This window comes from Myotis nattereri (genome assembly GCF_964212035.1).
Source record: "Myotis nattereri genome assembly, chromosome: 2".
NCBI classification, from domain to species: Eukaryota; Metazoa; Chordata; class Mammalia; order Chiroptera; family Vespertilionidae; genus Myotis; species Myotis nattereri.
In genome coordinates this window covers 91,974,246-92,118,424 of record NC_138076.1, presented here as the reverse complement: position 1 = coordinate 92,118,424, position 144,179 = coordinate 91,974,246, and the positions used below count along the sequence as shown (strand labels likewise).

Genomic DNA, 144,179 nt, shown 5'->3' with positions numbered 1-144,179 from the left:
AGTGAGGTAGCAAAAGAGAAGTGTGTGGTCATGTGGGGGGGGTGTGTATGTGTGTGAGCGAGGCACAGTTAGATCCCCCAGGACCTTCGGGGGCAGGCTAACCAAGCTCGCCTAACTAGGCAGCCTCTGCTACCATTGCAAACAGTACTGGGAGGCTGGCTCATCGTCAAAGGACTAGCCTTTTTGAAGGGGAGAGCTGCTGTAACTGGGATCCCAGCCTCGCCTCCACCCAGGGTGCCATCAGATAACACATGGGACTCCACAGCCACCCCTGCCAAGGACATGCTACCTCGGCTGAGGTCCCATGGTCAATGAGTCTGTAGCTACCCCAGGAGCAGGCCCCTGTGAGTTCTGAAGCACGCTCCTCTCTGACCGGCCCAACACTTTAGCCCAGGGTACTGCCACCAAGCGAGCAGCAGACACGTAAGCAGCCTGCTCCTGTCCAAGAAGCAGCAGCCCCACGAGCAGCCCACCCCAAGCCTAAGAGCAGAAGCCTCACATGGCCTGCCCCTGTCCGACGAGCAGCAGCTCGGTGAGCAGTCTGCCCCCGTCCAAGGAGCAGCAGCCGCATGTGCAGCTCACTCCCACCCGAGGAGCAGCAGCTGCCCGAGCAGCCTGCCCCGGTCCAAGGAGCAGCAGCTGCACATGAGCAGACCGCCCGTGTCCAAGGAGCGGCAGCTGCACATGAGCAGACCGCCCGTGTCCAAGGAGCGGCAGCCCTGCACAGCCCGCACTGGTCTGAGGAGCAGAAGCTGGGTGAGTGGCCTGCCCCTGTCCAAGGAGCAGTAGCCACACGTGCAGCTCACTCCAGCCCAAGGAGCAGCAGCCACACAAGCAGCCCGTCTCCCATCCCCCTTCCGAGGAACAGCAGCTGCTCGAGCAGTCCACACCCATACGAGGATCAGCAGCCCTGCCAGCAACCTGCCCCTGTCCAAGAAGCAGCAGCCTCACAAGCAGCCCGTGCCATCTGAGGAACAGCAACAGCGTGCAGCCAGCCCTGATCCAAGCAGCAGCAGCCACATGAGCTGTCTGCCTCCAAGGAGCAGCAGCCACATGAGCAGCCCACCCTCATCCAATGAGCAGCAACTGTGCGCAGCCCGCCACCATCCGAGGAGCAGCAGCCTCGTGATCAACCCACCCCCATCCAAGGAACAGCAGTTGTGTGAGCAGCCTCCCCCACCAGCCAGAGGAGACACCACTGCTGTGAACAGCACCCACCAGAGGAGACGCTGCCAACTGAAGAACAGCCGCTTCTATGACCGCCCGAGGAGCAACCACAGCCCGAGGAGCCACTGCCACCCAAGGAGCAGCCCCTGCATGACTCGACATCTAGATCAGTCAGTGAGACCAAAAATGGGTAGACAAAGAAACCTCCAAAGGAAAGAAAGAGGAATCGCCAGAAAAGCAGCTAAGTGAAACAGAGGCATGCAATATTTGAGAAAAAGATTTCCGAATAAGGGTCATACAGTTCATAAACCGGATGGATGAAAAAATCAACAACTTATGTAAGAATCAAGAAATGAAGAGTGATATAGCCACAATAAAAAAACACCATGGACACAGAACCTAGAGACAGAACCTAGCGAGAGAACATGGCAAAAGATCCTAGACAGAACCTGGCTACAGAACTTGGCTGGAGAACCTAGACAGAACATGGCAGGAGAACCTGGATAGAACCTGGTCACAGAACCTGGCCTCAGAACCTGGCGACTGAACCTGGCTGGAGAACATGGCTTCAGAACCTGGCAAGAGAACCTAAACAGAACCTGGCAAAAGATCCTGGATAGAACCTGGCTACAGAAATTGGCTGGAGAACCTAGAGAGAACCTGGCTGAAGAACCTAGAGACAGAACCTGGCTACAGAACCTGAATAGAACATGGTGACTGAACCTGGCTGGAGAACCTGGACAGAACCTGGCTGGAGAACCTAGTGAGGGAACATGGCTACAGAACCTGGCTGGAGAACCTGGAGAACCTGGCTGGAGAACCTAGCAAGAGATCATGGACACAGAACCTGACTGGAGATCCTAGAGAGAACCCAACCATGCTGGTCAACTGAACGCTGCCTCTGTGTCAGTCCTTCTTCGCCAACTCCATCCACACCTTTGGGGACCCCTAGACCTGCTGGGGTTGGACCCCAGCATCCCATGACCTCCTCTCTCTTGTCTAAAGGAGCTCTCCACTTTTCCACACCTTATCTTTTCTTTATAGTCCCTACCACCATCTGAAACTGTTTTATCTGTCACTAGAAAGTAAGCTTCATGGGGGCTTTATCTTTCTTATTCACTGCTAAATTATCAGCCAATACTATGGTTGGCATATAGCAGGTGCTCAGTAAACAAAATAAATAATTACTAATATTTATTGAAGCTTTGCTATGTGTCTCTGGCTGTAAATATATAAGAGCTCATCTTTTTCATTCAATCCTTCAAACACCTTGGGAAGTATTTTGATTATCTCCATTTTACAGATGAGGAAACTGAGGCAGGAATAAATTAAGCAACTTGCTTGAGGCCACAAAAACAGCAAGAAACAAACCTAGGACTTGAATCTAGTCTGTATACCTTCAGAGCCCATGATTTTAACTACTGGACCATGCTCCTCTCAAATTACAGAAAGAGCAATATGTAGCCAAGTATAAATTCATTTACTTACTATTTTTTTCTCTGATGTCATGCAGGTATGCTTATTGTCATGGTCAGCAGGAGTGGGAATGTTTATTGGGGTTTTTTTTCCTACTCTACTCCCGGTGACAGATCTAAAGAAATATGGTTTTGTTTAAGCTGGGTTATAAGTACTTAGATATTTGTTATATTATTTTCTGTAGATCTGAAATATTTAATTCAAAATTTAACACAAAGGAACTGCTATAAAAATAGTCCAAAATATTATAGCCAAATCTTTCTAAACAAAAACCAATATGTAAATCAAAACACAAGTCTAGTTACACTAAAAGTGTCTAAAAATAAGGCCTAAAAAGAGAAAGAAAAAAAACAAACAAAAAACACCATGGAAAGTTTCAACAGTAGACTAGGAGAAGCAGAGGACAGAATTAACGAATTAGAAGACAGGGAAGCAAAACACACCCAAACTGAACTGCAATTGGAGAAAAAAATTAAAAGACAGGAGGAGAGCCTAAGGGAGCTATGGGACAGCATGAAACAAAGCAACATACGAATAATAGGGGTGCCAAAACAACAGGAAGAGAAACAACGGTTAGAAAACCTATGTGAAGAAATGATGTCAGAAAACTTCACTGAGGTGAGAGGAAAAAATTCACACAAGCACAGGGAGTCCCAAACAAGATGAAGCCAAAAACACCCACACAGAGACACATCATAATTATGATGGCAAATGTTCAGGACAAAGAGAGAATTTTAAGGCTGCAAGAGAGAGACAGAAAGTTACATACAAGGGATCTCCTATTAGATTATCAAATGATATCTCAACAGAAAAACATCAGGCCAGAAAAGAATGGAAGGAAATTTGCAAAGTGATGCAAAGCAAGGGACTGAATCCAAGAATACTCTATCCAGCAAGGCTATCCTTCAAACTTCAGGGGAAATAAGGAGCTACACCAGGGGTGGGCAAACTTTTTGACTCGAGGGCCACAATGGGTTCTTAAACTGGACCGGAGGGCCGGAACAAAAGCATGGATGGAGTGTTTGTGTGAACTAATATAAATTCAAAGTGAACATCATTACATAAAAGGGTATGGTTTTTTTGTTTGTTTGTTTGCTTTTTAGTTTTATTTATTTCAAACGGGCCGGATCTAGCCTGCAGGCCATAGTTTGCCCACGGCTGAGCTACACTCACCAAAAAAAAAAAAAAAAAAAAAAAAGTCTACGAGAGTTTATCACTACCAAGCCAGCGATGCAAGAAATGCTAAAGGGACTGGTGTAAAAGGAAGAAATAAAAACGTAAGAAAGAACACAGGCACAAAAAATTAAAATGGCTAGAAATAAGTACCTTTCAATAATAACTTTAAACATAAATGGACTAAATGCTCCAATCAAAAGACATTGAGTGAGTGAATGGATAAAAAAAAAAAAAGACCCATATATATGCTGTCTACAAGAGACCCACCTCAGAACAAGGCACTCACACTGACTGAAAGTGAAGGAATGGAAAAATATCTTTCAGGAAAATGGAAATGAAAAAAATCTGGGGTAAAAATACATATATCTGACAAAATATACCTCAAAGTGAAGGTTATAACAAGAGATAAGGAAGACCACTTCATAGTGCTAAAGGGATTGATACAACAAGAGGATATAACCCTGATAAACATATATGCACCCAATGCAGGAGCACCCAAATACATTTAAAAAACTCCTGGAAGATATCAAGGGAGAGATTGACAACAATACAATCATAGTAGGGGACTTTAATACACCACTGATGTTACTGGATAAATACTCTAGACAAAAAAGTCAGCAAAGAAACAGCAATCCTAAATGACTCACTACATCAGATGGACTTAATTGACATCTTCAGAACATTTCACCTCAAAGCCACAGAATACACATTCTTCTCAAGTGCACATGGGACATTTTCAAAAATAGATCACATATTGGGCCACAAGGAAAGTCTCCCCAAATTCAAGAAGATTGAAATCATATCAAGCACTTTCTCAGACCAAAGGGCATAATATTAAAAATAAACTACACGAAAAACAACCCAAAATATTCAAACCCTTGGAAGCTGAATAGCATGCTATTCAAAAGTGACTGGGTTACCAAAGAGATCAAAGAAGAAATAAAAAACATCCTGGAAACTAATGACAATAAAAACACAACAACCCAAAATCTATGGGACACAATGAAAGTACTCCTGAGAGGAAAGTTTATATACCTCAAAAAAATAAGAGAAAATGGTAATAAATCATGTAACTCTACAACTCAAAGAATTAGAAAGAGAGCAACAAGAAAAGCCCAGCATATGCGGAAGGAAGGAGATAATAAAGATCAGAGCAGAAATAAATGACATAGAGACAAAAAAAAATACAAAAGATCAATGAAACCAAGAGCTGGTTCTTTGAAAGGATAAACAAGATTGATGAAACTCTAGCCAGGCTAACCAAGAAGCAAAGAGAGAGGACCCAAATAAACAAAATCACAAATGAAAGAGGCAAAATAACAACAGACCCCACAGAAATACAAAGGATTGTTAAAAAATACTATGAACAACTCTATTCTAACAAACTAGACAACCTGGAGGAAATGGACATATTCCTAGAAAAATGCAACCTTCCAAAACTTAATCAGGAAGATTCTAAAAATCTCAATAGGCCGAAAACTATGGAAGAAATTGAAGCAGTCATCAAAAAGCTTCCAGCAAACAAAAGCCCAGGGCCAGGCAGCTTCACAGGGGAGTTTTACCAAACATTCAAGGAACAACTAAAACCTATCCTCCTCAGACTATTCCAAAAAATTCAAGAGGAAGGAACACTTCCCAGATCATTCTATGAAGCCAGCATTACCCTAATACCAAAACCAGATAAAGACAACACAATGAAAGAGAATTACAGGCCAATATCCCTCATGAACATAAAGGCCAAAATCCTCAACAAAATTCTAGCAAACTGAATCCAGCAGTACAGCAGAAAGATCATACACCATGACCAAGTAGGATTTATCCCGGGGATGCAAGGATGGTACAAATAAAAATCACATAGTCATATCAATTGATGCAGAAAAAGCATTTGACAAAGTCCAACACCCTTTCTTGATAAAAACTCTCAGCAAGGTGGGAATAGAAGGATCATACCTCAACATAATAAAAGCCATATATTAAAAATCCACAGCCAACATCATACTCAATGGGCAAAAACTAAAACCATTTCCCCTAATAACAGGAACAAGACAGGGATGCCCACTCTCACCACTCCTGTTCAACACAGTACTGGAAGTACTAGCCATTGCGGTCAGACAAGAAGAAGAAATAAAAGGCATCAAAATTGGAAAAGAAGAAGTAAAACTGGCCTTATTTTCAGATGACATGATACTGTACATAGAAAATCCTAAAGACTCCATCAAAAAATTATTAGACTTAATAAATTAATTTGGCAATGTAGTAGGGTACAAAATTAATGCCAAGAAATCTATGGAATTTCTATACACCAATAGTGAACTTACAGAAAGTGAGACTATAAAAGCAATCCCATTTACCATCACACCAAAAAAATTAAGATACCTAGGAATAAACTTAACTAAGCAGGTAAAAGACGTATACGTAGAAAATTACAGGACATTAAAAAAAGAGATAGAGAAGGCATAAACAGATGGAAGAACATACCGTGTTCATGGATTGGTAGAATCAACATCATCAAAATGTCTATACTACCCAAAGCAATCTATAGATTCAATGGAATCCCCATTAAAATACCAATGGCATATTTCACATACCTAGAATGAACTTTCCAAAAATTCATCTGGTATAAAAACAAAAAAAAAAAAAAAAAAAAAAAAAAAAACAAATAGCTGCAGCGATCCTGAGAAAGAGGTACAAAGTAGGTGGGATCTCAATACCAGATATCCAGCTGTATTACAAATCCACTGTTCTCAAAACAGCCTGGTACTGGCACAAGAACAGACATATAGATCAATGGAATAGAATAGAGAGCCCAGAAATCAACCCAAACCAATATGCTCAATTAATATTTGACAAAGGAGGCAAGAACATACAATGGAGTCAAGGCAGTCTCTTCAATAAATAGTGTTGGAAAAATTGGACAGATACATGCAAAAAGTGAAACTAGACCACCAACTTACACCATACACAAAAATAAACTCAAAATGGTTAAAGGACTTAAATGTAAGACGGGAAACCATAAAAATACTAGAAGAATCCAAAGGCAACAAAATCTCAGACATATGCCGAAGCATTTCTTCACCGATACAGCTGCTAGAGCAATGGAAACTAAAGAGAAAATGAACAAATGGGACTACATCAAAATAAAAAGCTTCTGCACAGCAAAAGAAACCATCAACAAAACAACAAGAAAGCCCACTGCATGGGAGAACATATTTGCCAATGTTATCACTGATAAGGGTTTAATCTCCAACATTTATAGGAAACTCATACAACTTAACAAAAAGAAGATAAACAAGAAAACAGAAACACCAATAACAAAGGATATATGCACCCCTATGTTCATAGCAGCACAATTCACCATAGCTAAGATCTGGAAACAGCCTAAGTGCCCATCAGCAGATGAATGCATTAGAAAACTGTGGTACAGAGAAACCAAGATGGCGGCATAGGTAAACACCGGAAATTGCTGCCTCCACAACAAATTCAAAAATACAACTAAAAGACAAAATGGACATCATCCAGAACCACAGGAAGGCGGGCTGAGTGGAAATGCTACAAATAGAAGGAAAGAGAAAAGCACACTAAGACTCAGAGGAGGTGCGGAAGTACAGAGGTACGGATGCGCACGCGGCAAGGGCTGACAACTGAGGACGCGGCTGGGAGGGAGTCACAAGCCCCCGACTGCTCTGATCTCCAGTTCCAGGAAGGCTCTGGGGACCCACACTCATACAGGGAGAAACTGGACTGTCTGGCAGTGGACAGAACTCCGAATTCGAGGACAGCTTTCTCTCAAAGGTGCTTGCAGCGATTACCGGGACACTGAGACTTGGGGCCCCTTAGGGCAGGGCTAAGGATCAGCCATAGCTGCTTGCTCCACCCTGTTGATTCCCTGAGACCCCGCCCCACCAACCTTTGGCAGACGCTTTTGCATATGAATGCCCTGGCCCTTTGCAATCTGAAAATTACCTAACAAACTGTAGCTGGGCCGGACAGACACAGAACGTCCAAGAGAAGATGCAAGGCCCCACAGCACCTTGCATTCCTTCACAGCTGGGCCTCATTTGGAAACCTCCAATCCCCAAACAAGGAAGGGGAATATGCAGATCTCTTTGTAGCTCCTGCTGGGTAGCCTCAGGCAGAGACTAAATTAGCATCTTCTTAAAGATCCAAGAGCCAGTGTACCCAGTGGTCAGAGTGGGACCATCCAAACTACAACTCCTCAGATCCATAAGGGACACACTCAGGGGGCAGACTCAGTGAGCACCAAAGCCCCACTGAAGCAAGTCTTGCCTCATTAGGGTGTCTTCAGCATGGAAGTTCTCCCACCGTAGACACAGCTGATTCTCCCAGCCAATTGGCCTGGAGGTCAATTCCTCCCAGTGATACCTACAACAATCAAGGCTTAACTACAACGAGACTGTGCACAAAGCCCACAAAGGGGTGCACCAAGAGTGTCCACTTCAGGTAATTTGAGAGGTGGAGCCACTGGGCCCAATAGGATACCTAGCACACAAACCACTCTACCAACACAGGGAAGCATAAAAAATGTGGAGACAAAGAAACAGGTCACAAATGACAGAAATGGAGGAAAGCAAATGACTGGATATAGAGTTCAAAACTACACTTTTAAGGGTTTTCAAGAACTTTCTAGAAACCACCGATAAATTTAGTAAGACCCTCAAAAAGTCTGGTGAGACCGCCGATAAATGTAGTGAGACCCTCAAGAAATCTAGTGAGACCCTCAAGGTTATGAAAAAGGACCAACTAGAAATTAAGCATACACTGACTGAAATAAAGAATAATATACAGAGATCCAACAGCAGACAAGAGGATCCCAAGAATCAAGTCAAAGATTTGAAATACGAAGAAACAAAAAATACCCAACTGAAAAAGAAAAAAGAAAAAAGATTCCAAAAATATGAAGATAGTATAAGGAGCCTCTGGGACAACTTCAAGCGTACCAACATCAGAATTATAGGGGTACCAGAAGGAGAGAGAGGGCAAGATATTGAAAACCTATTTGAAGAAATAATGACAGAAAACTTCCCCTACCTGGTGAAAGAAATAGACTTACAAATCCAGGAAGTGCAGAGAACCCCAAACAAAAGGAATCCAAAGAGGACCACACCAAGACACATCATCATTAAAATGCCAAGAGCAAAAGACAAAGAGAGAATCTTAAAAGCAGCAAGAGAAAGACAGTCAATTACCTACAAGGGTGTACCTATATGACTGTCAGCTGATTTCTCAACAGAAACTTTGCAGGCCTGAAGGGAGTGGCAAGAAATATTCAAAGTGATGAATGCCAAGAACCTACAACCAAGATTACTTTACCCAGAAAAGCTATCATTCAGAATTGAAGGTCAGATAAAGAGCTTCACAGATAAGGAAAAGCTAAAGGAGTTCATCACCACCAAACCAGTATTATATGAAATGCTGAAAGGTATCCTTTAAGATGAGGAAGAAGAAGAAAAGGTAAAGATACAAATTATGAACAAAAAATACACATCTATCAACAAGTGAATCTAAAAATCAAGTGAATAAATAATCTGATGGACAGAATAAACTGGTGATTATAATAGAATCAGGGGCATAGAAAGGGAGTGGACTGACTATTCTTGGGGGGTGGGGAATGGGTGTGGGGGGTGCGGGAAGAGACTGGACAAAAATCGTGCATCTATGGATGAGGACAGTGGGGGTGGGGGTGGAGGGGTAAGGGCAGATGGTGTGGTGGGAACTGGGTGGATGGGAGCTATGGGGGGAAAAAAGAGGAACAACTGTAATAATCTGAACAATAAAGATTTAATTTTAAAAAATAAAAGCAGTAAGAAGGAAAAAGAAAAGAAAACGGTGGTACATCTACACAATGGAATACTATGCTGCTGTAAAAAGGAAGGAATTCTTACCATTTGTGACAGCATGGATGGAACTGGAAAGCATTATGCTAAGTGAAATAAGCCAATCAATGAAAGGAAAATACCACATGATCTCACTCATTTATGGATAATCAAGACCATTATAAACTGATGAACAAAAATAGATACAGAGGCAGAGCAACATCAAACAGACTGTCAAACTACAGCAGGAAGCTGGGGGGAGGGTTGGGGGTGTAAGAGATCAATCGAAGAACTTGTATGCATGTATATAAGCATAACCAATGGACACAAGACATTGGGGGGTATTGGAGGCTAGGGGAAGGTCAAGGGGAGAAAAAAATGAGACATATATAATACTCTTTGTAATACTTTAAGCAATAAAACAATTTTTTAAAAAAAGTCCATGTCTTAAGTGAGATATGAAAGGCCAAAAGAAAAAAAAATGGAATCAAGGGCTAGAACGCAGAAGGAGTCACAAGCAGCCTGATATGCATGAAATAATCCCCCTCTTCCAACTGAGAAAGCCAAAGCGAACCTCTCTGCCTATGAGCCAGCTGTGTGGTGTGTATCCCTGCAAAAAAGACTGTTATGCAGTGTGTGCTCAATTGTCTTTCAACTCTTAAACACTTTCTTCTTTCAAGTCAAAGCCAATTTTAAGTATCCTGCTTAATAATTTCCTTCAAACATCCAATCACTTAGATCATTTCCTGTTAAAGGACACAAAGCCATGAAGAAGAAAAAATGGGGACTCTCACCAGAAGGCTGTCTTCTCTGGGATGCTGTTCTCCTGTATTTATTTGGAAGCCGTTACAGACTTCCACCATCCACCCAAGCCATCTCCAATTGGTCTATAGTGGGAAATACCTTTTTGGCAACAAGTCATGATCCACTATTTTTTTTTCCATTCTACCAAGGAAGACATGGAGCCTTTGTAAGGAGCAAAAGATCCATTTAAATTTTTGGCTAGAATAAGTAATCACCCAGAGTTGGGATTATTCATGCTGTAGCCAACTTTAATGGGAATAGTCAACGCCCTATTATTCGGTGTTTATCTTAAGTTCATATTTTTCACACAGGGAAAGATTAATAGCATTAGTCTTGTCAAACCTAGAAAGTTAAAGAAGGAGGAAAGTCTTCCACATACCCATAGTGGAGACAGTGGCCTGAAAGAAACCCATACAGAAGTAGATCTGAGATCATTAGATAAATCTGTTATCTTATGGTGAAAGCCATGAGGCTCTAAGAATAATCTGTACCTCAGAGTATCTGATTAGTGAAAAACATTGAGTACTTAGGTTAGGACCTGCCCCCAAAGTATTCAGCATATAATGATCAGCATATACCAGGTAATGATGGTTGTGTTGTAAATGTTAATAAGCAACCACCTCAGCCTAATGCTGTGAAAAAAACTTAAAACTAGTGATACAAAGTAGATTAAAAACTCTAAGAACATTGACATTCCTGGGACTATTCAAGATAAAATCCTCAGGGTATCCATAAAATTGTTTCAGAAAAGATGCTTCATACAAGTTTTCAGCTAATGAATTTAGAAGAAATGATAGGATTAGAATTTAGAAGAAATGATAGGATTAGAATATCACCATTTTATCACCCTAATAAAACAATGGCAATCATGATTATCAATGTCTGCTAACATCATACAAAAGAGAGACAATGGAACATCATGTACTTCCTCATTCTGTTTTTAATATTATGAAGTATTCTCAACAAAAATTGAACCCAAATATGATCATGCCTCTAGATTTAACTACTAGTTTTCAGGAGATATGAGGGATTAGAAATATACTAAATGACACCAAGAAAATACAATCTGACTGGTTAGCTCAGTTAGTTAGAATGTCGTCCAGATGCATGAAGGTTGCAGGTTCAATCCCTGGACAGGGCACAAGCAGGAAGCAACCAATGAATGCATGGATGCGTGGAGCAACAAATGGATGTTTCTTTCTTTCTCACTCTCTCTTGCTCTTCCTCTCTCTCTCTCTCTCATCAATAAAAGATTTTTAAAGAAAATACAAAAAGCAGGAACTCTTACCATTTGCAAGCATGGATGGACCTGGAGGGTATTGTGCTAAGTGAAATAAGCCAGTCAGAGAAAGATAAGTATCACATGATCTCAATCATATGTGGAATCTAATGAACAAAATAAACTGATGAGCAAAATAGATCCAGAGACATAGAAGCATGGAGCAAACTGATGAATTTCAGAGGGAAGATGGGGGTGGGGAGGTAGGTGGGGGGGAAATTAACCATGAAACTTATATGCATATATGCATAACCCATGGACACAAACAACAGTGTGGTGAAGGCCTGGGAAGAAAGGGTGCCAGGTGGAGGGAGTCAATGGAGGAAAAAAACAAAGGAGACATCTGTAATACTATTAACAATAAAGATAAATTTTTAAAAAAGAAAATACAATTTGCACAATTCAAACTGTGGGGCACTCTACAAGACAAATCACCCAGTTTCTTCAAAAGACTGCAAAATAAAAAGATTCTTAATACATATTAAAAATTGTAATAACCAAGCCAGTGTGGCTCACTGCTTGAGCACTGACCTATGAATCAGGAAGTCATGGTCCAATTCCCAGTCAGGGTACATGCCCAGGTTTGGGGCTCGGTCCCTAGTGAGGAGCATAGCATGCAGGAGGCAACCAATCGATGATTCTCTCATCATTGATGTTTCTATCTCACTCTCACTCTTCCTCCCTCTCTGAAGTCAATAAAAATATATTGGAAGGGATGCAAAATATATATGAAACTTGGATTCTGACTTGAATATACAAACTAGAAAAATTAGAAAAGAATTGAGAATATTTGAACATTGTGCTGAATGGATATTTGATATTAAGGACTTTTTATTCTTTATGCATGATGATGGTATTGTACTTATGTTTTTGTTGTAGGTGTTGATCTCATAAATAAATAGCAAAGTGATTAAAAGAAAAAATAAAAGAATGCAGGACTAGGTAAAGATTTATTGGTGAAGGCACAGAAAGCACAAACTATAAAAGGAAAATAAATTGAACTTCATCGAAACCTAAAAGTACTATTCATCAAAAGATAATATCAAGAAAATATATAAGTAGCAGATTTGGAGAAATATGTGCCACAACTTTATCTGGATGGATAAATAGACAAACAGATAGGTATAGGACAATACCTATATCTTGTATCTGGAATATATAAGACTTCCTATACCTCAATAATAATGACAAGCAATCCAATAATAATAATAATAAAAAACACAGATAAAATAGCTCTGGCCGGTGTGGCTCAGTTGGTTGGAGCGTTAGCCCATACATGGAAGGGTCACGGGTTCAATTCCAGGTCAGAGCACATACCCAGATTGCAGTTTTGATGCCCAGTCATGGCGAATATAGGAGGCAACCAACCAATCAATGTTTCTCTCTCACATCAATATTTTTTTCTCTCTCTCTCCCCCTCTCCCTGTCTCTCTATAAAATCAATTTTTTTTATAAAAAGCTATGTTCTTAAAAAAAATAAGATGAAAAATACTATATTTTGGAGAGAATGTTGAATAACCAGAAGTATCATACATTGCTGGTGGGAGTGTTTTAATGGAACAACCACTTTTGGAGAACTATTTGGCATTTTTTAAAAAGTTAAATATACCATGATCCTATAATTCCATGCCTAGATATTTACTCAAGAGAAATAAAAGTATATGTCCACACACAAAAAAAAAAACTTATACAAGAATATTTACAGTAGCTTTATTCATACTAGTAAAAAAAACTGAAAACAGCCCAGATGTCCATTAACCAACTGACAAATCCATACAATAAAATATTACTCAAAAATAAAATACTACTCAAAAAATAAAACTACTACCAGTATTTTTACTGATACAAACAACAACATGGATGGATTTCAAAAATAATACTGAGAGGAAGAAGCCAGGAGTAAAAAAGTACAGTATATGATCCCATTGATATGAATTCTAGAATAGTCAAAAATAACCAGTAGCAATAGCAATCAGATCAATGATTGCTTCTCCATGCAGGGAACTGGCTGAGAAGGGGCACAAAGAGAAGAAATGATAAAAATATGAGGCATCTTAATTTGCAAAGGTCAAGCTGACTGAATGATCCACTTAAGTTCTGAAGATCTTTTTTTTTTCTTTTTTTTCTTTTTAAATATATTTTATTGATTTTTCACAGAGAGGAAGGGAGAGAGATAGAAAGTCAGAAACATCGATGAGAGAGAAACATCGATCAGCTGCCTCCCGCACATCTCCCACTGGGGATGTGCCCGCAACCCAGGTACACGCCCCTGACCAGAATCGAACCTGGGACCCTTCAGTCCGCAGGCCGACGCGCTATCCACTGAGCCAAACCGGTTTCGGCCTGAAGATCTTAATGTATGTAAATTCTGAGTCACTAAAAATATTCTAAACTTAAAAGGATTCTTATCTATATAATTTTACATGTACACACATACATATTTTTTAACAGATGAAATTATGATATCTGGGGCTTTCTTCAAATAACCTAGTGTTAAGGGTAAATATATATGAGACGAGTTTGACCATGAGTTGATAGTTATCTAACCTGGGTGATGAGTATATGGAGGCCCATTATACTTTTTATTCTTCCTACTTTTGCTTATGTTTAAAATTTTGCATGATAAAGAGCTAGAGAGAAAGAAAAGGGAGGGAGGAAAAGAAGAAAGGAGGGAAAGAGAAAGGGACAAAGTGTACAGCCCTGAGGACATCTCTGGATAACAACTTGGCTCAGCCACAGATATTCTTGTGATGACCCTGGGTTATCAGAAAAGGTCAGGTGGAACTGGGTATGCTGTTGTTGTTTTTTTTGCAACAGATATTAATGTCCTTCTTTTGAGGTCACTTATCAAACAAAATAGAAAAAAAAAACAGACAGCCACAGGAGCAGCAGACTTCCAATGATCTAGAAAGTTTCCTAGTGTGGAACTGAGCTCAGCCTGAGAACACCACCTAAATGAAGTGTCAATGCATTAGCATCATGGAGTGTGTGACCTGCCACAGGAAGCTCAGATCAGCTGGGTTGGAAGAGGCTCCCTACCCTGGAGCTGCAACAGGTTTGGCCCAGGAGCAAGGCGCTGCCTGCCCAGCCTGGACATAGAACTCTCCATATGGTAAGCTCATCTCAGTGGAACAACTGGGTTCAGCTTATGTTTCCTCAAAGATCTTATAAGATGAACTGCTGCTCTCCTGCAGCTATTAAAAAAAAAAAAAAAAAAAAAAAAAGCCTCATTTCCGATGGAAAACAGACCCATCAGGACTGACTTATTTTCCTCAGACCTGGTTGCATTTAGCTCAAACATTTGGTCACTATGGATGAAGTTGACTGTGTTCCAGGTCTGTCTCTTGGCTCAAGCTGCCTTGTGGTGCTCCATGTGTTATTCAGGGATTGACCCTCATACTGGAGAGGCCAAACCAGGCTTCAATTTGTAAGCACCTAGAGGACAGGCCAGTCTGTTTAAGCAGTTTACTCAGCAGTCACAGCAGGTTAGGCAGGTAAAGGTCTGATGAATGATGGAAATTTTGGAGTTTCAGGGCCAGTTCTCAGCCCAGTATTTTTCTGATCTAAGCAGCTATTTTTAAAGACTACTCCATGGCACCTTTCTGGTAAACCTCATGACAGGTCTGAAGAGAGGAGATCAAAAGCCTCACAAGGATGGATAATGTGTCTGTCACCTAGAAACCCTCGCACTCTGCAGAGGGCCTGGTACACAGTAAGTGCTCAGTAGATGCTCAATTGATGAATGAATGAATAGGTGGGTGGGATGAATGAGTAGCAGCAAAAGTTACAGCATCTCCACAAACCATTGGTGGTTTTCAAACTTGTGGCCATAAAAATCAGCTGGGAGAAACCAAGATGGTAGCATAGGTAAACACCTGAAATTGCTGCCTCACACACAACTTCAAAAATACAACTAAAAGACAAAACGGACATCATCCAGAACCACAGGAAGGCTGGCTGAGTGGAAATTCTACAACTAGAAGGAAAGAGAAAAACACACTGAGACTCAGAGGAGGCGCGGAAGTAAAGTGCAGAGGTACGGAGGCTCACGCAGAAAGGGCTGGCAACTGAGGACGCGGTTGTCTTTTTCAATCGGGAGGGAGTCACAAGCTCCCAACTGCTCTGAACTCCAGTTCTGGGCAAGTCTCTGGGGGCCCAGACTCATATGGGGAGAAACTGGACTGTCTGGCATCAGGCAGAACTCGAGGGCAGCTTTCTCTCAGAGGTGCTTGCAGCGATTACCCCGGGACACTGAGACCCGGGGCCTCTTAGGGCAGGGCTGAGGATCAGCCATAGCTATTTGCTCCACCCTGTTGATTCCCTGAGACCCCACCCCACCCAAGCTGTGCCCAGAGGCTTTTGTATATGAATGGCCTGGCCCTTTGCAATCTAAAATTACCTAACAAACTGCAGCTGGGTCAGAGGGACCCAGAACATCTAAAAGAAGGCCCAAGGCCCCACAGCAGCTTGCATTGCTTCACAGCTGGGCCTCATCTGGGCACCTCCAAACCCCAAACAAAGAAGAGGAATCTGCAGATCTCTCGGTAGCTCCTGCTGGGTAACCTCAGGCAGAGGCTAAATTAGCACCTCCTTAGAGATCCAAGAGCCAGTGTACCCAGTGGTCAGAGTGGGACCATCCAAACTACAACTCCTCAGATCCATAAGGGACATACTCAGGGGGCAGACTCAGTGAGCACCAAAGCCCCACTGAAGCAAGTCTTGCCCCAGAAGAGTGTCTTCAGCACAGAAGTTCTCCCACTGTAGACACAGCTGATTCTCCCAGCCAATTGGCCTGGAGGTCAATTCCTCCCAGTGATACCTACAACAATCAAGGCTTAACTACAACAAGACTGTGCACAAAGCCCACAAAGGGGTGCACCAAGAGTGTCCACCACAGGTAATTGGGGAGGCTGAGCCACTGGGCTCTATAAGACACCTAGCACACAAAGCCACTCTATCAACACAGGGAAGCAGCCAAAATGCGGAGACAAAGAAACAGGTCACAAACGACAGAAATGGAGGAAAGCAAACTACTGGATATAGAGTTTAAAACCATGGTTATAAGGTTTTTCAAGAATTTTCTAGAAATCACCGATAAATTTAGTGAGAACCTTGATAAATCTAGTGAGACCCTCGAGGATATGAAAAAGGACCAACTAGAAATTAAGCATACACTGACTGAAATAAAGGATATTATGCAGAGTTCCAACAGCAGACTAGAGGATCCCAAGAATCAAGTCAAAGATTTGAAATACAAAGAAGCAAAAAACACCCAACCAGAAAAACAAAAAGAAAAAAGAATCCAAAAATATGGAGATAGTGTAAGGAGCCTCTGGGACAACTTTGAGCATACCAACATTCGAATTATGGGGGTACCAGAAGAAGAGAGCAAGATATTGAAAACCTATTTGAAGAAATAATGACAGAAAACTTCCCCTACCTGGTGAAAGAAATAGACTTACAAGTCCAGGAAGTGCAGAGAACCCCAAACAAAAGGAATCCAAAGAGGACCACACCAAGACACATCATCATTAAAATGCCAAGAGCAAAAGACAAAGAGAGAATCTTAAAGCAGCAAGAGAAAAACAGTTAGTTACCTATAAGGGAGTACCTATAAGATTGTCAGCTGATTTCTCAATAGAAACTATGCAGGCCAGAAGGGAGTGGCAAGAAATATTCAAAGTGATGAATAGCAAGAACCTACAACCAAGATTACTTTACCCAGCAAAGCTATCATTCAAAATTGAAGGTCAGATTAAAGAGCTTCACAGATATGAAAAATCTAAAGGAGTTCATCACCACCAAACTAGTATTATATGAAATGCTGAAGGGTATCTTTTAAGAAGAGGAAGAAGAAAACGGTAAAGATAAAAATTATGAACAACAAATACGTATCTATCAACAATTGAATCTAAAAATCAAGTGAATAATCTGATGAACAGAATAAACTGGTGAATATAATAGAATCAGGGGCATAGAACCGGGGGTGGGCTGACAATTCTCGGGGGAAAGGGGCGTGGGGGGTGTGGGAAGAGACTGGAAATAAATCGTACACCTATGGATAAGGACAGTGTGTGTGTGTGTGGGGGGGGGGGTGGGGGGGGGTAAGGGCAGAGGGTGGGGTGGGAACCGGGTGGAGGGGAGCTATGGGGGGAAAAAGAGGAACGACTGTAATAATCTGAACAATAAAGATTTAATTTTAAAAAAAAATCAGCTGGGCTCTAGCTGGTTTGGCTCAGTGGATAGAGCATAGGCCTGTGGACTGAAAGGTTACAGGTTGAATTCCGGTCAAGGGCACATGCCCTGGTTCTGAGCTTGATCTCCAGTGGGGGGCATGCAGGAGGCAGCCCATCAGTGAGTCTCCCTCATTGATGTTTCTATCTCTTGGTACCTCTCCCTTCCTCTCTGAAAGCAATACAAATTTAAAAATTTAAAATAAAATCAGCTGGAATAGTTAAAATGCGGATATCTCAGCTGTCACACCCCGACCCCAAATTCTGGGGAGGAAACCTACAACTGGCACTTTTACAAATCTTCCCAAATAATTCTGTTACCCATAATCACTAGCTCACACTTTGAGAAATACTGTGTCCTATTTCCTCGGAGTCTCCAGAAGTGATCTGCTACCCAGAGGACATTTTTTCCTTGCAGTGGTTCTCAACCTTCCTAATGCCGTGATCCTTTAATACAGTCCTTATGTTGTGGTGACCCCCAACCATAAATTTACTTTCGTTGCTACTTCATAACTGTAATTTTGCTACTGTTATGAATCGTAATGTAAATATCTGATATGCAGGATGTCTTTTCATTGTTCGCGACCCACAGGTTGAGAACCGCTGAGAGTCTGCTCTGCTTTTTTTAATTCCAAGGGAGACTGAGGAACTGGCACTGGCAAATACTTGGTATCTTTTAATAGTGCTACTATAATCAGAAAACCTTTTGAATAAAAACTCTTTCCTAATAACCCATCCATTTTCTTAATCATAGTTTTATCCTCCATAAGTGTTAACTTAGAACTGCCCTGGAAAAAACATCAGCTCATTTCACAGAGAAATACTCTATTCCAGTACTTTGTACTAGTCAATGACTAACCCTGCTGCTTTCAAACTTTTCATATTTGGGACATTTATTCTCTGAATTCTAAAAGGTGACAGGAAGCCTTCTCACCCACATGAGCAAGCTCCTCCTCCATGGCAAGCCTGGGCTCTCTTCCAAAGTAGGGGTATCTGAGACAGAGGCAAGCTTCATCTCAAGATGCTTAAATCTTTGAGCTCCGATGCTTGTTCAAACTTCTTTTTGCTGTTAAGCATGTTAAGAAATTCTAATCCCAGAGGGAGTATTATTGTCCATATTAAAGACTGAATTTTCATTCATTCAATTCACATTAGTTTCTCTGACACTCAGATCCAGCAAGGGAAAAATGGCTGGGTTTTGAGCCAATTCTTTGAGCAAAGAAAGGTAATTCAAATCCCAAAAGTATTACACAATATAATACCCAATCCTGGAAACATCTGAAGCCTCTTTTTAGTTACCCAGAAATGACAGGGGAAACTATTGACTCCAGGAAGGCTGGCGGATTGGTGCAGCTGCGGGATCCAAGAATGCATTTTTCTTATGTCTTCCTCCCTAGTCCTTTCCTGCCAGCAACCATGTGACTACAGAATTACTGCTAGTCATCTATTTTTTTAATCATGTGATTTTCTTCAAAAGACAAGGACAATTGTTGTTTCCCCAAAAAAGGCACATGACGGTTACATGAGATTCCATACAGCTGGTAAATGCTTCCAGCCATCTAGGGTTTTGAAAATTATTCATGCTTATAATAAAATACCAATTAAGACAGAAAAAGGGAGTTGTAAGGGAGCTGGAACCTTAAAGATAATAGTAATTTAAAATATAGACCTCAGAACTTTTGAGATCTCATGAGACACATTTACAAGAATAAATGAAATTTTCTAGTCAGGGTACATTTTATCACAACTTCATAAGAATTTCTAAACAAAATTGCCTGACTTAAGACAATGTCTCCTTTTTACCAAGTCATTGTTTTGGTAGGTGTGGTGACTTGAACTAGGAAAAAAAAAATTGTCTTGTGAAGGAGAATAATTACTTCCTTTCAAAATAATATTTAATTTAAAAAATTTGAATATTTCAAATTAATTTCAAAATAATGTTTAAAACCAGAATGCAAAATCCATATATTTTATCCAATCCCATTTGGAAACAACCCAATGACACAACATTAAAGAAGTTACAGATGACAAAGTTTATGTCTTTCTCAGATTAATATTCTGTGAAGGCAAATCAGCAACTACGTAAGGATTCCAACTGCCTTTTTTTAAAAACTGCCCCCCCCCCCTCCTTTTTTTAAAACTTTTTACAGATTGGCACAACCTGTTTCTATAGACATGCAACCCTTCAGGAGGTAAGCTAATAAACTGGCATTTCAGTCTTGTTAATTTGGGAGATAGGAGCTAAGTCAAAGGAGCTGTTCTGGCCTCTGAGCCCAGAGGAGCTATATGGAAAGAGGATTATGCGGCCTATGGGGATGGCTGGCTAGAAGGAAAGCCAATAATTCCTTTTAGGCATTTCATCACTGGCCATATCCCCTCTTGCCTTTGAACTTTCCTTGGTTGAAGAAACAGAAGAGCAGCTCCAGACTTGTCAAAATACCTTGGACTTCTTGGTGCTATTAATTTGTTGGAATGTTGGCAGGCGCAGACTGGCTCACCAAAGAGGAATGCCTTTGGCTGTGTCCAGTGGTCAAGGGCACTAGCCAGTTGCTTTATGGGAGTTTGGTGATGACCCAAATTAGTCAGGCCTGGCTCTGAACTTCTTAAGTAGGATGGCCATAGGGTTGCCTTGGGAGGACTATTGAGAATTATTTGACTACATGCCTGTATTTGGAAAAGGAGGCCTGAAACTCATCAAGTCCATATGTGCAAATAACTACTTTGATACAAGGGCCTGGTGCAAGTTTGAAGGATAGAGGAAGGTTTTGAGCTGTACCTTTTTGATAAGGAAAGGAGAAGAAAGGCATTCCAGACAAATAAAACTTCCAGCACGTGAAAAGGCTGGAATCATAAAAGTGTGTGATGTAAGGTGGAGGAGACAAGAATGCAATGGAAGGTTGGGAAGGATCTTGTATGCCACAGATAAAACTTTAATCTATGTTATTTAGACACCAGGCTAACATTTCTTTAGAAGAATAACCCCCCAGAAAGAGATAGCTTCTTCCAGAGGGGCTCAAGTTCTATTACCCACTGGGGGCTCTTGGTATGTCCACTGAGAGGTGAGGGATCTACTAGTAAGAAGTAATTAACTGAAAAGTAGACATTTGCCGGTAGGGTGAACATCTACTTAATCACTCAAACCCAAACACTTCAGAGTGACAAGAGCATCTATTAATAAATATGCTGGACACAATTTGTCCAAGTCTCTCTTGGACACAACAAAATGTAAAGGGTACTAGGCATTGCAATAGGGTTTTAACTCAGGTCATTAATCCCCCCAATAACTCCATTAATTCAGTGTATTTCCATTGGACAAATCATGAGGAGTATGGAAAGTAGAACTGGCATCCTTTTGCATTCCTTTTCATACTCCAGAATCTTCCTCTTCCACACTCATGTTTTTTTTTTGTTTTTTTTTAAATATATTTTATTGATTTTTTACAGAGAAGAAGGGAGAGGGATAGAGAGTTAGAAACATCGATGAGACAGAAACATCGATCAGCTGCCTCCTGCACATCTCCCACTGGGGATGTGCCCGCAACCCAGGTACATGCCCTTGACCGGAATCGAACCCGGGACCCTTCAGTCCACAGGCCAACGCTCTGTCCACTGAGCCAAACCGGTTCCGGCTACACTCATGTTTAAAAAACCCTCTGATCATGCTCAGGGCATCCAGCTACTTGACCGTATACCGTTCCCAGTCACACCTACCTGCAACCTGCCTCCTAATTCTCCCCAAATTAAGGCTTTGACATTGAATTTGAGACTTCATCTCCAAACCTCACTGCTTCCCAGTCACCTCATGTCATGACCACAGCCTGGACCTTGCCACTTCCTACAAAACTTTCTTCTTATATTATTATTTATTAACTAGAGGCCTGGTGCACGGATTCTTGCATGAGTGGGGTCCCTCCACCTGGCCTGCGCCCTCTCGCAATCCGGGACCCCTCAGGGGATGTCGGACTGCCAGGTTTCAGCCCAATCCCCACAGGTTGAAACCCAGCAGTCCAACATTCCCCCAAGGGATGTAGCAGTGCCGAAGTGGCAGGGGCTGGGCACAGCTCCGCTGTCGCTCATACCGGCCCCACTACACCTGCTGCCACCACCCGGTAGTGCTGCAGCTGTGCTCACCAGGTGTGAGCCCGGCTTCTGGCTGAGTGGTGTGCCTGCTGTGGGAGCACACTGACCATCAGGGGGCAGCTCCTGCGTTGAGTCTGCCTCCTGATGGCCAGTGTGCATCATAGCGACTGGTCGTTCCAGTCATTCCGTCGCTTAGGCTTTTATATATATAGATGGTTATGTTATTTGTATTATAACTGTAAACCTACTTTTGCCCACCCCTGTATAATAGGCTTACCACTTGCTAAATACCTGTAGAGTTACCAAAAAGAGAGAGGCCTACCAACTCTCTTGGAGTTTAGGCCTGGTCAACTGTCTACATGCTCCCAGGCTTAACAGCTAAAGGCTGCACATGAGAATGCAGAAAACTGATGAAAGTGAACCAAGCAGCTCTCCCACTTATCCTGCAGGGAAATGCTGACTGTAGAAGCCACATGAAGGAAACAAATCTCCAAGGGCTACTATTACCTGTGCTGACACTATTAATCTGTACACAGGAAGCCATTTGCAGACATTACCTCATCCTCTAATCTCACATCTAACCAGGTAACAGAAGTTATCCTCAACTTACCTTGTCTGTGAGATTATGACCCAAGCATCAGAATAACTCATGGCTTTACTAAAACCCAAGTGTCCATGCCACCAGCATGAATTAAGCAGTGGGCATCTCTGGCTTGTTCTGGAGCCAAGCACCAAAATGCAAAATGGACCTCACCTCAACTTCATCAGAGGTGTAAAAATCTAGTTTAAAATGGCCCACTGCAAGCTCTATTCTAAGCAGTTGTCTCATCTAAGATCACCTTGCTGGGGCAATTTCAGATCTGTTACAACCCCAAGAATGTTTACAGAAACTCTAGCAAGTATAAGAATCCCACATGGCTCCTAGGCTACTATCCTAGGCAAGCTTTAAGTTTCATAGGAACTCAATCGAGTTGATTGGGATTGGAGCTCATGGAAAGAATGGGATGTAAATAAGGAATAACAAGCCCTCATAATGTTGCATTCTTTCTTCCTAGAGGATGGAAATCTCTACTTAACACCAGTGGCTTCAAGTGCAAACAAGACTTTCACTTTTGGAAGACGTGAACTTGATAAAGGTATTAATGCCAAGATATTTCATTTAGCCTTTCAGTTCATGGGTGGAGAGAGAGGAGGGGAAGACGGTATCCTGCCACCAGTCAAGCTAAGAAAAGTTGGCCCCAATCTCCTTTTCCTTCTTCCTGTAACAGGTGAGGATCTTTTCAGTATGGAGCTTCCTCCTCTCCCTGTCATATTGCGAAAGCAGGGGGGCTGCACAGAAAGCCACCTCTCCCACCCACCTGCAAAAACTTAAAACTTGCTTTTGAACTTCTTTATGGCCTGGCCACTCTGTAGCTTCCTCCAGTCAAAAGATATGAAGGAACCTCAGCTGTCCCTATTTCACATCTGATTTTCTACTACCACCCAGCACTACCGACCTTCCCCCTGCCTCATGCCAGCATCCACCTCCATTTCCATTCCACAGAAACTTGACTCATTTGCCAGTTACTTAAACTGAGTCCATGTATTTCAGTTATCACCAGTCTCATTTTTTACAATAAAATAATTTAAGAAATTAGAATAAGGAAACTTCCAGGAACATACCCTCATGTTAGAGGCCCAACCCAGATACAGGCTCACGGCCCAGTGGGAGCAGTAACAGATACAATGTGTATGTGACACCGACTACTTCAACTGCCACTTAGTGTGATTATATCTTGGAACAGCCTTCCACTTACCTAACCACACCAACCAGTCTTAAGTTTAACTAACTTCATCGTTGTCAAGTCAGCTCAAACATGGAGAAACAATAGCCAGGGCAAAGTCCTGTGTGTGGCTGGTTCACAGGTCAAGAAATAATCCTAGATACACATCCTGATTCTTCCTTGCTCTCTGGTCATAGCAGGGCTTAGATACTGTCCAGGGAAGGAATTTTATCCCTCTCCCATAAGCTCCACCCGTGGAATCTGCTAGGAAAACCTTCCTTCTGTGTTGCTTCCTCTTATCAAGTGATGTAAAACTTGGAAACTGTTCTCAATAAGTGACATTGTATGCATGATTTTATGTATATGCAAATGGGCTATGAAAGGAGCCTGCTAGTTTGAGTTCTGGCAACACAATCAACGTGTTTTTCTGCATTTGGACTGTATCAGCAGTTTTCAAAGTGATCTGTGCATGAGCCAGGGTCTGGGAGTAGATGGTTTTCATCAGTTCTACAATCTACTCTGGGCTTCTATCATCTGTTTTAAAGGAAGGATTACATTGCTGGAAGGTGGGGAAGAACGTGAAGGCTAAACTGATCTTCTGGTGTCTAAACAGATAAACACGAGAATAACCTATTTCCTTGTTGCTACTCCAATTCATTTGGACATGTACTTGCATGGTGAGAGAAGTTAGGAGACTGGTCTTCGTCCTGGTTTAAAAAAGCACTTTAATCATCATTTATCTAATCCTAGCTCATTGCTCAGGCCATTTTGTGAAAACAGCAAATATATAAAACCTCCCATTAGCAGCCACTTAAAAGCAACGCTCCTCCTTCAGAAAGGTGTGTGGTGGTGACATGAGCACATGTGGCCTTGGAAAGCCATTCCTTTCCACAACACCCAGTGCCTGCTCAGTGACCTCCCAGCCAGGACCCTCCTGACTTGCCCTTTATGTGCTTTCATCTCACCACGGTCTGTTCTGACATGAGACTTAACTGCCCAGTAATTATGGTACCAGGTAGTGGTTTCAGACTTTCCAAGGATGAAGTACCTACACTCTAGGGTTATTATCAGGGTTTTACTTATTCTTAACTCTAGGGGGCTATCAGAGACTGTTCCCCTGCCCTCCAAAGGAAATACCAGATTTGAATAAACCATGGCACTGTGGCTTAAAAGATTTAACTCAAATGATAGCAAAACACTTTTAATCCCAATAAAGAGCTTATTCTGCACAATTAGGAAAGAAAGACACCAAACCATTTAAACACAATGTATGTACATTTATGGCTTTATACAATAATAGCAAAGATTGTTCTTGTGTCTGTAAGTATATCAGCATCATCAGGCACTTCTCAGAATATTGGAACAGGAACATGGAATCTGCACTGTTACTAAACTCTAGCAAAATGCAGGAGAGCATGACTACATCCTGACAGGACTCACATGGCCACACTGCCAGGCTGGGCACCACCCTCAAGGAGGAGGCCAAGAGTCACACCCAGCAGCTTTGTTTGCATAAACCACATTGTGTTTTTCTACTGAATGATTACTCCCAAACTAAAATCAAAAGAGAAACTTCTCATTTAAAAGTCAGTTATAAATTAAGAACTCTTAAGAGCTGAACGTAAAAATTTCGTGGGGATAGGTAGCATATATCCAGTAGCTGAGCAAGTCTAAATGTATACCTTTGGAGAACTGTTTCCATTTCAAGTATCTTCTCTTCTTGGGATGTCCCATTGATTCACTGCTTGCTGGGATAGAACATTTGCTAATTAATTTAGACTGTCAGTTTGTCAAAGCGAACTTTCCATGTAATGTATCTATTACCTAAATATATTCCATACGCCTATATTACAGAAACAATACTTTATATTTAAAATTATCTGAATATCTCTATAATACAATATGCTTTTAATAACAGTACAAACCAAGGAAAATAAATCAAACAAGGCTGCATAGGTGATATCATTTGCACATTTCACAAAGCAATCATGTACAGTAACTGATAGACTAATTACTCTAGAATGTCAGTATTCGTACAGAAAAAGAATCACCAGAGGTCACATAATGTTTTCAAAATAGACAAGGTGCCTTTCACTGGAGTTCATTGTACCCCAGAGAGCTAGCTACCCAGGATTCATGTCAGAATTCCAACATAAAGAAAAATTTGAAAGAAAAAAAAAGATATTTACACAGACATGGGAGGAAGAAACATCTTTTTTAAAGTCACACTGTGAAGCAATAAGATGCTAACAGTGATGTTAGCAGTCACTGTCATTGAGGCTCCTGTGTAATGTCATGGGAGGGGAAGTGGTAGCAGTGGTAACAGAAACACAAGTACTCTGCACCAACAAGTTCTGTTCCATATGCAGGAGGCAGTACTGAGAGGAACTAGGATATCTAAAACCAGACATATTTTGGAGTGTCCAACAATGAAGATGGTTAGAGAGGTGGTTGTTTAATGAATTTCCAAAATAGTAGAAGTTACAGTGGGAAGCTTATCATAGAGCTGGCCTCCTATAGGAAATCTATCAGGGACACTTATATTCTTGTTAAACGTGTATGAAAAACCAAGTCAACAGAGATGAGAATCACAGATAAGACAAAGCAAATGTGATTTGGGCTAAGTACACAGAAATCAGAACCTTCTCCAGCAGGCAAGAGGAACATTTTTGTTCAGCTGTTCATTTTATTTTGCTGACTTCAGGCATCCACATGTCTTGAAAATACCAACACTGTAAGTGAGACACAAAGCCAATTGACTTGGTCTGTCAGTTATAGGTAATTAGAAAATACTAAAATCTAATGATCAGAATTAAAGTTTAGGTTGCTAAAGGCTAAAGAAATCCTTATCTTATGCAAAGGCCTTTTAAAAGAATTCAAATATAAAACTTATATCTGGTTTTCTGATTTTCAAATTAATTGCCCCAGTTTTTAAACAGGTTCTTTTCCATTTGGTAGCCATCTGTACTCACGAACACAAAGCATTCTACAAATCACTGAAGTCACATTTCAAAATCCCCTACTTTGACTTACTCTCTCCATAGTGTGCTATGTAATCTGCAAGACAAAGGGAAAGAATCATGAAGTGTTACCATACCCCTTCAAGGCAGAACTATAAACCAACCTCCACCTCCTAGACCAACACAGAAGCACAGAATTATGAGGGGAAACATTTGTTGAAGCTCAGCTTAAAATGGCTGTAGGTTAAAAGCCCCAGTTTGAGAAAGGAGTACTGTGTTAGATGCAGATCTCCCTTTCTGACCTACAAACATTACAAGGTCTAGGAGTAACTGCCACGATAGGCAGACAGGTATCTATTAGAAGACTCAATGCTATGCAGTATGCTTAGTTCACAGAGTAATAGCAGATGTAATTTCTTTAAAATACGTACACAAAAACATATCAAGTTCTCCTAAACATGAAACGTAAAATGTCCTTAAACTGTGCATCACTCTCCTGCCAAAATAGGGCCAGAAACATTGAGTATGCAAGTACTAATTACAATGATTTGAAGATTAGTCAGAAATATCACCAAGCAGCATCCCAAAGTGTACAAACCAGTTAAGCACGTACAAAATTAGTACTAATCCAGTTAGAATACAAAATGAAAATTATTGATGCTGTCTCAAATATCTGGAATTCTACAAATTTACAAGTATACTGTAATAAAGTAGACTCTAGGTTTAAGAAAACATTACAGTTCAATATCTATTCCAAAAATGATCTCAAGTCCCAACAATAACATCAAAAATCATTTATCTGAAAATTAGAACCATTTATATGTTTGTACAAATTTGCAAATAACAAAATAAACCAAAAAAAAAAAAAAATAGAAAAGACCTGTACAAGGCTGGTGTTTACTCTTTTTTTTTTTTTTTTCAAAGAGTTTGACAAGTCCATTAATTCAGCAGATTGATGACAGATTACTGGTTCTCATGGGAATTATGTGGCAAAATGAACAGGTTCAAAACTGTTCAATGAAGGTGCAGAATGGAGAGTTTGATTCTCTGTGATTCATCAGTCCAGCAGAACACAGGTAGTACAAACAGAAGTTTAACTTATCAAGGACAGGAGACCATCACAGTATTACAAAAAGAGTATAAACTTTCCTTGGACCAAATGGATATACTTAAAAAAACAAAACACACACAAATACAATTCTATAGCTACTGCTTATATACAAAACTTGAAAGCACACCAGGATCCGAAAGTCTTTTCTGCAGTTATATGGTGTAGTGAGTTTGGCACTTGATTGTAATGAAATTTCCAATGGCACAGTCCTTATCTACAGCAGCACATAACCTGCAAACGTTGGGCAAACATCCTGTACAGGAAAAGTGTCTTTGCTGCCAAGTCTGATGAAAGAAAAATAAAATAAAAAAAGGTTTTTGGTGTGTGTGTTTTTTTTAATCAAGAAAATCAGAAGATGGGATGAAGGACATCTTTGGACTTCTTAGTTCTTGCTGTCAGACAATCTGAAGTACTTTTAAGTGTAGCCTAAGGAAAAAACAAACACACACAAAATAAAAAATATCCAAATTAAAATCAATGCAACTTAACATGTTGGAGTGACAGACATACTGGGGGGAGGGGAAATAGCTAGAGCTTTCTCAAACAGCTCTGAAATCATTCAGTGGGGGAAATTCCACTTAAAAAGCCCTTCAGCATTTGATTTTTATTAAATGTATTCATTTATTGAAGAGCTACTAAAACGATGCAGCCATCTAACTGTTAAAATCTTTACAGCAGTTACAGGAAGATTCTGTATTTAAACTCAAAAGGAAAATTTATAAGCTATAAAAAGGGTGAAGAATGAATAATAAGATACCTCTTTGCAAGAGGTAGCTAGTTGACCTTTAGAAAGTCTTAACCATGGAAGATAGATGGCAAGTTACAGTATTCCTCTCTTTTAAGTTCTGTTGCAGGCCTTTTGATAGTGGGGTAATCTTACCTGCTCAATAACTCACTCCTAGCCTGACACCCAGCTATGTGTTGTCGTCTTGACACTATGTGGGAAGCTTTGGTTGGGCAACACATTGTCAAAATTAAAATCCAAAGTATCTCCATCCATGAGGTCGTTCCGAATGATGGATTCCATGTCACAGTCCAAGCGCTCAATAAACATGCCGTCCAAGTCACTCGGGAGCTTCTCCTGGTGGAGAATGCCCATCCTGCCATAGCCGTTGCAGCTGCTCATGGAAGAGTAGCCCCCAAGGGCGTTCATCTGCATGGGGTGAGGCAGAGGCACTTGTAAAGCTGTCTTCACTGGGGCCAGGCGGTTCATGCCCGAGGTGTGGGGCATGGTGTTTACTGCGTGGGGCAAGGCGCGCCCATTAACTACAGATGTTGGCTGAGCATGTCCAGGGTGGGAATGGGAGCTGGGATTCATCATTTTGTTATGAGATGCCTGGCTGCCATAGCTTGGCATGACCGGATTAGGGCCCATCAACACATTCTGGCCCAGGACCCTACTGTTAGGTTGAGCCACCCCAGGATCAACTGGCGCCATAATGTCATTATGGGGAGGAGAATCAGAAGTAAGTAACTCCTTCAAGAGTCCTGGTGCACAATTATACTGATTCATACCTCCATAGCTCGATTTATTGTCCTGAAGTGTTTGCATTGACATCTGGGGCAAGGGGCTCATGCTGGATTGGCCATAGGTATATTTTTGGTAATTTGGACTGGGTGAATTCAAGCTGGTGTTTGGCGGTGCAAAGGAGTAGCATGGTGTCTGTTGCATCATGGCACCAGGTGAAGATTGGGTTGAAACAGTTAATGACGGTGGTGATGACAGGAGGTTGAGATTATCCAAAAGGTTTTCCATGTTTTCGGGATTGCTTATCTCTGACAGACTGGGCAGAGTAGAAGCCATCTTTGCAGCGGAGGGTGGGTACACCATTGAATGCACATCGCCATCTCCAAGATCATCCTGTTCGGTCATAATGGGAGAAAGTCTCCCACTAATAGTACTAGCATTTGAGCTAGTTCGAGGGCGAAATGTGTTCCAGTTATCAAAGTCGTCATTGCTGTGAGAGCCAGGGCTGGCAGGCCACTTGGAGAATTGAGACCCTGGGCTGTCCCCGGCACCCTCTGGACCAGACTGGAGGGATGCTTTTTTCTTGGCGGCTCGGCCGCGGCTCTTGGAAAATTTACTGTTGTTGTCCATGGATGCAGCTCTTCTCCTGGGGGATTTTCCACTCTTGCCTCCTTCTGGGTTGAGCATCCACCAAGAACTTTTTCCAGTTCCTTCATTTTGCACACGGATGAACTTGCTGTGCAGGGACAGATTATGACGAATTGAATTCTGTAAAGCAAAAACATCATGTTAGAAATACAGTACTTCTCCAACCACATGGAAGTACAGATTTCAACCCATACGGTCAGAGTGGTTCTGAACCCCACTATAAAAGAGCTCAAACTGTAGGAGAAAAATATTATCTTATCTTGAAAATAAAATCTGTATCTTAATGAGGGAACAAAATTAAATACTCATTATTATAAATACCTTCTTTTATATAAGTATATTTTATAGGGGAATTACCGAAACTGGTTTTAAAACCACTTACATTTTGTTTATAATCAGTGGTATGCAAATAGTACTTCCTAACAAAGTGCTATAAAAACTCTTTCCACTCTATTATTCCTAAAACTACTGCCAATTCCATAAGGTTGCACATATGTCATTTACTTAAAGTGAGAAGTTTTGCATTACTGGGCCTACATGATTATGGAAAAGAAATAAATGAAGCAGCATATATTCTTAGTCAAGAATTAAAACCCTAAAAACTCTAAGACTTAGATTCATTTAAGCCCGAAATATCCATTAGTCAAATACAGGTGAATATAAGAAAAAAAATGGTCACTTTTATTTAAATTTTAGAAAGCTGAGCTGCCCTCCATCCCCTGAAGAAAAATTTAAATTCGGGTGTTACTTGCCACCCCTTTCTCCCAAAAATAACCAGTAGTATGCATCAACTAATCCAAGGACACTGCATCAGAAGTTATGCTCTATCCAAAAAGACAACCTGGGAAAGGAGGAAGGCATGGAGAGTACAAACAGCTTGAGATTTCAACCTGCTAGGTACAGCTCCATGACTGAACTGTGCCACCTGTACTCCTAGGACAATTTGTAGAGAGAAATCAGCCTTTTTTCAACATTTAGGTGGCTCTGCTACTTACTGGCTACATAACCGCATGAAATCCCTTGGACCTTCTCTCTCTCTATAAAACCCTAATAAATATGCAAATAGATCAAATGATGGAGCAACCGAACAACCCGTCACTATGATGTGTGCTGACTACCAGAGGGTGCGCACAGAACATGGTGGGCATCGGCTGCAGCAGGATGGTGGAGCAGGTGAGCGGGAGCACCAGACCAAGGCGGGGCACCGTTGCTGTCATTGGGGCAAGCCTCTGGTGGTTAATGAAAATTCTTTGCTCCTACGCGCAGTGGTCCCGCCAGGCACTTGCACCTGTTGCAGGTCCCAATCACTAGCTCAACACCATCAATAAGTGCAGGTGTGAACAGTGGCTGCTCGCACCTGCTGCCAGCTCTGGAGCTGCTGGCAGACAGGGGACTGGGGACACAGTGGGAGGGGCCAGGCGGGGGCGTGGAGGATGGGCCAAGACCTGCCCCTGTGCCCACCGCAGCCTCAAAACCCACTGTTCCTTTCAAGGTGCACACATTCATGCACTGGGCCCCTAGTGGTATATAAAATGCTCAGTGGTGTCTGGTACACAGTAATAGTCACCAAGAAGAATGTATTAGATCCCATCTTTGAGGACACAAGTTTTCACCAGGCTAAGCTCTATTTCCTTCCTCTTATTCACTAGGGTGTGAGTAGGAGGTATTACAAACATAAATCCACAACTCCAAACACACAGTGAAGGGAGCTGGAGACAGTCTTAAGTTACAGTAAAAGCAGCAAAGCTGGGCTGCAAACAAGGAAGCTCCAATTTGACTCCCCTACTGGGCCCACTTTTCCTTTTCCATATGTGCCAGCATCCAGAGAGCTCCTGGGACATATGGAAAAGGAAAAGTGGGCTCCTCAACCAGAGGACTTAGACTTACATCTTTTTGTTCCCAGCACAGGACAGGGCACAAAGTAAACTCTCCCTACCTGCTCATCAAGACCCCGATCCCAAGTCCAGGAACAAGATTCTCCCAAGTATCCTAGAACTTTGGGAACAGGGCTGAGCACATGGCCCAGCTGATTGAGCTCCCTGGACCCATCACCACTTTCCTTGACCATGAAAAGACCCTGGCTGGATTTGTGGTCACCCCAGGATGCAGCCACAATGCCCACATCCTCATGCCATCGACATGCCAATCAATGCACCAGAACGAAGGCAGGACAAGGCTGGAGCTCCAACACAAACCATAAGCTCAACTTTTTTTCTCATTGAAAGAAGGTAGAAAACAAAATGAGGAAAATTTTTTTCACTTTCTTAAAGGAGATTTAAAAGTCTGAGTGAGGCCTTAGCCGGTTTGGCTCAATGGATAGAGCGTTGGCCTGCAGACTGAAAGGTCCCAGGTTTGATTCCAGTCAAGGGCATATGCCCAAGTTGTGGGCTCGATCCCCAGTAGCGGGTGTGCAGGAGGCAGCCAATCAATGATTCTCCCTTATCATTGATATTTCTCCCTCTCTCTCCCTCTCCCTTCATCTATGAAATCAATAAAAATATATATATATTTTTTTTTTAAAAAGTCAGAGTGAGGCCAAACAGTCGGGGCTGAGAAATCCACATTTCAGAATGCCCTCTGACCCTCTGTACTACATTCCACCCAAGGGCTGCAACACAGAAGCTATGTGACAAGCAAGCCCTTCTGCCAGGGCACACAGACAGTGTGGGTCAGAAATGGCCCTGAACAGGGTCTTCAGCCTGGAAGGTGGGCAGGTGTGTCAAGTGAATGACAGGGAGCATTCTTTGTTCCCAAGACTTTCCTCTTCCTTTCCACCTATGGATCTGTCCCCAAACTCAATACTTTCTAAAAGAGGCCAAGTACTATGTTTCCCAAGAACTATGTTTCCTATTTCACTCCCATGACACTCCTTATGGGAAGGTCTTACACATACACACACGCTCCCACAGCCACAGCCTCATCTGCTGGGCCAACCAACACCAGCAAACCAAGTTCCAAATTCCTCCTTAAAGAAGCAAGCCTGTCCCTGGTGTAGATCAGAATGGAGTCAAGTACTCTGACCCTGTGACATGTTCTATATTGTCAAAGTCTGGACATTTGCATAATATTCCATCATGGCTATCTTGTTCTACATAACAGTCACATACATAAGCTACAATGAAGAAATCTCTAAAGAAAAGGAAGCTTGTCACATTTAGTTAATGATTAAGGGGGAAGATCTTCCTAAATAGTAACTTCCTGGCTGTCTTCGCTGACTGGCAAGGAAAGTGAGGAAGTGGGGAGGGGGATAGCCCTGCAGCTCCACAACATTTATAATTAGATCAGATCATTTGCAACTGCAATTGGGGGGCCTTTTTTTTTTAATAGGACTGCAGAATACATGATGATGAAATCTTAAAAAAATTTTCAGGAAGCATTCACTAATTCAGATGGGACATACATTAACTCACTAATTAGACTTACAAAAAAAGGTCCCACAGCAATCCCTTACTTATCAAAACATTATGCTACATATTTTTCTAAGAGGACATTTGAGGTCGCTCTTTGAGTAACGGAGCTGTCTCCTAACTTTGCCAACAATTAAAAAAAATTTTCCGAACAGGAAAAGGTTTTCTGTGCAGGGCTTGTTACATAAATTCCTGTTTTTCACATAGCCAGCAGGACATTAAAGAAGCTATGATTTCCAGGGGGGTAAGGCTGGGGGTGTTGAATAGGTAAATCTTGTAAAAACTGTGTTGCTATTTAATGATGTTATGTCTGCAAGTCTCTGCCGGACATGACCAAGGCCAGAGGAAAGTGTAGTTCATCCATGGAGCCATGAAGCAGAACCACATGCACTGTCAGTGCTCTGAGATAGTCAATTCTTGAACTATGACAACTATTTTATAAGGAAAAAGGCAGGGTGTGAGGACAAAAAACTCATGCTCTGCAAACCACTTACCCAAATCCTGAGTTTCTGCATAAAACCATTGAAGAAAAACGCAAGTCAGCATATTTCCTCTCCACTAGCTGTATTTCTCTGCCGCCACAGGTTTCTGATAATGCAGAGCTTTCTTTTCTCTGAACATATCTCCCTCTGCAAACTGCTCCCTGACTCTACCCTGCCATCTGCACACCTGGCCCTCCAAACAGTGCACTACATTCTTCTTGGGAAGCCTGACACAATAAACTCCATGGATTATGTGGTGAAGGGGTATCGTGGACAAGATACGCACTTGCTTGTTCAACCTGCTCTGCTGGCTATTTCTAAGTCTCAGGTGTTTGGTTTTATGTGCTTTACAGACTGGATTCCAAGTTCCTTAAAGGGCACAGGGCTAAAGTTTATTTGTATTTCCTAATCTCAAATCCCCTAATATGCCCTACGCACAAGATACAGTCAGTAGTTATTGTTTATTTACAGCCCCAAAACATTACAAGGAAGTGTAGTCTAACAAACCTTTTATCCATCCATCCATGTACCAATTCATACCAGTTAACATGTACTGGGACCTATTTTCTGCTGCGTGCAGCAAAGGACAAAAGAAAGAATTAGACACAGATTCTGCCCTCTAGGTTTTATGATCTACCTAGCGAAAGAAATCCACCTAAATGCACACTAAGGACAGAAATCGATGCACAAAAAGGACTGTTCAGGAGCATCGACTTTTTCCCATCAGAGGTCACCCCCCACCTATGCCCACCCCTACCAACTTAGGTCTCAGCCCAAGCATCCCTTCTTTCCAGAAGCATTTCCTGATAACCCCACCCATCATGCAACTCTCTAACACAGGACCTTGTTTACTCACCATAATAATGATTCTGCTATGCCTGGTCCCTTGGGGGCATGTCTGGCTCCCCACTATACTGTAAGCTGCATGAGCTCAGGGTCTGTCTTCATGTTACACTGTATCCTCACAGCTCCATCACCAAGAAGGCACTCAAGTATCTGTTGAATGGATTAACAGTTCCTACATTTACAGGGCTATTGTGAAGATTAAATGAGATAACACATGTTAAGTGCTTACCTCAATCAAAATTAGCTGATGGCATCTACAAAATAACATGTCTACATTTTAGAGACTTATCTAGATTATAAACATCAGTCTCATTTCTTTAATAGCTTGCACTGTTTCTACTAACATGAGGCTTTTACATGTTAGTTACTAGAAAAATAGACCAGTTTGCAGCTAAGAGTTAAGATATTCACTAGATAGTGTCTCAGATGTTAATGTAGTACTTCAGATACTAAAGCTCATCTGTAAACACACTTGCTTGTCAGTGTCATCAGAATTCTTTTTAAAGTATTGCTGCCTAGTCTTGTGTGTGAGCATCACATACAGCTGTGGGCTCTCTGAATGCAGCCAGTGTGTGACAAGGAAGTGGCTGGTATCAGAGCAGGGTTACTTGAACATCTGGCATCTCTGTGGAAATGGTTACAACTGAGCTCTGCTGGCCCACCACCTGCCTGGCTAAAGAATATGGCCCCTAGAGAGCCTGAGGAAACAGGATAGGAACTGCCCCTTCCCCGACCCCCATCCTCTTAGCACCACCACTATCTAAAGCAATAATCAGCCAGCCATTAAGGTTTTAAGCAGAAATCTTTATACCTTTCATTTTCTTGTTTTTTATCTCATTTTTAAAAATTTATATTTGCAAATGTGTTATATAATATACACGATATACTGTTATAGTATAAATGAATAAATGTAGTATCAAAAGGGTATACAATTTTTAGAAGCACATTTAAGACCACTAGGCTTATTAGAAGAGACTTCCAGTAGACTAGACACTCCAACAAAGAAAACCAAGGGGACAGAACTAGTCCTAGAGTCAAGTCTAGCAAACGTTTTGGCGCCTCAGTCCTGGGTTGTAGAAATGTTCTGGTCCGACCCTAGGTTTGCACCTCTCCTCTCCTCCCCTGCCCTGACACTTATTACCCAGGGTTTCCGTGGATGTTGACCCTGAATCGTATCTTTTGACCTGAGCTGCAGCTAGGGATCCATCTAGCCTGCCCATCACTGTATGTGGAGACCACCACCTCTCAGCCATGGGTCTTCCCATCACTGCTGTGCTCCACTTTTCTTTCTGCTTAGCAGTACTAAGACTTCTCTGGTTTCTGTGTTTAACCAAACTAAAACAATACCAGCACTGACCCTGAACACATCCTGCTTATGAAACCCGGGTCTTCATACTTTATATCTGTATTACCTTATAGAGTTTACAAACTGCTTTCAACACACCATCTCTTTCCATCCTTGAGGGGTACCATATAAAGCAGGTATTATTGGCCCAGTTTTAGGAAAGGAAAAACTGAGGGTCAAAAAATGAACTGCCCAGCTAGAACTCAGACCAAGGTTTTAAGACTTTGGTTAAGAAGACTGGGGTTACATGTGTGCATCTTATGGGAGCGGAAATAATTCTGTTTACAAATACCAGTTTACAAAACTTGTTTTCTTCCACTATGGGTAATAAATTTTAAAAACATAACTTGCTTTTAATTCTAGTGGTTACTCTTTGTGGGCAGCAGCTGAAGTGTGAATTTCAGATATGCACATAGCCCTGGGGAAAGTTTGTATAAAGAGGTTGTGGGAACCCACAAAGAAAATGGAAAGGTCCTCAGAGTCCACCACAGCCTAGAGCTGCCCATGACCCTGAGAGGGGGTAGGTATGAGCAACACTCATCAAGCCAAACAAAAGAATTTCCAAGGCACTGGGATACATACTAAATGAATTTGGAGTTCTAGAAATTCTTTCAAAATGCTAGCTAAAACTAGATTTTTCCATAAACATTTTATCTAATTTCTGTGAACTTTGTCAGTGTGTGTGATTGTTTTGTGTACTCCTGGTATGAACTTTACTCCCTCCTCCTGCTTCCTCTCTTTCACACCATCTCTTCCTGAACTTCTACAAGTGAAAACAAACTAAGGAGAAAGTAGGAATAATCTCTACTCAACAGTTCCCATTAGAGTTGCTAATAAAACAACTTTGCAAAATAATCCATTTTGCTTGCAAACGAAGAAAAGGTCACATTTTGCCAATAGTTCTTACAAGTGATGTCAATGGACGTACATTATCAATAGACAACATATAAATTCAACTTTAAAAAGTGTTGTAAGATCTGCTGTAAATAGCTAACCTACAAGCTTACACATTAGGCCCGACATTCAGCTTTCCTTTCTTAAGGTTGATTTCATTTCCCAGAAACCTGTCCTTCTTGCCTAAACATTAATGATCCCAAAGGCTGGTCACACACCCTACTGATACTGAGGATTCAGGCTCCTCCAGCAATCCCAGGGCTGTAGGCAGAGGTCTTGCAGCCTCATAACACTTTCGAGCTGGAGGTCATCTGGCCTAACACCCTCATTTTATATTAGGAAAGACAGAATTCAGGAAGTTGGAAATGCAGATGAAAAGCTTATGTGTGCTCATTTACAAAAAAAGCAGAACTGAATGGGGCTTTCTTCCTAGAAGAATATAAAACAAGAATTAAGAACATGCAATGTCACCCTAACCGGTTTGGCTCAGTGGATAGAGCGTCAGCCTGAGGACTGAAAGGTCCCAGGTTCGATTCCGGGCAAGGGCATGTACTTTGGTTGAGGGCACATCCCCAGTAGGAGGTGTGCAAGAGGCAGCTGATGGATGTTTCTCTCTCATCAATGTTTCTAACTCTCTATCTCCCTCCCTTCCTTTCTGTAAAAAAAATCAATAAAATATATATATTTTTAAAAAGAACATGCAATGTCCCTCCCCCTACCAAACCAACTCTTAGCTATAGATTCTCAAACAGGTAAAGATACACACTTACCCTAAAAAGCTTTCTCTCTGACTCAGATCATTCCAAAAGGAAGGAAAATACGACTACATTAAAGTAGCTTCTACTTAAAATAAAAACAACCAACCATGTGGGAGATTATGCACTACGTAAATACCAAGAAGACAAATGTAAACACTCTTAAGTGCCATGAAACTTTTTGTCTGGGGGAGGGGCATAGGAAGGTGGAAGCCAAGGTCAGGCTGATTTCAGAGTCACTCTGAGTAAATCACCTGTTCTCACTCAGCCTGAGCCTTGACATCTGTAAACCAGAAATAAGTGTTACAAGGGATTGCTAGGGACTGACAGGCATAATATACATGGAAAGTGCCCATCACCTGGAACAAAGCTGAGGAAATAAAGGTTGGTTATTTACTGATAGACAGTAAAGGGGTATATAAACAGGAATTTTTAAGCCATCATGAATGATTACAACTTGAATAAACATCATTCCTCACAAGCTTCCTGCTTAACAGGCAGCTAGCCTTCCTCAGGCTTGTTTTATGTCCTCCTAACTGAGCTGAAATCCTTCTTTTACACAAAAATTGTTTTCTCCTCTTAAGAAGATATTAAATTTAAAAATTTGATCATTTAACTAGTGTGTTCTATTAACTTTTTGGGTGACCTATGCAAGAATATATGTATGTCCAAAAAGGAGATACACCAACTGACTGATGACAGATTATATTCAAAATGGCAATTATTATTACAACTAGAGGTCCAATGCACGAAATTCATGCAAGGGGCTTGGCCCGCGCAGCCCCAGCTTCGTCTGGAAGTACTTCCAGTCTAATTAGCATATTAGGCTTTTATTAGTATAGATCAGTGATGGCGAATCTATGACACCTCTGATACACGAACTCATTTTTTTTTTTTTTGGTTGATTTTTCTTTGTTAAATGGCATTTAAATATATAAAATAAATATCAAAAATATAAATCTTTGTTTTACTATGGTTGCAAATATAAAAAAAATTTCTATATGTGACACGGCACCAGAGTTAAGTTAGGGTTTTTCAAAATGCTGACACGCCGAGCTCAAAAGGTTTGCCATCACTGTTCTGGATGATACGTTTGATACTCTTTCTCATTTCTTCTCACACACTAGTTACACACCACCCTTTACTTCACAAAGACCAAGCCCCAAGAAGCAGGGGATTTCAAGAACATATTGGTAAAGTGAATGACTGTAGTATTAGAAAACAAACACATGGCACAGGAGGGGCAGAGAGAAAACTAGTCCTGCCAGAGAGAAAACAGACAATGCTCCACAGTTTGATCTTTAATAAGCTCTCAGCTTAGTCAAAAGCCAAAGTATTTCAGAGTCACAAATTAGCCAGTAACCTCATATATATAGAATTTAAGAAAAAATCCTAAAGGATAGAACCAAAAATTCTCTTCATGATATTAAAACTATCTCAAGCTTTTGCTTCTCAGAAGGTCATAATTAAAAATAACAGTGACTTCCCTTGCTGTGTTCCACAGGAAAATCCCATTTCAAAGAAAGGTACCATTTCATGAAAGGAAGGGCAAATCCTTTAATTTTCAGAATGTGAAACTGGAAGTCTTTCCTCTACCATTTATTGCCATGTGCTTTTTACACTATCTATCAGAAATCAGGAACCCTAAAAGACAAAACCCAGAAACAAACCAGGTGAGGTTGAAACCTTAGATACAAGCATCTTTCCTTCTTCCAGGTCATGAGTCACTTATCTTAATCACTTTCCTTCTACAACCTCCATAAAAGTTGCTAATGTCACCTAGCCTGTGTGGCTCAGTGTTTGAACATCGACCTATGAACCAGAAGGCCATAGTTTGATTCCCAGTCAGGGTACATGCCTGGGTTGTGAGCTCAATCCTCAGTAGGGGTGTGTGCAGGAGGCAGCCAATCAATGATTATCTCTCATCATTGATGTTTCTATCTCTCTCCCTCTCCCTTCCTCTCTGAAATCAAAAATATATACTGTATGAGTCAACGAAAAGCTCTCATGAATATAAATTCAAAGGCAAGAATACTGAAAGTTAGATTAAAATTTTTAGAATAATATCCTACTATACGATGTACTATCTAGAATTGTGGGGTTTTTTTAATATATTTTACTGATTTCTTACAGAGAGGAAGGGGGAGGGATAGAGAGTTAGAAACACTGATGAGAGAGAAACATCGATCAGCTGCCTCCTGCACACTGCCTACTGGGTATGTGCCTGCAACCTAGGTACATGCCCTTGACCAGAATCGAACCTGGGACCCTTGAGTCCGCAGGCTGACACTCTATCCATTAAGCCAAACCAGTTAGAGCTAGAATTGTTTTTTATCCTAAATATGTTTGCTGTCTGGAAAACCTGGGGAAAATGATTCTACCAAACTCATAATCTATTTACCAAGAACTGTTACTCTTAGTAAATAGAATTTAAAAGTACAAATTCTAGGTTTATGTGTGTGTTTTTCTGTTTTGGGACTCAGATACAATAAATCCAGATTACAAAAAGAACAACAAATTTCAATGAAAATACAACACTCTAAATTACATATTATTTGCAATGTAGTTTTCTTAGTTGTACAGAATCTTAAAACCAGTTTATCCTGGTTTGTACTTCTGGCTAAGGAGCCTAATGAAACAATGATTTGTGATTAGTTAGTATACATTGTTTTGGGGCAACCTCCCAAAAATTCTTAAGAGCTGGTCCCCATGTCAAATAGCTAGAAAAATTCACTTGCCAACCCAAACCACCATAATAAAGCAAATATCGCAATAAAGTGAATCACAACAACTTTTTGCTTCCCAGTGCATATAAAAGTTAAAAATTACATTTACACTATACTATTAAGTGTGAAATAGCATTAGGTCTTCCATATGTGTCCACCCTAAAACTACATCTCCCTACTATCAAAGACCGTCTGTATCTGAGGCCTACACTTAACTTCACAAGCACCATTTGTCCACAGGCTCTCACAACACTATGGTGCTATGCTTATTTTAAGACTCCAAGTTTCCTTCCCAATGTAAACACTGTGAGCAGCATTTTCACCTGTTTGAAAACCCTGCATCAACTGAACAGGAAAGGAGCCTGAGAAGTGCTCCCTCACCCCTCTGTTGTCACTGACCCTCTACCAGAAGGAAGCATATTTATACTAGTGTTGCCCACCAGGACTTGCAGCCCAAGTCAGGTCTCTAGTCAAGACCTAAGCCACCCTGGAAGAATGTGCTTCATGCCAAGATCATTCCTGGGCTCAGAGGATGCTGGGAGGAATTGGCCCTGAAACCAGATTTAGATAACCTGGGTAAATTCCACTACAAATCCTTTGGGTTCCATTATTTTTTAGCTCATCCCCAGGGCTAGGCTAGTCTATATTCCAGAGAGAAGAGACAAAGTCAGAATAAAAAGGATCCTCACTTGAGTGATTAGCAAATCTTACCATCTGGAATATTTTCTTTGTATTAAACTTTTTACTTTAATGCTGTAGTTTGAATTCATGCCTTCTTTGGAAACATCAACAATAGTGTAGTCAAGAATTAAAAGTACAAGACTATGTTTATAAATCCCCAAAGACAATAACTTCACAGCTACTTTTGATAGTTATGAATATCATTATAAATGCATTGGTTGCACACAAACACATTTGTTGTTTTGGGTTAAAAAAAAACAGAGAAATTTGTACAGTTAGCTCTATCTTAAATTTTTAGAGGGAAACTAGCAAAGGAAGGATGAATAAATTATTAAATAAACCATTTCTTAGGATTCAAACCAATACAAAGTTAGACATTCTCACTCAAGCCCGTCATTAGTGGCGGTGCACATTCAATTCCTTTCGTGCTCACTGCTGTCAGTGTTATCACTCTGACTTTACTCCAAAAGGGAACTGTGAACAGCAAGCACTGTGGCTGGATTCTTGCAAGCAGCACAAATGTTTTGTATCTCTTCCAAACTACTACATTCGAGGATACGCGGAACCACAGCTACAATTTTTACCACAATATGTGCATTAGTATATTCCCAGGTGCCTTTTCTCCAATTTCTTAATATTATACATCTGTCAATATACTTCAGTATTAAGGGTCTTCCCAAAAGTCAAGGGCCTATATTCTGTCCAGGTTAGGTCATTTACTCAGTTTGCAAATCTGAGCAAGTTAAATGATGTCTGCCTTATCACCATAACCCAAAGAAGCATTGTGAAGATTAAATGAGAATATGTTTGAAAATTGCACATGCATATTAAAAATGTAAAAGATGCTAACAATTTCAAGTATATTAGAGAATTCTAGACATTCCTGATATTCTGGAACAAAAAAAAGCAAGGTTTTCTAGAAGTTGTTAGCCCCATTACTGAAGATACATAAACAACTATGAGCAGTGTTTAATATTAATTTACTGTCTTTAATTTTTTATTACCAAGAAAAGAAATTTAGTTGAATTCTGAAAACCTATATAAGATTGTAATGGAGAACTGTTAGTGGCTGAACAAAGTTGGAAAACATTATTCTCTAGGCCCCAAAATTATTTCTGGGGTCTCAGAAATCAGGATTTTAGAAAGATTCCCAGGTGATTCTAATATGCAGCCAAGGTTGAGAACCACTGCTCTAGGGCAATCCTAACCCCCCCCCCCCCAAGTTGTTTTATATTTTAAACATTTTTTTTTAAAGTCCATGACACATTTTCTTCAAACAATTCACTAAGACAATATATTGAATATAATGGATAACCATTTTAGTCCTCAAAGTAGCTATAAATTAAGCTGGAGTACTATGCAATTTTAGAATATTTATCTTATTGAATCACTGAACTAAATAAATGCTCAGTGTGTGGAGTGCCCAATAAAGATTACCTGTTAGGGCCTAGCCCAGAGGTTCTCAACCTGTGGGTCGCGACCCCTTTGGGGGTCGAACGACCCTTTCAAAGGGGTCGCCTAAGACCATCGGAAAACACATATATAATTACATATTGTTTTTGTGATTAATCACTGTGCTTTAATTATGTTCAATTTGTAACAATGAAAATACATCCTGCATATCAGATATTTACATTACCATTCATAACAGTAGCAAAATTACAGTTATGAAGTAGCAACGAAAATAATTTTATGGTTGGGGTCACCACAACATGAGGAACTGTATTACAGGGTCGCGGCATTAGGAAGGTTGAGAACCACTGGCCTAGCCTGTTTGGCTCAGTAGATAGAGCGTCGGCCTGCGGAATGAAGGATCCCAGGTTCGAATTCGATCAAGGGCACATGCCTGGGTTGCGGGCTCGATCCCTAGTGGGGGGCATGTAGGAGGCAGCCAATCAATGATTCTCTCTCATCATTGATATTCCTATCTCTCTCTCCCTCTCCCTTCCTCTCCGAAATCAATAAAAAAAATTTTTTAAAGATTAAAGCAAGGTTTGGAGCATGTATTTTGTTCTGCATGTCACACCCAGAAGAGCAACTGAAAGATCAGAATCAAGTTATAACCTGGAACCTAGAGGAAAGGGCCTTCCCATGAGATGATGGGAGAGGAGAGTCTGTGCTCTGCTTGGAAAGCAGATATTTTTGATTATTCAAAAATTTAAATGTGGGGGTGTCTGTATTATTTTGCAAATACATTTTTGTCGATAAGCAAAAGTATCTGAGGGAGGTGCTATCTTTTGGTCTGGTTCTTGCCAACCCAGAAAGATGCCCTTAATTCCACCCCGTCAACATGATGCTCCTGCAGCTTTTGTGGAGAGCTTGATGTGGTTAGGGCAGCCTTGAGAAATGTTTAAGGCAGCCGTGGGCAAACTACGGCCCACGGGCCGGATCTGGCCTGTTTGAAATGAATAAAACTATTGGAAAAAAAAAGACCGTACCCTTTTATGTAATGATGTTTACTTTGAATTTATATTAGTTCACACAAACACTCCATCCATGCTTTTGTTCCGGCCCTCCGGTCCAGTTTAAGAACCCATTGTGGCCCTCGAGTCAAAAAGTTTGCCCACCCCTGGTTTAAGGTTTTCTATTAAAGCAGCTGTTTGCTTTTGTCTTATGATTTGAATACTACTTGGTTGTTTTGAAACTCATGGCATAATTTGTGATTTTTTTTTTTATAGTTAGGAGGGCAGTATACTGAAGCAGTGACCATTTGTTTTTAAAACAAATTTTAAAACTCTCCCTTCGTGCAGTCTAGTGTTTTTTTTTTTCATACTTTATCCATCCTTTACAACATTTGGCAAACAAATTTAGTTCTTACTTCTTGAAAGGATTATTTTTGTTTCTTGAGGTCATTGTCTAGGCTCAACCATTAATATCTTTCAGGTTGTTTTTTAAAAACAGCTAAAGGGAAATTAAAAGAAATAATGCCTTGCAAATGTAGCCATGCACTGTTCAACAGAAACTTGGATAAAGCTACAACAAATTACTTGTTAGTCGAGTAGTCCGTACTGTGGTAGGTGTTTATGAGATCCTGGACCAAGACTGACCCATGGGGTCGACTTCATTGCTGTGAGGATAAACTGAGATGACATTTGGCTCCCCCATAATTCCATATACAACACTCCCTCCACCACACAACATACACACACACACACACACACACACACACACACACACACACACACCATCATGAAAGGCAATATATACACAAAGAAACAGGTCTAAATCTTAGGAACTTAATTTTTAATGGTTGATTTTCCCACCAGCATTTGATTATAAATAAACACATGATTGTGGGTATAAACCCAACTCTTACACCTTTCTTCTTCCACAGTCCAGATGCCCTGGCTACCTTCTTTCCTTTTTGTCACAAAATAAGTTAGTGCTATGCAACTTACAACCAACTTTAAAAGTCACAAGTTACTAGCAAATAAATAAAGAATAGCAGGTAGTTTAAACATTTTGTAAAATATAAATCACAAAATCTAATACTTTGATCACTATTCTGGAGGACAACTGAGGAACACTTGCTAAGAGAAATCACATCTTAGGTCTTTAACGTTCCCATCTATTTCATAGCACTTTCTCCTATGGGGATAATTTTATTCTCCCACCCAAGCACACAAAATCAAACAAAGTATTTCCATTAACTCAGTTTCTATCTTCAGGGTTTTAAAATGCTGTATGTGAACTTTTGATCTACAGTCAACTCCTGGAACAGCTTAGCTTAGGTAAGGAAGAAAGCATGTAGATGCTTTGGAAAGGAGTGAAAGAGGGAGAAGGAAAGAAAGAAAAACAGAAATCGTGAAGTATAATGTCCAATCTCAATTCTAAAAAGTTGAACTTGCTTTCTTGGTTTGAGATTTAAATGCAAAATATAATCTATCATTTCTGCCTGGTTGGAACAATTTACTTCAAAATAAAAAGGTTTTATTAAGAAATTCTGGGGTGGGGCAGGTAGAAGACATTAACCAGAGAATTTATATGCATAACCAATGGACACAGACAATAGAGTAGTGGAGGCCTGGGTGAGGGACAGGAGAGGGCCAGAAGGGGCCAACTGGGGGAAAAGGGGGACATATGTAATACTTTCAACAATAAAGATAAATAAAAGAAAAAGAAATTCTGCCTCTGCTAAAAGGAAGGAGTGGGATGAATTGTGAATCTGCCAATGGTACCTTTACCACCAACCTCCCTTCCCCATACCCCAACATCAGCCAAACTACTGAGAACAACAAATGCAAGCAAAGTTGAATATTTAATATTAAAGAAAAGTTGGACTTAGGAAGAAACTAAGATGGCGGCATAGATAAACACCGGGAAATTGCCACCTCCCACAACAATTGAAAAATACCGCAAAGGACAGAGAGGACATCATTCAGAACAACAGGAAGGCTGGCTGAGTGTAAATTCTACAACTAGAAGGAAAGAAAAGCACACTGAGAGCCAGAGGAGCTGCGGAGGTGAAGTGCAGAGGTACGGCGGCTCGCGCGTGCGGGGAAAGGGGGTGACACCTGAGGACGCGGCTGTCCTTTTGAATCACAAGCTCCCGACTACTCTGAACTCCGGTTCCGGGAAGTGTCTGGGGACCCAGGACTCATACGGGGAGAAGCTGGTCTGTCGGGCAGTGGGCGAACTTGAGGGCGGCTTTCCCTCAGAGGTGCTTGCAGCGATTATCGGGTCACTGAGACGCGCGACTCCTTAGGGCTGGGCGGACAATCAGCCATAGCTGCTTGCTCCGCCCTTTGATTCCCTGAGACCCCACCCCACCCAGGCTGCAGCAGAAGCTTTTGCATGTGAATGTACCTAACTGCAGCCGAGCCAGGCAGACCCGGAACTTCCAAGAGAAGGCCCAAGGCCCCGCAGCGGCTTGCATTGCTTCACAGCTGAGCCTCTTCGTGGCTCCTGCTGTGTGGCGTCAGGCAGAGGCTGAATTAGCACCTCCTTAGATCCAGGAGCCACTGTACCCAGTGGTCAGAGGGGGACCATCCAGATTGCAACTCCTCAGATCCATAAGGGACACACTCAGGGAGCAGACTCAGTGAGCACCAAAGCCCCACTAAAGCAAGTCTTGCCCCAGAAGGGTGTCTTCAGCACAGAAGTTCTCCCACTGCAGACACAGCTGATTCTCACAGCCAATTGGCCTGGAGGTCAATTCCTCCCAGTGATCCTACAACAACCAAGGCACCAAGAGTGCACCAAGAGTGTCCACGCCAGGTAACTGTGGAGGCTGAGCCACTGGGCCCTACAGGACACCTGGCGCGCAGGGCCACTCTATCAACACAGGGAAGCAGCCAAAATGCGGAGACAAAGAAACAGGTCACAAATGGCAGAAACGGAGGAAATCAAATGACTGGATATAGAGTTCAAGGCCACGTTTATAAGGTTTTTCAAGAATTTTATGGAAACCGCCGATAAATTTAATGAATCCCTCAATAAGTATAGTGAGACCATGGAGGACATGAAAAAGGACCAACTAGAAATTAAGCATACACTGACTGAAATAAAGAATAATATACAGAGATCCAACAGCAGACAAGAGGATCCCAAGAATCAAGTCAAAGATTTGAAATACAAAGAAACAAAAAATACCCAACCGAAAAAGAAAAAAGAAAAGAGATTCCAAAAATATGAAGATAGTGTAAGGAACCTCTGGGACAACTTCAAGCGTACCAACATCAGAATTATAGGGGTACCAGAAGGAGAGAGAGGGCAAGATATTGAAAACCTATTTGAAGAAATAATGACAGAAAACTTCCCCTACCTGGTGAAAGAAATGGACTTACAAGTCCAGGAAGCGCAGAGAACCCCGAACAAAAGGAATCCAAAGAGGACCACACCAAGACACATCATAATTAAAATGCCAAGAGCAAAAGATAAAGAGAGAATCTTAAAAGCAGCAAGAGAAAGACAGTCAGTTACCTACAAGGGAGTACCCATACGACTGTCAGCTGATTTCTCAACAGAAACCATGCAGGCCAGAAGAGAGTGGCAAGAAATATTCAAAGTGATGAATAGCAAGAACCTGCAACCAAGATTACTTTATCCAGCAAAGCTATCATTCAGAATAGAAGGTCAGATAAAGAGCTTCACGGATAAGAAAAAGCTAAAGAAGTTCATCACCACCAAACCAGCATTATATGAAATGCTGAAAGGTATTCTTTAAGAAGAGGAAGAAGAAGAAAAAGGAACTCTTACCATTTGCCACAGCATGGATGGAACTGGAGAGCGGATAAATACCACAGGATCTCACTCATTTGTGGAATATAATGAACAACATAAACTGATGAACAAGAACTGATCCAGAGACGGAGAGGCATTGATTGGACTGTCGGGCGTGGAGGGAAGGTAGGGGAGGGTAGGGGTAAGGGGGAAAGATCAACCAAAGGACTTATATGCAAGCATATAGGCCTAACCAATGGGCACGGACAACGGGGGGTGAGGGCATGAGCGGGGGGGGAGGGGGGGGGTAGGGGGTAACGTGGGGACAAGGACACATATGTAATATCTTAATCAATAAAAAATATATTTTTTAAAAAAGAAAAGTTGGAAAGAAGGGTATTGATGCAGATGGCCTCACTCAGGGAATGTACCTTGTCAAACACTAGCAGAGATGTGGCAGCATGCTGTTCTGGGTCCAAATCTCTTAAGTTCATCCTTGCCAAACAGTGCAGCTGTCACTCAGGCTACAGTTCATGGATATTTACCTAACAACACTGACAACTGATCCTAAATGTGGATCCTGTTGGTTGAGAACTTTCCTGTGTCCTGATTAAAATTCTTACCTCATAAAGCTCCTGTTGAATTGCTGACAATGACATGATGACAAGGATTCCCCATGGCCAACTCCCTAAATGCTTTTGAGAGGGAAGAAGGCAAACAAGGTACAAGAAGTAGAGAATGGGAAGAGAAGATGGGAGAAGAGTGTGGTAGGCTGATTTGCTTAGAAGACACAGAATGAAAAAAACGACTTAGAGTCCTGAGACTTCTCCTAGGTCAGGAAAACACTCTAGTTTTGGCTGTGACACCACTCCTCACACTGTAAGAACCATGATGTAAGCAGGGGAACAGGTTCTAGGGTCAAGGAAATAGAGCCTAGGGGATTAGGAACCTACACACAGGTAGGTTCTCCCCATTAGCAAAAAGAATACAACTAGTACAGAACCAGATTGGGCAAAACCAGCATCTAGGATTGGAAAGTCTCTATACAACATCTGACAACGAGTGTCAGTTATGATGTCCCTACAACCTCTAGTGTACTCTATTTGTAACTAATATAAATCATGCCCTTTATGACCAGCTACAAGTGGTCTATATAGTCAGTTTTTTCTTTTATAAGACAACCCTAACGAATATAACAATGCTGTCTTTGAGTGAGTGGTGAAGGTAATGGGAATTTTCACTTTCTAGTTCATCTTTGAGTGTTGTCTTTTTTGCAGTTGTTGAGAAAAAGAGCATATATAACTTTTATAATCAGAATGAAGTTACTTCCTTTGGGGGAACAAACAAAAAAATCTACACTTGTTCCTCTTTCATATATTTATTAAAAATAATAATAAAATTGACTTTCTACAGTGCCAGGACCTGTACTATATGATACACACACATACGTAATTATATACACATACAAATATATGCATAATCAAATAAGATGAAGTTCAAACTACATCCTAAGATATTTGTTTTTCCAGGAAATGATAGCACTTTTCTTAATCAAGAAGCAAAAAAACAAAATACCGATAGTTTTAAAACAGTTTTACACAAAACAGTGGAGTACAGCAGCCGAGGAACATGGGCTTGTTTTCAGACAAACCTGGATTCAAACCCAGTCCTAACACTTAGGAAATATGTGACATTGGCTGAGTTTACCCGCCCCATGCTTTAATCGCTTCATCTGCAAAATGGGGTAATAGTTGACATTTCAAAGGGCTTTTATGAGGATAAAATAAGATATTACCACACAAAACCCTTATACTATACAAAATGTCAAGCAAATGTCTTGCCTCTAACTACAAGCAAGGCAAACCTCATGTCACCTTCCCACACAAATTCCTAAAGAACCCAGTGCTGGTATGTTCTTTAGGCAAAACACATTCAGTACACTTAGTCTTAATGTTTATACAACCATTATTAGCAGTAGCAACAAAAGATGCTGTCATTTGAAGGTGAAAGTCATCCAGGGCACAATCAAGTTGTTCAGCCAGAAGCTCAGAGACATTCATTTCAGGTCGTTTCCATAGCGCGCCTCTTAGCACTCACCTATCCACATGTATACAAAAACACTTCAATCAGGTAGACATGGGCCTTCCTGGGTTATGGCCTGGGCACCAATATTTTTAAATCTATCAGGAAGTGTGGGAGAAATGGAAAAGTTACCAAAAAAAAAAAAATCAAATATTTCTTAAAGAATGCAGAAAGAGATTTAGGCTTTTACAGGGCATAAGAAGTATCTAAAGTAGATAGTGAACCACTGGAAATCTTAGCTGGTTTTGTGATCCCTCCCTTTATCTTGAATAAACCCTGAAGAGACACTGCTTGAAGGCAAAAAGGTGAATGAAAATAGAGCACAACACTGTTGCTAAAACACATTCCTTCACCTTTGAGAGATAAGTATAAAAACTTGCAGAGAGGGCTGTCCTCATACATAGTACAAATTGTGTTTAAACTGGGAAACCACCTGCTCCTTGATCAGTCATCCTTTTATCATCAACAGAACTTTAATTAGCCCCCATCTGTTTCCTGTTTTACGCCACAAATCTTAACTTTCACCTGTTTGGACCAAACTGCAATAAACTACACACACACACACACACACACACACACACACACAGTGGGGCCTTGACTTACGAGTTTAATTCGTTCCAAGACCGAGCTCGTTAACTCAAATTACTCTATCAACTCAATGCAAAAAATCAGCCGAGGGACAGCTGGTATCTCAAAAAACTCGTTAGTCGGGACACTCGTAAGTCAAGGCCCCACTGTGTGTGTGTGTGTATATATATCCCTAATATGCAAATAGATCAAATGGCAGAATGACTGAACAACCGATTGCTGTGACGTGCACTAACCACCAGGGGGCGCATGCGGAACATGGCAGGCATTGGTGGCAGAATGGTGAAGCAGGTAAGTGTGTGTGTGTGTGGGGGGGGGGGGGGGGGGCGGGGCGCGGCGCGCGGGTAGGGACCAAGGTGGGGCACCCATCGCTGTTATCAGGGAGAGCCTCTGGTAGTTACTGAAAATTCTTTGCTCCCGAGCACCACGGCCCTGCCCGGTACTCACACCCACTGCCGGTGCCTGGTGAGTCCTGATCACTCAGTGCCATCAGCGGGTGAGAATGGCGGCTGCCAGCCCTGATCGCCCCTGAGGGCTTCTCCACCTCCGCTTGCTCCTGAGGGGCGATAAGGGCAGCAGCCGTCGCTCACACCCACTGCTGGTGCCAGCCCCAATCGCTCTGTGCCATCAGTGGGTGCGAGCAGGGCTGGCGCAGTCAGCATGTGGGAGTGGTGGTGGTGGGAGCAGGGCTACTGGCAAACGGGACCAGGGGCCGCGGCTGGAGGGGCCCAGTCGGGGCGTGGAGGATGGGCCGAGACCCGCCCCTGCGCCCACCGCAGCCTCACGGCTCACAGTTCCTTTCAGTGCACAAATTTAGGCACTGGGCCCCTAGTAGTAAATAAAAACAAGTAACTTTTCTTTCACACAACATGCAATTAATTCACAGTAAGCTGATAATGCACTATTTTAAAATAATGTGTGATTCCAATCAGATATTTTCCCAAAAATAAGTGTCATATATTAAAAATTCAACAGAAACTCCTACCCACATCTTCATGCATTTTTTTTTTCCATTTAGAAGGTTTTCAAGCTGTTTGGCTTCAATTTCCTGATTTTACTGTTAAATATGGGGCCATGTGACATCATGCAAAAAAAAGGGGGGGGGGGTCTCAAAAACATAATGTTGACTTAAAAAAAAGTTGCATTAATTTGCAATACTTATGTAAATTTTAAAGGGGAAGGTTACTATGTAGAGTTTATGAACCCAAATTAATATATTAGCCCAGCCAAGGGGCAGACTTCGGGAAGGTAAAAGGAGCTCTCCAACACAACAACTCTGGAATTAGTAACCACCTTTGGAATTACAGCAAGATGGGTGATATTTGTTAAAACCAGGTGGTGGCTTGTGGATAATAACTATATTAGCTCTGTGGTTTTCTAGATGTTTGGAATATTTCATAAAGTTGTAAGAGAAAAACAAAAGGCGGATGGTGAGCTGAGCTGTCAACAAGGGGAGCGTTGATATCCTATACTTTCTAACTCCACCACACAGGCACATGCCCATCTCATAGCTGAGGAAGCACTGTATACAGGTTAAAAAAGCTCGCCAAATGGTTCTCATGTCAAACACACCCCCCCCCCCCCCCGGAAAAAAAAAAACCAAACCTCACCCTTTGAGAAAGGCTGAGTAACTATTCATGCTCCTCAAGGGCAGCGATCCTGTTCACTCATCTCGAAACTGCCCACGCTCACCTACCTAGTCAGTACCTGAGACATAAATATTATTTGAATAAATCAATAGATATCAGAAGAGGATTTCTTGACCTGCTGCTATCTAGCCCAATAACCATGCACATCAAATCAATTTCACTTTCCTGAAGGAGTATGAATAAATTAGTGGTTACTACTCCAGACTAATGACCAGAATCTTCTAGGAAGCTTGTTGAAACTAGAAACACTAAAGCCCTTGGCTCAGAGATTAGGACTCAACAGGTATGGAGTAGTGGGCCCAGAGATCTGTATAAAACAGTCATGATATTGAGGGTCACCAGGTTTCAGAAGACCTGAACTAGCTTCATGTCCAACATTCCTTTTAGTTCTAATGTTCTAAGAAAAAAGCTCATCTGTGTTGATTCTGATTCAACAGGAGGAGTGAAATCCCAGAATATTCTCACATGACAGACAAGTTTGAGAAATACTGTGTTAATGGTAGTTTGGGTCATTAACACCATATAATAAAAGGCAACTTACTAGGATGATATTATTTAATAAATAGTTAAGAAAGGATGTTCAAAATAACTATAGCCCTGGCCGGTGTTGCACAATTGGCTGAGTTTCGTCCAATGCACAGAGCGGTTGCCCGTTGGATTCCAGGTCAGGGCACTTGACTAGTTTATGGGTACAGTCCCTGGGCAGGTCAGTGGGTGGGAGTTGACTGATCAATGTTTCTCTCTCTCCCCCTCTCCCTCATTCTTTAAAATCAAGAAAAACAATTTTTAAAAATAAAATAAAGTTATGGATAAAACAGTTTGTTCTGAGATCAACTTTTAAATCATCATTGTCATTGTTTTTCACAAAGGAAAACAAAAGCATCATTAGTGAATGAGGACGTGTCAACCTCACCTTTCAATTTCCTGGAATTTTCCTCCCCCGCTTTCCCCATTAATATATAGTATTCCCTTTAGACAAACACACAGCCAACTTCACAATGGAGTCTTTACAAGATCACTGCTCCAGATACCAACAGGCCAGTCAGAGACTCAGTGGGAGGAACATTACTGCAGCCTGATCAGAAATGTTTCAACTACTCCTAATTTGTAAAGAAAAGGGAAATTTTTTCTTATGAAATTTCTTGGTATCCCCTAAAATTTCTTTACATTTCTGACAACCTATCTGACTCCGGTGTAGAGGTAGACTTCACACTTGCTCTGAGAAATGAACAGTAGAATGTACTTTTTCATGGATCAAAGGTTCTGCAGATAGCTGAGCATAGGTCAGGTGAGCCAGACTCAGGTTAATGCAGAAAGAAGGGAGCATGAAACCCCACTCAGCAAAGTGGATCCAAGCAGCTGCCAAGTTTTTAAGGGTTGAAAGCAAAATCTAAAAGACAAAGATGTCCAGATAAGTGCAAAACTACCCTGGCTAGTCTGTCACATCAGGGCTCACATCACATTAAACATCTTTTAAAATTTAATTTAACAGCTTTTAACTAGTTCCATGTTGGAGACCAATCCAAAGAGGGGGCTACTACTTTTTTTAAAATATATTTTATTGATTTTTACAGAGAAGAAGGGAGAGGGATAGAGAGTTAGAAACATCGATGAGAGAGAAACACTGATCAGCTGCCTCCTGCACACCCCCTCCTGGGGGATGTGCCCGCAACCAAGGTACATGCCCTTGACCGGAATCAAGCCTGGGACCCTTCAGTCCACAGACCGAGGCTCTATCCACTGAGACAAACCGGTTAGGGCGAGGGGGCTACTTCTTATTCTTAGTTCGGCCCAAATCTTTCAGTGTGTATCCAAGTGAACTGTGAAATCCCTCCTCTCTATTTCATGCCTGTGGGTCTGTCTTCTATACATGGATGCACTCACCTCTTCTCTCCTAACTCCATGTTGCCATGACATGAAGGTCTAAAAATAATAAATGTGAGAAAACCCTCAGGCTAAAAACTCTGGGTCACAATCCATAAAATGAGTAAATCTAAAGAATTGAGACCAGTGTTTTTAAAAAATAAAATAGAGCATATCTCACATAAAAGTACAGTACTATTTTGTAAAACCAGTATCGTGTGCACAAGTACATGAGTCATACTGTAAAATGGATTTCTTTCTATGCATTAGGCTGGGGGAAAATGAGAAAGCCACAGAAACAGAAAGAAATGTACAATTTCCTAAAGAACAAGCTTTCCCCCTCTCTAGGAAAGGCTTCATGACAAAGCCCAATGAACAGTAGCACAACTCCATCTCCAGGGTTTCTGAAGATATCCCATAACCTTCAGGGAGCTCCAACTTCTGCACAGGCAACATAGGTGCACTGCATGGCAGATATGACTCTGACTGCCTAGAACAGGGAAGGATGCGGAATGAATGAGAAAGGTTGTGTAGTACCACATTTAACAACTTTTTTAAACTAAGTAATTTCTGAGCAAGTTACTGCCTTATCAACAGATGAAATGTGGCATACTAAGTTTTCACAGAGTGCAGTTTTTAAAAACATAATCTTTTTCTTTTTTTTATTGATTTTAGAGTGAGGAGGAGAGAGATTGATCGGTTGCCTCCACACGTGCCCTGACTAGGAACTGAACTGCAACCTGGGCATGTGCCCTGACCTGGAAATCAAACCCACCACCATTTGGTGCATAAGACTATACTCCAACCAACCGAGCCACACTAGTCAGAGCTTCACATAGTGAGATTTTTTTTTTAATATATTTTATTGATTTTTTACAGAGAGGAAGGGAGAGAGATAGAGAGTTGGAAACATCGATGAGAGAGAAACATCGATCAGCTGCCTCCTGCACATCTCCTACTGGGGATGTGCCCGCAACCCAGGTACATGCCCTTGACCGGAATCGAACCTGGGACCTTTCAGTCCGCAGGCTGACGCTCTATCCACTGAGCCAAACCGGTTTCGGCGACATAGTGCGATTTTAAAGAAATATTATTACTGCTCTGGCCGGTGTGGCTCACTTGGTTGGAGCTTCCTCCCATGCACCAAAAGGTCAGCAGTTCGATCCCCAGTAAGGACATATGCCCAGGTTTTGGGTGCAGTCCCTGGGGTCAGGGTGCATACAGGAGGCAACCAATCCATGTTTCTCCACCCCCTCCCCCCCGCTTCCTTCCTCTCTCTCTAGAATCAATAAAAAACATATTAAGCCCCAAACGGTTTGGCTCAGCGGATAGAGCATCAACCTGCAGACTCAAGGATCCCAGGTTCGATTCCAGTCAAGGACATGCACCTTGGTTGCGGGCACATACACATTAGGGAATGTGCAGGAGGCAGTTGATCGATGTTTCTAACTCTCTATCCCTCTCCCTTCCCCTCTGTAAAAAATCAATAAAATATATTTTTTAAAAAACATTATTGCCCAGCCAGTGAGGCTCAGTGGTTGAATGTCAACCAATGAAACGGAAGGTCACAGTTCAATTCCTGGTCAGGGCACATGCCCAGGTTTCAAGCTCAATCCCCAGTAGGAAGCTTACAGGAGAATCAATGTTTTTCTCCTATCATTGACTAGTGGCCCGGTGCACGAAATTCGTGCATGGGGGTATGTGACCCTCAGTCCGGCCTGCACCCTCTCCAATCTGGGACCCCTCAATGGATGTCCGACTGCCTGTGGGATCAGGCCTAAACCGGCAGTCGGACATCCCTCTCTCAATCCGGGACTGCTGGCTCCTAACCGCTCACCTGCCTGCCTGCCTTATCGCCCCTAACCTCTCAGCCTGCCAAACCTGCTTGCCTCCAACTGCCCCTCCCCACCCCCCGCTGGCCTGCTCACCCCCAACTGCCACCCCCTGCTGGACTGCTCAACCCCTACTCTCGCCCCACCCACTGGCCTAATCACCCCCAACTGCCCTCCCCTCCTGGCCTGATCGCCTCTAACCGCCTCTGCCTTGGCCCCGCCACCATGGCTTTGTCCAGAAGGTCTCCCGGTCTAATTAGCATATTACCCTTTTATTAGTATAGATGTTTCTCTCTCCCTCTCCCTTCTGCTCTGAAATCAATAAAAATATATTTTTATTAAATTAAAAAGAAAAATATTATTACTCCATCTTTCCCTTGGGTGGGTGCAGAGTCAGCACAAGGAAACCATGTCTCAGGCAAGTGAATAAAAATGAATTTAGATTATGTTTATAGCCAAGGAAAAAAGGAAAGAAGACACACTGAACAATCCTCTACTGGAAACATTGCTAAAGTGTTTTTAAACTGAAGATTATACCACCACTGAAGATATTTTATTTTTTCTCTACTATTTTGCCCAGCATATTACAAAACTGCATCTAGGACTGAAATAGCAGATTGCCTCAAGAGCAAATGACAATATTTGTAGCAGAAATGCTGGCAACCAGCAGCACAGATGGGTTTCTGCACTGCAATCATCAAACTGGGGCTCTAAGAATAACTCCACCCACTGCACCAATGCGAAACTGCTGAATCCAAAGTTAGAAGGGCTCATTATTCCATAGTTTTTCAACCACCTCCTTACCAAAAGCACGTGCACCTGCCTGAACCTCCTCTGCCTAAGAAGGGCTCAGAACAATGAAGAAAAAGAGGGAAAGCAGACCACAATGAGAAGTTCTCCAGGCATCAACAGGTAGTAAATGGTCAATTATCCACAAAAGGCAGGAATACAAAAATGATGGAAATGTCCATAATAACTACTAATACAGTTCCAAAGGCAGTCCTGCACCTACAGCACAGCTCACTAGACAAAAAAACAAATCTCCTTCAAATGCTTGAAGAAAATAGCCACCTTTAAACAAAGGACTTGGCTCTTCCACATCTGCTCTACTGACTGACAACTGAGATGTGCTATTCTTCCTCTGTTCCTCTGCAATTTCTACCAAATGGTGGAAAGGCAAATTAAACTTAAGGAGACATTAATTATGAAACCCATCCAATTAAAGTACTGTCTATGGCATTCACAGTATCCTTTCCCACCTTTGAAAATGGCCAGGATTTCATTGTAGAAATAAATGGGTTTCTGCTTTGTGCTACCCCGGCCAACCTCCAAGTAAACCAGGGGGTCTTCCATACAAAAGAGAACCAATGTACAAACTTATTTAGGATACAACAGTGGCTTTTCAAATAATCTTCAAATTACATAATGCAGAGTACAGAATTATGCTCCACATCCCCGTATCTCCTGAGGTGCAAGAGGCGATCAACAAAAAAGGTTAGGGGTTCAGGCAAACAGAATTCTACATTTAAATAAATGTTAATTTTACCCTAAAGAAACTAACAGTGGAGGATTAATGGAAGGCTAATCTCCTGCCTTTCCTCTCCAAATGATTAGTATGTTCCTAGGACAGGCTCTGGTTAAAATTCCCTGACCTATACTTCTCAGGAAAGTAAGGTATATCTGGAGGATGGACCTCGACTTTCATTTTATTACCATGCCTTCTTTCACCTGGATCTGAATAAACCCAGCGATGTCACAGTGAAATAAAATCCCTACCTACCTTTTCATTTTCCACTGAGTTAGTAAAAAACTTAGTGAAAATGAGGCCCTTAAACCCTCCACTAACAGAAGCAATCCCAAAGTCTAGAAAAAAAAATATTTTTAAGCTTTGGAATACATCTTCATCTTTATATTTGAGGAGTGTGTATAAGATATTGGGGGACATTTACTCCAAGCCAAAAAGTCATCCTAAGAAGACCTCACTTAAAAGGGGGCTGGGAGCCCTAACGGGTTTGGCTCAGTGGATGGAGCGTCGGCCTGTGGACTGAAAGGTCCCAGGTTCAATTCCGGTCAAGGGCATGTACCTGGGTTGCAGGCACATCCCCAGTAGGGGGTGTGCAGGAGGCAGCTGATCGATGTTTCTCTCCCATCGATGTTTCTAACTCTCTGTCCCTCTCCCTCTCTGTAAAAAATCAATAAAATATATTTTTAAAGGGGGGGGGGGGGAGGCCGGGCCTGGGAAACAATAGGTTTCTTTCTCAGTTATCCATCTAATCTCCTCAACCCACAATGGTAGAAGGCACCAGCCTACCAGAGCAATCCTCAACTAAATCTTCTCTACAGAATTCAGAATGGAGCCTTTCTTGATAGAATAAAGGGCAGGTCCCTCACAGAGGTAATAAAATCTGAGTCCACAAGACTGATTAGAAATGCCACTGACTGCAAACTGCCCATAGGACAGTCAGATAAGACAGAGCATCAAGAAATGACTGCAGCCCTGACTGGTTTGGCTCAGTGGATAGAGCATTGGCCTGCAGACTGAAGGGTCCCAGGTTCGATTCCGGTTAACGGCATGTGCCTTGGTTGCGGGCACATCCCCAGTGGGGGGTGTGCAGGAGGCAGCTGATTGATATTTCTCTCTCATTGATATTTCTAGCTCTCTATCCCTCTCCCTTCCTCTCTGTAAAAAAATCAATAAAATATGTTAAAAAATATTAAAAAAAAAAAAAGAAATTACTGCAAGAGTATTCTACACTAAAATAAACTTTTAACATTCCTATCTACTCTCATAAACAATTCAGTCCAATTCTCATCAATTCTAAACAAAAAAAGACCGGCATGAAATTTGTACTTTCTCATCATTCAAGGCCTAATAATGACGTGTAATTTTTTTAAAAATCTCAAAAAAGCCACAATCGGTATAATTTTTAAAAACAACTTTTATTTCCATTTCCATTTACTTAAAATTAAAAACTTGCTAATAATAGAAAGTTTTTAAGTGCCATTAAAACCGGAAGTTGAAGTAAAATAAAATATAGTATTTCAGAGTCAAACTCAAGGATCTGTGTTGTAAAATATTCGATCTTTGTTACTCTCTCTCTGTAAAAAAAGGAAAGATTTTTTAGTTTGGTTAATTAACCATAAACAAGTCAAAAAACGAACTCTGCTGCCTCCTTAATAAATCAGAATAGATTAACAGAATCTTCTGAATTTATTCTGTTTCAGAACAAATTTCAAAGCCACCACAATAACTCTGTCTGAAGTTTAAGAAAAAGGAAATGCATTTCTGTATGTCAAAACTAGAACAATTTTCAGGAATCCCATTGTTCCCATGTGCAGGGAGCTCAGCTGTTCTGAACTGGCAGGAGTTGAGACAGGAAGAGCTGTCAGACTTCTTGGGCTGGTCACCAGAGCATAACTGAACAAGAACCCAAAACAGATGTTTGAGGGCTACTTGGAAACAACGATGTGAAAACACAAATACTAGTATCTTGGTTTTACTCTTCTGCCATAACTGGCAATAAAGAAGTTCAAAGTCTGTGATCTTTTTCTATGGCTGCCTCTCTCTTATCTCCCCTGCTGCTTATGGCCTTTACTCAACTCCTCCCAGTAACAGTATTATTTTATTACCTCTACTGCAAGTCTGAAAATGTAACAGAGATTCAGAAGCATCATTTTTGTCCAAGAATGACTATTCCAACACAGTGACAAAAAGAAGCCCACTTGGATAAACAAACAAAAATCTGTTTTCACAAAACAAGGAACTGAATTAGACTAGTTACATCTAATGACTTCTAAACCATATGATGCAAACAAAACACCCTAAGAGAAATTTACATCATGGCCTAAAATGAACAAATAGGGAAATCCTCTCCTTGCTGAGACTCTTGGGGTTCCTTCATACATAATGACTCCTGGCAGTTACCGACCCTTGAAAGAACTTTCTTTCCAAATGACCATTATCCAAATGCCCACTCCTTCAAGAGTTAAAGTAAATCAAGTCAGAGAGAAACATTCATCTGTCCATGCACAGAATGGAGACAGAGATTGCTTTCAGTTTGCTTTGAAGGAAGTAGAGCTGGGGAAAGGCACCATGCATAGGAGAGGGCGCTGAGTAGGCAGCCAAGAAATCTGCTCTACCTGGTATCACTAACTAGCCTGGTGACCTCAGGCACAGCTTTATCCTGTGACTCAAATGCCTCTAGTAAACTGATAGCCTTCAAAGACCCTTCAATTCCTTCCTGTAAAAGTCTGTGTGCGTCTAAGAAAACAGAACCCCATTTTAGTCATCCAACCAAGTTTGAGGAAACAGAGGGATCTAAGAATACTCTACAGGATAGATACTAACTATTCCAAGTGGTAGCCCAGCAAGAATGGAAATGCAAAACCAAAGTTAATGAAATATAAAAATGAACCAAAAACAGCAAACCAAACTTAGTTTTTCATCTCTGCAGCATAGGTTATCCCAGCAGTCACAAGCCCCATAACTTGTTGGCTCAGATTTGCTCTGAATGGAAGCAAAACAAGGATATGAAGATATACTGAAATGACATTCCAGTTTAAATAACATACCAAGAACTGTACTAATGCCTTCTGTGCAGCTTTTTTTTTCTTTGTTTCTTAAGAAAATAAAATTGTTTGGGGTGTGGGTGGACTTAATTTAACTAACTGAACATTTCACCTGGCACATGACTATTTTTTATTTAACATTCCACTTTACAAGTTGGCCAACACTATCCTCTTCTACTTAATGACTACTCTCCTCTTCCTTTTTTTTATTCCCTTCTGGTTTTTAAGTTAGGTATTTCAAAAAGCACAATCAACAGGTTCTGGAAGACCTCTGGAGGAGTGGAACATGACTGATGGATGTAAGATGAGTGAGGCCAAAAGGACTGGCAGTCTCAAGCAAAGAGATGACCACTCAAGGCTTTCATCAATAGTTCATCATTTCTGCTCTGCAAATCAACTGAGAAACAAAGAGGCCCTTCTGCCCACAAGTCAAAAGGAAAAAGGAGAAGCACTGAGAGATCATAGAGGGGAACATACACTTTGGAAGAGGGCATGTTGGTAGCTTGCTGCTGAAAGATGGCAATGATGTAGACCGTTTCCTAGTGGCTCCACCTTCCAGGTATATAGCACCATGACTAGGTCCAGACTAGGCAGTAGCTCATATGGACAAGGCAAAAAGAAGAAACTACCACTGGCAATGCGAGCTATGGCCAAACTCGGCAGAATTGCAAACTAGCTAGAGGGAAACTAGAATTTTGAGCAACTGAAGGCCCAAAGACTTCCAAGACATTAGGGGGTGATTACAAGGTTAGTTGAAGGTAGCCAGAGACCCAGAACAGGAATCCTAGTGTTATTCTTTTTTTTTTTTTTTTTTTTGCCTCTCAATGTGACAATTTATTTTCAAGCCCTTTTACCTTCGGAAGGGCCCCTGGGTGGCACAACCAGCAGAATCACGACTTGGTGACACTAAGGGGTCACCTTTTGACCCCAGATACAATCATCGTGGTTTGAGGAACAGACCTGAGCCAGCAGGTACACACAATGGGGCACCGCGGTCACGCCAGGCTTGGGTCCCTGCCAACGCTTCCCAGCCACTGCGTAAATCAGGGGTCCCCAAGCGGCAGTCTGGGGTCCCAGCTAAACGCGGCAGCTTCAGATGACAAATGAACTGCCGGAATATGATACTCTAGAGGAGAGAGAGCTCCGGAGAGCAAACTGGAGGAGATGTGGGAACCCGGAGTGCCTTCTCCCTAGTGTTATTCTTATTCAGCAGGCCAACCAGCTAGGGCACCCAAGAACAGTGGGAAGGACAGAGAGCAGAGTGGATGCTGACAAGAAACACCCTATAAACTGAGAAAACACAAACCCATTAAAGGTCAGTCACTTCATAATCTTATTTTTGTTAATCCTTGTTTTCTTGGGATGAATGTTAAATATCTAATTGAAAACTAGATGAAAAGTCAGGAAATAGTTTCTTCTCCTTCCTTGAAGGGCAGGAAGAATTGTAGTTCTTTCTATCTCCTAGGTCTCAATGTCAGTCTGAAGAGATATGGAATAATTGAAGACCCTGCACAGCAGTCAGCCTCTAAGATGTCCCTAGGATCAACTCCTGATATTCAAGCCCTGTGTCATCTCCTCCCCTCCAGCCACCTAGCTAATAAACTGGGTCCAGGATTCCTGACCCACAGAAACTATGAATAAGGACTACATGTTATTTTAAACCACATAAGTTTTGCAAGACTATGCTATTCCACAATTGATAACAAAACTATCCCATTTCATAAATGCCTTCAATATAAAAATTTAAATAACTGAAACTAGTATTTCCTTAAGTACAAAGCCATCCAACTGGATATTCAGCTACTTCTCCCATCTTTGGGCTCAAAGACATCATTGGGGCCCAGGATCATGAGCGTGAGATAGCATAGCCAGCCAAAAATTGACACCATGTGTTCTTTTTCCTTAATACTTATTTTTGACAAGGGAATGCACGTATGTGGTAAAAATTTAAAAGATTCTAAATAAAACTAACTATTTCAGTTGTCTGCAAAAATGTTACCACAATAAGGACACACAGGAACTCAGGATCCCCTCCTTTTCTTGCTGAACTTTTCCAAAGCACTCAGCAACATAACATACTTCACACTACTAGTATACATATCTAATTACTCTCTCTCCCTCCTGCTGGGACTGTAGACTTACGTGGGTGTCAATTTTGTGATGCTCTTTTCTTCTGGGTCTCTAGTCCCCAGGATGGTGCCTAGTGTGTACAAAATATTTAGTACATATTGACTGGGTGAATAAAAAGGAGATATAATGAGAAAAGTCTCTGCATATTCATGACATGGCTACTGTTGTGGGAACCCATATATACTTTTTAAAATGTAAATTACTTTTCATCCTGAATTTGATGTCTTTAAGAGCTCCAAAAGAAAGATGATTTTTCTGCAAAAACACTGAACCTTGCCCTGGTGCATATCAGATGAAAACAGCTCATAAAGAAGGACTTTTCTTTCAATGATATTTGTGAAATCCTACTTTTGATAAGAGGTTCCTATACATAATTTACCTTAAGTTAAAATCATTACAGATATTTCTAAGTGTGACTGCATCAACTTCCCAATCACTGTTTTGTTTAACCAAGTCTTCTATGGAAAAAACTTTAACTCCTTACACCATTCCCATGAGCTGCAGGTTGTATGTTATCTCCCAGGGATAGCATGTAACTGAAAACCATGGCAAGGACTATTGGAAATTTTTGGTTGCTACCACTAAGTTAAAGCTTTGAAAGTAGATTAAATGAAAAAGATTATTATTAGACTGACTGAATTCTTAAACTGACATCCTCATCCCTCAACATTATGCATGTTTCACTCTTCCAAACTGGGTATTCCATAGTGTGCAATCCCCATCTCATTTAATCTTCATGCTACTTTCACCTCTTCCTTCAACAGCTCTCAGATTACTAAACTCCAGACAAACTAATTTGAGGACCTGTGTACCTGCCCTCCATTAAAAAACAAACAAACAAAAAACACAACCCTAGCCTGTTTGGCTCAGTGGATAGAGCATCGGCTTGCAGACTGAAGGGTCCTGGGTTTGATTCTAGTCAAGAGCACGTATCTCGGTTGCAGACTCCCAGCCCTGGTCAGGGGTGTGTGGGAGGCAACCAATCGACGCATCTCTCTAGCATTGGTGTTTCTCTCTGTCTCTCCCTCTCCCTTCCATTCTCTCTAAAAAAATCAATGGAAAAATATCCTCAAGTGACAATTAAAAACAAAACATCAAAACTCAGGACATAGCCCTGGCCAGGTGACACAGTTGGTTGGAGCATCCGCCCATCAACCTAAGAGTGGCTGATTCAATTCCCAGTCAGGCACATGCGGGAAGCCACCGACAGATATTTCTTTCTCTCTCTGTCCATGTCCTTGGGTGAGGATTAAAAACAATTAACAACAACAAAAGAAAACCTCAGGACACAGAGAAAGTTGCTTCTTTTGTGAACTAGACCTACAGTATCTTTCAAGGAGTTGCCTTAATTTTTAAAAGCAACAGATCAATTCCAGAACAAAGAACACTGGCTTTTTTAATAGCAGTGAGAGCAGGGAAGAATTACTAAACCAGAGGGTGCCTTGATTACTACATTGCTCAGGAACATTTTCTGAATAGCCCCAATTCTACAACTAGAACTGTAACATCAGTGATACCTGCCTTGGAAGTAAGCTCCTGAAGAACTAAAACTCTGTCTTACACTTGTTTGTCTTTCTGTAATATTTACCACATGAACTTTTAATAACTGTAAAGAATCTAAGATATGCCCTCTTTTTTCAATTTCCATAATCTCAATTCCCATTTTCTGGCTGGTTCCTATTATCTTGCATGAAATATTAAAAGAGTGTATGGGAGCATTTCTGAGTCTCACATTATTAAACAATAAAAAAAGGTACACGGCTTGTAGTATTACCACTCTAATAAGCAATCATTTCACAGCCTACAGAACAGTTATGTACACAAAACTTAACACTGCTAGAATATCAACTATGTCTCAAGAAAAGAAGGAAACCTTTTTTTTTTTTAATCTTGATTAGTATTTTATTGTATCTGACAGAGGGTATGTGGCAGAACAGCTGCAATTGATAAAAGCTACAGAAACTGTTAAGAAGGAAGACCACTCCCCACCAGATTTATGGTTTAAAACCAGCAGAAACCATTGTGATCCATCTATCTTAACCCATACCCTCATTTACACTCACTGTAATGTTGACATACTGAACACACCCAGGCTGCTGGGCCGAGAAATGGAAAGCCCATAGAAGGACACAAAATGGCGACAGAGCTCCTGAGAAATCTCCACCCCTCCTTTCCTGGGATGATCCTCAGTATTTCTCCCCCTCATTGAATACCCTACCTCCTAATTAAATGAACTTTAATAAAAAAAGCAAATTTCAGTAAAGGGAGGCTAATCTGTCTTACTAGTGAAGCAGTGAGATAGAAGGAAACATTTTGAATGAGACAATTTAAAATCTTAGACTCAAACCTGAGTCATCCATATAACAGAGTAATTAGAAAACAGTAAACTCCCAGCATTTCAAGCAGCAGTTTACAATCATTCCAAGATGTTACTGTTTTCTAGTTTTGTAAAAAAGCTTAGCAAGATAAGTATACATGCTGCAAAGAAATGCTATTACCACTGTATATAGTGTGCTTAAAATTTTAAGTTCAAATTTGGACCCTGGGAATAAATAAGTAACACAAACTACTAAACTTCCCAACCTAAGAGCTGGTTCTATTTATACCACAGGTAAAGAATAGGAAAATTTTTGCCTAGCCACTCAGTTGGTGGAGTGACATCCTGTGCACCCAAAGGTTGCAGTTCCATTCCTGGTCAGGGCATATGCCTGGGTTTCAGGTTCGATTCCCAGTTGGAGCACATGCAGAAGACAACCAATCAATATTTCTCTTTCTCTCTCTCCTCAGTTGATGATTTAAAAAATATATGAAAATTTTAGTTTTTATGTTGTTTGCTATCTTCAAATCTTTATAAAAAATGCTCTGGCTTCCAGTAAAATCTATCCCAATATAATATAACAAAAAGTCAGTATTTTGGATCCTTCTCTGCTGCTTAATTAGATGATTCATGGGCTTTCAAGTGAAACTCAATTGGCTCTGAGATCATTTACATTTAATTAGATATTTTAAGCTGCCCTGTCACCATTATAGAGCACTGCCTAATGAGGTCCCCTTAGACAAGGGCTTACTTGATAAACACACACACACACACACACACACACATACACACAACCACAGTCACAGTCAATAGTAAAATGATTCAAGATTTCCTAATTTCTCTGAATCTGGAAAGGATTTAGTGAATCGTCCTCCCTAAAAATGAGAAGTAAAGGAGAGGTAACATTTCATAAAGGAGTGCCTTCTACCTAAAGCAGCACCAAGAGATCTGGTCAAGTGGACAGTAATATAAATTCAAATAAATTCACAAGTTCACCTCTGAGTCCTTGAACAAGGAATCTGCGCCCTCCTTGAACAGTTAATGGATAGTGCACGAAAACCCCACACTGATCACTTCTATGATCTTCCGGAGTTTAAGGGTGTTTGTGAGGGCAGGAGGAGTCCAACAAGCGGCAAGGCATTTGAGGGTGGAGAAAGAAAAAGAGAAAGGAGGGGCTATTATAAGAGTGGGCAGAAGTGGCTATGGCCATGAAGAGCTGGCTAGACAGGGTGGAAATAAGCTGCAAGGACCTCTGGAGTATTAGAATCCAACACCTTCATTTCTGGAGGAAACTGAGGCCACGGTCAAAAAGCCAATAAGTGACAGAAATCAGGTCCAGGTTGCCTAAATCCAGATGCTGAGAAGGCAGGGTGCATGGACAATAAATGAAGAGGTTCAAATTGCCTCATGTGCAGCACCTTTCCATGTGTTCACCTCACACCTCTCTCTATGAAAGAGCACAAGATGAGGCGGGAGAAAAGGTGCACAGCAGGAAGAGGATAACACAAATGGTTAGTGGGCTTCTCTCTTCAATGGTACCTACATGAGATAATATTATAAACTTGGAAAGTGGTCATGCTTTCTGTATTCTTAAAAGGTCAGATAAATGAACACCCTACTAGCTTTGCATAACAAATAGAGTACAAATGCAGTACAAAAAGAAAACTGAGATGGAGTAATTAAGGGTTTAATAAATAAGTCAGACTTTGCTAGAATTGGAAAATGCCCCTCGGTGCTAAACAGCTACTAGTACACTTGAGAATTCTGTTCTTTAGGGCTCACCTCTAAAAATATAAGATTTTACCCTGAAACAAGCTTTACAGAAAAGAAAAAAAACTTCCACTGAATAAGCTTAACTTGGAGAGGAAGATGTACCATAAAAACCAGTGCTACGCATACTTAAACACGCACAGGAATTGCTGTGGCTTGGTCAAATGCATCTTCTGGTTCAGTATGCCTGGGGATCAGGCCTGAGTTTCTAACAAGCCCCTGGAGATGCTGATGCCACCAGCCCAGTCCGCAGACCATGCTCTAAGTAGCAAGGCCATAGAAGACATGAGGTAGGAACGCCACATTTCAAGGTATGTTTATTTCTCAGCTTGGACTGCTGGCTACAAAACAGTGACATGTTTTTCCTTCTGGTGAGTGACAGTCTCTGTGGAAATGTCAACATAATTTCTTTTGGGGGAGGGGGAAAGGGTAAAAGTCCAATAAATAAGTAAAGAAGCATTCACTATATGGCATGATGGTTATTTAATACAACAGAATTTGCTATGAGCTTAGGAAGGAAAACTTCAGTCTACCCGTTTGTCATAACAAAGGGACAATAAAGGCTGGTAGAGTTATGGAAACTGATTTAAGTCCTCTTGAACCTGGCCAAATGAACCAAGTGTTCATTTGCATGAAAACTAATCTTTCCTTCCATATAAAAGAAATTAACACCAACTTGCTCTCAACTGGGTACTGTGTTGTTGTTTTCCAGGATTCCTGAGGCTTTTTTTTTCCTCCCTAATACCCCATAGAAAAGCTTGGGCCAAGATCATTAAGTAGGGTTGCTCTACCCCAGGCAAAAAATTGTTAGTAGTAATACCTGACACCATTTCTTTTCATGGTCTTATGTGACTTAGTAGAAATGGAAGCTTTCTGAACACTATCTCACAATCTTTGTGGGCAATTCTATATTTGAGGACTAAGACTTTTAAAACTAGCCTTAGGATATGATGTGGCTTTGGAGATCTTTATTAAAATCCCTGCCATTGACTAGTTATGTGACCTTGGGCAAATTAAGCCTTCTAAGTTTGTTTCCTCAACTATAAAATGAGAACAACAGCCACCTACTGAGGTTAAGGTTCAAGAGCAGAATTACCACTTTTACCATTATGACCACTTTCTCCAACTGAGCCAGCCAATCCCAAATTGCACTGTACTAAACATGTGTCACCGGCTAGGCTGTGTTTTCAGCAAGCTTACATTTCAAGCCAGCAGCATATGTTAAGTAACATCCACTTTTTAAAAGATCACTGATAATTCTTGATTTCTACATACTCATCTAAGCAATGTGATATTCAGGAAAGAAAAACTCTAAAATGTACAGCCATTCTCTTCACTGTCCCATGCCATCTCATCATTAATCCTCCCTCTGCCTTCCCACTATGTGCTCTCACCCTCATTCTATCTAAAGATATTACAGTACCAGCACAGTACTGCAAAGAGTAGGAAGAGAGCCTATCCCCTAGTTCCATCTCCCTACTACGTGTTCTTCCTGAGCCCATAGGAATTCATCTCCCCCAGCATGGTGTAAGTAGGAATGCACTGCCCTTCCTCTGCCAATTGAGTACTGGTCACAGGGGAAGGAAAACCATTATTTACAAATAAGTAAGTGTGATTAATGCTTTAAAGTCCATAATCTTCTCATACATATTATCTCAATCAATCCCAACAATAACCGACTGAAGGATTTAGGACTGCTATTCTTACTATCATTGCAGATAAAGTCTCACAGGGTTTGATGCCAGAGAAAACTTCATGGCCACTCAGCCTTTGTACAAGTTCTCTCATTCTCTAAAGCAGAGATCTCCCCCAATAAGAGGGAGGACCTCTTTGTTATTTGAACCATTTACATAACTCAATTACACACACTGTTTCTGACAGAGACCACTGAGCCCATTTTTATCAGTTTGAGCTGTACCCTTAAGTCATTAAGATCTGTAACCTACAGTCTAACATCTGAGGCCCTTAATCACAGCTTTAAAATGGTCTCCCGTGTAGTAATGTAAATGGAAACGCTGAGTCAAGGCTGAGGACGAAACCCCACATTTTTTCTTGGTGAACGGTCCTGCTCTATGCTTGCATATGTCTCTTCTGCTGATTCAGGGCAGACTAGATGCAGCCAGTCTTGGCGCATGCGTCCCAAAGAAAATCTGAGGACCCTGTTCACCAGTGTGACATCTCTACCCACATACCCTTCTTAGGCTGAATGGGCCCTTTCAAAGGAATTAGAGGTGAGCTACAAAATCTTCATTAAGTAATTTGATGATGTATGCGTCTGGTACAGAAAGGAGCCAGCAGGCAGAGCCACATTCTTTCTGATACCCTGTGAAGCGGGTGGGGCACTGCTTCCTCAACATTGAATCGTAGGATCTCATCTTCAATTTGTAATTTGGATTTTTCTCAGTTTCAAATCATAGGCTGACAAAGGTTAAAGACTGACAGGGTATAAAACCATCTTCTTCTGAGTCCAGAATATGACAAGTAAAAAGAAACAACAGAATAAAAGAGATTGCAGTTTCAGAAAAGGGGAATGGAAATCTACCCGCAGTAAGTGGGAGGACATGAATAGTGACATTGGCTCTTCAAATGATAGATATACAGCCTAGTAGTGGTTATTCTGGCAAATATTGTTCACTGAATACAGTGACAAATGCAGAAGGGCTGTGTCTTGCTGGTGTTAGTTTAGTCTTTTTTAAAAAAAATTTTTAAGGGGGGCATTCACAAATGGTTCTTTCTGAGTTATTTCTTAAGTTCCTTCCCTAAAATTTCTGATTGAATTCATGACCATTTCCACTGATATAGCATTATTTGCAAGAGGGAACAAAAATAAATGATTGAAATCATACAGGCTTGCCCAGTAGCATGAAAAAAATTACATAGCACCAACACCTGAAAAGAAGAGTTACTATTTCCTTAAATGGATTATTTCAGGAATATTTACACAATGTGGCTCACATAGTCACTATCAACCCCAAATTTGTGGAGTGTTTTTATGAGTTAAGTTCCTCTTGTTTTGCCCTTCATAATGTTGGGCATTATGCCCTTCATATCTAAACCTGAATATACCCCTAATTCCATGCTACTCAATGTGTGGTTTAGGGACCAGCACCACCACCTAAGATCTGGTTACAAATGTAAAACCTCAGGATTCACCCAGACCTACTGAGTCAGAGCTTATAACATTTCTACAAGATCCCCACGTGATTCATATATACATTAAAGTCTGCTAACCACCACCTCATAAAATATCTTATTTAAAAATCATTTAGCCCATTTTAACAGCTCTACAAAGAAAGTGTTCCTTACACTGAATTGTAATATGCTGTCCCATAAGTCCCATTTATAAACGCTTCTCTGGTAGTTGAACAATTCCAGAAAGAACTCCAATCTTAAGCTTACTGTGTAAATTCTTTTTAAATAAACTCAAAGTTCTTCTTTTGATGTGTGCAATGTTTTGGGGGAATTTTAAATCCATTACTAGCATTCTATGACATGCCACACTGCCATTATTTCTATTAATAGAAATGTAACTGCAAACAAAAATAAAAGTAGGTACCCACAATAAGTCAACAATAGCAACTGAACAATAAGCATGGCAGTAAGATTCAAGTGAAAAACATATCACACAAAAAAATATCTCTAAGGCCAAATTATTTGCAAAATTCGTCTTGCTGGGGAATATCCACTATACAATCAACATGAGAAAGACTACTTTCATCTAACTGAAAGAGATGCGATTTTCCCCCATGTGCCAGAGTCTGTGCTCAGCATTTTATAAATATTACTAGAGGCCCAGTGCACAAAATTCATGCACGGATAGGGTCCCTAGCGGCGGCCGGCCAGGGCCTCCCTTCGTTCCGCACCATCCCCTGGTGGTCAGCACACATCATAGCAAACGATCGAATTCCTGGTCAATTGAACTCCCGAGGGGATACTTTGCACATTAGGCTTTTATATATATAGATCACATTTAAGCCGTACCACAAGCCTTGTAAGTGGACACTGTTTTCATCTATGTTTTACTGAAGTTTAACTCACATATAGCCAATCACCGAAATCTTCTATGTACAGCTTGATGAATTTTTACATTTGTACATGATCCCTGTAGCCACAACCCAGATCATTTCCAGTACCCTAGCAGGAGGCTTTCTCATGCCCCACCCAGTCAGCAGCCCATTCCCCACGGGTAACCACTATTCTGACTTCTAGGACATACACTAGTTTTGCTTATTTACTGAAATTCATACAAATTGAATTATGTAGAATGTACCTTTTTGAGCCTGGCTTCTTTCATTGAATAGTTAGAGGATCAGTGTGGACAGAGAAAAGGGAATGCCCTGTTGAAGGAACAGAATGAGTAAAATAACTAGCCTTAGGCACAAAAGGTAGGCTTGTAGAGACCTTGTAGGAAAAGAAGTTGGAAAGATGGGCCTTTTAGATGATGGGTGGCCTTGAATGCCAGTAGAGTGTCTCTGAAGGTGAGGTAATGAAGGATTTAATGAAGGATTTAATGAAGTATGTCAAGGAATTCGACAACACAGCTTGCCCGGAATAGAATGAAGAAAAACAGGAGGCAAAGTGAAGTAGTGATTCAGGTGTGAGATAGTAAGGGCCAGAGGAAAGGGGAGAGAGGCAAAACTCTGAGGGAGCCTCAACTTGATGCTCCACTGTTGAGGCTAGAGTTGAGGAGTTCTTTCGACAGCTCTAGGATGAGACTACCCAAAGAATGGTGGTAGTGCTATTCAAAAAATAATGAAGTCAGTAGGGAAAGCCAGTTTTAGGGAGGAAGATACATTTAAGGCAACAGTGAAATAGCCGTTTTGGTCAATAGCTAGTTGACAAAATTAAGACTAAAGCTCAGAAGAAAAGATGTGGAGATGTAGATATGGGAAGCAAAGAACAAGACAGCAAGAACTGGCTCTGGCCGGGTAGCTCAGTTGGTTAGAGTATCGTCCCAATGTGCCAAGGTTGCAGGTTCAATCTCCTGTCAGGGCATATACAAGAAACAACCAATGAATGCATACATAAGTGGAACAATAAATCAATGCTTCTTTTTCTCTTTTCCTCTCTCTCTAAAATCAATCAATCAACAAAAATTTAAAAAGACAGCAAGAACTAAATGGGACTCCAAAAACCACGTGTTTACATCAAAGCAATTGGCTGAAACCAGAAGAGAGACCACCAAGAAATAGCATGAAGTACAGGACTGAATTTTGCTGAATACTCACATAAAAGAAAAAAAAAGGGGGGGGGGGAATATGCAAAAAAAAAAAAGGGGGGGGGGTGACAGAAATAGGACTAATATAAAAACCAGATGATCCTAGCATAAATTGAATTCCTGCAATAGGTTTCAATTTAAAGACACCTTTCCCAAGCACAACCATTGTAAATGTTGAACTAGATGCTCTAAGAAAATACAAGGTAACTTTAGAAGCTTCATTAACTTTTTCTAGCATCATCAAGGTGTTACTTTGCAAATTACTGTCTGGGTAGGCTAAACTTAGTAAATTGTTGTTTGGGTAAACTAAGTAGTAACCTAGTACTCTGAAATAGTTAATGGAACTTCCAACCCTTCTAATTTACTCCTAAAAAGTGCTTTCATATTCAAGACTCTAACATAATCTGCCTATCATCAATGATGATTTAAAGGCAATCCACTGCTTGGGTATTCAAATTTCTGTCCCACTTGGATCTAATGGATTTTTATTTAGCCTTCCTAATCAGCGTGATTATCAATCAATCCACAGTGGTCCTCCCTCAAGAAATCCACTACAAACAAAAGCTGAAAACAGACAGAAAAACAAAAACAAAACAAAACAAAACAAAAAAACACACAGAAAACCTGAGATCAATGTCTGGACAATAATGGTGTTTTGAAACATGAAACATGGGTTCCGCCTGTGTATTAAAGTATCCCATGGACTGAGATTATAACACAATCCCAACCCCCCCCCCGTTTTTCTTCTTTGCATTGACCTTCCTCCTTCACCAGACTATCACTTTCACCAAATGACAGTCATTGAATTTGTTAAAACCCAGTTTTGGAGAAATATTAAATGAGAATCCTTTAAGATGAAGCATGATTGTTTTCTCTAAATGAGGATGATAAATAATATTAAAAGAGGAATTTAGCTTTAACTTGAAGCTAGTTTTTAGGGGCTCAAGTCACTTTCTGTTGTGCTGTCTATGATCATATTTTATATTATTCCCTGATTGAACTTACTCTATTAATTAAAAGCAAGTTGGCAGGTTCTATACATAGCACTCAGCAGTGATTTTTTTTTTAAAGTACAAAGAAAAAGAGCATGGAAGCATTGATAAAACAGTAAGTTTTGTTTCATTAAGTAAATATGGCTGAAAATATGGCTGTTAGTTGAACTACTGTGTAACCATTTCACAGTATATGTAATTCAAATCTTCATGCTGCACTCTTTAAACTTATACAGTGATGTCAATTATTTCTCAATAAAACTGGAAGGAAAAGAAAAATATAGCTGACTCTTTTCCCTATTTTTCAGATTTTCTTTAAGGATCATATATTTATTATAAATATAAATACACATTTAAAGTCAAGTTTCCTCTCATCAAACCTCCTAGCAAATCTGAACAAATCAATCTACTGAACTGCCCAACACACTATACATTAATACTCACTATAATATGATTTTGGAATTCCTATTAAAATTCTCAGTGGTTAAATGGCTTTTGGCAAACTGCACTTTTGGTACAAGTTTTCAAAGATGTTATTCTTACTCTGATATTCTTTTGAAACAGAGCAATAACTAAGTCTATCTTTCTACAAGCATAGTTTTACAAGTAACACCTTCATTTGATAAATACTATAAAATAGAAATATCACCAAAGATCCTCAGTTCAGACCTGTTATCTAATCTAAAAAATACCATAGAAAATCTATCTACATTATCAAATATTAGAGATGTAAAAACAAGGTAATTGGACCTCTATGGAGGTATGTATGTTATTGTTAATAATGAAGTTATATATACACAGCTACAAATTAAATGACCAACCTATGCCTTAATTGCAGGTAGGTTATGCTTCCTCTCCTTACTTTCTGAAGGTGAATCTGAGAAAAGAAACAGTGATATAATAACCAAGGGACAATGAATTTGAACATATTCTCTGGCATTTAAATTAGTCATTTGCAAAATAACAAAGCCTGTTGTACAGAGAAATTTTCAAAAGGAATATATATGCGATAAATAAAAGCTTTCAAAGGAAATTTGAAAAGCTTTCCTTCTCTTTCTCCCCAGTTTCACTTTTTAGGATAAGAAAAAAAAAAATTAAGTTCAAAACGTAAAATTCATTAATACAGATCCCTTGGGGATTAAATGTGGAAAATGGGGGAAGATGCACAAACAATGTACACAACAATGTCCCCCCAAAATATATACATATAGATAGATAGATAGATACTTTGAATGATTATAAAGTCAGTGTTTATTAACACAGTTCATTTTTAAAACTTATAAGAATCCACAGAAATTAATAATATATTTTTTTTGGTCAACACATTTTCAAACTGATGACAGTTCTTGCACTGCTGTTATTGCGAAGCAACAGAATCACAAACACCAAGAATCATTTCAGCCCGGCCTGTGTGCTCAGTGGTTGAGCGTCAACCTATGAACCAGGAGATTATGGGTTCAATTCCAGGTCAGGGCATATACCCAGGTTGTGGGTTCAATACTTGGTTGGTGTATGGGAGGTGACTAATCAATGTCTTGCCCTTTCTCTCTCTCCCTTCTCTCTAAAATCAATTTTTTTTAATCTTAAAAAAAAATCCTTGGGTAAGGTGTTTTTTTTTAAATGTTCTTTTAATTTTATCCCAACACAATGCATTCTATCAGTAGGTATGATTTACACAGCCACTTTTGGCCAATGAGTGCCAAACATTTTAAAGCTTTCCCAAGATTTGTGCCAGAGATTTGGGAGTATGTTAACAATATTATCCTTTTTAGTTGAAACATGTAAAGTTGGTCCTAAATGCAAAACGAAAAAAGCCGTATTATCAAGCCCATCTATTTGATAAGCAAAATTTTCTTTTATGTTATTCACACTACTATGAAATTGATACAGAGCTCAAGGTCCCAATCAAGAGGAACTTTGTATGGGATGAGTAAAGAATGAATGTGAACACCACACACACAAGCACACACTACACACACTAACTCACCCACTCACTGCCTCCTTAGTCACTCAATAGTCACACCGCTGTAAGCCTCTCAACTTCTTACTATGCCTATGCCTTTTATTTGCATGTTAGACTGCTCCCAGCACATGCTTAAGATAAATCTATAATTTCAGTATTAGGTAATGAGGAGAAATAGTCTATATCCCTAATAAAGTAGGTTAGACGTGCCTTTTGGCAGTCAATGTTCTTACTATCAATGACCATTAGGTTAAAACATGTTTGCTATTTAATCCAATCCAATCCAATCCAATCCAAAACAGACCAAAATCCTAATTGTTCAAGTAAAAGCAATTAGAATACATAATATTTTTAAATTATATATAAGCCTTAACCATTTACCTTAAATTTTTACATATAGCCCCAGTCAGTGTGGCTCGATGTTTTGAGCGTCAATCCACGCACCAAGAGATCACTGGTTCGATTCTGGTCAGGGTACCTGCCTGGGTTGCAGGCTCAATCCCCAGTAGAGGGGGTGCAGGAGGCAGCCAATTGATGTTCCTCCCACATGGATGTTTCTATTTCTCTCTCCCTTTGTCTCTAAAAAAATCAATAAAAACATGTTTAAAACATTTTTTAAACTTACATATAAACATACCTGAAATAAGGTAAAACCTTTCCTTTTAGGCAAGGTCCTATGGCTGGACTTCTTGTCTTTCTTATAAACCCATAGTGCATTGTTACCAAAGATTTATAATTTTGATTTGAGAGTGGAGGAATCTCCCTAACCACTGCATGGCAATCCAACTACAGAATTCTTCATGCTCTCCCCTCATCTTGTATAGGGTATGATCACACCTAATTTATCAGCAATTTAAATCTTTCCAAAGTGCTTGATTTAGTTTTCCTATAGATAATTATTTCATTGCTGTTTAATGGGTTCACTTAGTATTTAATTTTCATTAATCAGGAAAACAAATACAACTGCACAAACGTCTGAAAAAACACAACTGACTTCCAGGAGAAATACAGATTAAACTGATGTACTGAGGTTAGCTTAGGCAGTCGGAGTGCCACAAAGGGTGCTTTATGGAGAGAATAGAGAACAAGGATGTGCGATGGTGAAGCAAATGCCAGCTAAGAGAGCTGCTAGAGTAGATGCTGGTTTTACCACCAAGACTATCCTAAATTATTTGTGCACAAAAGGGAAGACTACACACAGGACAATTTTTAAAAAAGGTTTATGTTGAATGTGATAGAATAAGCCTAAATTATTTCAATTTCCACTAAAAAATAAAATGAAGACTTGCCACTCAAGAAACATTTTAAATGTGTTAAGAGTTGAATGTTACTTGTTCCTACAGGTCCATCTTCTGGAAAATCTGAATAGTGATATTATATATGTACTAGAGGCCTGGTGCACAAAATTTGTGCACTCAGGGGGGGTCCCTCAGTCCAGCCTGTGCCCTCTCGCAATCCTGGAGCCCCCAGGGAGCGGGCCTAAGCTGGTAGTCGGACATCCTTAGCGCTGCCGCAGAGGAAAGACTCTCCTGCCACGGCTACTGCACTCGCCAGCTGTGAGCCTGGCTTCTGGCTGAGTGGCATTCCCTCTGTGGTAGCGCACTGACCACCAGGGGGCAGCTCCTGCATTGAGAGTCTGGCCCCTGGTGGTCAATGCACATCATAGTGACCAGTCATTTCTCCGTTCATTGATTAGCCTTTTATTATATAGGATGTGCGCGTACGTGTGTGTGTGTGTGTGTGTGTGTGTGTGTGTGTGTACACACTAATTAATGTGCACATATAAGGTTTAACCTTATCTCAAGTAACTCAGGTATTTCATAATTAGTTTGATGCCTGATAATTTTAATTCTCCTGGGCTTTAGAATACATGATATAGTCTATGTAGTTCTCTCCTTTTAAAAAAATATATTTTTATTGATTTCAGAGAGAACAAGGGGGAGGGAGAAAGAAAGAAATATCAATGATGAGAATCACTGATTGGCTTCCTCCCACATGCCCCCTACAGGAGATCAAGCCCACAACCCAGGCATGTGTCCTAACCGAGGAATTGAACCATGACCTCCTGGTTCATAGGTCACCACTCAACCACTGACCCACACCAGCTGGGCTATATGTAGTTCTCTTAGACTGTTTATCTTCTTTTATGTTCCTTATACTTACATTAGAATAGATTCAGATGCCTTCAGGATAAAGTTATATTGACACTATGCAAGGACACCAAGCCCCCAGCATCGATAAGAAGGCAGAGAAATGCATAATCTATACTACAGATGACTAAAAGGTAGCCATTCTCTGCTGGAAGCTTTCTTCTTTGAAAATATCCTAACAGGTAATATTGGCTCTACATTAGGCAGCTCTGCATTTGCTCACACATCTGTAAATATTACTGCCATCCCTAAAAACAGTCCTATGTAGAACAAACCACACACCATTATGTTACTAAGATGCTATTTTTTTCTGACAGAAACCAAAAGTATATCTCTTCAATATCATAGACAACAAAACAGCTATAAGTATCTCCTTCTTCCTAAAATCCAACTGATTCCTATTTAACACAAACTCTTTCCCTTGATTCTTAAACTACTTCAGGAATGCAGATTTGCTATGAATAATTACATTTATTAAATTCCCTAGAAACCTGGGTATCTGTTTCCAGAATTTAAAAACTGATACATAGTTCCTGATTTACTCAAAATCAAATAACAAACCTAGGTAGAATGTTCTTCATCACTTACTCAAAATACATATATATATGATTTAACATTTTTTAAAACTCTGAAATATGCACTCGGAGTTTGTAATAGTAAAGGAACAGGCAACCCTAGGGGAAAAAAATTATGCTCAGTTAAATTAAAGTCCTATTAACATGCTTTTAGGTGGACAAAACTGGCAACTCAAAATTTCCAATGATAATATTTTTTTAATCAACTATTATCCAGGCCTCATTTTTAGTCAGCAAAATTACACAAGGTAGAAAACGTCAATACTAAAAGTTAGTAGTACATGTCTACAGGAGTAAATTAACTACATAAAAAAATAAAACTTGCCGAAACCAGTTTGGCTCAGTGGATAGAGCATCAGCCTGCGGACTGGGGGGTCCCGGGTTCGATTCCGGTCAAGGGCATGTACCTGAGTTGCGGGCACATCCCCAGTGGGATATGTGCAGGAGGCGGCTGATCGATGTTTCTCTCTCATCGATGTTTCTGACTCTCTATCTCTCTCCCTTCCTCTGTGTAAAAAATCAATAAAAATATATTTTTAAAATAAATAAATAAATAAAACTTTAAAAATCACTGCTTTGTTCATATAATTTTATTCCCTGACCAAGGAACAAGTGGATATTTTTCAGGATATTTTGAGGATAATTCCAATTTCTTTGCAGATGCTCAGTAACAATTCTAAGCAGTCCAGAGTGTTATAGTTGCTGCTTACAACTTTAATAGTATTGCCCTGGCCAGGTGGCTCAGTTGGTTGAAGTGTCATCCCATACACCAAAAGGCTGAGGGTTTGGCTTTGACTCTGATCAGGGTGCCTATGGAAGGCAAGTGATCTATGTTTCCCCCTCACATCATTGATAATTCATATTTTCTCTCTCTCTCTCTCTCTCTCTCTCTCTCTCTCTCTCTCTCTCTCTCCCCTCCCTCCCTCCCTCCCTCCCTCCCTCCCTCCCTCTCTCATCCTCAGGTGAGAATTAAAAAATTAACTGTCAGCAATACACATATAAACAGCTCCCTGGACAAGGCCTTCACTTTTCCGGCATTATTACCAGTAATCCAATCCCAACTACACTCCACTTCTCAATTGCCTCTACCCGCCACCCTCTCCTACAACCATCCCTTTGTTCAGGCTGCTCCTACCACCCTGAATCTCTTCCCAGCCTGGCCCAAAATACAGCCACAGCCTGTTGAAAGTCTACCTACACTTCAGCACTCATCTTAAGTGTGGGTTCTATTTTTCCTGGTGCTTCTAAACCCAATGTGACCTTTCTAGTGACTGAAACCCAAACTATTCCCTTTTACATTTCCCTCTACTCACTTGCCCTTAATATTTAAGTATCAATTGTTAGCCTCTTAATGAAGAAACTGTGTTGTGGCAGGGCTAACAAAAATAATCATAATGTTAAAAATAATCATAGTGTTTTAAAAGATGCCACGAACTATACCAAAAGTGCTGCCAACATTAACCACTACGAGATGACTCTTAATATAGGGTGGGGCAAAAGCAGGTTTACAGTTGTTCACATGGAAAATAATACAATGAATCTACAATAATAATAATAGCATAATATGCTAATTAGACCGGATATCCTTCCGGATGAAGCCGGGGCTGTGAGGGAAGCCTGGGTCGGTGCTGGCAGCTGGGGGAAGGAAGGCCTACTGGCCTACTCTTGTATGAATTTCATGCATCGGGCCTGTAGTAGTAATATAAGAACAAACTCTGTGTTTTGGGTACTCAGAACTGTAAACCTACTTTTGCCCCACTCCATATCAGTGATATATAGCTAGTAGGTCAGTGATTTTCAACTGGTGTGCCACAAGAATTTTTAAAACATGCGATACCTATTTAGTCAGAGGCACTGACCTCTTTTCCCTTACAACAGACAATAGTCATCTGGTGTGAATGCCTTGTCTTGAACCATAAATACTAGTATATAGGTCATATAATTGAGTTGCATCTTATTGGTCATGTTGCATAATAAGGTTGTGTCTGCTTGGTTAAAGCTTGGAAATCCTTATATACAAGTATAGGCACCTGATTTTTTTAAGTCACTATGGAGCAAAAGGATAGATAATTATTTCTTGTAAATCAAAATTATACCTGTTTTTTGTCAGATTGGCAAAAAAGACAATGTGTTTATTTTGTGCTGCAAATTCCAATAAATAGTTTATGTGTGCCATGAGATAAAAAATTAGAATATGTACATGGGCTGAATAAAAAATACCAAAAACCTGGGAGAATAGAAAAAAATATTCTGACATGATAATACAGTGGAACTTATAGAAAGGCAATGTCTACTTAACCAAAACACTGTGAAAACAGTTTTTCCAAATGTTAGATAGCAAGATACTGTAAAAATTGAAGGTCAAAATGACCTCGCTAATTTCCCACATGAAGCATCTTACTTCATTTGTTCCAAATGTGTTCTTGGTTTCAAACATAGCAAGTTGACTATTTACCAAATTAAGGTTCGATCACCGTTCAACAGAGATTATACCACACCCATCCTGGCACCTGAAGCTAAAACAGACTCTTTCAAAGAATAGCAACATTTCAGAAGTAGTACACCAGCTACTGTCAACTTATGAAAAGGAGGTTTTAACTGACCACATACCATGTTCTTTATTTTTTGGAAGAACAGGGAAGAAGACAGGGTACCAAGAGATTGAGGAAGGCTGTGGAAGTGACTGTCCATGCTAGACTCTCTACTTGCCAGAATCCCCCTCACCTTCCATCCTTCCCAAGCCATACTATCAAATTAGGGTCCTTCACCCCCACTTTCTAAAAAACTTATCTCATCACATCACAAAGTCCTTGGTGGCTTTCTTTTTCCATCAGGTAAAGATCAAGTTTATGCAAGGCTCTCAGATCTAAACACTGCCTGACTCTGCAGCTTTGTCTCACCCTGTCTCTCCCTTCAGACTTTGTAGTTAGGCTTCCAAAATAAACTGTGCCATTTCATGTTTCCCACAGACTCTCCATAAATCCCTCAAATTTCTTATAAGTGAGTCTCCCTGTCCCTCCTGACCAGAGGTCACTGCTGCCTCCTGCATGTCCCCCCTTGTGCTTTGTCCATACTTCTGTTACAGAGGGAGACACAAGGTGCTGCAACTGCAAGAAATGAAAAACTGGAGGACAGTGACCATTTTTCCTTGTCCTACACCCTGAGTGCCTAGCAAAATGCCAGACACAGCAAGGAGTCAGAGTACCTGATATTTATATCAATGTTGTAATCCTTGGACTACTGTAACATTGCAAACCCACAGAGGCAGACTACACATCCAACTCACTAAAAACGAGTCCTTGAAAACCCACATTCTCATTGGAGATGCTTTTAGGCTATTCCCTCGCTAATTTCCCACATGAGGCATCTTACTTCATTTGTTCCAAATGTGCTCTGCTACACATCAGGCACTGTTCTAGGCACAATGGATAGGTGGGTGGGTGGGTGGATGGATGGATGGATGGATGGATGGATGGATGGATGATGGATGAATAGGAGGGAAAGGGAAAAATGAAGTTAGGTATCGTCTCCACTCTCAGGGAATTTAGAGCCTACTGGAGGAGTCTATAACCCAAATACAACATTCAGTAGTCAGTATTCATTATAAAACACATAGATAATAAGTCTCTATACATTCAGTGCTTTTATTCTCATCCACTATTTGACCTCCTTCGGCTACTAAAGTTATTTCTGTTGCCTTTGGGTGTTTTACATCATTCTGACACTTGGCAACATAAGGTGGACTAGAAGGGCCAATAAATGAAACCTGTATTTACAGATAGGAAATGAAATCTCAATTCTAGTGGTAGAAGGAACTACAGCGACAGACTAGCTCAAGTCCTTCATTTTATAGAATGAGTAACTCAAGACAGAGAGACAAACTACGTGAACTGCCTGGGGTCTTCAAACATGTCTCTAGCCGAATAAATTTAAAATCCAGATCTCCTAAATCTCAACCCCATTCTCTTTCCCTCTCTCTTGCCCATTACCTGATAGTAAGGTGACCGTGATGTGTTCAGTTAAGTCCAAAGTCATATGAAAAGCTGAACTGGCTGAAACCGGTTTGGCTCAGTGGATAGAGCATCGGCCTGCGGATTGAGGGGTCCCAGGTTCGATTCCGGTCAAGGGCATGTACCTGGGTTGCGGTCACATCCCCAGTGGGAGATGTGCAGGAGGCAGCTGATCGATGTTTCTCTCTCATCGATGTTTCTAACTCTCTATCTCTCTCCCTTCCTCTCTGTGAAGAATCAATAAAATATATTTTAAAAAAAGAAAAAAGAAAGAAAAAAAAAAGAAAAGCTGAACTGGTGTTTCTTGGGACAGAGGAAATGACAAAAACCAAAGGCAACAAGGTAGTACCATATATTCTCATAACCAAATGCTTCCTTCAGCTGTTAATATTTTTAGCATTTGTGGTAAATAGAATTAATGGTCTCAATTGTTCCCATGTACTTATTTTCCATGGACAATACTATTAAAGCTGTAAGCAGCAACTATGACACTCTGGACTATTTAGAATTGTCGCTGAGTATCTGCAAATGAGCATCAACTCTGGTTGGCTGAAGTATTTCCCTACTCCTTGATTTCAGGCTTTGCATGTGACTTATTTTGGCCAATGGGACGCTAGTTTACCTGATACTAACTGAGGAACTTGCACATCTGATACCACCACAAGAAGAACAGATAGTTACTTACCTTCCAAACTGGGCCTCAAAGTGAGAAACAGTGATCTGCCCCAGACAACTTCATGCAGTACATGTGAGCAAGAAATAAATGCTTATAAGTGTATAAGCCACTGAGATTTTGAGGTTGTTATGAAGCAAAAGCTGACTGATAGAATGTCTTATCCTTCAAATCAAGAATTCATACTTCTGGTTATCTGTCACTGTGCATCCCTCAGAGTATTAGCTCCCTGTTAAAGTAACAATCCCTTTACTCTTTTTTATTTACATTTTACTAATTTTGAGGCCATCTTTTATTTGAATTATCCTCCAAAAAGAATAGGATTCTAAATTAAAATTATCACCCAAGTGCTTTACTGATTCTGAAGGTAGATATTTTGTAAATGGGAGAAAAATATATCCTTTTGGTATCACTTCATGAAATGCCACCTTCTCCTTTCAAAGCAGTAAGATTTGTCACAATCACAGTTAATTTATTAAAAAATTAATTTTCAGCTTATATGATGGATCCTATAGATAGGTGAGAAGTATATGTATTTTTTAGTGCAGATACTAAAGATTTTTAAAAGACTGTTAAAACTCTAAACTGAAATAAGTATTAAAATACAAATTTTTAAAAATCTTTTTAAAGGTCCACTCAATGTAAATGTACTTCAATTCAGCCATTTTCTTATTCCAGTATATAGCTCAATGTTGTTAAAACTACTCTAATTTAATTAATTATCATTATCTTCTGTAATTTTTGAAGCTCAGTAGACTTGAAATAAATTACATTTGGATGACAAAACACATTCAATAAAGTCATCTGGAGGGTAGAACCAAACTGAGAATCTACTGTTTATTTTCCTTCTGCCTTCTGTGGCAAGGTTAATTTGTTTCCTTTCTTTATCCTGTCTTATAAAATGAAAAGGATAAAATTATTTTTGAAAGTATACAATTTTCACATTTTATATATCAGTATACACCGTATTATATGTGTGGTGTGTGTACAAAATTATGCGTGAATACAGGTTTGAAGGCATCTATCTTTTGATATCCAAACAGCTGGTGATCTTCTTAGGAAAACAAAGGCCGATTTGTCCATTTTGGACTCTAGTTAACCAGCATTTGACCAGGAAAACAAAGTTAAACAATCCTCTCTCTTTCTGAACCAAAAAACAGTAGAATAGCGTGTTTTTAGGGAAGCTTGGATTTGCAAATATTGAAACTGATATCTGAAGATAGTCTTCAGGGAAAAAAAAATCCCTTAGGGCCAAGGGTTCTTAACATAGAAGCCAATGGATAGAACTCAAAGAATTTAGTGAACTTAAGGGGAAAAAAACATATATTTTTATTTTTACTAATCTCTCACTGAAACTTAGCATTTCTTTCAATTATGAAAACTGGTACTGCAGCACAGTATTAGTAGTACCTGTGACTCTCACAGCAATGGAAATCTGATACCTTCAGTTGCTGTCAAAAATTCAAAATATTATTTACTTGTGATGAGTACCTCAAAATTAGGTTGACTTGCTACTAAATCCTATTGTTTTAATGTACTGATAAAGAAGCACATCTATTACCATATGATAAATTTCACTATAACTAGTTTTCTTTGCAATCACACGTGTAGCTATTAACTGTCAGAGTGGGGAGAAAGACAAGCATACTGGGGAAAGAGAGAGAAGATAACAACATATATGTCTATAACATCAAAATTAAAAAATGGTAATTATGATGAGGCATCTGTCTATTTGGCACCATCTAAAACTGGCAAGCGATAATTGTACAACAAGGGGATATTTAGTGTGTGAGGTTTAAGACATTGTGCCAGAAAACCTAAAGCATCCAAGTTGTTAAACATTGTAATAAGCAGGTAATCCTAGGCCTAGCGTCCAAGTTTCTGCCCTAACCTGTTCCTTATGATTATGATTTTAAAACATCCCAGTGTCAGCAGGTTCACTGTGAGTCAGACCTGAAATAATAAATGGCTTATTTTCCATCCTGATGGAGGAAATACATCATGGCTCTTTGTGGCTTGCTTAACTGAGGCTGTTTTTACAGGAAAATATAAAAATAACTAAGTCATCCCGCCTTACCATTTTTATTTTTTATCAACAAAGCTCTATATTACAATCCACTTTGAATAGAAAAAGCATGTTTTCAATGTAAGCTATAAAAACAATACCTCATGAACACTTAGGAGGAAAAATAATATAAACAGTCAGAAAGAAATTAAGTTTTGACCAACAAATACCTGGTTGGTCAAGATAACCAATTAAATGCATTCACTTCATCAAGATAAAGTACTGCTTATTTAAACTGTCAACCACATGATAATGCTGTTAATGACAGCCAAAATCTTTCACACCTTTTGTTAAAATTGCCAGGATTTATAAAACTACATTTATTTATACAGAAATATATACATTCATTCCAGAACCCCATGTCTTTAATTATCACAAGCTCTCAAGTTAGGGGAAAGTGACATCTTTACCAAAAATGAATGCTTATCCAATGACATCTGTACTTCATATGGACTATAAAACCCATCATGTCTGCAGATAAAATAAATAGAATGAGTGAGCAGTAGAGAGAACAGTTTGTTCTGTCTTGCTATTTAAACATATTCTACGTGAACTTACGGCTTCCAAAAACCACTGATGACACTACTTCAGAATGTACCCAAAATTGTGCTACAGTAGGTTCTATACATTTAAAAATAAAAAATATTTGGTAGTGATGACATTTTTTTAAATTCTCACCTGAGGATATTTTTCCCATCATTATTATTATTATTATTATTATTATTATTTTTATTTTATTTTTTTTAGAGAGGGAGGGAAGGAGGGGAGAAAACATTAATGTGAGAGAGACACATTGGATTACTTGCCTCCTGTATGCGTTTCGGGGGCTAGGCATCAAACCTGCACCCCAGTTACACACCCTTGACCAGGAATTGAACCCCAAACCTTTGATCCCCAGGCCGACACTCTAACCAACCAAGGCTAAAAATAAAGGCTGTTTGAACAAGACTTCATCACTGTAGCCAATATTAAGTCAGAGTATATATGTCAGCGTATGACCAATGAATTTAGAATTATATATAAGGTTCTCAGTAGATAAGAACATTTGAAGACAAAAAAAAACCCCATAACTCTGCTGACTTATTATGTTGAGAGAATGAAGCCATCATTCCATCCTATCTCCATGAAATGGTACTGAGAGGTAATAAAATCTGCTAGAGCCCTGACCAGTGTGGCTCAATTGGTTGGCCATCATCCCATGCACCAAAGGGTGGTGGGTTCAATACCAGGTCAGGGCACATGCCCAGGTTTCAGGCTCATCCCTGGTTGGGGGAGTGCAAGTGGCAGTTGATTGATGTTTCACTCTCACATCGATGTTTCTCTCTCTTCCTCTCCTCTAAAAATCAGTTAAAAAATCTTAGGGGGAAATAAAACCTGCTAGAAGTTCCCACTGACTTACTGCCCATTCCCTTCTCACTTGACTTAGTGTGCCCCTGAGCATAAATGGAGAAATAAAGAAAGAACACATAAAGACAAACAGAAGTTGTATTTGGTGGTGTTTTCATTTTCAAGTACTAATGAGTTTTAAAAGGCAAAACTGCACTCTCAAGAGCCCTGCTATCTCCCTCCTGCCATCACAGCTAGTGTTTTCAATAGTATAAAAAATGAAAAACTGGGGGCAAAGTTTTACCCTGCCTACTACAGGAATTACCAAGGACAGGATCCATCTAGTTAGGCTATTAGAAGCCAATCAGAGAAAGCACTGTACTTGGAAGTTCCAATTTGCCACCTTCCATTTATTAACTGTCATACAGTGGAGACCTCGAGTCTCATGGACAAAATTTGGACTTCACCACCTCTTCCATGAGGTTCTATAAAGCTCAAATGGCACAGAATATGGCAGACACGCAGCACACCACAGACACTAAAATATCAAAAGATGTGCCATTTATGGAGAAAAAGATATTACAGAGTCTCCATGAATCTTTAAAACTAAATAGCAGGATGACACTTCAGGTTTTCAACCTTACGAAAAAAAACAGAAGGGATTCTTGATATATATGTGTGTGTTACACATACATACACACACAAATATACACACATACACAAGTACAAGCATATCTATGGAGATTTCTTTCAAAAAGTAGGATGACCCTACAATTTCAATGGCCAAGAAAATTTTTAAGTCCTAGGCACAAAAATTTCTTGTTTGTTTTCTTAAGTCAATTCCATTATTAGTGTATCAACTGATCTCGAGTTTTAACGGCAATAGTTTAAAGAGGAAATGATCCACAAATTTTGTTTTCCCTTTCCCCATACTTTTTCATCAGCAATACAAGGGCAAAGAATTAAACTTTTACCAGCCACAATTTTAAGAAATCTGCTGGATGATCCCAAGTATTTGAACTTTGAGACCTTGGTTAAAAAGAACACCTAATACACATAAACTCTTATTTCTCCATCAGGATTATCACTAGGTCAATGAAACAAGCAAAGTCAAAGTGTCCTCCAGCCTAGCCGGCAAGGTTCAGTGGTTGAATGTCAACCTATGAACCAGGAGGTCATGATTCGATTCCTGGTCAGGGCACATGCCCAGGTTGCGGGCTCAATCCCCAGGAAGCACCCGGTCAATGATTCTCTCTCTCATTGATGTTTCTCTCTCTCTCTCTCTCTCTCTCTCTCTCTCTCTCTCTCTCTCTCTCTCTCTCCTCTGAAATCAGTAAAAAAGTATCTTCTCTTAGAGGGTAGCAGGGTCTGTGTGAGGAACAGCTAGAAGTGGAGAGCATAAAAGGTCAGATGTGACAGAGTTATATGTGGTGAGAAGAAGCCTCCTTCCTTTGTGATCTGCTTCTCCAACCCTTCCCCAATCTAAATCAATTCTTATTTTCAGTTTGGTGTTTAAAGAAAAAAATAGTTACCACACACAGAGGGATTTTAAGTCTGAGACTTTAATCAAATCAAAGTCTAGAACTTCAAAGGTGCAGTTCCAACAGCAACTTGGCTCCCACTGGCAATATGAGTGTTACTGTATATGGTAGTCTCTCTGAGTTAAGACCTTGATATGTGTGTGGGCAGTGTGGCCAAGTCACAGACACTATGAACTTCCTGCCTCTTACTTGGTTTAGTGAGGCATCTACATTTAAAACAGGTCCCCAAAGAGAAAGCACATTTGGGTCACTGCAGAACTACCTGAGTGACTACTTGGGAGCCCCGCTTTTCCAGATGTTTAGTCTTCCATCAGCATCCCGTAACCAGGACTGACAGGACAGCTCATAGGATTTCAAGTTGGACCTTCATTGCTGGTACCATTAAATAGCTCATTTTACTAAGAGCTTATGAAGAGCTTTGACAAAAGAGAAAGTATGTCAAGCTCCCCCTTAAGAGAAAAAAATAGAAAGAAATAAACTAGCACGCAACTCAGTATTTGAACTAGTGGGAGTTACCTTTTCTCTACCATAGTGTTTTCCAAAGGTATTTTCCAGCAGTTCTAGTTCCTGATTTCAGTGGCCACTCTGTTTCAGGAATAAGAACAAAATTCAATACAGAGACAAATGTTGGTAAATCCCAGGGAACTAATCTGACGACAGTGGTTTTGTGCAGGTTCACCCAACCCTGCCAGGATGCTTCTAAAAGCCAAACTGTTTGATGTATGCTTGGTCCCCACTGTCCTGTCTCTTGCAGTGGCTGAAAATATGGAGGCTGGATACATATAACCACCAGGATGTGTGCTGACTATGAGCTAAGTCCACTTTAGAAAGGCAAGAGCACTACCAGGAATATGACCCTACGTTTCAAAGAACAATCCTGCAATATGATGGCACCATATTGAAGTAATCTGAACACACTACCCAGAACCATGGTCGGCAAACTGTGGCTCACCAAGCCACTTGCGGCTCTTTGGCCCCTTGAGTGTGGCTCTTCCTAAGCCTTAGGAGTACCCTAATTAAGTTAATAACAATGTACCTACCTATATATTTTAAGTTTAAAAAATTTGGCTCTCAAAAGAAATTCCAATCATTGTACTGTTGATACTTGGCTCTGTTGACTAATGAGTTTGCCGATCACTGACCCAGAAAGTAGCCTATAAGACTCAAGGTCACTGGCTTTATAAAAGTCTTGAAAATATAGTTAGTCCACTTCATTTTACATATAGGAAAACTAAAAACAGAGGGTTTTGTTACTGAGAATGATGCTGGAAGAATTCAGTCAGTGGGGCAGATACCAAGGCCCTGGACCCTGCAGAGAAAAAGTACACATCTAGCAATACCCGTTATCTGGTGGCCAGCCTTCCAGCAATCTCAGCTGTTTAGAACACATTTAAACTGCTTGAACAAATAGTGAACCAGAAAGTCAGGGACAAAGACAATGATAAAAGCAGAGTGCTAATCACAGAGCACAGAGACCCCCTCAGACTGTTAGCTAGAGTCCGCTGGATTTAAACTTTATATAAAACTAGAGGCCCAATGCATGAATTGGTGCACCAGTGGGGTCCATCAGCCTGGCCTGCGGGATCAGGCCAAAACCGGCTCTCTGACATCCCCCAAGGGGTCCCAGATTGCAAGAGGGCATAGGTCAGGCTGAGGGACCCCACTGGTGCATGATCGGGGCCGGGGAGGGACGTAGGAGGTTGGCCAGCTGGGAAGAGACTGTGGGAGGACTCCAGGGCGTGTCTGGCCTGTCTCGCTCAATCCCAATCAGCTGGACCCCAACAGCAAGCTAACCTTCAGAGCTTCTGCCCCCTGGTGGTCAGTGCACATCATAGCAACTGGTCGACTGGTCAACTGTCTGCCCCTGGTGGTCAGTGCACATCATAGCGAGCAGTTGAGCATCCTTAGCATATCATTAACATATTATGCTTTGATTGGCTGAATGGCCAACCGGACAACCAGAAACTTAGCATATTAGGCTTTTATTATATAGGATAAGGTCAGTTATTTAACACACTATATTATACAGTTATTCTGAGAACCTCATTCCATCCTTGCTTAAAGACCATTTTTAAGTAGCTAGAGACCAATCAACACATAGTTACAAAGAGATGTTTCAATAGCTCCAGAAGGCATTATAAAACAGAAAAGGGGGATGTTCCCAATGACTACCCCCAGTCACCCCAGTAAGGTAAAAAGCATAAGGTGAACTCAGATGTTCAGGAAAAGTACATTCATGCAACAAACACTTGCTGAGCATCTACTATGTCCTGGGTTCAAAGAAATGAACAAAACAGACAAAAATACTTTCTTCATGCAGCGCGTGCTCTACAGGGGAGATGACAAGCAGACACATGGTCAGGTGGCAATAAATGCTATAAAGAAAAATAAAGCAGAAAGGAGGGTGGGTGGAATGTACTGGGGAGGGTGAAGGCTACAATTATCAATAGATTTGTAAGGGAGGTGAAGAAAAGAAAGTTAGTCATCCACATACCTGGATAAGAGCACTCCAAACAGAGGCAAATGATGGTAAGAAAGCCCTGAGGCAGGAGGATGCTTGGCCTACAAAGAGGTCACTGTGACCAGAGAAATATGAAAAAGAGGGAAAGGAGGTCAGAGGAATAACTGGGAGATTAGGCCAGGGAAGCCTCCTGCACCATTACAGGAACCTCAGCTTTTATACTGAGGGAGCTGGTCAGCAATGGGGGAAGGTTTTCAGCAAAGAATTTATCTGGCCCTTCAGACAATAGGCTAAAAGGAAGCAAAAGGCGAAAGCAGGACACCAGTTAGGAGGCATAGCAAACAACAGGTGAGAAAAATATGGCTTCGACCATGGGTAGCAGTAGAGGAGATAAGAAATGGAAGAAAATCTGGATATATTTTGAAGGTATAGATGGCAGAATGTGCGGATTAAATTGTATGTTAGGGGATGGGGGAAAGAAAGAAAAAAGGTCATCTTGAATTTAAAAATATTTTAAAGTTATTTGGACTACTTACTTAAATGGAACACAGCCCTGGCTGGTGTGATTCAATTGGTTTGAGTGTTATCCCATACATCACCAAGTGGTGGGTTTGATTCCTGGTCAGGGTGCATACCTAGGTCGCGGGTTTCATCCCCATTTGGTGTACAGGAGTTACATTGATATTTCTCTCACACACTGGTCTCTCTCTGTCTCTGTCTCTCTCTCTCTCTCTCTCTCTCTCTCTCTCTCTCTCTCTCTCTCTTCCTTCCTCTCTCTAAAATTCAAAAAGGGGCACACAAATATCTCTAACAGACCACACTAAGACAAGAATATTGCACACACAACAAAAATAAAGAGGTCTCTGCAGAGGGTCAAATGTTTGAAGAAGCATGACGGAGAAAAGATAGAAATACTGATAAAAAGACAAGAATCAAAACAGGCACCTATAGAAAGTTCTATGGAGGAAATGAGTCTTGAGGATGAGACAAGGTAGGCCTAATGAAGAGGTTAGGGAAAAGAATTTCAGATGAAGAGGCTCAGCAGATGGCAAAATACATGCAAGGAAGGACAAGAGGTCTATCAATAAAGTCAGTCACTGGTAGGAGCAACAGGTCATTACCTAATGGGAAGTTACTCGGTGGCACGAAAAGGCTATGAAAAAGAATGTTATTTATTACAGGACGGTAAGTGTTAGAAGCTAGCACAGGGGCAGAACCAGACTGAAATACAGAGGGAAGATGAAGCTATTGTTCGTGCTGAGTTAAGGTCAGTGCCAGAGGAAAGAAACACAGTAAAAGTTAAGACCTAAAAAGGACGCCCACAAAATGAAAAGAATAAACTGGCATTACATGGTAGTCTGGATGGAGGGCCAGGGACAAAAGGAACAGGCCGAGAAAGCAGCAACTAATCCTTATGGCCAATTTCAATTCATTGGTGGTGGTAGATTCTTAGAAGAAACACTAGACAAATTCTAAGTTTTTCAGGTTTGTGACTTTTTTTCAAGTGAAATCCATTCTGCTCTAGAACCCTTACCCTAACATGCAAAACATACACAAATGCTCCTCCCCACCCACCTTAGTGAATCCAAGCCACTTTAAATTGGGTTCAATTCCAGGTTGGGGCATGTATGGAAGACAATCGATAGATGTTTCTTTCCACCCACCCCCAACCTCCTTCCATTCTCTAAGTATGTCCTCAGGTGAGGATTAAAACAATAAAAATAAAATAAAAAATAGAGAGAGCCCTAACCAGTTTGGCTCAGTGGACAGAGCGTAGGCCTGCGGACTGAAAGGTCCCAGGTTCAATTCCAGTCAAGGGCATGCACCTTGGTTGTGGGCACATCCCCAGTAGGGGGTGTGTAGGAGGCGGCTGATCGATGTTTCTCTCTCATAAATGTTTCTAACTCTCTATCCCTCTCCCTTCCTCTATCATTGTATAGAGCATCGGCATGCCGACTGAAGGGTCCTGGGTTTGATTCTGGTCAAGGGCACATGCCCGGGTTGTGGTCTTGATCCCCAGTGGGGGGTGTACAGGAGGCAGCCAATCAATATCTCTCATCTTGAGTGGATTAAAAAATGGTGGTACATCAACACAATGGAATGCTACGCTGCTGTAAAAAAGAAAGAACTCTTACCATTTGCAACAGCATGGATGGATCTGGAGAGCATTATGCTAAGTGAAATAAGCCAGTTGGAGAAAGATAAATATCACATGACCTCACTCATTTGTGGAGTATAATGAACATAAACTGATGAACAAAAATAGATACAGAGACAGAGAAGCATCTAACAGACCATCAAACCTCAGAGGGAAGACAGGAGAGGGTGGGGGGGGGGGCAGGGGCGTAAGAGATCAACCAAAGGACTTTTATGCATGCATATTAGCATAACCAATGGGCACAGACATTACGGGGGTGAGGGCAGGTGCTGGGGGGTGGGAGTAGCTAGGGGGAGGTCAATGGGAAGAAAAGGAGACATATGTAATACTTTAAAAAGATTTAAAAATAAATTTTAAAAAAAGAAAATGTCTGATATGTGAAAAAATAAAATTAAATGAGACCTAAAAAAATCAATAAAGACATTTTAAAAAGTTTTTTTTTTTCTCCTCACTTGAGAATATGCTTTTTTAAAATTAATTTTAGAAAGGAGGGGAGACGCCGAAACCGGTTTGGCTCAGTGGATAGAGCGTCGGCCTGCGGACTGAAGGGTCCCAGGTTCGATTCCGGTCAAGGGCATGTACCTGGGTTGCGGGCACATCCCCAGTAGGAGATGTGCGGGAGGCAGCTGATCGATGTTTCTCTCTCATCGATGTTTCTAACTCTCTATCTCTCTCCCTTCCTCTCTGTAAAAAATCAATAAAATATATTTAAAAAAAAAAAAAAAAAAAGAAAGGAGGGGAGAGAAAAAAAATGTCAATGTGAGAAACATTGATCTAACCCACAGTCTGGGTATGTGCCCTGACCAGGAATGGAATCCTCCATCTTTCAGTGCATGGAACAATGCTCCAACAAAACACACTGGCCAGGGTGGTTGATATTTTTAATTAACTACGTTATCTACCTAAAATATCTAAACTTTAATGTCTACTTCAAAGAAGAGGAACAGCCCAGCCAGTTTTTCTCAGTAGGTGAGCATTGACCCATGAACCAGATCACCATTCGATTCCAGTCAGAGTATGCCAGGGTTTCAGACTCGATTCCCAGTAGGGAGCCTGCAGGAGGTAGTCGATAGATGATTCTCTCTCATCATTGATTTTTCCATCTCTCTCTCCCTTTCCCTTCCTTTCTCTGAAATCAAGAAAGACATTTTTTAAGAAAACTTGAGGAAAAAAAGACTTATGTAGGTGGAATATGCACTTACCATTTAACACAAAATAAGTGCTCAATAAAAGAGAGTTATCTCATTAGCGTGTCTACAACTTAAGCTTGTTTTTTATTTCCACTGGCATTCCAAGAGCAGAAAACAGTACAAAAATGGTTTTTTCCTGCTCCTTAAAATACCCTAAACCACTCTGAGACTGGTGGTTGTCTGCAAATGTTTAAGGCCCCTCAAAAGATATTTAATGGATTAATGTTATTCTTTGGCATTATTATTTGTATACAGTATTATATCATATTTGTATAATTTCTCCTTATTAAAAAGCTTGACATTTCTTATTTAAAAGCCTATATTCCTCCATTAAAGACTTATCGTTTATTCTAAAATAAAATTATCAAATTTCATAACCATAGAAAGAGCTAGCTAGGCATATAGAAGAGGTATTTATTTAAAAAGAAAAAGCCCAGCCAGTGTGGCTAGGTGCATTGAGCATTGTCCCATGCACCAAGAGGTTGCTGGTTCAATTCCTGGTCAGGGCACATGCCCAGGTTATGGGCCTGATCCCAGTAGGGAGCATGCAGAAGGCAGCAGATTGATGTGATATTTCTCTCTCATTGATGTTTCTATCTCTCTCTCTTTCCCTTTCCCTTCCTCTCTCTCTAAAGCAGTGGTTCTCAACCTTCCTAATGCCGTGACCCTTTAATATAGTTTCTCATGTTGTGGTGACCCCCAACCATAAAATTATTTTCGTTGTTACTTCATAGCTGTAATTTTGCTACTGTTATGAATCGTAATGTAAATTTCTGATATGCTATGTGTTTTCCGATGGTCGCAACCCACAGGTTGAGAACTGCTGCTCTAAAGTAAATACATAAATAAATAATCAATGAAAACATTGTTTTTAAAGAAAAAGAAAACAAATATTCATTGAATTACCCAGAACCTCAGCACATATCACTTCCTCCAGTGCCAGTTCACATAGGCAGTTTCTTTCTTTTCTGGCGAAGGTGAAACTGACTTTCCCAAATCAAAGGTATCTATCTAAACAAAGGTAGCCAAGCCTTCTGCCAATTCCACTATTTCCTGAGCCCACTTCCACTACCATAATACAGAGTTAATAGCAGGTAGTTATTTCAGGATTATTGTGATGATAGTGCACGGAAAGTATACAGCTCTGTGCATAGCATACAAAGTGATTTTTTTTTTAAAGTTAGCTCTTCGTTATTGTTACTGATAAACTTCAGTCCTTTAAAAATTATTTTTTCATTTTCTAGTGTGCTCCTATTTTGCTCATTCCTGAAGAATTACAAGAGCTGTAAGTAAACATGAAGGAGGAAGGGTGCTCATTAAAAAACTTCTCCAGATAGGAGGCAACCCCCCAGGGCATATTTGCTTCCAGAGTTACATTCAAGATTTAAGGCTATGCCTATTATTTCATATGGCTTTAAGTATGCTAATGGTTAACCAGTTAAAAGTTAAATTCTCAGCTTTAATCAAGAGTACTACTAAACCTCATTTGCATTTATTCACCTTTCCTCTAATATTCCAATGGAAAAGTTAAAAAGAAAACAAAAACAATAAAACTCGGGTAAAGGGGAAACTGACTTCTGAAAAATAACACAACCATTATATTGAAATACATTTCTCCAACTATCAAAAATACAACCATAAAGACATTAATCCATTGATAGGCTACTCCATGAACACAAGGCTTCTTTAAGTGACAGTGGGAATCACAGGGGGCATTAATTCTTACTGTTGCTGTTATTAACAAACCTTTTTTATTCTGTATGTATATCTCTATGTAGTGCATGAATAGCCAGAAGGCAGACTAGCAAACTTGTGAATGACAACAAGCAAAATGAAAAAGGAAATCAAAAAGAGAATTAAATTACACTGATAAGTTAAAATGCTGTTAAAACTCAAGATAAAATTGAAAGTTCAACAGTTATTTTTTAAAAAAGATGTGGGAAACTGAGGAAAATATGCTTGGAAATAGTGAAAAAAATGTTCGCTGATTGCAAGTTTTATATGAACCATCAGGGTAAAAAGGTACTGAACAAGCTGTTAGGATCCTAGGCTACATTAGCCAAAGAATTATTCCCAGAGCACAGGAAATAAAAATCCCACTGTGCTTAAAACTGGCCACATCACAGCTAGAGGACTAGGTAAGCTATTTATTAGCACACTTTAAGGACACTGATAAATGAGAGTGCATCCCAGAAAGAGAATGGCTAGTTTGCAAACTACAAAGAAGTTCCCCATCAATGGAGATAAACTAGGACTAGGTGACCCCCTGCAGAAGATGCTGAAATGGGGTGGGGACTTAGTCTCAATTCTAAGATTTTGTATACCTGCGAATTGTTACTATGTCATTGCATAAGAGTGCCATTAACAAAAAAACAGGTCAGTAGTGTGACCAAAGCTGTTAGCAAATACTATTACTGCAAAAATATATCACTAATGAACTTCCTAAGACCATACAGAAATACTGTACTTCAGGAGCGTCATAAAAATTTACCAGAACCTATACTAATGCTTTGCTTTAGAACATCTAAAAATTGTGCCATAAAAGAGCAATAACCAAATATTATTTACTAGGTATTGCCTACCTTATATCCTATCACTTATAAAATTCTAGTATTGATTCATATTGTGTTGAGAATGACACTCAGATTAAAGGGGATGGGGCGGGGGGCGGAGGCTGGGAATCACAGGGCTAGAGTAACAATCTCACCATAAATTAAACTGTGGCTAGCCAGGGACATGGCAGGGGGACACTGTGTATGAATGTAACACTTTTTAAAGTTTATCAACGCCACTCTGAATTATTTATTGGAAGTTTTCAAAATGTATGGAATTCTCCACTATCCCAATCTAATATCGTTTTTGTAAACATGTAAAGAAACATATGATTATAACTTTCAATGATAATGTTTCAGTAATGGAAATAACTATCTCACTGAGAGTTATGCATACTATATATATATATATATATATATATATATATATATATATAAACAAAAAATACTTCTGGCAATCCATTAGGTAGAAATTTTAACATCAGTTTCAGTATTGAAGATTTCTGTTAATATTCTAAAGCCTTTTGCCAACCAATTACAAAGCCTGGTTTCAAATGTTATTTGAAAGCAGCAAAAAGTCTAGTTATAAAGTTTTAATTGGATAGATTTGAGTAGACATCATGAAAAGTACTATTAATTGTGATAGAGTAGATTATTAAAGATAAAACTGCTTAAAGCTTTGATGCAATGAAATTACCATACAGAATTAAAAGAAATACAAAGTATACTACATTAATCTAAGTATAAATGTGTCATCCAAAAACTCTTAACTCAAGGGATCTCCTTCCACTAAATAAAATAAATATGATTATTAACAATTTATACTGCTTGTAGTCTCCAAAGCTAACGGATTACTTTTCTAAGAAATCCAGCAAATTCTGAATATAGTTCAGTAAGTATCCATATACTAATAAGAGCAAAAATTACATGTGTGGCCCAACAGAAAATTCTATAAACAGTTTATACTAGTAATACTTAGCTCTCCATTAGTTTAGTCTCCATTAAAAAGATAGTTAAATTTTTACAAAAAGGGTGAAAGTATTTATATGATTTTGTGGTGATTGTACGTAAGGCAACTGCCTCTATAAAATATGTGAGTTAAAGGAAAACCTGGCTCGTGATAGGTACATTACAGAGATAACAACTTTCCTATTACCATTTGAAGACATGCTTTAGCATGAACACTGTCAAAAGCAATCCAGGACAGTGCAGATTATCATCTCTATTGTATATATTCTGACACTGAAAAAAAGAGTTTAGCCTGGCCAGTATGGTTCAGTGGTTGAGCAATCAACCTATGAACCAGGAGGTCATGATCCCCAGTGAGAGGCATGTAGGACGTAACCAACTGATGTTTCCATCTCTCTCTTCAGTTCCCTACCTTTCTTTAAAAAAAATAAAAATAAAAAGAAGTTTAAAAAAAACAGAGAACAAACTTTCCTCCATCTAAAATTGGAGGGTCCCAGCTATCAATATGTGCTCAAGTATGACTTCAATATGTGCAATGCAATGAGCTTCATCTGGCCATAGATCCAAAACTTTTAAATTTTCACAACCTCTTTCAAAACAGTTACCATCAGAGGTTTGGTGATGTCCAGAAAGAATTAAGAAATATATGTATGCTAGAGGCCCAGTGCATGAAATTTGTGCATGAGTAGGATCCCTAGCTGCCCCTCCATCCTCCGTGCCCCCACCTGGACCCTCCTGCTGGCCCCTGGTCCCATCTGCCAACAGCCCTGCTCCCGCCGCCACCACTCCCACATGCTGATGGTGCCGGCCCTGCTTGCACCCACTGACAACATGGAGCAATTAGGGCTGGCACCGGTAGGGGGTGTGAGCACTGGGCAGGACCATGGCACACGGGAGCAAAGAATTTTCAGTAACCACCAGCGATTCACCCCAATGACAGCCACCAGCGCCCACCTTGGTCTGGCACCCACCCTCTCCCCACCTGCTCCACCATCCCGCAGCAGCTCATGCCCACCATTTTCTGCACTCTGTTGCCTGCTGCCAAAGACCTGCCATGTTCCACACGCATCCCCTGGTGGTCAGTGCATGTCATAGCGAGCCGTTGAGCAGCCTTAGCATATCATTAACATATTACACTTTGATTGGTTGTTCAGTTGTTCTGCCATTTGGTCTATTTGCATATTAGCCTTTTATTATGTAAGACTAGAGGCCCGGTGCACAAAAATTTGTGCACTCGTGGGGGGAGGGGGGGTCCCTCAGCCCGGCCTGTGCCCTCTCGCAGTCTGGGACCCCTCGGGAGATAACGCCCTACTGGCTTAGGCCTGCTCCCTGGTGGCAGAGGGCAGGCCCAATCCCTAGGTACAGCCCCTGGTCGGGCTCAGAGGAGGGCCGATTGGGGAGGATGGGGCGCCGACCCCTGTCATGCACAGAGCAGGGCGGATCGGGAGGTTGCGATGACACCCTCAGTCACGCTCAGGGTAGGGCCGACTGGGGGGTTGGGGTACTGCCCCTGTCACACTCAAGGCAGGGTCGATGGGGAGGTGCGGCGCCACCCCCTGTCACACACAGAGCAGGGTCGATCAGGGGGGTGGGGAGCTCCCCCCTGTCACGCACAGAGCAGGGCCCATCAGGGGGTTGGGGAGCTCCCCCCTGTCACGCACAGAGCAGGGCCCATCAGGGGGTTGGGGAGCTCCCCTCTGTCACTCACAGAAGAGGGCTGATAGGGGAGTTGGGGCACCGCCCCCTGTCACACACAGAGCAGGGTGGATCAGGGGGTTGGGGTGCCGCACCCTGTCACACTCAGGGCAGGGCCGATGGGGAGGTTATGGCTCTACCCCGTCACACACAGAGCAGGGCCCGTGGGGGGGCGGTTAGGGCGTCGCCCTCTATCACCCACAGAGCAGGGCCGATCAGGGGGTTGGGGCGCCGCCACTGTCACACTCAGGGCAGGGCCGATGGGGAGGTTATGGCTCTACCCTGTCACACACAGAGCAGGGCCTATGGGGGGGGGGGGGGGGGGAGGGGGAGGAACGCCGCACCCTGTCACACACAGAGCAGGGCTGATCAGGGGGTTGGGGCACCACAGCCTGTCACACACAGAGCCGCAGGGCAATCAGGGGGTTGGGGTGCTCCCCCCTATCAGGCACAGAGCAGGGCTGATTAGGGGGTTGGGCTCCTTCCCCTGTCACGAACAGAGCAGGGCCAATAGGGAGGTTGTGGCCCCGCCCCCTGTCACACACAGAGCCGCAGGGCCATCAGGGGGTTTGGGTGCTGCCCCCTGTCATGCTGATCCCGGTGCTGGGAGGCCTCGCGGCTCCGCTGATCCTGGTGCTGAGAGGCATATTACCCTTTTACTATATAGGATAGAGGCCTGGTGCACAGGTGGGGGCTGGCTGGTTTGCCCTGAAGGGTGTCCTGGATCAGGGTGGGGGTCCCCACTGGGGTGCCTGGCCAGCCTGGGTGAGGGGATGATGGCTGTTTGCAGCTGGTCACACACCCTTCAGGGTGGGGGTCCCCACTGGGGTGCCTGGCCAGTCTGGGTGAGGGGCTAAGGGCCGTTTTCAGGCTGGCGGGTGACTGAAGCTCCCAACCGCTCCTTTTTTTCTTTTTTTTTTATTCTGGGCCAGCTTTAGCTCTGAGGCTCCAGCTCTTAGGCCTCCACTGCTGAAAGCAGGTTTCTGGCCTTTGTTTACCTTCTGTATTTGAAACAATGTTGCTATTCTGCTGGCTGAAGCCCGGTGACTAAAGCAGGTTTCTGGGGTTGTGTTTAGCTTCTCTATTTGTAACATAGTTGCTTAGAGTTGCAGCTCAGAGGCCGGCAATGGCAGGCGGGGAACGTTGGAGTCCTCCGTCACTGAAGCAAGCAAGCCTCATGTTCGTTTCCAGCTGCCTGGCTGCCGGCCGCCATCTTGGCTGGCAGTTAATTTGCATATCACCCTGATTAGCCAATGGGAAGGGTAGCGGTCATACGCTAATTACCATGTTTCTCTTTTATTAGATAGGATACTAGAGGTCCAGTGCATGAATTCATGCACGGGTAGGGGCTGGGATGGCCAGGGGGAGGGGCCACAGGCAGTTGGCCCGGCCGTTCCCGTCCCCTGGTCGAACTCCCGGTCGAGGAGACAATTTGTGTATTAGCCTTTTACTATATAGGATGACTCGGGGACATAAAATTGACCTTTTCAATTTTTCTTTACTCCTCTCTATTTTTTATTTATTTTTCCAGATTTGGAGCATTAGAACTCTGCAATCACCTCTGCGCTTTTCCAGTTCTAACCACAGCCAAGTAATTTTGTCAGTACTTCTTCCACACACCTAGGCCTCTCATAATCAGAGTAACAAGGCCACTGCCTCGGACTCTGCCCAAAACCCCCATCTGCCTCACACCTTGTGATCTTCCGCAAGCCTAGATGGAACATATCGACTGACCTGCTCAAAAACCTTATGACACTATAAAATAGCTGATGTGTAAATTCTTTCCAATTGTCAACTGCATGAAAGATGAAAACTGAGGAACTGTTCAAATCAAAAAATACTAAAGGTAAAGCTTAAACGCATTGTGTTACAATGCAATGGATCCTGTACCAAAAGAAAAAGAATGCAGCTATTAAGGACATTATTAGGAAGCTAACAAAATTGGAAAATGCAATGAAAAATGCAGTATGAATAAATTTCCTGAATGTGATAGCTATACTATGGATACAAAACATTATTTTCTGGAAATATACACTGAAAACATTAAAGAATAAAGCAACACAATTATATCAGCTACTCTTGAACAGATTGGGGGAAAATTTGTATATAAATGTATTCCTATATAAATTTACACATACACATGCATATATACATAAGGTTGCAAGCAAATGAGATGTGTATTAAAAACTGGTGAATCTGGATTACAAAATGGTGGCAGAATAAGTACAAGCTACACTGACACTCTACCATGACCCAACTGGAAATAAAACCAAAATATAGAAGAACCAACCTAAAAAAATCAACTGAAGATTAGCTGGAAAGAACCCTGATAACCAAGGGCAGAAAGTGGAGATTGCATAGAGACTGGAAGGAAGTGCGGAAGCTGGCCGGGCTCCCACAGACAGCAACTTAAGTTCTGGAGGGATATCTCAGCTGTGGGAGGTTCCTACTGAGAATTCTGGGATCTTAAACCCCAAGCAGGACTCCCCAGCCAAGAGCACCAGAACTGAGAAAGGTGCTCACATAACATCTTGCTGTGAAAAACAGCAGGGTTACTGTCTGCCAGCCAGAGACAGATGGAAATGCAGGCATCCCCTTAAAGTGCCAAGACACAAAATTTTGTGTGCAGCCACTCACCTTGGGCTTTGGCAGAGGGAGGGCAGAGTGGACTGAAGCTGTGTGAGCAGAAGCCAGGACTAGGGGCACTAGGACTGTAACTCTACAGCAGCCATCCCAATTTCCTCACACTATGGAGGAAAAGTTTCTCCTGTGGAACTTTGCTATCCAGGCCATTTTTGCCTGGGGAGAAGGCAACTGCCCCACCTTTGGAAGAACGCTCACCCACCCTGTAGTCAATAGCCTGAGACTAATCAAGTCTGGGATCAATGGGACTGCAGGAAGAGGCAGGTCTCTGGAGGCTTTGAATCCTTGCCTATTCCAATCCTGGTCCGGGGGCTAGGAAAACTAGACACTAGTGCACATCTAGGTCCTTCCCACAGTCACCCAGCCCCAGCAGAGGCTACCACAACCTGTGGATTGTTGATAGCTTCAAGTAGGGTACTCAGGGCCAGTCATAAACAACATCTGACACTGTCCTGCACTAGAGATTGGGAGGCATAGCAGATCTACCTAATACACAGACACAAACCCAAACAGAAAGCCAAAATGAGAAGATAAAAAACAAGCCCCAAATGAATGAACAAGAGAATTCTCAAGAAGAAGAGCTAAATGAAAAGGAGATAAGAAATTTATCATTGAGTTCAGAATAATGATGGCAGATTCTCAACAGCATGAGAAAAGACACAGTAACTATGAAGAATGACATAGCACAAGGCCAGCATGGCTCAATGGTTGAGCCTCAACCTATGACCCAGGAGGTCCCAGTTCAATTCCCAGTCAGGGCCCATGCCCGGGTTTCAGGCTCAATTTCCAGTTTGGGGCATGCAGGAGGCAGCCAACCTATGATACACTCTCATCATTGATGTTTCTCTCTCTCCGTCTCCCTTCCCCTCTGAAATAAATAAAAATATTTTTTTTCTTAAAAGCATGATATAACACTATTAAAGAACACTGTGGAAGAAATACACAGCAGATTAGGGGAAGCTGAAGATTAGATCAGTAAATTAGAAGACATGGAAAAAAAAATCACTCAACCAGAGAACCAAAAAGAAAAAAAACAGGATAGCTTAAGTGAGCTATGGGATAACCTGAAATGTAACAATATTCACATAATAGATGTACCAGAAGGTGAAAAAAGTGAACAAGGGATAGAGAACATGTTTGAAGAAATAATGGCAAAAAAACTTCCCTAACCTGGTAAAGGAAAAAGTCACAAAGGCCAGGAGCACAGAGAGTCCCAAGCAAGAAGAACCCAAACAGGCTTACTCCCAGACACATCATTATTAAAATGCCAAAAATTAAAGACAAAAGAGAGAATCTTAAAGGCAGCAAGAGAAAAGCAATTTGTTACCTACAAAGGAGCTCTCATAAGACTGTCAGCTGATTTCTCATCAGAAACTCTACAGGCCAGAAGAGAATGCTATGAAGTATTCAGGGTAATGAGAAACAAGGATCTGAAACCAACAATACTATATCCAGCAAGGCTATCATTCAAAATAGATGGTGAAATAAAGAGCTTCTCAGACAAAAAAAGGTCAACCAGCACTGCCAAAAATGCTAAAGGGATTGCTGTAATGAGAAGAAATAAAAAGAGAAAATCATAGGCATAAAGAACGGGGGGATGAGGGCATGGGGTGGGGGAGGTTGGGGTCAATGGGGAGATAAGCACACATATGTAATCCCTTAATTAATAAAATAAAATAAAATAAGAATTAAAATGGCAATAAATAAGTCCGTATCAATAATAACCTTAAATGTAAATGTTTTAAATGCTCCTAACAAATGATATTGAGTAGCTGAATGGATACAAACACATGAACCAATTATATGCTGTCTACAAGAGACCCACCTCAGAACAAAAGACACACAGGATGAGAGTAAAGGGATGGGAAAAGTTTTTTCATGGAAATGAAAACCAAACAAAAAAATCTGGGATAGCAATACTCATATCTGACAAAATAGACTCCACAATGAAGGCCATCACATGAGACAATAAAGATCATAACATAATATTAAAAAGATCCATCCAACAGGAGGATATAAACTTGGTAGACATATATGCCCCCAATAAAGGAGTACCTAAATATATTTTAAAATATTCTAGAGGACTTTATGGGAGAGATGGACAGCAATACAGTCATAGTAGAAGACTTTAACACCATGCTGATGTCACTGGATAGATCTTCCAGACAAAAACTTAACAAGGAAACAGAGACTCTAAATGACACACTGGATCATGTGGGTTTAAATGACATTTATAGAACATTTCAACCCAAAGCTGCAGAATATACAATCTTCGCAAGTACATGTGGGTCATTCTCAAACATAGACCACATGTTAGGACACAAAACAAGTCTATACAAGTTTAAGATTAAAATCCATCGACCATATTCTCAGGTCACAATGGAATGAAGTTAGAAAGCAACTACAGTAAAATCACTAAAAAATATCCAAACACATGAAGGCTAAATACCATGATATTGAACAATGAATGGGGTTACCAATGAGATCAAAAAAAAATCAAACACTTCCTGGAAACAAGTGAAAATGAACACACAATAACCCAAAATCAATAGACACAGTGAAAGCAGTCCTGAGAAGGAATTTCATAGCACTACAGACCTACCTCAAAAAACAATAAAAATAGCCGAGACCGGTTTGGCTCAGTGGATAGAGCGTCGGCCTGCGGACTGAAAGGTCCCGGGTTCGATTCCGGTCAAGGGCATGTACCTGGGTTGCAGGCACATCCCCAGTGGGGGGTGTGCAGGGGGCAGCTGATCGATGTTTCTCTCTCATCGATGTTTCTGACTCTCGGTCTCTCTCCCTTTCTCTCTGTGGAAAATCAATAAAATATATTTTTTTAAAAAAACAATAAAAATAAATAAACAATTTAACCCTACAATTTAAAAAAATTAGAAAGAGAAAACAATAAAAGCATAGAGTAACTAGAAAGAAGGAAATAATAAAGACAAAAAAAGAAATAAATGCTATACAGGTTTAAAAAAACAATACTAAAAAAAAAAAACACCAGTTCTTTGAAAAGGTAAACAAGATTGATGAACGGTTAGCCAGACTCATCAAGAAACAAAGAGAGGGCCCAAATAAATAAAATCAGAAACAAAAGCAGTGAGGTAACAACTGATTCCACAGAAATACAAAGAGGACTGTATGAAAATACTATGAACTATATGCCAACAAGCAGGACAATGTGGATGAAATGGACAAATGCCTAAAAAAAAAGGTCTTCCAAAACTGAATCTGAAAGAACCAGAGAACCTGAATAGGCCAATAACAACTGATGAAATAGAAGCAATAATCAAAAAACTCTCAGCAAACAAAAGCCCTGGTCCAGATGGCTTCATAGAGGATTTTTACCAAAACTTCAAAGAACAGTTAACACCTATCCTCCTCAAACTATTCCAAAAACTCCAAAAGGAAAGAACACTTCTAAGCTTCTTTTATGAAGCCAACATTATTGTAATTCCAAAACCAGATAGACAGTACAAAGAAAGAAAAAATACAGGTCAATATCCCTAATGAACACAGATGCTAAAATCCTCAATAGAATATTAACAAATCAGATCCAGCAATATATTAAAAAGATCATAAACGATGACCAACTGGGATTTATTCCAGGGATGCAAAGCTGGTAGAATATTCACAGATCAAGAAACGTGATACACATCACATAAGACTGAAAGACAAAAATCACGTGATCATACCAATAGATGCAGAAAAAGCATTCGACAAAATCCAACACCTAGTTTTGATAAAAACTCTCAGCAAACTGTAAATAGAGGGATCATATCTCAACATAATAAAGGCCATATATGACAAACCTACAGCCAACATCATGCTCAATGGGCAAAACTAACACCATTTTTCCTAAGAAAAGGAACAAGACAGGTATGTCCGCTTTCACCACTCTTATTCAACACAGTACTGGAAATTCTAGCCATAGCAATCAGACAAGAAGAAGAAATAAAAGGCATCCAAATTGGAAAGGTGGAAGTAAAACTCATTATTCGCAGATGACATGATATTGTACATAGAAAACCCTAAAGACTTCACCAAAAAAACTACTAGATTTAATAAAGGAATTTGGCAATGTAGCAGGATACAAAATTATCACCCAGAAATTGATGGCATTTTTATATACCAATTGTCAGAAAGAGAAACTAAACAAACAATCCCATTTATCATTGCACTACAAAAAATACTGTATCTTTCCATGTATAAGACACCCCCCACTTTTCCAACCCAAAATTAAGAAATCAATATTTTAAACATTTTGCTGGTTTTCCTCTTAAGGCCTTCTTCTTTTTTGGCATCTTAAGGAGTTGTTCTCTCTGTTTTCTCCACTGTCTGATCATACACTCAGTGGGAGGTGGTCCAAATTGTCTCTTTACGGCTCTATTTCCATGCTCTTTTGCATAGCTGATTATGTTCAGTTTGAATTTTGCAGAGTAAGACAATTGCTTGCCGATATTTATATTTTTTGACATCTTTATAGGCCCAGAACACTCTGGTTCCTGTTGTATCTGCGCACTCTCCACCTCCACCTCCAATTACGGCATCAGCTGACATCAGTAACAATGAGGCTCGTGATTAGTGGATGCCTGCTTGACAAGGTATGCGCAGCTACGCACCCGCACAGCTCCCTCCTCGGATGACTTCTATGTATATGATGCCCCTCGATTTTCAGTCTAACAATTTTAGAAAAAAATAGCATCTTAAACATGGAAAAATACAGTACTTAAGAATAAACTTAACCAAGGAGGTAAAAGACTTATACTCAGAAAACTACAGGATGTTGAAAAAAAGAGATAGACAAAGATATAAACAAGTGGAAGAATATACCGCATTCATGGATTGGTAGAATTAACATCATTAAAATGTCCATACTACCCAAAGCAATCTACAGATTCAATGCATTTCCTATTAAAATACCAACAATATATTTCACAGATCTAGAACAAACACTCCAAAAATTTATATGGAACCAAAAAAGACCCCGATTAGCCACAGTAATCTTGAGGAAGAAGCTCAAAGTTGGAGGGATCACAATACCAGATATCAAGTTATACTATAAATCCACTGTAATCAAAACAGCGTAGTAAAATGCAGCTAATACAGTTCAGTGGTTGAGCACTGATCTATAATTTGATTCCCAGTCAGGGTATAAGCCCAGGTTGTGGGCTCGATCCCCAGTGTGGGTGTGCAAGAGGTAGCAGATCGATGAATCTCTCTCATCATTGATGTTTCTATCTTTCTCTCTCCCTTCCTCTCTGAAATCAATAAAAATATTTTTTCAAAAACAATAGCCTGGTACTGGCACAAGAACAGGAATGTAGATCAATGGGGCAAAGGACAGGGGCAGGCTAGAAGGGGTCACTAGGGGAGAAAGGGAGACATGTAATACTTTCAACAATAAAGATTTAAATTAAAAAATAAAAACTGGCCCTAACCGGTTTGGCTCAGTGGATAGAGCGTCAGCCTGCGGAGTGAAGGGTCCCAGGTTCGGTTCCAGTCAAGGGCATGTACCTTGGTTGCAGGCATATCCCCAGTAGGGGGTGTGCAGGAGTCAGCTGATCGATGTTTCTCTCTCATTGATATTTCTAACTCTCTATCCCTCTCCTTTCTTCTCTGTAAAAAAAAATCAATAAAATATAGTTTTTAAAAAAAATAAATAAAATAAAAACTGGTGAATCTGTATAAAGGATGATAGAAGTTCTTCCTATTATTGCAACTTATCTGCTGAAAATATTTTAAGAATGTCTTCTTGTCTTCTTTTATTTTTATTTTTTTTCAAAAAGAAACTCTTTGAGGAGGCATTAGTAAACTTTTCATGGTGATAGAAGTTCATTATCTTGATTGTTGCAATGTTTCACAAAAACATACATGATTCAAAACTTATAAAAGTATGCCCTGCAGGTGTGCCTCAGTCGTTGAGCATCAACCCATGAACTAGGAGGTTACAGTTTGATTCCCAGTCAGGGCACATGCCTGGGTTGTGGGCTCAATCTCCAGTAGGGAGCATGCCGGTGGCAGCAGATGTTTCTATCTCTCTCTCCCTCTCCTTTCATCTCTCTGAAATCAATAAAAACATAATTTTAAAAAAACAAAATATCAAATTCTGTACTTTAAATATGAACAGTGTATATATGTCAGTTATACCTCAATAAAGCAATTTCTTAAAAACACATACATTCAAAGCCCTTTGAGAGTTTTAGTCTTTGTGATCTCTCTCACCACTTGTCTCAACACACCTTGTAACTGTGTGACCTTCTGATCCCTGTTCTACACTCTTCACTGTTGCTTCCCACAATCCTAAAGACCTCATATTATATGAGATTTTCTTCTGCTTTTTTGTTCATTTTACTACAACTTCCTGGAAAAGGGATAAATGAAATTTAGACTCAAATTACAGCTATATGAAGTCACTACCAGTTAAAAGTTCAGTTCCTCATCTGTGAAATGGGGATTTTGGCCACCTACTGACAAGATGGTCATGGGAATCAGCAGGGTAACTGAAGTTCAAGTTAACTGAGATGGAAAGTATGAGTGTTTTGTAAACTTAAATAATACAAAACAGTGTTCAGTGTCATCACCTCCACATATCTAAAGCCCTACACGCTCAGCCTTCTTCCCAAAGTTGATCCCAGCTGCCTTCTTAGAAACACTCACCTCTCCTCTGAATTCACAGAGTACTAATTATACATTCTTTTTTTTTAATCCTCACCCCAGGAGTGAGGATATTTTTTCCATTGATTTTTAGAGAGTAGAAGGGAGAGGGGAGGAGGAGAGAGAAAAAAAACATCAAAGTGAGAGAGACACATGAATTGGTTACTTCCTACTCTCGCCCCAACCAGGGCCAGGTATTGAACCTGCAACTGAAGTACATGCCCTTGAGCAGAAATCGAACCTGCAACCCTTGGTCCCACTCTAACCACTGAGAAAACTGGCCAGGGCTAATTATAGATTATTTGAGGTCACCTATGGTCTACCATGTTCATCACAAGTGTACCTTGTTAATAAAAATCACCTATGTTATACTAGGTCCCCAAGTGTAACACCTCATAAAGATGAGGCATAAAAGATACTAGAAGCCCAGTGCACGAAATTTGTGCACGGGGTTTCCTTCCCCCGGCTGCCAGCTGCCAGCCAGGGCCTTCTTTAGTTCCACGTCGCCCCATGGTGGTCAGCACACATCATAGCGAGCAGTTGAACTCCCAGTGAGTCAAATTACTGAGGGAAAAATTTGCATATTAGTCTTTTATTATATTGGATGTCAGCCTTGCACACATAAAAGTTCAATATTTGAACTCAAAGGTGTATTGAACTACAATTAGATTGGAATCCTTGAAGAGGCCTTGAAACAATATGTGTGAAACTGCCTACGACTTCATTCACAGCCTATGAATATATGACGGCCCTCCTTTCATATACTTGGTTGTGGGCCTTAGCTAAAACCTAGGAGGAGGAGACCACAAGGAGGTCCAGTTTCGCTGAGAGACGTTTGGGTCCACGTGCCCCTTCTCAAGCACTGGGTTCCTGAAGAGGAAGTTAGAGAGAGAGGGTTCAGGGTGATTAAAGGAGAGCCAGGGGAGTGAGAGTACATCATTCTGAAACCAGTAGACCCAGGAAGTAGGAGTCAAGAAGACTCTGGAAAAAACAAGTAGCTGAGTTTATGCTGTTCTCATGCTCAGCACTCAAGTACATTAACATATAGTATGACAAGAACTTTTAGTTACATCATATTTAGTATCTTTAATATATTAAATAATGCTCACCACTTTTTAAAAACATGATATCTTCTAACTTTACCTCCAAAAAAAAATAAGGGAAAAAGTTTAATATGTAATGAGCTAAACCAGGAACCCCAGAGCTGTCAAAATGCTAGGCATTTTGTTCTAGGAATTCAAGTACTGTTAATTTAAACAACAAAGGGAAGTGAAACCCTGAGAATCTCTGATTATATAGAAAATCTGCAAATAGTTTATACACATGCATGCCAGGGGGAAGCCTTTAAAAACAGTCTAAGCCAGCCGTGGGCAAACTACGGCCCACGGGCCGGATTCGGCCTGTTTGAAATGAATAAAACTATTGAAAAAAAAGACTGTACCCTTTTATGTAATGATGTTTACTTTGAATTTATATTAGTTCACACAAACACTCCATCCATGCTTTTGTTCTGGCCCTCCGGTCCAGTTTAAGAACCCATTGTGGCCCTCAAGTCAAAAAGTTTGCCCACCCCTGGTTTAGAACAACCATGCCACAAAATACGAATGTGACCTCACACTATATGCCAAAAGTAACTCAAAAGGATCAAAGACCTAAATGTGAGAACTAATGCCATTAAACTCTTAGAAGAAAATGTACGCATAAATCTTTGTAAACTTGGATTAGGCAACAGTGTCTCAGATATTGCACCAAAAGCACAAGCAACAATTTTGGAAAATTGATGAAGTTTGAACTTCATCAAAATTGCAAACTTTTGTTCTTCAAAGAATACCACCACCATTTCTATATCCATGTTCATAGCAGCCAAAAACTGGAAGCAACTCAAGTGTCCATTAATGGATGAATAAATAAACAAAATGTGGTACATACATACAATGGAATATTACTCAGCTTTAAAAAGGAAAAGAATTTTGTTATATGCTATATCTACATGAAGACATCATGCTAAGTGAAATAAAACAGTCACAAAAGGCCAAATCCTCTATGACTCTCTCATGAGATATCTAAAACAGTAAAATTCAGAGACAGAAAGTAGAATGGTGATTACCAGGGGCTGGAGGTAGGAGGGTATGGGGAGTTATCATTCAATGGTAATGAGTTTCAGTTTTATAAGATGAAAGGAATTCTAGACATGGATGATGACAGTACTTAATGCTATTGAACTATACACTTAAAAATGGTTAAGATGCCCTGGCCAGTGTGACTCAGTTTGCTGAGAGTCATCCCATACACTGAAAGGTCCCTGGTTTAATTCCCAGTCAGGACACATACCCAGGTTAGGGAATTGGTCCCGAGGGTGCATGCAGGAGGAAATGTTTCTCTCACACATTGAAGTTTGTTTCTTTCTCTCGCTCTCCTCTCCCCCCCCCCAAAAATCAACAAAAACATATATTTTAAATAGTCAAGATGGTAAATTTATGTATTTTACCACAACTTAAAAAAAGAAAAGGAAAACATCACCAAGACAGTAAAAAACCAACCCACAGAATGGGAGAAATTATTTGCAAATCATCCTATATAATAAAAGGCTAATATGCAAATCAACCGAACGGAGGAACGACTGGTCACTATGATGCGTACTGACCACCAGGGGGCAGATGCTCAACGCAGGTCAGTGTGCTCCCACAGGGGGAGTGCCTCTCAGCCAGAAGCTGGGCTCACAGCTAATGAGCACAGTAGCAGTGGCGGGAGCCTCTCCCACCTCCACGGCAGCACTAAGGATGTCCGACTGATGGCTTAGGCCCGCTCCCCATGGGGAGCGGGCCTAAGCCATCAGTCAGACAGTCCCCGAGGGCTCCTGAACTGCAAGAGGGCACAGGCCAGGCTGAGGAACGCCTTCCGCCCCCCCCCCCCCCCAGTGCACAAATCTCATACACCAGGTCTCTAGTATTAAGAGATTTGTATCTAGAATATATAAAGAGATCTTAAATCTCAATAATAAAAACATAAATAAGGCAATTAAACACTGGTAAAAGATCTGAAAGATATTTATCCAAAGATATACAAATGGCCAATAAACACATGAAAAGATGCTCAAGATAAATAGCCATCAAAAAAATAGAAAACAAAACCACAATGAGATACCACTTCACAACCACTTGGATGGCTAAAATAAAACAGACAGTAACAAATGTTGTCATGGATATGGAGAAATTAGAATCTTCATGCCCTCCTGATAGGAATATAAAATGGTACAAACACTGTGGAAAACAGTTTGGCAGTTCCTCAAAAGATTAATCATGGAGTTAACATATGACCCAGCAACTTCACTCCTAGCCAAGAGAAATGAAAATATGTACATACACACACAAGTACATGCCAAAAAAAGAGAAAAAAACACTGTATGTGAATGATCTTAGCAACATTATTCATAAGTTAAAAATTATGAAAGACCTAAATGCCTATCAACTAACAAATGAATAAATAAAATGTAGTATATCCATACAGTGGAATACTATTTGGCAACAAATAGAAATGAAGTAATGTCTCATGCTGTTACAACATGGATGGACCTTGAAAATCTATATATATAAAAGCCTAAGCAACCGTCCAACCATTCAACTGTCCGACTGGATGCTATGATGCGCAATGACCACCAGGAGGCAAACACTCAACGCAGGAGCTGCCGAGCTGCGGTAACTTGGCAGCTGCAGTTCTCGGGTGACGCACCCGGAATCTGAGAGGAGGGAGCCTGATTCTGGGTTACATCACCCGAGAACTGCCGTCTCGCAATCCAGGATCCCTTGGGGGATGTTGGAGAGCCAGTTTCAGCCTGATCCCCACAGGCCCGGCTGCGGGACCCCACTGGTGCACGAATCCATGCACTGGGCCTCTAGTGTTATAATAAGTAAAAGCCAGTCACAAAAGATTATCTGATTCCATTTATATGAAATGCCCAGAATAGGCAGATCCATAAGCACAGAAAGTAGATAAATATTTAGTGGCCTAGGGCTGGAAGGTAGGGAGAAATGAAGAATGACCGGCAATGGTTATAGTTTGGGGAGCGTGAGGGGGAGTGATGAAAATGTTCTAAAACTGATTGTGGTAATGGTTGCACAATTCTGTGGATATACTAAAAACTACTGAATTGCACTCTTTAAATGGGTTAATTGAATGGTATGTAAAGTATACTTCCATACAGCTATTATGAGGAAATATGAATATGAATATGGATATCCATTCCATATCTAAAAGATATTTAGTCAGTCTCTCAGGATGGCAAAGGAAAGAACTCACAACTCTCCTTATATCAATTATAGGAACTAAACTTCCCTCAGCAGCCCCCTTGGTAACACTAACCCATGCACACATCAGTAGACATGCCTGTTGTACATATTATGCAAAGCACTTGAGGTTAAAAAAAGTTACAAAGTACTGCACCAAGTACTAAGGTTATTAAGGTTAGAAAGTAATTATGAAAAGTTTCCTTTACAATCTATGACCTGACAATAGCTCTTGAACATCAAAGTGTTTGCCCACATAATAAATAGGTATGTGATAGGATACCAATGCCTGATATTCCATAGCTATGTGATTTTACAGTGAAACTTAAAGTTGTTTCACTTTTTCTTTTTATTTTAAATACATTTTATTGATATTTTACAGAGAGGAAGGGAGAGAGAGAGTTAGAAACATTGAGGAGAGAGAAACATCGATCAGCTGCCTCCTGCACATCTCCCACTGGGGATGTGCCCCAACCAAGGTACATGCCCTTGACCGGAATCGAACCCGGGACCCTTCAGTCCCAGGCCAACGCTCTATCCACTGAGGCAAACCGGTTTCGGCTCACTTTTCTAATAAGAATGCAGATGGCAAAGTCCCCTCAGAATTTTCCCAATGACATCACAAAGCCTTGCTTTGTGTTGGACTAATTTGCAGGAAAAGACTCAGCAATTGACTGTTTCACCTCTATACAACCACAAACAAGCTTATATAATTGTCTTGCTATACTTAGACATCAACAAATGAACAGTCCCATGTTCAATAAACTGAATATAAGCCTAAGAAGCTGCAGAGAAAAACATATAATTTATAAGTCACTCTAAGTATATTATTAAGAAAAGTGGCTTTGGTCCTAATTTCTTAAAAAAACAACAACACTACAAATTCAACATCAATTTAGCATTATTCACTAAAATCTAAGCCTCTAAACCTACTAACAACATTTATGAGTCATAATCAATTAAGTATATAAATCATTTACCACATGGGGCACCTGGCATTGTTCTATCTGCCTGAAATGAAGTAATAGATATCTAGAAAAATATAGGTTTTGAAAAATTCTGTTTTCTCAATTCCTCCTAGGAAAAAGATAAATAAGTTGTGAATTCAAGATGATGAAATTTTTCTACAGGCTACTAAATATCTGCAGCTTCACAAAACCATTACAAGTTTCTTTTAATATGTAGAGAAAATTTTAGTTGTTTCTAATCAAAAGTCCTTTAACACATAAGGCAACTTTTAAACTTAATATACAGTTTAATATTGCAATCTATGGAACGAGGAGGAGGAATTTTATATATTCTTGAGGCCATTAAAAAAAGGGGGGGGAGCCCTGACCAGTGTGACTCAGTTGGTTGGGTGTCACCCCATGCACCAGGAGGTTGCCAGTTGACTCACAGTCAAGGGCACATGCCCGGTTGTGCTCTTACACTGATGTTTCTTTCTCTCTCCTCCTCTCTCTAAAAATCAATAAACTATTTTTTTAAATATATTTTATTGATTTTTACAGAGAGGAAGGGAGAGGAATAGAGAGTTAGAAACATCGATGAGAGAGAAACATCGACCAGCTGCCTCCTGCACACTCCCTACTGGGGATGTGCCCGCAACCAAGGTACATGCCCTTGACCGGAATCGAACCCGGGACCTTTCAGTCCGCAGGCCGACGCTCCATCACTGAGCCAAACCGGTTTGGCAATAAACTATTTTTAAAAAGGTAACACTGCAATAAACATATGGATATGTATATCTTTTTAAAAAAAAAAAGAAATCACCATGGTCAGTTTTGTTTTTACTCAGGCTTCATAATCTGCTTGTCAAACACTATTGAAATTTTTGAGGTTTATAATCCTTGAACAAATACCCTGTGAAGACTATAACGAAAATATGTGTACAATTCTGGCAACAATTGTATATAGATGAAAATCTAGAAGATGTCATGTCTGGATTTCTCACCTCTAATTAGTGCCTTCTACAATTGTTCAGGGCTGGTCCCTTCTGTAGGAAGGGACTCCAGTTCTGACAAGCGTGATGGCTTCACCAGTCCTTCATCCTCCACTGGGGGCCTACCCTACCCATTATCAAGGGTCTGAGAGTAGTCCTGGACATTCAGATGCACTGTCCTCTAACTGCTGCCTCCTCCCTGGAGCTCACATCTTTGGAAAAAGCAACGAGTCAGTTAAACCCCTGCCAATTCAACTGCCAAAACAAGCTATACATTCCTGGGCAAGTTCTTCTAACTCTGGGTCTTCTGATGATGATATTTACCTTTAAAGGTTGCTGTGAGAATAAAGTAACATTTACAACAAGCCTAGCACAGTATCAAGCACCAAGTACAAGCTGAATATAAATGATTAGAGAGAGGCCCTGGCCCAGAGATCAGGGCCAATCAGGGCCTTCCAGCTGGCAGCCGGGGCCTTCCTTTGTTCCGCGCTGCCCCCTGGTGGTCAGCGCGCATGTCATAGCAAGCGATCAAACTCACGGTCTTCTCCCGGTTGATTTGAACTCCAGAGGGGGACACTTTGCATATTAGCCAGACACACACACACACACACACACACACACACACATACATAGATTAACTACAGATGAGGGCAAATATTTTGAAACACCACACATTAGGGTCATTTCCAAGTTGTAATACACATTTTTACCCACATTCCATTACTTAACACTGATATGTCTGCCCACATTAACTGTGTGTTTTAATTCTTGAAATTTGTTTTTCTATCAGCATGGTTCCGTGGTAGAGAATAGTGGAATACAGTGTAGGATTCTCTTCCTTTCTAATTTTAGAATCATCATGGACTGGTTTAGCTTAGGTTAGTACAACAACAGTGAAGCAGGTCATTTAAGAACCCAATAACTTAAAAGACTGCTCTAGAAAGACACGTCAAGCCAGATGAGAAAATGAATATGATCACCATCATTTACAGAGGAATAGTAAAGGGATGTAAGAAAGACATAATATGAAATAAGTTGTTTTTACATCCTCATCAAGAAAAATATGCGTTATTTCCTAAATATCTGTTACATGACCATTATTTGAGGTACAATATTCAGTTGATTCTGGGGACCAGGAAAGAGAAGGGAAGAATTCTTCCCTAAAGAGCTAGCAGTCTACCCTGGCTGGTGTGGCTCAGTTGGCTGAGCATCATCCCATGCACCGAAAGGTTGCTGGTGCAGTTCCCAGTTAGGGCACATGCCCAGGTTGCAGGCTCAATCCCTGGTAGAGGGTATTCAGGAGACAGATAATCAATATTTTGTTCTCACATGGATGTTCTCTCCCTCTCCCTACCTCTCTCTCTCTCCCTCTCCTTTCCACTCTCTCTAAAAATCAATTAAAATATATTTTTTTAAGAGAATTAGCAGTCCGGGGAGACACAGGAAGCAAAAGACAACTCCAGGAGAAGTTCCACAAGAAGGTGCAGCCTTTATAAGGAATCAAAGAAAAGACAGAGGTCCCATTCAACTGGGAGGAAATCAAGAAAAGCTTCATAAAGGAGATGGCAAAAGGTCATGTGGCAGGAGAAAGGAATCACAAGAGTAGGGTGTGACCAATGGCCGCTCCATAAAGGAATCAGGGGCGGAACCAGGCTGGGCCTGAGCTGAGTGCCAGGGAGCTGGGATTTCAGAAGGCAGCAAACTCGTGCCCTCTTATGACAGTGATGAGAAGAACTGAATCAAACTCTATATTCATGGAAAGAAAGCTGAGGCCGGACAGTGTAAGAAGTCTCTATAAGTTCTGAAGTAATCCTATATAATAAAAGGCCAGCGACCATAACAGCGTAACAACCAGAATGACCAATCAACCAGTTGCTATGAGGTGCATTGACCACCTCTCGGTCCCTCCCCCAAGCCTGCAGGCTCCAATCGCTGGATGGCCAACGGGGAACCACGGGGAACCAGGGTGGGTGATGGGGGGGGGGTGGGACTGGGGACTGGCAAGCAGGTGGAAGGCAGACCTTTTGGTCTCTCTCCGCGGCCCACAGGCTCTGATCACCCGGATGGCGAATGGGGAACCACAGGGAACCAGGGTGGGTGTCGGCAGCCGGGCAGGACTGGGACCTGGTGAACAGGCAGAAGATGGCCCTGATCACAGGCTAGGCCTAGGACCCTACCCGCACACAATTTTATGCGCTGGGCCTCTAGTTTAGTAGATAATAAATCAAGGGATTTTAGTTTAATTTTTTTCCCTTTTTTAGAGGAAAAAATATAGGATAATTTTGGATAGAGCAAGGTTTCTCAACCTCAGCAGTGCTGACATTTGAGGCCAGGTAAAGACCTCCGTTAGGGGGTCTGTCTTGCGCATTCCTGGATGTTTACCAGCAATCCTGGTCTTCCCCTCTAGATACTAGTAGCATCTCCCTCCCTGAATTTGACAACCAAAAATGTTTCCCAAATTGCAAAGGGGGGGCAAACTCTCACCTGCCACCACCATCACCTGAGAACCACTAGTCTAGTCTTTTGCACAGGAACAATGTAGAAATACTTAGAATTTTTTCCTTTCTCCCTTCTATCTGAAAAATTTCTGCAGATAAAATGGACTGAAGACAGGGAAGACAGTAAGCTTTGCCTTCTTATGTGTCAAACCCCAATCTCTTAGCCCTCACAACAATCCCAGAAGGATTATTCTCATTTTACAGGTGATAAAACCTATATTTAATGTTAACTTGTCTAAAGTTCTGTTAAGTTCAACAAGCTTGAATAAATTTGGTGACAATACTCTAGGCCAGCCGTGGGCAAACTACGGCCAGCGGGCCGGCCCGTTTGAAATGAATAAAACTATTGAAAAAAAAGACTGTACCCTTTTATGTAATGATGTTCACTTTGAATTTATATTAGTTCACACAAACACTCCATCCATGCTTTTGTTCTGGCCCTCCGGTCCAGTTTAAGAACCCATTGTGGCCCTCGAGTCAAAAAGTTTGCCCACCCCTGGTCTAGGCTCTCTAAACACTACTACCGCCCCAAGGAGCCCTTAGGTAAACAGAAAGTCCATTACTTAATAAAACAAATAGTAATAACCCTTTACATAATCCCATGCTAAAATGGCACAAATCCCATCCATTAGTAACTACTTGTTCAGGAAAATCTAATGTGCCACCACTTCATACAGGCAACATATGCAAAAGCAGTTGAAAGAATCACTGTGGGCTGACATGACCTTTTTTGTTTCTTTCATTTATTAAGGTGACACTGGTTAATAAAATTATAGGCTGACATGATTTCTTAAAGGCTAAATGGGAAGACAGTGAGGATAAATAATATTTGGAAGCAAGATCCAAAGCCAAGCAACACCTCCCTCTGAAGCCAGGGTTGTCACTGCCTTTGAACCACACTACTCTCCTCTTCGTGCTTCTTTCAAAGCAAAGCCAAAGCCTTCCTCTTGGCAAGGGGAATCCTGGAAGTTATCCAGGCCAACTGATGCTCTAGCAAGAAGGGTAGCTTTGGCATCCCACAACTCCCACCAATTCCAGGAGGGCAGTCTGAGCAAGTCACACAGGCTCCCTTGGCCTCTGTTTCCTATCCATGCACTGGAGATACTTCCAAATGGCAAGAAGACTGAACAGTAATTCATAAACTTTGGATGACAGCTTAAGAACATTACCTCATTCTTGTCCCTTAAGTAAAGGCTTAGTAGCCTTCCTGAAGCTTAAGTTCACCAAGAACAAAGTCTTTTCTGTCCAAACGAGGCCAGTATTTGTTCTTTCTATTTGCCAACCCCTGAGAGCATCATCAGGCTGAGTCCATCTCCCTGTGAAACCAAGTACTTTCCCTCCTTCTAAGCAATATGTGAAAGGGTGACAGAGCCCAGAGTGAAACAAACTAGAGCCCACCTGGTGAGGAAAACATGGGGCAACTCCTTTTTGCCACACTGTGAGCCATGACTGGGTCACTTGAGTCAACTCTTCCCAACTGCTCATTAATCATCATCACAAGCGTATTCCTTCTCAGAAGACAAGCAAATTCACTAATCCAAGGACTCTTTATCAAAGTTGTTTTTCATCTTTAAGAGTCTAGTTAACTAGCTGAACAAGTCAGCAAAACTTCTGTCTTAGGATTGTCAGGATGCACTGATTACTTAGATTGATTAACTGATCATCTACCTATTAATTTCATTCTACCTTTGTATTTCCAACTTAAATTTAAAGTCCTATTTTTTCCTCCAAGATTCCAAAGACAATCATCTCTCCTGTGTAGCAAAGTGGTTAAAAGCCTGATAGCTACAACAAAACCCACTGGCATCTTGATTCCATCACTTACTGTGTGACATTGGGCAAAGTATTTTTTTTTATTTTTTTATTGATTAAGATATTACATATGTGTCCTTATCCCACGTTACCCCCATCTCCCCCACTCATGCCCTCACCCCCCTGTTGTCCGTGTCCATTGGTTAGGCCTATATGCTTGCATATAAGTCCTTTGGTTGATCTCTCCCCCTTAGCCCCCACCAACCTCCCCTACCTTCCCTCCGAGGCCTGACTGACCGATCGATGCCCCTCCATCTCTGGATCTGTCCTTGTTCATCAGTTTATGTTGTTCATTATATTCCACAAATGAGTGAGATCATGTGGTATTTATCCTTCTCTGACTGGCTTATTTCACTTAGCATAATGCTCTCCAGTTCCATCCATGCTGTTGCAAATGGTAAGAACTCCTTTTTTACTGCAGTGTAGTATTCCATTGTGTAGATATACCACAGTTTTTTAATCCACTCATCTACTGATGGGCACTTAGGCTGTTTCCGAAAATCAATAAATGTGATACATCACATAAACAAATTGAAAGACAAAAATCACATAGTCATATCAACTGACGCAGAAAAAGCATTTGACAAAATCCAACACCCCTTTCTTGATAAAAACTCTCAGCAAGGTGGGAATTGAAGGATCATTCCACAACATAATAAAAGCCATATATGACAAACCCACAGCCAACATCATACTCAATGGACTAAAACTAAAACCATTTCCCCTAATAACAGGAACAAGACAGGGATGCCCACTCTCACCACTCCTGTTTGACATATTACTGGAAGTACTAGCCACTGCAAATCAGACAAGAAGAAATAAAAGGCATCCAAATTGAAAAAGAAGTAAAACTGGCCTTATTTGCAGATGACATGATACTATACATAGAAAACCCTAAAGACTCCATCAAAAAATTATTAGACTTAATAAATGAATTCGGCAATGTAGCAGGATACAAAATTAACGCCAAGAAATCTATGGCATTTCTATACACCAATAATGAACTTACAAAAAGAAAGACTAAAAAAGCAATCCCATTTACCATCGCACCAAAAAAATTAAGATACCAAGGAATAAACTTAACTAAGGAGATAAAAGACCTATATGCGGAAAACTACAGGACACTGAAAAAAAGAGATAGAGGAAGACATAAACAGATGGAAGAACATACCGTGCTCATGGAATGGTAGAATCAACATCATCAAAATGTCCATACTACCCAAAGCAATCTATAGATTCAATGCACTCCCCATTAAAATACTAATGGCATATTTCACAGACCTAGAACAAACTTTCCAAAAATTCATCTGGAGTAAAAAAAAAACTCCAAATAGCTGCAGCAATCCTGAGAAAGAAGAACAAAGTAGGTGTGATCTCAATACCAGATATCAAGCTGTATTACAAAGCCACTGTTCTGGGAAAATTATTTAACTTGTGCCTCAGTTTCCTCATGTAAGAAATAGGCAGAGTAATGATATTTACCTTATATGTTTATGCAATGAAATAATAAATATAAAGTCTAATTCCAGTCCTCTTCTCTGCCCTTTAACAGTATAACAAATCAACACTTGCTTGAATCCAATATTCTCTCAAGGAGAAGATGAAAAACCACAAACTTCATTATCATTTCAAAAACCTTAGTGCTTCCTCTAATAAAAGTATTTGTTACTTGAAAACATAAAAAAGACAAACTATAAAGAACAGATAAGTTATCCATATTTATACAATCCAAAAACAATCCACCACTAATACTTACAGGTATTTCCTTCCTGATATTTCACACAATTGGAAATTGAAAGAGATTTCATACAACTGGATCAGTTCACATACAATTTTGAATTCTGCTTTTTCATAATGCCAGGTATTTTTCCAAATCATGAGAAGTTATTCCAAAACATAAGATAAGTATTCCAGAATGCCCTATCAAACCTGCTGCAAAATTCATAGAAAAGCTAGGTCTAGTTTGGTGTTTTGGCTCTTTCTTTAGTTCTCATTGGTGTTTTTTTATCTAAAAATATTCCATGTAATCAAGAAGCCCATAAACAAAAAATGAAAGCCCCAGATTCCAAACTACTCTGGTATTTTTTTTTATGAGAGAGAGAGAGAGAGAGAGAGAGAGAGAGAGAGAGAGAGAGAGAGAGAGAGAGAACATCAGTTGTCTCCTGCATGTGCCCTGACCAGGGATTAAACCCATAACCTGGGCATGTGCCCTGACCAGGAATCAAACCGGCCATCTTCTGGTATACAGGACACCACTCCAACCAACTGAGCTACACTGGTCAGGGCCCAACAACTCTGAATTTTAAGTCCAAGTATTTAAGTTGAAGTATTTAAGTCCAAGTATTTAGCATTGGCTAATGCTAAAATGTATTATGACATAATTATACAGCTTCCTGCTCTAAGCACCTCAACTTGCCCTACAAGTACTTCCCAGTGGTATCATTAACCCCATTTTACAGACGAAGAAGCTAGTGCAGCAGTGATGTGACTTCTCTAAACATGAATTATTGGGTTACCAATCTAGAAACTGAATCTAGCACTCCTAATATTTACTGCAAAATTACAGATCTGGGCTAGCTCATAAAAAGCAAATGCTACAGGCAAGTCTGACAGTTCTGAAATGACTCCAACATCAGTTCTGGATCACACTATTGATCTAAGGGGCATCTTCCCAAGGGTTGTGAGAGAATATACATCTTCCAAGGATCTCTAATATTTTGTAGACATGGGCACTGGCTGGCCAATTATCACTGACAAAAATTACAGGTGGGGAAATCGAGACAGAGGAAATTGAAACACATCCACATCAATCTGTGATTAAGACAGGACAGTCATCCTTTTCTATCTCAGCTCACCCCAGGGGGTGCCAAGTAGATAAAGCTTTTATGTGGACTGACAAGGAGAGTAGGAACTTGGCTGCCTAGGAAAAAGTTACTTACTAGGAGGGAGAAATGAGATGGGAGGATGAAAGGACAACCAATTAGAAGCCAAAGATAGAGTGAGAGCCAAATCCAATAGAGCGGGAGAAACATTCATGATATAAGATCCAGAGTCCCAAGGGATGTACCAAGTTACACATTCAGCATTAGCTCAGGTTCTTCCCAAGTGGTTTATAGGAGCGTATAGCCCTTCGTGATCTCAACTCCAGAAAGTATGGTTTAACTAAGTCAAATCTATGTGATCAACAGATAAAATGTCTATCTATGAAATTATTCACCCAAAATACAGGGGCAGCATTATCTTTCATCCTTACTAAAGACAAACTCATACAACCCTTTGGTTTTAACTCCTGTTATTAATGTAGAGACTACTCTAGTCCACAGTCTCATATTCTCAGGCCAGAAATTAACATTTAAAACTTGAAAATGTGAAGTCGGCCAACACCACCACTCTCAAAGTTAATAATTTCCAAATTTAACAGATGGAACAGGAAGGTTACAGAATTTGCTAAACTAGATTACGGCTAGAGACAGTTCAAAATTCACCACTGGAAAGTACAAAGACATTTTTTTAGCTCAATGATAACAGCTGGTGACATTATACAGACATGGCTATGATTACTCATCTTGTACCTCGGTGTGGTTCTCTCCTCCCAAATCAAATATAGGTTAACTACATATCACAAAATGAGATGGATTTGTGAGAGCAAATGCTATGAAAATTTTTATCTATATGACCCGACACTGGAAAAGGTATTTCCTTCAGCGTGGGAATCTTAATCAGAAGTATTCAAGGTTGAGTTGCTATATGCAGGTGCAAAGCAAGAATGCAGTAAGATGTACACTGTGCAAGCGTGCCCTTCTATAACCCAAACAGTGAGGTCGCTATTTGGAAAGAAGTCTCTTTTGTCTAAGTAGTATAAAGTTATTATTGACCAGCCAGTACTGGGCTGTATTATGGGGAAGATGTTACTGACCAGCAGGCTGCTGCTGTGGGTACAGAGGCTGCTGCTGCTATGTGGGAAAGATGTATTGTTACCTACCGGGTGTGCAGCTACTACTGTATGGAACTTTGCTTTGAAAAACTGTTTTGTCTAGTGGCTCCTTGTTAGCAATGGCTCCTATAATAAAGACTCTTATATACCCACAACTTCTCATGGCTTCTCTGTTTAATACCCGGCATCCAAAAAGGTCCAGTCCCTGGCAGAGGGGCTCGGACCCAACAGGTGGTGTAGTGGAGCAGGATGAAGGAACTGAGTCCCAACACTAGCACAGGCTTTTTCAAGCCACCCTACCAGAAGCATGCTGTGCCTGGACAGGGCACTACCACCGCACTGTGTACTTCATCCATACCCCAGCCACAAACTTGCTTGGGAGTTCTAGGTTTTGAATAACATATAGAAAAACGTCCCCTGAAGGGCTCAATAAGGAGTTAGGACTGGTTACCTGGGGAAAGAATTGGCTTCAGGTACCTGAATGGGAAATAAGCTAATTCAATGTAGCTCCCAAACCCAGAAACAGAAGCAAGTGGAGCTGGGAATGTGGGACAGAAGTAATAATAGGTGAAGATAGGTTCAATACAGAAATAAACTTTTAGCAGTGTGAGAGGTAATAGATTCTCAAAACCTCCAAATGGCTCCTGTATCAGGTGGTAGTTTTAAATTTGTTCAAAGTCTCCACGATTCTTCATACCTTCTATTACACAAATAAACTTAGCCCTTGAGCCAAAGCCCAAGAACAGGAAATAAAGGGGAATGCCAACACTTTAAGATAACTCCTCTACAGACAACTTGTCAGACAGTAAATCTTCTACTTGTAAATACTTCTGAATGGGATTAGATCCATTAATAATTCAGTGACCATTCCCAATGGCAGTAGTAAACACAACAGGGTTGTTGCAATAAAGTAGAACAAACCAGTAACCAACAATGACCTTTAAAGGAACTTTTCACTTAATTTACATTAACACATGGGAGAAATTTATTAAAATCAAATATTTGAATGAGGGGGCTAAAAATTAGGAGGAAAAAGCAAAGGAGGAGTTTAAAAAGTAGGGAAGAATGTAGGAGATGATAAAAAATAAGTGCCCTTATAACAGGAGCCATTTAGATGTATATCCTCAAAAGCTCAGAAGGCTACATGTGGCATTCTTCAACTAGTGGATAACTGAGAACAGAACAGATAAGACTACAACCTACATTTTTAACTAATGTACCCTGGGTATTAGCCTTAGATGGGAAGTAAAATTAAAAAACAAACAAACAAAAACAAACTAATGATCAAAAAACAAATTAGTAGACTGAGGGAAAATGGGGCAGGGGAATCATGATATTCCGTTTAAAGCAGTTAAAGCAAAAGTTGACTATTGTGACTTTTAAAAGAGAAATACTGTAAAACTCTAGCTTCAAGATTTCATTCTACATCAAATGTTAGATATTTTAATTTCATGACAATTCAAAAGGGATAATTTTTTTTTTAAATCTTTATTGTTCAACGTATTACAGATGTCCCCTTTTTCTCCCCATTGACCCCTTCTAGCCCGCGCCCGCACCCTCAGCCCCTAATCCCCTGCCCCACCTCAGGTCTTCACCACACTACTACCTGTGTCAAGGGGTTATGCATATATGCATACAAGATAAAAGGGATAATTTTTTATGGTGGTTCTGATTAGATTCAGGAAACAGAATCACACATGTAAACTTTTAGTAAGTAGCAGCAAAATCCTCTCCTCCCTCATGGGAGAAGTGCAAATGTGGTTCCTTTTGCACATTTCTCTGCTGCTGATAGCACAGTTAAGACTGGTAAAAGCATCATAAAAAGACATGACAGGGAGTTTAGTTCTTTCTACCATGTGTACTTAAATGCAAAACAGTTCTCAAAGGCGCTAAAATGTCAAGCTAGTCAAGTCCCGATCAAAGAAAACAAAACTAAATATTATAGCATTTTCTCAGTATTCTGCACTAACTACTTTTGTAGGTTCTGACTCCTATAAAAAAGCATGCCAGTTAAACCACACCCACAGGAATAATTAATACCCTCTTTGTGTGTTTCAATTTTACTTATTTCCTGTCTTCCTCCACCTCTGGTTGAAACAGCCAAAAGTGTATTTCCCACACTATCATAGGAAACAAAGCAAGGGAATTCCATTTAAATTGAAGGCTGTCAAATTCTCAGGCATAGCCAAGCAAGATGTCAAAGGTCATGCCCTATATTTGACCAAAAAAAAAAATTGTATTGACATATTTATAGCCAGAATTAGTAGCTATAAATCCAAAAGCTATAACCTAATAAAAAACATGGGAGGGGCATTAAATCCAAAAGAAAATTTAAGTCTTTTAATTCTACACAGGTATGCTGTCTTGGTGACATTCAAGTTCATTTGCACAATAAATGTGATCTAACAAGTCATTATGTTCTTATCAGTGAGATCAAGATGCTCTGTGCCCTGTACAGGTCCTTCAGGAAGGTGGCTGCTAATGTGTTTCAGGCCACAGCAGCAAGATAGCAGCCTCAGAGAGCAAGCTCATCTCACCAAAAGTGGTGAGCTTTTGTTCTAAAGGCAGGTCATGCAGTTTGCTTAATAAAATTCAACATCTTTTTTTTAAGTGAGTTCCTGAAACTGGCAGAAGTAAGCTTAATAAAGAAGGTAACTAAAGGAGGTGAGTGAGTCTCCATTTCAAATCCCAGAGGTGTATTCACAGTTAAGAATAACAAAGAATTTAGTCATGAAAGGAATCCTTTAGAAGGTGCATTCATTACCTTAGAATCTGAACTATTTTAAGTTTTCATCTTATCCCTCCAACTTCATTACTTTTTCCTCCCAGTCTTAAAAGTTATTTGAAACACAAATGAGGGTGGGGAGTGTAAATGAGGCTTAATTGGAGGCCTGACTTGTCAATCGCAGTAGAATAGATCTCAGCTCATGACTTCCTTTATTTAATGTGTTTTCCTTTTCTCTTCTTGTGTTCAGGTGGAAGTCATGGTTAGGCTAAAAATCATGGCCATCAAAAAACAGCTTGTCTTTAAAATGATTCCATAATTTCATCACAAAAGAAATTAAGTAGGGTCTTTTTATGAATATATTCAACATCTGATATAACCCAAGATCATTTACATTGTTCAACGGGATCACATGGCACAATTATTTTTAAATTTTTTCTTAAAATACAATGTATAATGTATACAATCAAAAGGTAATGAATTCTGAAATTAACTTCAAACGTTCACCAGCCCATAGGTTATAAAGAAAAAGCATTCGGCATAAATAGAGGCTACATTAATTTAAAATTACCTCCATTTTATTCTATATCTCTCACATCCTCCACCTTTAGCTTAAAGCAATCACATTAAGGGATGCAATGGCACAAACTTTAATATCCAAACTACTTATTAAATGGTTTGAAACTCAACTAAACTGAACAGATCGCTTTAAAAATACTTACTCCTGAGTTAGACACCACAGTGGAAATTCAGATCATGAACACGAGCCATCTCTGAAAGGCAGTGACAGAAGGTGGGGGACTATTGAGGGCAGGGTAATTCTTGAAGTTCGTGACAACATTGTTTTTTAACTTTTTTTAATAATCTGAATTCTGCTTTCCTTTTACTTTTTTTCTTTAGTATGTCCTCAGTCATTAGGAAAAGTGTTAACATGGCATTTCAAGAAATATAAAGCACCTTGAAGAAATATCCCAACAATACTGGAATATAATATTACAGAACTACTATAGAGTAACTGGGGAAGTATCCATTACAAAAAAAAGGATGTAAATATCATCAAGACATGCCTAATTACAGAAATTTTTAACCCTAATAAATTTCCTTAGCATTAATTTTTAAATTATCAAGTACTTCAGAAGAAAACAAAAATAGCAATCAAAACCATTTTGGGGGCCTCTTCTAAAATGTAAAGCCATCAAATATTGTGTCTAAAATCAGTATTACATCATAATCTCAAAGCCTGCATGTTAATGCTAACGCACATAAATTGTTTAGGGCAAAAGTAGGTTTACAGTTCTGAGTACACAAAATAGTTTTTTCTTGTTGTTTTTAAATTTTTGTATTATTTTCCATATAAATAACTGCAAACCTTCTTTTGCCCCACCCTGTACATTAACATCTTATATAAAAAATACATATATACACACACACATATAAGTAGCTAGAAATCTAGGCACTACATAATTCTATTTCATGACTTCTAAAAGGGCTCAAGAAACTTTGGTTGCACAGGTAACAGAAGAGAATGAGAGTATATTCAATGTATGCAAATGTCATAATGAGCCACTAAAGAGAAAGTTAAATTCGCAAAAGATTGAAGGAGAAAGATCAATTAGGTCAGATTACATAAAAGTAGACTGGTTCAAAGGAAGCTTTCACATTCACTGTATGCAAATAGTATGATGGCATGCATATCTACCCATCCAGAGAAAAGGCTTAGAAAAAAATTAGAGAAATGCTCCCAGCTTGGTGCTGAGCACATAAACAACTTCAGTTGATAGTTACAAGTTCCCCTCCACTGCCTCTACCTCAACCCCCTTCAGAGAGGGAGGTTCCCTGCTAGAGACAGGTGATGTAATACTTGGGTTTCTCCTCTAATCAAATTACAGAACCACTGGCTGAAACCTGACACCGAACCCTCACTGCTGTGACAAATCAGTGATTCTGAAAATTAAGCCTCAAAAAGACAAGATACATCATCTATGATACAAATTGTGGTGAGTGAATGCACCTATCTTGATGCATTTATCTTAATGCAATCCTACACCTTAAGGTTATATGAGAATAGCTGAAAAATATTCCTTTCCTGTCAAAATAGTACAATAAAATCCACATTTGATGCTCACTACCTCAAGAATCTGCCAAAATAAGAGTCTCTAGCTAAACCCTATGCAAATCATTTCCTTTGACCTTACTTCCAAGCAACCTAACAGCTTGAGAGGTATTTGATATTTACTTGTATAGACCATTTCCAAATATTTATGTGGTTATGTTTTCCAGATTTGAAGGGCACAATATTTACAAGCATAGAAATTATGTAATCCAATTATATTTTATCTCTCCAAATTGAATTTAAAATCCAATGCATTTCTTTTCAGAAGCGAAATGAAGGGTATGCCTTTCCTTTTCACTCTTACCTTCATCATCACTGGGGAGAGAAAAGACCTTCCCTCCCATTATGTCTGCAGGGATTTCTCACTCAGATAAGATAGAACTTCCTTCAATCCACCTCACACAGGCTTCTGTGGCATGGTACTGGTGGAGGAAAGGCACTAATTTTCTAGATTAAAAAAGGAAAACTATTGGGAGGGAGCAGGGACAGAGGAAGCATAATTAAGTGCCTCCAGGCCTCAGATAATTATTGGAGAAATAACAAGCTACTGACAAGATCTTTATCTTCCTTCATGCTCCTAGAAACTTTAAACTTTTTTTTTACTGCTGTCACAAAAATGCACCACTGAGGTCCTCCCCTTCCTGATGCCAGGTTCATTTAGCTACTTTCAAATGTTTAAGTCAGCAAACCAATAATGAGGCCTCTCACCAGCAGTGCAAAGACAACTGTGTAACAACTTTAGGATGACAGTTGTAAACAACTTTTTTTTTTTTTCTCAACCCTGATGCTTAATCAAATTTCCCCCCTCCTTATTCATCACAGCTTTGTTTTAATCAGATGAACTGGGCAGCAGTTCTGTAACTTAAGTCACACAGAAAAACGACACTATAATTAAGATAAATATCATCTGGAGGGAAAATTAATCACTGCAGAAAAGTATTTTCATTTTAGGTCTCAACATACAGAAATAATGAAACCAAGTCACACTCAAAAAGGTGACAGCCTCGAGATTTCCCTACATGAAGCTTGCTGGAGGTAACAGCACACCCCAGGTCACAGATGCTGCAGTGCAGACAAATGAGCCACACACTTTAGAGGTGGCATCCTCATCTGAGAAGACAAATACACCATTCACTATCCCTAAGAATTAAAAACCTCATGTGACTTAACAACAGTAGGGACAAGCTACCTGGTAGATATAACATATCTTCCCAGAGATCTACAAATTGACTTCTGCCTCTCCTTCCAGAGGGAGATAGGACCCCACACTTCTCTTCAATATTAGAACCAAGATGAGACTTAAGTTGAAGGATGATGTTTTATATTTCTCTCTGCTTATGGAATGAAAAGAGCAAAGATGAGCTGCAATTTTTTGAAATTCACTAGATCTACAAACAGTAACAGGGAAAATTAGACTGGCCAAGTCCATACTGTTTCCTACTTGGTTTAACTAGTTTACCCTAACATCATTAGTAATCACGCAAGTGTGCTTAGGAAGCTATTTTGTGTATGTGAAAGATAACTTACACATTTAATAAAACCCTACAGTAGGGAGCTATTCAGTCTACTTTTGTTTCACTGTCCCCAGACCACAGAGTAACTTTTTAATAAAGTATAGTCTGCTACTATAGGTACAAACATAACAGTAAAACAGTTCACTATAAACTAGTCAGACAAGTATTCTGAACACGTTCAGTTAATGTCTGTCTGCTTGGCATCAGTTTTGGGTTTAGCCAAATTTAACCTCCTCTGGATCCATTGAAGCATTTCATAATCTCCTTTATTCCTGTACTTGGGGTAGTAAAGATCTAGTATATCCAGGATATCCAATATTCAGCTAATGCAATATTAAAACTGATATTTAACCCTAGCTGGTTTGGCTCAATGGATAGAGCATTGGCCTGTGGGCTGAAAGGTCCCGGGTTCAATTCCTGGCAAGGGCACATACTTGAGTTGCAAGCTTGATCCCCAGTAAGGGGCGTGCAGGAGGCAGCTGATCAATAATTTTCTCTCATCATTGATGTTTCTATCTCTCCCTCCCTCTCCCTTCCTCTCTGAAGTCAATAAAATATATTTTTAACTGATATTTAAATATTAAAACATCTTTTTAAGTCAGTATAGTTTTCAGTTACCCTGAGTATATTTTGAGATTTCTAACTTTAACTTGAGAAATTCTCATTTTTCAAAAAAACAAGAATTATGTTCAATAGTAATATTTCTGTGTGTGAATCACTCTGCTCCTAATACATGAAAGTTACTTTTCAAAAACAGACTAAGCAAAAACCTAAATATTTTGTAAATGCCCACTATTCATATTAAGTCAATTATGTAATCTGTTTCATGTATTACCAAATTCTATATGTCAGTTTTAAATCAAATGCAGCATGCTACCAAATAATATTGAATGTAAAATTTTTTAAAATGCAATATACTACTGGCTTTAAATTGCAGTCCATGGGTCTATATTTACACATGAGAGTGTTTCTAAGTTGCACTTAAAAAAACTAAAAATGTAATCCTATTTTTATAATTTCTTATATTACAAAAACAAAGATACCATTTCATAGAAAAATTTGGTCTTACAACACATTACTTTCATCATAACGCCCAAGTTCAGTCTGACAAGACTTTGCTATCTATACTATGTATGTGTGTGTGTGTGTGTGTGTGTGTGTATTTATATTTTCTTCAAAAAGGAAAGGAGCCGAAACTGGTTTGGCTCAGTGGATGGAGCGTCGGCCTGCGGACTGAAGGGTCCCGGGTTCGATTCCGGTCAAGGGCATGTATCTGGGTTGCGGGCACATCCCCAGTGGGGGATGTGCAGGAGGCAGCTGATCGATGTTTCTCTCTCATCGATGTTTCTAACTCTCTATCTCTCTCCCTTCCTCTCTGTAAAAAATCAATAAAATATATTTAAAAAAAAAAAAAAAAAAAAAGGAAAGGAGAGGGAGATAGAGCTAGAAACACCAATGATAAGAGAGAATCATTGAATGGCTGCCTCCTGCACACCCCACCACAGGGGATCAAGTCCAAAACCAGGGCATGTCCCCTGACTAGGAATAGAACTGTGACCTTCCTGACCAAGAATAGAACCACTGAGCCACACCAGCCAGAACCTACCTATACCTTTCAAGCTTTCTGTATTTCATATATCCATCACTCTGATACTTCCCCTATTTTCATGTCTTTATGAATGCCAGTCCATCATTCCAAAAACAAATTTTAAAATTAAGATGGACTGCCCTGGCTGGTGTAGCTCAGTTCAAACTCAGGCAAAGCAAAAATGCCTTCCAGCACAAGCCAAGAATAAAAGTTGGTGGAACTTGAGCCGTGAAGACTATAAGCAAAATTTTTGGAATTTCCAGTAAAAGCACAGATGATCCAAATCCTAAGGACAAAATGGTCTAGGCCTGAATTAAGAGCTAACCTCGGGGAATAATTAGAAGCTAATACAGGAAAGCCTCAAAAAACTTTAAAGAGTTAACAGACTAGGGGACATTGAACCCATAGAAGAGTGAAGAGGACATAGAGGTTTAAAAACTAGGGAAAGAACTAAGTAGACCAAGAACCAAATCGGGGAACTCAAGACAGGAACCTCATCTGAGAGGAAGAGGAAATATTGTATGCTTAGGTTTAGACATGTTGAATTTGAGGTGAAAGTAGGACATTTATGGTTTTTAGTACCTGGAGACATAGAACCATAGAGGGGTAAGTCATCTAGAAAACAACCAGAGAAAAAGATCACAAGTCGTCCCAACGTATACTCATGACTTAGCATAGGAGAAGGAAAAATCGTGAGTAAAGCAATTGGAGAAGTCAGAATGAAGGGTGAGGATGAGTATAATACAACATACTCTAGTCCAAGACAAGAAAATACAGAGTGGTCAACAGAAAATGAGAAAGAGAAAGACTCACTCTCCTGACAGCCTTTTTTATCTACTGACCATAAAGAGTGCAGCTTCAACAATCATTGAAACACAGAATTTGGGACTGCAGAAGCTTATCACGCAGCTCTGTCTCACTGTGTTTTTTTCCCCTGTAATGGATACAGCCTGAACTAAAGGACACATGTTGAATGTATGTCCTTCAGTAATGCATTATGGTGAAAATTCACTAAATAATAAGCTGAAATAATAATAACTGTTGCAGATATGGCATCCTAATTTTATTTGGCTTAATATCAAAAATACTTTTTAATTTTCTTTAGCTTATAGTAAAGCTATATAACAGATGAAAAAGAAATTTTAAAAAGGAAGGCAGCCAAATACCTTCCAATTGGCAAAGATAACTCAACCCAAAACTCAGTACTTAGAGTGCTTTAACTCACAGGTAAATTGATAAATCATAAGTAGATTGCGTGGAGAAAGTGAAGTGCCAATGGAAAAAGGGTTTTCCTAAAAGGTTGAATCATATGAAATCACCAATACACAAAAATGTATTATCTTGTTTCATATGTTCCTTAGAAGACCACAAATAACAAGGAGTAATTCTCTGCAAAAAATTTCTGTGCCACTGACAAGTTCTGTTAGTCCTTATCAGGAATTAGCAAAAAGGGAGACTTCTTCCAATCTTTAGTACATTTGTATACAGTATACCCACTGAAATACAAGCTTGCATCCCTTCGACACCAAAATAAACATTTTTCAAGTTCATCTGGTCCTCTCTGTTTCACAACTGCGAACCACACCAACTTCAGAATTTTGTATGCACAGAAAAAAGATAGTTATCTGACCAAAGAAACACCCCAGGGGGTTTGGGCAAGTCTCTGCAAGTTGTTCCTATGAGGGCCAAGGCAAATTTTAAACTGCAGAGAAGCAGGACTAAAACCACTGCGTTCGCTGATACTCCCTATATTTGCAAACTCCTTTGCTCTCTCCAATCACCATGGGGTTTATACTGCCTTTCCAAGAGAATTCCAGGAAGCACCAAAGTTACAGCACACACATACTAAAAAAAAAAAACAGCCAAGTAAATTCCCATGATGCCAGGTACTGGGTAGTTTCCAAGGGCAGAGTGTTCCAGAAACATACAAATAGTTCAGGCTTCCCGAAGAAATTCCAGACAAATACAGACAGCTGCTCTCTCAGAAAGTCATGCAGGCCTTGGCCAGGTTAAAGCACAGTCCCAATACACCATGGCTGTGCCATATCCCAGGGCAGGATACATACAAGAAGCAACTAATGAATGCATGAAATAAGTGGAACGATAAATCAGTGTTTCTCTCTCTCTCTCTCAAAGTGGCATAGATAGATAGATAGATAGATAGATAGATAGACAGATAGATAGATAGATGATAGGTAGAATGTAAGTCATGCAGAATTACAGTTTAGGAGTCTGGATGAAGAGCGCAAGGACAGACAAAACTTTTCCAGCCTCTTAGGGATTCTAACTAACCACTGAGTATTATTTCCCCTTATCTTCACTTCAACTGTACACTCAGATTTCCTGTGCAGTGCATGATATCTAGCAATATTTGTGTCCATTGCCAATGTAATAGACTTTCAGTAATTATGGGAAGGTCTCCACAAACTTTAACCTTTTTTAAAATTTACATGAGAACTTTTATACCTTTCTTACCAATATTCGAATGTTTGCCACTTAAAAAAATGATTTTTAAAATTTTTCAGTATCATTCAAAAATAGAAGCCCCTCCCGTCACATCTCCCCTTTTTGCCACAAAAACATAGGCAAAATAAAAATAAAGTTCTTATGAGTCTTGGCATCTATTTTAGAATTTCTGAACAAAATAAGTTATCATAAGACATGTTCATGTTCACATCAGTCTCATACAATTTTCAATCTTTAGCAAATAATATATACTTGGCTGCATGATCATTACCCACTTTTAATTCTCTTTCCTCATGCTTTCTTCAAATACATATATTGCAATTTTCACCTAACTGTAAAAAAGGGTTTTCCTTAAGGTAATTTCAGTAACAAACAAACTAGAAGTTGGCTTCACCAGGATTATTTAAGTCAAATGTAACTGTGCAGCAAAAAAGCAGCCATCTTCCTGCTAAGGGATCTCTGTAACTAGTTAAATTACTCACCTACAGCTTAAAAATACAAATTACAGAATAGATATTAACTTTAAAATGCAAGAAAATGTACTCTCAGTTCACAGACCAAATTAAAGAAACTTCATTCCAAAATAAAGAGTATCTGAGCTACTTAGTAATAAAACAATTTAAATTCTTTATATGTGTTGAGTCTTGAAGCATTCTTTTCACCTAAATTAAGTGTTGCAAATAATACCAAAACAAAAAACAAGAGCCAACTCAAAATTACCATTTACCAAAAAAAAAAAAAAAAAAGTCAGAACTCACAATATTACTTCCCAAACTCTGACAGCTTTCTATTTGAAAAAAAAAAAAAATAGGTCATGGGAAAGAAGTTTCACTATTTATAAATACTGTACATGGTTTAAAAGATCTTGAGTTTTCCAAAAACTTTAGCTTCTACTTTATGTGTCAACTTATGACAGTTATAATAAATGTTAAACAAGTGTAAAGTAGATTTAAGGTACCATCCCTACAAATACAAAATTCATGTCCCAAAAACATAACCAGTATTTAAGGAACTAGAAGTTTTTGAGCCCTTTAACAGTTTCCCAAGAACTTTGTCCATGCAAATGACTTTCAAATTCTCAGGCAGGCCGTAAGAGGTAAAACACAAGAAACTATATTTAACTAAACATTCAGTCTAATTCCTAATAGTACATCACAGTAAATATTTAAGTGTTCCTAAGCAGCCTCTCTTCAGTTCTAAAGCAGTTACGTTTGGGTTGATTAGCATTTTACAACTGAATTTCTTCCTTTTATGATTCTTTAAAACAGGAAAATCTTTCAGATCTGAGTGAAACTTGGTTTTAACAAGTAACTCATTTTTATGAAAACTAACCAGAAGACTTAGTTATGAGTTAGAACACCTCGTGTTGTTTCTTTTCTTCTTAAAATACCCATTTACTCAAAGTGAAAATGCACTGGCTATAATCTGACTTGCACCAACTGACTCTTGATTACACCTGAAGCACTTCATTCCAAAGCCCCACTAGGTTTCTACTAGGTCCTGCTACTGGGCCTCCAAGTCTAGACAGATAATCCTAACTAATACTTAATAGACCTGCTACCTTGGGTAAGTAAATTCTTAAAAATAATAAAATTATAATTGCATTTGAGAAAAAAATTATAACAAGTAAGAATCTAATAAAATGGTTGGCAGATGATTTGGCTTTATTATCTGTATTTTTTTACTAAGCACTAAATCTTAAAACTTAGTTATATTCCTAGTTTAAGAATAATACCGACTTAAAGCCATTTGAGAGGCAAAACTAAAAATAATCCTAAAACTTTGCCTTTCTCTACCTTTAAAGAAAGGCATTCCAGCAAGTTTAAGTAGGATGTACCCATTTCCAAGGACATAAAAGAATGGTGTAAGTATACCCTGTACTTTAAATGGTAAAAAATAAAATAAAAAATTTAATGGCAAATGCTTTATCATAGCTCAAGTAGTATGGATAGATGAGCAAGTAAAATAAGTAGTTAAATTCAAACGTTAAGTAAAATTGGACTTGGCAGACAATTATGACTTTGTGACTTAAAAGAATACAGGGTGGGGTAAAGTAGGCTTACAGTTGTTCATATGGAAAATAATACAATAAATAATAATACAAGAGTAAACTCTGTGTTTCACGTACTCACAATGTAAACCTCCTAAGGAGGCACTTTACCTTTTTGAAACACTTGTTAAGTTGCATGGGTACCTAATAATAAAGTTGTAAGTGATAATTTTATTCTAAAACACACTGGGAAAAAAATAAAATCCTGTTTCCTTCCCCAGGAACTTCAACACGATGTAAATAACGTAACCTTTTTGACATACAATAACCACGGGGATGACAGTGCACATAAAACAACCTTGGTGTAACAATTGCGCAGCAAGGATTATGCTATATATAAAGATTATGATTATCTTTCTTATGGTGCCTGCACAGTCAGGATGAGGCCCTCGGATCTGTACCTCCGTGCTTGGTGGTAACTGAGGTGGCAAAGCGAGAGAAAAGGTCTACAGGTCCCCAGCCCAGGATACCAGGGGAGCCTCTTCGGGCCCATTTAAAGGCTTATCGAAGTGTGCGGGCACTTCCTTGCTAGAGAAGTGCTGGCCGCGCTATTCCGCGGCCGGGCCAAAAGCCGCGCTGGCCCTTTAAAGGTTCTCGCTTCCTGCACCCTCGGCCCCTCCCTGGCTGTCGCCTGCTCCCGCCTCCGCCCCCGCCGAGGGTCACACTTGAACTTTAACTCGCCTCACGCAGCCCGGCACCACGGCTTCGCAGGCTGTGGCCACCACATTGCACTCGTCGGATGCGCTACCGCAAGCTCGACACGCCCGGTTCCCTGTACTCAAGGCCCCTTCGGATAAAATCAAAACAAAGCAAAATGCACACCGTCCTCCAAAAACTGTGGGGCCAACCCCCATAAGCAGGCTCGCGCCCTGCCTCTCCCCCCTCCACCTGCTGGCGGGGCTCCGAAGCCCCTCGCCGCGCCCATACTCGCCCAGCGCAGCGGAAACCGCTCCCAGTACGGCCCAAGGCTAGGAGGTCCGTAAGGAGCCTTCCTCGTCCCCGAGATTCTGGAGGTGAAAGAGCAGCCCCAAAAGTCCGTACGGGCTGTGAGGGAGCAGCTCCCAGTGAACCCCCTTCTCCTTTCACTGGCAAAACTTTTACCCCTGCTTTGATGTCCACTTCTTGGCATACTTTTCTCACTCCCTTAAACGAGCCCGCTCCCCGTTCCATCCTACCCTCACTTGAGCGCGCGAACTCTTATACCTGTGCCCCCACTGGCCCCGAGCAAGTCCACCACCCACATCTGCCAATTTTCATCCGCTCCCAGCACGCGCGCCCTGCACTTTCAGGACATGCAAACATGCACAACCGCCTTATCTGCCCACCGCGACCTCGGGCGAGGTAGGGGGCTTCGTACCCCGTCTCCGGGTCCTGCTGTGCGTCCTAAGGCCACTCACCTTCCAGCCCGCCGAACTGTTGCTGTCGCCCTTATCCTTGAAGTAGGGCACACTCTTGACCATCCACTCGTAGATCTGCGACAGCGTGAGCCGCTTCTCGGCCGAGCTCTCGATGGCCTTGGTGATGAGGTCGGCGTAGGACAAGTTGCCCCACGCGTTGCGCCGGGACGAGCTGCTCTTGCGCGGCTGCCCAGCCAGCGGCCCGGCAGCGGCGGGAGGCACAGGCGGGTGCTGAGACAGCGGCCCGGGAGGCGGGGGCTGCGGCGGCGCCGGGTGTAGGCAGCCCGCCTCCGGGCCCTGGAAGTCCCCGCACAGCCCCCCGGTGGCAGCCGCCGCGGCAGCCGCCGCCGCCACCGCGGCCGCCGCCGCGGCCGCCGCCACAGAGCCAGGCGCCTGCTGGAAGTCCCCGCTCTCCTCCAGCAGGCTCAGGTTGCTCATGAAGTCGGCGTTGACAGCGGCCGCCGAGGGCAGGCCCGCGGCGGCGTCGGAGCTCGCGGCCGCGCTGCCCGACGGCGCCGGGCTGGAGGTGGCCGAGTTGGACTGGCTAAATTCCGGCCTGGGCAGCGGCCAGGTGCACGAACGTGGCCGCGGCAGCGGCTCGAAGTCCGGATCAATCTCCACCACCTGGGGCGCTTCGGCCATGGTGACCCCCGCCCCTCCCCCAGCCCGGGAGAACCAAGAAGGGGTAGAGCGCAGGACCGGGGTCCAGGGGGGAGGGGCGCGAAGAGCTGGTCCGAGATTGGGGGCGAGGTCGGTGCCGCGAGCGGACGGAAACCGCGAGAAAGGCGCAGCGAAGTGGAAGCGCGAGCCCAGAACTTAACTTCACGAGTCCATCAACAACTAGACTCCTCCGGGTCCGCTGCACCGACGGGACGGCAGGCCAGAGTCGCCGGGCTCGGGCAGCACCGGCGCCGCGCTCCTGCTGACAAAGCCCGCGGACTGGACAACTGACGGTCGCCGCGGGCTGCTCGCTCTCCTCGGCGGCGCGGCCACAGCGCTGCTGCCTGTTGAATGTGGCTGCGGCAGCGGAGGCTACAGCGACTACGCGGCCGCCCGACTTACGGGATCTGCCGCCACCCCCTCCCGCTGCGACGCGCGCGCCGGCCCGCCCCTGACTGACAGCTCGGGCGGCCAATGAGCGCGCAGCACCGCCACCGGGGCAGCCAGTGGACGTCGGCCTGGGCGGGGCCTGTTTTCCTCCGGGAGGTGGCAGTGGGTTGGTAGGGGGTAATGGGGTGTCTCTCTCTCCCTCTCTCTCCCTCTCTCTCCCTCTCTCTCCCTCTCTCTCGCCTCTCTCTCTCTCTCTTTCTCTCTCTCTCTCTCTCTCTCTCTCTCTCTCTCTCTCTCTCTCTCTCTCTCTCTCTCTCTCTCTCTCTCTTCCCTCTCCCCCCCCCCCGGCTCTTCTCTTTCCTCCTCCCTTTTCTCCTTCTCCCTTTCCCCTGTCTTTTCTCTCTCGCCCCCTTCCTCCCTCCCTCTCTCTTCCCTCTCTCCTCGCCTCCTTCTTCTCTCTCTTGCCTCTCTTCCCTTCTCTCTCTCTTTAATGTTATTTTCTGGTAATTCTCAAGTGTTTCTGTGAGCCTCTCGCCCTCTGAGTGTTTGATTGCTAGGAGGCAAACCAGCGTGGAGGCGGCGGCCACACTTTGTTTACTACTGAGGAGCGAAGCCGGGAAGTACCAGAAGGACGAGTCGCTCGCTTTGCTCCACTCCCTCTCCGGGCCCTAAGCGGGGTGAAGCCGGCCGGGGGAGGCGCCGCGGTCCGGGGGCGCTGGGTGGGCGGAGGCGGCCTCGCGGAATTCTACTGCCTCGTCCGGCTCGGAGCTCCACCCACGATTTCTTTGCAAAGAAACGTGGGGCAGCCGCTGGGCTTTGGCTTGGTTTTTTGTTTTCTTTTCTCCGCGATCTGTCAAGTCCTCCGACCGCGTGGGCCGCGCACGCCCCCGGCGCCGGGTTCTGAGGGCTGAGCCCGCGCGTCCAGCACCTTCCCGCCGCCTCCGCTCCGAGCACACCTGTCCGCTCCCGTTAGCCGAGCCTCTGCGGCTCGGTCTGGTCCGGGGCCAGTGGTCCAGCCCAGCAGCCACCGGCCATGTTCACGCACCCCATTCTTGACCTAAACGCCCAGAAATCAGGGGGAAAGGGGCTCGGCCTGGCAAATGCCACCCTATTTCACACGCAAATCCTAGACCTCATTCCCTGTATAGAAACCTCTTCTAGGCGAGAAGCTCAGATGGTCTTCCGAGTCCGTACAGGGAGGGCAAGGAAAAGGAGAACGTTTAGTGAGAAACTTGTCCCTTTATTACATACCCCTAATTAAGTTTAACTTTAATTTCTTTGCTATTTAGAATGGAAATGATGAGGTGTTGAGAAGTAAAAACTCTATAGAGTCTTGAGGTACAGCCCTGCCCCACCCCCAGATTCCTAATTTACGCTGTTTGCCACGTGCGTCAATCTACCCACCCACTTTCCGCATCTGGAATCCAGGTCCAGGACGTCCTGTGGAGGTCAATGGGCCAAAAGTAGGAAGACAATGGTCCTTCTGTCTCAGGGAGCAGAAGAAACAATTTTCAAGTTTTGTTTTGCTTTGCCTTTTTTAGGAGGAATATGGAAGCATTTCCTTTCAGAGGGATGGGATCTCTTAGGATGGAAGATTGACAGTAGGGTTTTAAATAGCTTGTCCAAAATGACAGCTCCCAATTCTAAAACAAACCAAAAAAAAAAAAAAAAACCTTCTTTCTTACAGCTAGTTCTTCACTTGAAAAAATGGCATCTTACCTTGCAACCATGTTGGCTGTGGAAACCAGCAATATAGCAGCCGCTGGGAGGATGGAAATGGATTTGAGACTCTCAGACAGCCTCATCTTCAGAGAATTGTTATTATTTGATTTGTCTTGCAGCTCCCTAGAAAAGCCCCATTCACAGTACTTGTCTTTATTAGATCTAACTGAGAGCTCATTCAGTGATATAAGCCCTATCTCTAGTGCTTCTGTTAAAATAAATAAATAAAATTCTTGGCTATTGTCTAACATAACACCATAGCTGCCTAAGAACAATAACAGTTGAAGCAAACAAGAGGTGGACCAAAAAACTTAAGAAAATTTGGGAAGCCGAAACCGGTTTGGCTCAGTGGATAGAGCGTCGGCCTGTGGACTGAGAGGTCCCAGGTTCGATTCTGGTCAAGGGCATGTACCTGGGTTGCGGGCATATCCCCAGTAGATGTGCAGGAGGCAGCTGATTGATGGTTCTCTCTCATCGATGTTTCTAACTCTCTATCTCCCTTCCTCTCTGTAAAAAATCAATAAAATATATTTTTTTAAAAAAAAAAGAAAAGAAAATTTGGGAAATGAGATTCCCATAGAGGCTTTTGAAAACTCCCTATATATTCCTAAGGATAGAGTCATGATTCTCAAAGTATGCTCCAGAAACTGCTCAAGACAAAAATACTTTTCATAACAAAAGTAAAACAATACCTTTTGCACTCTGATTTTCTCATAAGTGTGCAGTGGAGTTTTTCAGAATCTGCATGATATGTGATGTCATAAAAGATTGAATGCAAAAGTAGGTAGGAAAATCCAGCTGTCCTGTATTAATTAAGTATTAAGTGAATTTAAAAATATATAAAACAGCCCAGCCAGTGTAGCTCAGTGGTGGAGCATTGACCTATGAACTAGGAGGTCACAGTTCGATTCTGGTTGGGGCACATGTCTGGGTTGCAGACTTGATCCCTAGTAAGGGGGCATGCAGGAGGCAGCCAATCAATGATTCTCATCATTGATGTTTCTCTCTCCCTCTCCCCTTCTCTTTGAAATCAATAAAAATATATTTAAAAATTTTAAATATATATATAAATATGAATATATAAATATCCTATGTAATAAAAGCCTAGGTGGCATCACCCATGATGTCGTCACAAGATGGCTGCCCTCATGTCATCACAAGATGGCCACCACAAGATGGCCAGCAGGAGAAGGCAGTTGTGGGCGATCAGACCAGCAGGGGAGGGCAGTCAGTTGGGGGCAAACAGGACAGCAGGGAAGGGAAGTTGGGGGCGATCAGGCTGGTAGGGGAGGGCAGTTGGGGGCCATCAGGCCAGCAGGAGAGGACAATTGGGGGTGACCAGGCCAGCAGGGGAGGGAAGTTGGGGGCAATCAAACTGGCAGGGGATGGTAGTTGGGGATGATCAGGCTGGCAGGGGAGCAGTTAGGTGTCAATCAGGCCAGCATGGTATCAGTTAGGGGGCAATCAGGCTGGCAGGCAGCAGTTAGGGGCAATCAGGCAGGTGAGCAGTTAGGAGCCAGCAGTCCCAGATTGTGAGAGGGATGTCTGACTGCCAGTTTAGGCCCAAGGGGTCCCAGATTGGAGAGGGTGCAGGCCAGGCTAAGGAACACTGACCCCCCCCCCCCGCATGAATTTCATGCACCAGGCCTCTAGTATATATATGTAAAACAATGTCATCCTTGTCAATATTTTTTTAAATAGTTATTTTCACACACACACACACACACACACACACACACACAATAATGGCATCTTAAAAAAATTAGACCTCTTACAAAAGTTTGAAGACTTAGAGATTTATTTCTTCCTTTAACATTGTCACTATCATCTCCCTAGTACAGACCCCTATGTCTTTTATAATCCACTTATCTCAACAGCGTCTTACTGATGGGCTTACTGGTGGACTGGGGTGGGGGTCGAGAACCTGGTAGATTTAGCATAGGGTTGGTTCACACCCTCTTCTTGTGGTCTCTCCGTTACTATCAAATTTGGACATTTGGGCTTCCTCTGCCAGCCACTAGGGAACCTAAAAAATCCTGATGATGAGCTCAAAGGAAAGTCATAAAGTCGAACTGTTGCTACCCTCAACTTTTCCAATTATACTCTAAAGAGGCGGTCCCGGATCCAGATGGCCACACCCTACAAACCGGGGGTGCTCTACTGGATCATTCTTGGCAAAGGAAGTCAGCTGCAAATTTGGCCTTGCCTTCATTTTAATTCCCGTTTTTCAGGGCTTCAGTCTTGTGACAGTATTTGGCTAAGGGAGCTTTCTTATAGACTACCCAGATCCTTGCATTCTGTGCTATCCTTCCTAATTATTTCTTTGAATGTCATAGTTTGCTTTATTTTGGTCTTTTGTAAATTTTTATTTGAAGCAGGCACAGCATATATACAGCACCAATGTCCCTGACACACGGTTCAAAAAAATTAAAAATATATGTTAAAAGGTGTTTATGGCTGCCTACCATACCAGTGTATGTATCAATTTACTGAACTGTAGGGTGCTGGTGAATTGAGAGTGCTTGTTTCCAATCTTTAGCTACCACAAGCTATTCTGTAATGACCTTATATAGCTTAGTTTGCATCTGTCCAAGTGTATAGGAGGAATTTCTGTAAAAACAGTTAAAACGCATTTGTAATTTTAAGACACAGTACCAAAATTGCCCTCCATAAGAGTTGCCTTGCCCTAGCTGGTTTGGCTCAGTGAATAGAGCATCAGCCTGCAGACTGAAGGGTCCCAGGTTCAACTCCAGTCAAGGGCACATACCCAGGCTACAGGCTTGATCCCCAGTGTGTGGCATGCAAGAGGCAGCCAATCAATGATTTTCTTTCATCATTGATGTTTCTATCTCTCTCCCCTTCTACCTTCCTCTCCGAAATCAATAAAAACATTTTAAAAAATAGAATCAACCAATTAATGCATAAATAGGTGGACATCAAATTAATGTTTCTCTCCCCCTTTCCTCTTTCTCTCTCTCAAATCAATCAATCAAAAAATTTTTAAAAGGAAGTAGTAATTAATTTTTCTTTTTTTATGTTTGTTGATTTGACAGAGAGAGGAAGGGAGTGAGAGAGAAACATTGACATGAGAGCTGAACATCCATAGCCTGCCTCTGCATCCCCTTGCCCCCCCCACCCCCCACCACACACAGATCAAGACTGACATCAGGCCTATGCCCTAACTGGGAATTGAACTCTAAACCAATTGAGCCACACGGGCCTGGGCAGTACATTGTTTTATTGTTTTTTGTTCTTTTTCTTTTCTTTTTTCTTTTTTTTTAGTATATTTTAATCTTCACCTGAAGATATGTTTTTTTAAGAGAGGAAGGAAGGGAGAGAAAGAAACATTGATCTGTTGCCTCCCAAATTCACCCCCGACTCAGGGATCGAACTGGCAACTTAGATATGTGACCTGACTGAAAATTCAACCCGAAACCTTTTGGTGTACAGAACGACACTCCAACCAACTGAGCTACCTTGCCAGTGCATTGTTTTGATGGTAAATTCCTTGAGGTTATAACAGGTTTGTTTTCTTTTATGTCAGAATTAAAACTATGTTGCTCTTAAATGACCAGCAATACATAGTGAAATATTTCTTTGGAGGAATTACACACACAAAAAGTATTTGATGGCCCTAGCTGGTTTGGCTCAGTGGGTAGAGCGTTGGCCTGCAGATTGAAGATCCTGGGTTTGATTCCAGTCAAGGGCACATGCCCAGGTTGGGGCTTCATCCCCAGTGGCAGGCATGCAGGAAGCAGCCAATCAATGAATCGCTTTCATCATTGATGTTTCTCTCTCTCTCTCTCTCTCTCTCTCTCTCTCTCTCTCTCTCTCTCTCTCTCTCTTTCTCTCTTTCTCCCTCCCTCCCTCTCCTTTCCTCTCTGAAATTATTTTTTGTAAAAAAGAAAAGTTTTTTTAAAGTAATTGATGGATACAAGGGCTGCTGAAACAGGAAAAATTCAAATATTATCATCTTAACCGTTTTGGAGAAAAATAAGATGAGGTATTTTAAAAAAAGCTAAATAAATGTGCCACCACAGATATTGGGAGTATGAACTCTAGCCACCAAGCCTTGGGTGGAGATAATTTTGTCCCAAATGGACAGAAGACACTGGCTACGTCGTACTATTTGTCTATGACAAATAAAGGTGGTGCTTACTAATCTGTAACTGGGGAGAAGCATTAGGCAAGTTATGAACTAGATATTCAATATTTTATTTTATTTATTTTATTTTATTTTAGAGAGAGAAGAAAGGAGAGAATGAGAGAGACAGAGAGAGATAGACAGAGAAACACTGATTTGTTGTGCAACCCATTCATGCTTTCATTGGTTGACCTTTGTGTGTGCCCTGACTGAAGTATCCAGCCCACAACCCTGGCCTATTGGGAGGATGCTCCACCCGACTGAGCCATCTAGCCAGGCTCAGATATTCAGTATTTTCTGTTCTGTTATGAAGAGCCAATGTTTCTCAGCCTCAACAAACTCTCTTCCTTCACTTCATTAGTGAGAGTCTACTTGTGGGTCTCTACAGAAATTTTATTATTATTTTAAATCTTTATTTTTGAAAATATTACATGTGTCCCCTTTTTCCCCCAATTGACCCCTTCTGGCCTGCCCCTGAACCTCACCCCTCCATCCCAGGCCTTCACCACCCTATTGTCTGTGTTCATGGATTATGCATATATGCATACAAGTTCTTTGGTTAATCTTCCCCGCCCCCCACCCCAAACTCCCCCAATCCCTTCCCCCACCCCAAACTCCCCCAATCTCTTCCCCCCTGCCTTCCCTCTGAGATAGAATAGTCTGTTCCATGCTTCTATGTCTTCTACAGGAATTTTAAAATATATTTTTAGATAATCTAAATGACCAACAATAGAGAATGGTTAAATAAATAATGACTTATGTGTAAGGTAGAATCTTATATAGTCATCTAATCTAATAAAAGACAAACATGCAAATTGATGATACCTTCATTATACCTTAAGCCACTCCCACCAGCCAATCAGAGTGACTATATGCAAATTAACCCCACTCTAAAGGGGGTGTGGCCAGCCTGAAAACAGCCATCAGCCCCTCACCCAGGCTGGCCAAACCTCCATGGGGTGAGGGTCCCCACTGGTGGGGGGGCTTGCCCAGCCTGCAAACAGCCATCAGCCCCTCACCCAGGCTGGCCAGGCACCCCAGTGGGGATTCCCATCCTGAAGGGGGTGTGACCAGCCTGCAAACACCCATCAGCCCCTCACCCAGGCTGGCTAGGCACCCCAGTGGGACCCCCACCCTGATCTGGGACACCCTTCGGGGCAAACCAGCCGGCCCCCACCTGTGCACCAGGCCTCTATCCTATATAATAAAAGAGTAATATGCAAACTGACCCTAACAGCAGAACCACTGGGAATGACTGGTCACTATGACACACACTGACCATCAGGGGGCAGACGCTCAATGCAGGAGCTGCCCTCTGGTGGTCAGTGCGCTCCCACAGGGGGAGCTCTGCTCAGCCACAAGCCCGGCTGACGGCTGCCAGTACAGCGGTGGTGGTGGGAGCCTCTCCCACCTCCTCAGCAGTGCTAAGGATGTCCGACTGCAACTTAGGCCTGCTCCCCACTGGCAAGTGGACATCCCCCGAGGGCTGCTGGCCTGCCAGAGTGATGTATTACTGCCAGCTTAGGCCCAATTCCCCATGGAGCGGGCCTAAACCAGCAGGTGGTCATCCCCCAAGGGGTCCCAGACTGCAACAGGGCACAGGCCAGGCTGAGGACCCCCCTGAGCACACAAATTTTTATGCACCAGGCCTCTAGTTTAAAATAAAATGGACAAAGCATTTGTAATGACTTAAAGGATTTTAAGGTATTAGCTAAAAGTGTTAGCAGTGCTGGTATCTGAGAGATGGATTTATAGGTGATTGTTATTGATCTAACAAAACCCACTCATTTTACAGATAAGAAAATAGAAACGCTGATAAGTGATTGCTTAAGGCTATACAGTTAATGGATCCTGGGGATCATAATCGGACCACCTGGTATTCAGAAAACCTTCTGCCTTCTATTGCATTGCTTTTTACATTACCATTTCTAACTGGAGTTTTTCAGATTATTTGATAAAACTCAACGTATTTTAAATACTAGGTCTTTATCTTTGAGACAATAAAA

General features: G+C 40.9%; 1 protein-coding gene across 1 annotated transcript; it reads right to left on the bottom strand.

The window, feature by feature from the left end:
• Positions 1-27,160: 27,160 nt before the first annotated feature.
• On the bottom strand, positions 27,161-135,899 carry FOXO1 (forkhead box O1; the record flags this gene model as incomplete). The annotated part of the gene is made up of 3 exons (XM_081082827.1): positions 27,161-28,309; positions 28,764-30,119; positions 135,258-135,899. 2 exons carry the CDS (start codon positions 135,897-135,899, stop codon positions 28,782-28,784), a joined length of 1,980 nt encoding a protein of 659 aa, XP_080938953.1. The 3' UTR covers positions 27,161-28,309; positions 28,764-28,781.
• Positions 135,900-144,179: the final 8,280 nt, after the last annotated feature.